General features: G+C 38.6%; 3 protein-coding genes, 1 long non-coding RNA gene and 1 pseudogene across 6 annotated transcripts; 2 read left to right on the forward strand and 3 right to left on the reverse strand.

The window, feature by feature from the left end:
* Window positions 1-14573: 14573 nt before the first annotated feature.
* LOC135714250 (UPAR/Ly6 domain-containing protein crim-like) lies at window positions 14574-15517 on the forward strand. The gene is made up of 3 exons (XM_065237583.1): window positions 14574-14667; window positions 14730-14870; window positions 14948-15517. Exons 1-3 carry the CDS (start codon window positions 14610-14612, stop codon window positions 15238-15240), a joined length of 492 nt encoding a protein of 163 aa, XP_065093655.1. The 5' UTR covers window positions 14574-14609; the 3' UTR covers window positions 15241-15517.
* Window positions 15518-30362: 14845 nt separating this feature from the next.
* LOC135714271 (NADH-cytochrome b5 reductase 3-like) lies at window positions 30363-63393 on the reverse strand. Of its 2 annotated transcripts, XM_065237602.1 has the most exons (5): window positions 63217-63393; window positions 62572-62718; window positions 31682-32255; window positions 31287-31384; window positions 30363-31222 (listed from the first exon to the last, which is right to left on the reverse strand). In XM_065237602.1, exons 2-5 carry the CDS (start codon window positions 62590-62592, stop codon window positions 30950-30952), a joined length of 966 nt encoding a protein of 321 aa, XP_065093674.1. In that variant the 5' UTR covers window positions 62593-62718; window positions 63217-63393; the 3' UTR covers window positions 30363-30949. The 2 variants fall into 2 exon arrangements, with proteins under 2 accessions (XP_065093674.1, XP_065093675.1); XM_065237603.1 differs by lacking the exons at window positions 62572-62718; window positions 63217-63393 and adding an exon at window positions 45481-45747.
* A 12896-nt stretch (window positions 63394-76289) lies between these two features.
* On the reverse strand, window positions 76290-92518 carry LOC135714269 (thiamine transporter 1-like). Of its 2 annotated transcripts, XM_065237600.1 has the most exons (3): window positions 91960-92518; window positions 76469-77365; window positions 76290-76411 (listed from the first exon to the last, which is right to left on the reverse strand). In XM_065237600.1, the coding sequence occupies exons 1-2, from the start codon at window positions 92468-92470 to the stop codon at window positions 76470-76472; spliced, it is 1407 nt and encodes a 468-aa protein (XP_065093672.1). In that variant the 5' UTR covers window positions 92471-92518; the 3' UTR covers window positions 76290-76411; window position 76469. The 2 variants fall into 2 exon arrangements, with proteins under 2 accessions (XP_065093672.1, XP_065093671.1); XM_065237599.1 differs by having other exon boundaries at window positions 76290-77365.
* Window positions 92519-94547: 2029 nt separating this feature from the next.
* LOC135714275 (U4 spliceosomal RNA) lies at window positions 94548-94696 on the forward strand (annotated as a pseudogene).
* A 12036-nt stretch (window positions 94697-106732) lies between these two features.
* Window positions 106733-112403, reverse strand: LOC135714273 (uncharacterized). Its single transcript, XR_010518811.1, has 4 exons — window positions 112311-112403; window positions 109923-110042; window positions 107258-107381; window positions 106733-107183 (listed from the first exon to the last, which is right to left on the reverse strand). It is a non-coding gene; the product is annotated as an uncharacterized LOC135714273 (long non-coding RNA).
* Window positions 112404-131821: the final 19418 nt, after the last annotated feature.

The raw sequence follows: 131821 nt of genomic DNA on the forward strand, positions 1-131821 counted from the left end.
ACAGTGCTCGAAACATTATCGGACGAACAGTGCACATTAGATTTTGTGCGGGCTCGGTTGCTCAACGAAACATACGCTGCGATGGCTGAATCGCATTTCGATAGTCGAATATCCCGTCTACGTTGTGACAATGGCGGGGAATATGTTGGAGAAAAGTTTCGGAGTCTTTGCCGCAGAAAAGGTATACAGCTTGAATACACCGTTCCGTATACGCCGCAACAAAACGGTGTCAGCGAGCGGCTCAACCGCACAATAATGGACAAAGCAAGGGCGATGATTGAGGATGCTGGAATGTCGAAGACACTGTGGTGTGAAGCAGTTCTGGCGGCGGTTTACATCATCAACCGAAGTCCAACAGCGGCATTGACGGTCAACAAGACACCATATGAAATGTGATATGGACACCGGCCTGACGTTTCGAAGTTTCACATCTTCGGTGCCAAAGCATTCAGTTTTGTGCCGAAGGAGAAGCGGAACAAGCTACAGTCCAGGAGCAAAAACTGTTATTTTGTCGGGTACAATGCCAATGGATATCGGATGTGGGACTCGCGGAAGGTGTTCATTGCCAGGGATGTTGTCGTGGAAGAACTGTCGTTGAAATCAGAGGCGGCGCGCTGTCCTGTTGCAAAGCAGAGCTGTGACCGAGTTGATTTGGTGGGGCCATTCACTCCATCGTTGGCCACAGAAGAAAAACATGACGTACCAGACATCGTTGAAGCGGATCCAGCTGATCAGCTGGAAGCTGTTGATCTCCATGAAGAAGACAATTTTGATGACTGCCTGGATGAATTGGAGCTGTGTGAAAATGAGTCGGATCCTTTGGAAATTCGCCGAAGTCAGCGTGTTCGAAATGCTCCGGTCAAGCTGGATGACTACTCGTGTGTCGCTTATGCACTCAATGCAGAAAATTACGTGGAGAACCTACCTGAGACCATCGATGAGCTTGAATTGCAACCTGATTGGCTGGAATGGAAGGAGCAATAAATGATGAGCTGAAGTCATTAGCCGAAAATGAAACATGGGACCTGGTTGACTTACCAGTGGGTCGAAAACCCGTAGATTGTAAATCGGTGTTTCGACTGAAGACAAACCCTGACGGATCTATCAACAAAAAGAAAGCGAGGCTTGTTGCTAAGGGTTTCACTCAGCGCTACGGATATGATTACCGTGAAACCTATTCCCCTGTCATTAGGATGTCAACTGTACGTATGATGCTCGCTTTGGCAAACCAAGAAAATCTCGTTGTCCATCAAATGGATGTGAAGGCTGCATTTCTGAATGGTACGCTAACCGAAGACATTTATATGAAGCAGCCCAAAGGCTTTGAGGAGGGGAATAAAGTTTGTAAACTGAACAAATCGATTTACGGGCTGAAACAGGCCTCTAAGGCATGGAACGACCGGTTCAATGAGTTTGTGACGTTGTTCGGAGGACAGCTGTTTGTACGTACGACGGAGCAAGTCTGGACCTGTGTATTTGTTACTGTACGTGGATGATGTGTTTATCATTTGCAAAGATTTGTCTCAAGTGGAAGTGGTGAAAAGAATGCTGCAGTGTGAGTTTCGTATGGTGGACTTGGGAGAGGCACAGATGTTTTTGGGACTCAGGATCGAACGAAACATTAGCAAAGGGATTATGAAGCTTAGTCAGCCGGCCTATACCGAAGCAGTTATTCGTCGGTTTGGTATGGAATCGTGCAAGCCTGCGTCTACTCCTATGTGCGCCAACTTACAGTTGCATAGACCGGAAGAAGATGAGAAGCTCGATAAACCGTATCGTGAACTGATTGGGTGCCTGACTTACCTCATGATCACATCACGTCCAGATCTAAGTTCAGCCGTTTCTTACTTCAGTCAGTATCAATGCAATCCGTCACAAGAACATTGGTCACATCTGAAGAGAATATTGAGGTATCTCCGAGGAACTACACAGTATGGTTTAATCTATCGACGACAAGAATCAGTTGAGCAGATAGTCGGTTTCGCGGACGCAAACTGGGCAACAGATCAAGGTGATTGCACTTTCTTCAACTGAATCAGAATGCAGTGCTCTTGCCGACTGCATATGTGATGCTCTCTGGATCAGCAAATTATTTCAAGAATTGGAAGTTCGTGATAAGCATTCTGTCATCATATTTGAAGACAACCAGTCAGCAATAGCAATCGCCGGATCGGAAGCGCCATCTCGGAAGCTGAAGCATTCCGATGTAAAACTGCAGTTCATTAAGGAATGTGTCGCAAACGGAAAGATAAGTGTACAATACAGAGCTAGTAGTGACCAACCAGCGGATCTAATGACCAAGGGTTTGCCGTTAGCCTCTTTCAATAAGCATTGCTTGTCTCTGGGGATTCAATAGTGATTAGCTTGAGGAGGGGTGTTGAGATCAACTGATCACTACAGTTTTAGAGTGTATATGAGACTACCTTTTATTATAAACACCTTGGTCAGTTTGACAGATTCATAAGACGAGATAAAATAAACTTCATTCTGTTCTTGAATTCCATCCGAATCAAATGCGTGTTAAATACTTTCTTTATCTGCTACCGAAAGTCTTCTCACTCATATCACATCATACCGTTACTCGAGTAGTTGTAACCATTCAAACCTGGCACCGACGATGACGACAAGTTTTGCAAAATACACGATAAACAAACGATTTAACCATAAATCTCTTGAATATGAAAGAACATGGGACCACGTTTCTCTGATCAGTAAGCAAACCCCTGCAACCGATAGTCTATCAAATCCGAAAACTAAAAGCGACGAAAAAGCACTTAGGCCTTCATTAAGTTCCACTGTCACGCACCGTTCAATGTTTCGATTTGCTCTTTACACGTTGTTCAGGCTACCATAACAAGCTATGACCGAAGTGACGATTGTTTAACCACAGACAAACAGACGTAACTATTTGAAAAAGTTTTTCTTGAAAACATAGTATCTCAAAACATAGGACCTCAGTAACGACATCTCTCGGGCTTCTCGCGGAAAACAAGGTTGTTCGCTAACTCGCAAACAATATTGCATAAAAGTTCTATAGAATGTATAGAAACGTCAAAGTGATCCGATGCCAGCGCTGCGACGAGTAGTTCGCGGAACTGATAATATTCAAATCAACCGTTAAATGCGTGAACGAAGATACACAATGAAGTGTTACGTCTGTTTGTCTGTGGTTTAACCCTTATGTGGTCGACAGGGTACCCGGGTACCTTTTCAGATTTCAAGTTAATAAATTATGAAGTTATTTTCACGACAGGAAACCAGAATTCAGTGAAATCTTAGAACTCATGGAGTGACAACTTTTCGTGACGAAATATTACAAATTGCAGCAAGGGGCTTCGGAAGGGGGGGGGCGTGAAATTTTTTACCCTTAAAAAGCTCCACAAGGGTACCCGGGTACCCACAAAATTGAACTGCTTGCTTCTGCGGCCAATTTTAACCGATTCTGAATCTTTTGGAACCAATGGATTCAGAAACTTATCTTTTTTCTGGACATTGCCAACAATGTCCATCCGGAATAGTCTGGTTCCCGGCAATCCAGATTTTCTGTATAATGTTCAAGAACTAAGCATTTTCTTGGCACTTTCGCTAGAATTTTGAAGGAATCGATATCAAAGTATCAGCATTTCCTTCAAAAACAATTTCAGCTTACTTGAGGACCAGTTTAAGGTTTCTCCCCGGAACGACCATTCTGGAGTAGGTTTCCGTAGGGCCATAGAAGTGTTTGGGAAGAAACCCCTGCAATATGGGTACCAAAATTCATGAATTTCCAGCAGGAGATTGTTTATCATAATTTTGTGGTCATAGGATGGATTGTCTCCGGGACGACCATTCTGGAGTAGGTTCCCGTAGGGCCTCTAGTGGCCATAGAAGTGTTTGGGAAGAAACCCCTGCAATATGGGTACCAAAATTCATGAATTTACAGCAGGAGATTGTTTATCATAATTTTGTGGTCATCCGATGGATTGTCCCCGGGACGGCCATTCTGGAGTAGGTTCCCGTAGGGCCTCTAGTGGCCATAGAAGTGTTTGGGAAGAAACCCCTGCAATATGGGTATCAAAATTCATGAATTTCCAGCAGGAGATTTTTTATCGTAATTTTGTGGTCATCCGATGGATTGTCCCCGGAACGGCCATTCTGGCGCAGGTTCCCGTAGGGCCTCTAGTGGCCATAGAAGTGTTTGGGAAGAAACCCCTGCAATATGGGTATCAAAATTCATGAATTTACAGCAGGAGATTGTTTATCATAATTTTGTGGTCATCCGATGGATTGTCACCGGGACGGCCATTTCGGAGTAGGTTCCCGTAGGGCCTCTAGTGGCCATAGAAGTGTTTGGGAAGAAACCCCTGCAATATGGGTACCAAAATTCATGAATTTACAGCAGGAGATTGTTTATCATAATTTTGTGGTCATCCGATGGATTGCCCCCGGGACGACCATTCTGGAGTAGGTTTCCGTAGGGCCTCTAGTGGCCATAGAAGTGTTTGGGAAGAAACCCCTGCAATATGGGTATCAAAATTCATGAATTTACAGCAGGAGATTGTTTATCATAATTTTGTGGTCATCCGATGGATTGTCCCCGGGACGACCATTCTGGAGTAGGTTCCCGTAGGGCCTCTAGTGGCCATAGAAGTGTTTGGGAAGAAACCCCTGCAATATGGGTATCAAAATTCATGAATTTCCAGCAGGAAACTGTTTATCATAATTTTGTGATCATCTGATGGATCGTCCCCGGGACGGCCATTCCGGAGTAGGTTCCCGTAGGGCTTCTAGTGGCCATAGAAGTGTTTGGGAAGAAACCCCTGCAATATGGGTACCAAAATTCATGAATTTACAGCAGGAGATTGTTTATCATAATTTTGTGGTCATCCGATGGATTGCCCCCGGAACGGCCATTCCGGCGCAGGTTCCCGTAGGGCCTCTAGTGGCCATAGAAGTGTTTGGAAAGAAACCCCTGCAATATGGGTATCAAAATTCATGAATTTACAGCAGGAGATTGTTTGTCATAATTTTGTGGTCATCCGATGGATTGTCCCCGGGACGACCATTCTGGAGTAGGTTCCCGTAGGGGCTCTAGTGGCCATAGAAGTGTTTGGGAAGAAACATCTGCAATATGGGTATCAAAATTCATGAATTTACAGCAGGAGACTGTTTATCATAATTTTGTGGTCATCCGATGGATTGCCCCCGGAACGGCCATTCCGGCGCAGGTTCCCGTAGGGCCTCTAGTGGCCATAGAAGTGTTTGGGAAGAAACCCCTGCAATATGGGTATCAAAATTCATGAATTTACAGCAGGAGATTGTTTATCATAATTTTGTGGTCATCCGATGGATTGTCCCCGGGACGGCCATTCTGGAGTAGGTTTCTGTAGGGCCTCTAGTGGCCATAGAAGTGTTTGGGAAGAAACCCCTGCAATATGGGTATCAAAATTCATGAATTTACAGCAGGAGATTGTTTATCATAATTTTGTGGTCATCCGATGGATTGTCCCCGGAACGGCCATTCTGGAGTAGGTTTCCGTAGGGCCTCTAGTGGCCATAGAAGTGTTTGGGAAGAAACTTCTGCAATATGGGTATCAAAATTCATGAATTTACAGCAGGAGATTGTTTATCATAATTTTGTGGTCATCCGATGGATTGTCCCCGGAACGGCCATTCTGGAGTAGGTTTCCGTAGGGCCTCTAGTGGCCATAGAAGTGTTTGGGAAGAAACCCCTGCAATATGGGTACCAAAATTCATGAATTTACAGCAGGAGATTGTTTATCATAATTTTGTGGTCATCCGATGGATTGTCCCCGGGACGGCCATTCTGGAGTAGGTTCCCGTAGGGCCTCTAGTGGCCATAGAAGTGTTTGGGAAGAAACCCCTGCAATATGGGTATCAAAATTCATGAATTTCCAGCAGGAGATTTTTTATCGTAATTTTGTGGTCATCCGATGGATTGTCCCCGGAACGGCCATTCTGGCGCAGGTTCCCGTAGCGCCTCTAGTGGCCATAGAAGTGTTTGGGAAGAAACCCCTGCAATATGGGTATCAAAATTCATGAATTTACAGCAGGAGATTGTTTATCATAATTTTGTGTTCATCCGATGGATTGCCCCCGGAACGGCCATTCCGGCGTAGGTTCCCGTAGGGCCTCTAGTGGCCATAGAAGTGTTTGGGAAGAAACCCCTGCAATATGGGTATCAAAATTCATGAATTTACAGCAGGAGAATGTTTATTATAATTTTGTGGTCATCCGATGGATTGTCCCCGGAACGGCCATTTCGGAGTAGGTTCCCGTAGGGCCTCTAGTGGCCATAGAAGTGTTTGGGAAGAAACCCCTGCAATATGGGTATCACAATTCATGAATTTCCAGCAGGAAACTGTTTATCATAATTTTGTGGTCATCCGATGGATTGTCCCCGCGACGGCCATTCTGGAGTAGGTTCCCGTAGGGCCTCTAGTGGCCATAGAAGTGTTTAGGAAGAAACCCCTGCAATATGGGTATCAAAATTCATGAATTTCCAGCAGGAGACTGTTTATCACAATGTTGTGATCATCTGATGGATTGTCCCCGGGACGGCCATTCCGGAGTAGGTTCCCGTAGGGCCTCTAGTGGCCATAGAAGTGTTTGGGAAGAAACCCCTGCAATATGGGTATCACAATTCATGAATTTCCAGCAGGAAACTGTTTATCATAATTTTGTGGTCATCCGATGGATTGTCCCCGCGACGGCCATTCTGGAGTAGGTTCCCGTAGGGCCTCTAGTGGCCATAGAAGTGTTTAGGAAGAAACCCCTGCAATATGGGTATCAAAATTCATGAATTTCCAGCAGGAGACTGTTTATCACAATGTTGTGATCATCTGATGGATTGTCCCCGGGACAGCCATTCCGGAGTAGGGCCTCTAGTGGCCATAGAAGTGTGTGAGAAGAAACCCCTGCAATATGGGTATCAAAATTCATGAATTTCCAGCAGGAGACTGTTTATCACAATTTTGTGATCATCTGATGGATTGTCCCCGGGACGGCCATTCCGGAGTAGGTTCCCGTAGGGCCTCTAGTGGCCATAGAAGTGTTTGGGAAGAAACCCCTGCAATATGGGTACCAAAATTCATGAATTTACAGCAGGAGATTGTTTATCATAATTTTGTGGTCATCCGATGGATTGTCCCCGGGACGACCATTCTGGAGTAGGTTTCCGTAGGGCCTCTAGTGGCCATAGAAGTGTTTGGGAAGAAACCCCTGCAATATGGGTACCAAAATTCATGAATTTACAGCAGGAGATTGTTTATCATAATTTTGTGGTCATCCGATGGATTGTCCCCGGGACGACCATTCTGGAGTAGGTTTCCGTAGGGCCTCTAGTGGCCATAGAAGTGTTTGGGAAGAAACCCCTGCAATATGGGTACCAAAATTCATGAATTTACAGCAGGAGATTGTTTATCATAATTTTGTGGTCATCCGATGGATTGTCCCCGGGACGGCCATTTCGGAGTAGGTTCCCGTAGGGCCTCTAGTGGCCATAGAAGTGTTTGGGAAGAAACCCCTGCAATATGGGTACCAAAATTCATGAATTTACAGCAGGAGATTGTTTATCATAATTTTGTGGTCATCCGATGGATTGCCCCCGGGACGACCATTCTGGAGTAGGTTTCCGTAGGGCCTCTAGTGGCCATAGAAGTGTTTGGGAAGAAACCCCTGCAATATGGGTATCAAAATTCATGAATTTACAGCAGGAGATTGTTTATCATAATTTTGTGGTCATCCGATGGATTGCCCCCGGGACGACCATTCTGGAGTAGGTTCCCGTAGGGCCTCTAGTAGCCATAGAAGTGTTTGGGAAGAAACCCCTGCAATATGGGTATCAAAATTCATGAATTTACAGCAGGAGATTGTTTATCATAATTTTGTGGTCATCCGATGGATTGTCCCCGGGACGACCATTCTGGAGTAGGTTCCCGTAGGGCCTCTAGTGGCCATAGAAGTGTTTGGGAAGAAACCCCTGCAATATGGGTATCAAAATTCATGAATTTACAGCAGGAGATTGTTTATCATAATTTTGTGGTCATCCGATGGATTGTCCCCGGGACGGCCATTTTGGAGTAGGTTCCCGTAGGGCCTCTAGTGGCCATAGAAGTGTTTGGGAAGAAACCCCTGCAATATGGGTATCAAAATTCATGAATTTCCAGCAGGAAACTGTTTATCATAATTTTGTGATCATCTGATGGATCGTCCCCGGGACGGCCATTCCGGAGTAGGTTCCCGTAGGGCTTCTAGTGGCCATAGAAGTGTTTGGGAAGAAACCCCTGCAATATGGGTACCAAAATTCATGAATTTACAGCAGGAGATTGTTTATCATAATTTTGTGGTCATCCGATGGATTGCCCCCGGAACGGCCATTCCGGCGCAGGTTCCCGTAGGGCCTCTAGTGGCCATAGAAGTGTTTGGAAAGAAACCCCTGCAATATGGGTATCAAAATTCATGAATTTACAGCAGGAGATTGTTTGTCATAATTTTGTGGTCATCCGATGGATTGTCCCCGGGACGACCAATCTGGAGTAGGTTCCCGTAGGGGCTCTAGTGGCCATAGAAGTGTTTGGGAAGAAACCCCTGCAATATGGGTATCAAAATTCATGAATTTACAGCAGGAGACTGTTTATCATAATTTTGTGGTCATCCGATGGATTGCCCTCGGAACGGCCATTCCGGCGCAGGTTCCCGTAGGGCCTCTAGTGGCCATAGAAGTGTTTGGGAAGAAACCCCTGCAATATGGGTATCAAAATTCATGAATTTACAGCAGGAGATTGTTTATCATAATTTTGTGGTCATCCGATGGATTGTCCCCGGAACGGCCATTCTGGAGTAGGTTTCCGTAGGGCCTCTAGTGGCCATAGAAGTGTTTGGGAAGAAACTTCTGCAATATGGGTATCAAAATTCATGAATTTACAGCAGGAGATTGTTTATCATAATTTTGTGGTCATCCGATGGATTGTCCCCGGAACGGCCATTCTGGAGTAGGTTTCCGTAGGGCCTCTAGTGGCCATAGAAGTGTTTGGGAAGAAACCCCTGCAATATGGGTATCAAAATTCATGAATTTACAGCAGGAGATTGTTTATCGTAATTTTGTGGTCATCCGATGGATTGTCCCCGGAACGGCCATTCTGGAGTAGGTTTCCGTAGGGCCTCTAGTGGTCATAGAAGTGTTTGGGAAGAAACCCCTGCAATATGGGTATCAAAATTCATGAATTTACAGCAGGAGACTGTTTATCATAATTTTGTGGTCATCCGATGGATTGCCCCCGGAACGTCCATTCCGGCGCAGGTTCCCGTAGGGCCTCTAGTGGCCATAGAAGTGTTTGGGAAGAAACCCCTGCAATGTGGGACGAGCACAATTTTGCATGCAATCAAGAATTAAATTTTTGATCGTTGACACTAAATCTATTCGTTGACAGCTTACTTCCATACAAAGTCCCACCAAGAGGTGTTAAGATGGTGATTTTTGCTAATGTAATCGTACTGATTTAAAATAGTTCCAGTGTACCAAAATTGACGAAAGTTTGGAATTAGGTTTGTATTTTTAATGCAGCTAAAGAATATGTACTTTGATATATTTTTAGTATTACTTCTACGTGAAGTCAACGATTTACATAGTTAAAGATGCTAATTTCAAATAACAGACTGTAGTGGTAATTTTTATACGATAGATGGAGTAGATGAAAGCATAGAGTTGATAGTTCCGTTAGAGTACGGCAGTGTGAAGATTGTATATAGATATTAGACAAGCGAGCTAGGACAACTTTTAAGGAAGGTACAAATCGGTTTTTTCATCTCTCTTTACCAAACTCCCCCTTTGGAGAAGGATGGTGAGGGGTGTCCCCACCCGAGGGGTGTATTTATAACAATAACAATAAACAAAAACATCCCAATTAAAAACTCAGCTAAGTCATAAAAACTATCCTGGTTTTTATGCTTTCATCACCGCACCTGATGTGTTTTGCCTTTCTTCTTAAAATTAAGAATGTAGGTATTTAAAATGAAGAATGTACAGGGCAAGTCAATTGATCAAGTCAGTTGAATTCAACTGACTTGAACGCGAATTGAACGTGTAAACTATGCCATTCAACTGACTTGATCAACTCACTTGAACTGAAAAAAGTTGAACCAGGCTCAACTTTTCAAACCAATTGAATTCAACTGAGTTGATCATTTGACTTTCCTAGTCTAAACCCAGCTTAACCGCTGGCAGCTTTGATCACGCAGAAAAAAGTATCATCGAAATAAAAATATTTGAGGTAAAAATAAACGTAAACTCAGTTTGTTCTGGCCACAAAAATAAAATAGATTGATGCAAACGTACTTTATGTTCAAAGTCATGTGATATCAATGTTTAAAATAAAAATCATTATACGTTTATTTTAAAAATATTCGAGTTGAAAATAAACGTGAATATTTTTGATTGATTTGACAGCTTTGTAAACAAAAATAAATATTTTTATTTTAAACATGATTTTAGAGTTTACCTTAAACGTATTTAATGTTAAGAAAAAATATATATTTATTTATTATTATAAATCATCAATGCGCGATAAAATAAAACGTTCGTTTCCGATCAACCTGACACACTCAAGCTGGGAAGACAGTTGTAAACCAAATGCGATTCTTCCACAATGCAACGTTTTCGAGACATGGCATCAATGCTGGTACCCGGCGTTTGATGACTGTATAATGTCTCCACGTAGAACATCTTATCCAGGAGCCAGTCCTATCTTTCGTACAGGCATATAACTGATAGGAATTCTTCCAATCAGAGTATCACCAGCTCCATCGTCGCTTCGTCCAGCTCTTGATCTAATCCGGTCACTACCAAAAACTTCAGATCGTGCTACATGCCTAGTGAAATAACTACCATCTTCTGCGCCTTTATTGTCTCTGCCAACCATTTCCGCTTGGCCAGGTCCCACTGGAGATTGATTCCATTCTTATTCGTCACGTACAGAAACCGATCATCGTCAGTCAAACACAGACATGGTGACAAAAGCTGTCAAATACAATATATATAACATATACAAAATATATTGTTGAAATAAACATGCCTTTGAATTTAATTTAAACATAAATATTTTCGTTTTAAACATGTTTTCAATTTACTTTGAATAATTAATGTGTTTAGAGTATAAACATTTATATGTTTGATATAAATGAACAAAATTCGTATCCGTGATGCCGGAAGTCGCAACTCAGTCTCGCGCTAAGAGAAGAGGTGATAATACGGGGACAAAAATGAACCACTTTTCTGTCAAACGTGAACCAGCTCGTGATTGGCTGATTTGATGTGCGTAAGATAGAGATAGACACAGATAAAGATAGAGATAGACATAGAAATTAAAGAGGAAGAAGCCAATAGTCACCTCTTCCTCTTAAGCTGGGTTTAGACTAGGCAAGTCACTTGATCAACTCAGTTTAATTCAATTGGCTTGAAAAGTTGAGCATGGTTCAACTTTTTTCAATTCAAGTGAGTTGATCAAGTCAATTGAATGGCATGGTTTACACGTTCAATACACGTTCAAGGCAGTTGAATTCAACTGACTTGATCAATTGACTTGCCCTGTCTAAACCCAGCTTTAGGTCTCGCAAAACGAGTCGTGAAGCTCAGTTTACTGGTGACGTTCAATCAGCGTTGCCAGATATACCGATTTATCGGTATTTGTACCGATTTCCGAACCAGATACCGATATACAGATAAGGTTCCTCAGAATACCGATTTTTGAGATTTTATACCGATTTATACCGATTTTTTTTAAATAATCAAATTTATTATTGCCTGCCCGCACTCCAATTTCGGAGAAAATTTTTGTGAGCGACTTGAATCTTTTTGAATACCTCATATTTTTGAGCCTTCAAAATTCTAAACAATCATCTCTAAAGATGCCTTATGCTTGATACTCTTTCGACTAATGTTTGCATTTCCTCACCGTTTTTGGCTACCCATCAATCGAGATATAGTCGATGGCTCGTTCCGGTAATTCCTAGGGAATCGAGAAATATTGTATAAACATTATTTAACTAAGGGAAGTTTTTATTCATTTTTAAACTTTCTAAAATTTCATCCAACTTTCCCTGGATTTTTCTTCCACCTTACCTTGGAAGCTTCTTAAGCCTTCGCTCGAATGATTCTTTCATCTTCTCCCGCCAGTTTTTTCAATTTTCCCGGAACTTCAAGGATGCTATCAGATTTTTATTGCGGATCCACACTAGCTGAAGCCTGCAGCCTGCAGGAACATTTAAGAAGTTCTGTAACTTCAGAAAAGTCCAGGCTTTTGCGTAAGTTTTGATAAATTTAAGACAGTTTCATTAACTTCTGTTAAAATTCGAAAACCCGGAAATTTCAGAAACGTCCAGCGAACTCTAGTGAACTTAGGGAAACATCATAAATATTTTGGAAACTTCACAATTCCAAAGAACTTCAGGGAAATTTAATGGTTTTCAGGAACTATAGTGAAGCTCAGAGAACATCAGGACAGATCAATTAATTTCAATGAAATTGCTGAAATTATAAAGGAGTTCCAAGAAACTCAGGCAATTTTCGAAAACTTCAGCAATGCAAATTTAGGAAACGTAAGGTCGATAACTTTAAAAAATTAAAAAATCGGGAAGATCAGAGAACTCAAATGCTAATGTTACAATAAATTCAATTGTGAGAGCACTTAAGAGATTTCGTAATCTTCAAGAAAGTCCAGAGACCTTCAAAGATGATATTTCGGAGATATTCCGGTAGTCTCATTATAATCAAGGAAATTCCAAGCGCTTCGAGGATCACCAGAGAACTCCAAAACAGCCCCTAATTTTAGGAAAATTACAAGAACTTTTAAGGAATTTCTAGGAATTATGCAATATTCTTAAGTGCATTTCAGGATTGTTCCGAAAATTTCAGGGAAATTGCGGAGCCTTCAGGGATGTTTTATGAATTGTCCTTGTTTCTTTCAACTCTGTTCCGTAAGCGCTCTGGCTTCCGACTTTCTTCAGATGTTTCTTCCAATCTACCCTAGGAAGTTTCTGCCAGCGTCTCCAGGAAGTTTCTTTCGTATTCTCCATGAAGTTCAATTAATTCTCCCAGAAATTTCTTTCGTCTTCTTCTGGAAGTTTGACCATAAGCCAAAGGTTTTTTTTTGTTCATCTTCTATTGGAAGGTTTTACCGAGATTCTGGCTTTCCCTGGAAATGGCTACTTCTGGAAATTTACGTCCGATTTCCAAAATTTTCCGGCTTCCTTTGTATGTGACATCCGATTTTTTTCCGATATTTTATTTAAATTTTCGCCACAAGTTTCTCAATTGTGTGTTGGAAGTTTCCCGGATGTTTTTCCAACTTTTCTTAGAACATTCCTCGAACTTCATCCAGGCGAGCTTCTTTCGTCTTTCCCTGGAATTTTTTTCCAGCTTCGTTCAGAAGCTAATTCAAACATTCCCCGGAGTTTTCTTCCGGAATTTTCCGATCATAGTTCAAAAGCTAAAATTTTGCTTTGATTAACGGCTTTTTCAGTCTTAAAACACTGCAGCGACTACGATGTATTCTGCAAGACATTTTGGTCATGGGTTGTCACCTTTTTCAAGTGAAAATATTGTTTATCGTTATTGTCAATAGTTTAGTCGTTGTTGTGGCTGATTTTCCATATTTTTGTTCATTTAATGATATTAAATTAAAAAAAAAACAACCACCACAATTTTGATCACCACTTGAGGACAACGGTAATTTAAAAAAAAAACAAAAAGTATTTTAAGACTGGGAAAGCCATTAAATAAAGTAATTCCCTTCAAGTCCCAGTCATCACCATCGTTAAAATTTTCGCTTTCAAAAATGGCAAAAATATAACATTAATTAAATAGTAAATACCGATACATACCGATTTTTTATTATCATCGATACCGATAAGCTTTCACACAATCTGGCAACGCTGTCGTTCAATTTTCAAGGGCTTGGAAGAAAATAATATTAGGTACAATTGGCATATCAAAGTTGGCATTCGTGGAGAATAGAAGAACTATGAAAGTGATGATGGTTTCAAAATTTTTCACGGTGAGGTATACGAGTGCAATCTTATAATGCTTTTATTTTGCAAATGGAGCATTTTATTTAAATCTGGTTAATGCTACGTTAGTAGAAAACTTAAGGACTACTCAATAGGCATATAATATAGAGAAAAAATAATTTCTTTTCAAATTTTTAAGTGTATACATAGATTTCAGCTTTTCTACCATTGTAGCAGCAACCAGATTTAAATAAAATGCTCCATTTGCAAAATAAAAGCTTTCTAACCAATCATCATTTTCATAGTTCTTCTATTCTCCACGAGTGCCAACTTTGATTTGCCAATTAAAACATTAAATTTTAACACTCAGTGGAAACTATCGCCTCACATCTCTATGCTGGCAGGAAGTTCGCCATAAAAATATATTATACCACGCAACATGACTCACACATCTGTCAAAATCGACCACTTGTCACAACAACACCAAACACTATCGTCGCCAGTTTAAATCCATAATTTGGGTTGGGCGTTGTTTACATTCCGCTCGTGATTTAAGTTCAATATTTTATTTTTATTTTAAGTCAAAATCCCGAGTGCCTTTCGAAATGAATCACCTAAAACCGCTGCTTGCGATGCTAGTCCTGCTAGTTACATTTGAAAGAAGTAAGATTTTCCTAATAGCTCAACCAATTGACATACTCACTCAACATTCTGACTTCCTACAGGTACAGCAATTTGGTGCTACCGCTGCACGTCGGCCACACCCGGTTGCGGGGACAACTTCAACTGGCGAGGAATCGGCTACCTGGGTGATGCCTGTCCAGAGGATGACGACATCTGCGTTAAGGTGATCGAACGGAAAGGCGGTAGGTGAAGCGGTTCCAATTGGAATTGGCAAACGATGGTGACCATTAGAAAGCAATTAATCGTATCGAACTTTCAGTGACGGAAACCGTAACTCGAGAGTGCCTTAGTGCTCTGCAGGGCTTCCGCACGGACATACCGGCCGATAAGTACGAGGGATGTCGCCCGGCGGCAAAGGACGAACAGCTGGCACATTATGTGAACAACTCTATCAAGGAGTTGGATGTCAAGAGGGATCACTTCCCGCAGACGACATTCTGTTTTTGCTTCCTGGACCATCGATGCAACGGGGCACCACGGGGAGTGAGTGGAGTTTCGTGGAAGGTGGCACTGGGAGCGGTGGCAGTGGCCGGAATCTTGCGAAGGTTTTAAGCTGTAACGCCGAGCTGTCCCATGATTCACATGACAGCCTAAGTGAATTAGGAAATCATTCCGTCCATTTTATTCAACTAACGAAAAAAAGTATTGAATCGCTTTTAGAATCTCCGAGTTTTATGACAAATCGAGTATGTAAGTATAATTTTTAAATCTGTTCTTTTGATGGAAATTTATGGTTACACTCAGCAGTCCATACCGTTAAGTGAATATTAAGCAGTAAAGTGTCTTATTTTGATAATATGCCGCGCTTGATGACTTGCTTCGAAATTCCTGCGGTTTAGAACAGTGTGTAGTAATTCCTAAAGAGCCTGAATTTATAAAGAGACGACATCTTATCCATTTGACAGGTCTTCTGCTCGATTGGGATAACTTTTCCAATGGCTTTGACAGATAATCGATTGTTCCAATTTTGAAAAGTCGTCCCTTTATAAATTCAGGCTCTTTAGTAATTCCCAAAATGATTTGAAGGCGATTGTGTGCGATGTTTACACTTAAATCCGGCTCAGAATCACTTTATTGGTAAGTATTTTGGAAGATACATTCCCTTTGTTTTCACAGCCGGAGGAACAGTCTCCATCCGACGAAGATATGGACGAACAGAAGGATTAAGATGAGGACGAGGGCATTGATCTGAGGAACCTTCTTGGCCGGTAAAAGTCAGAGCGAAAAGGTTGAAATTCTGAATTATGCCACTCAGGCCTGGACATACTAATACAGCTAAAATACAACTTTTCAAAATTATGAAACTGTGAGATATTATAATAATAATTTATATATGTTAGATGTAAGTAGAGGAGGCAAAGTTTGAGTATGACACATAAAATCTGACAATTTCGCTTCGGGAGTGTCACAATTAGCGATTAGCTATAACGAGTCGAATAGTTAGGTTAGGTTAGGTTATCTTTATTAGCGAGACTTTCAGTCAGACGCTGGTTCATCTCTTATAACGAATGGTACTCACTCATGACGACTACTCATTACAGTTAAAATAGCTAATTGTGACCCTCTGAAAGCAAAATTGACTGACACATAAATCATACACAAATTTTACCTCCTGTTCTTGCATCTTACATATAAATTTTTTTTATTTTAATATCTCATACTTTCATAATTTAACAAAAGTCGAATTTTAGCTATAATAAGTATGTTCAGGCCTGATGCCACTACCCTCGCCGACAGTATTCAAAGTGAAGGCAATACCCTCACGAAGACTAGCGTTGTGACGCAAATTCCATTCCTGTTTAAGCTGGATTTATTGTAATAAAAGACTATTGGCCTCGATTGATTGGCGACGAGATTTTATTTGGTTTGAATAAAAGTTAAAGCAACTTATTTTGTATTTTTATAATTTGATAAATGTTCAAAAGTATAACGGGAAAAAATAACCAAACATAGGATGAATCCACCCAAAATCAATTTCCCACAGGTTATCAGTAAATTTAACGTACCTATATATGGGTTAGTCAACTTTACCCAAGGGGTATTGAACTCTGCACACCATAATCTGTGCCGCGAGATTAAGTTGTGCCGAGAGCTGAGACAAGCTCTATGCCGAACGTGCCGAAGTAGGCGATAGCCCGCTCGCTACACCAATTCCGAATCCACGGAGGGCTGTACAAGATTCTGCAAAGCTACTTACAGAATCGTGTTTTGATGTTGTGGCAGGTGCCATATTATAAAAATCAAAATGTAAAAAGTTGTACATTAATTGAAATTTTTCAAACACCATCGAATTACCCCTTGACGCATGAAGCGTTCGCAAAAAGTTCACTCACCGAAATGTTCATTAGATGGTAAATGAGTTCTCTGTACCATTTCGGGCGCCAAAGCGTAATTCGATAGCCAAACGAAGAGTCTAAGCAAACCACGCGTAAACGCACGGACATCGACCTGCACAATTCTGCTTTCAGGATTTGTTGACCCGTCCCATCCTTTCATGCACTTCGGGTGGGAAGCGAATTGGCATATGCGTTAACTTGATAGAAGGAGAATGCCTTCCTTCGTATTTTTTTTACAAAAAAATTAGTATGCGTGAAGGCGATTTTTTGAACTTCGTGAAAGTCAACTTCGTTGATTTCACGTAATTTCCGGCGACGAAGATTGCAATTCTTGCGCCTAATCTGAGGACCTTCAGACTTGATTCTTTCACTTCGTTCTGGTTTGTGGAAGAGGCGAGAGCGGTCCGAGTTTCAGTAATCGCGCCGTGGTGTGAATTTAAAGGTGAATTAGTAAACGTGAAATAGTCTTTAAGTTTGTTAATTTAGATTTTCTTTATAAATTCCCTCGATTAGTTCGTTAGTTTTCGAAATTAGAGCAGAAAGTGCTTAGTGCGTTAGTTCGGCGGTTAGGAGTGTGCGAAGGTGTATTGAAACCGAGGTAATTTTGTGTGCATAATTTTGTTCAGTGTGCAGATGTTGAATGCCACGCGACGGAATTTCTCTTTGACAGATTTGTGGCAAGTTGCGAAGCTCGTCACACCACCCACATCAGTGAGCGACCGTTTTCGACCCCATTTTCCAGCTTCGAAGAACACCCGGTGGTACCAGAGGCCGGAAAAGGGCAGCAAAAAGGTTTCCGCGCCCTAGGCACAGTGAGCAGCAACGCACTGGTTTCGAACCGGTGACCTCCCTCTTCAGCGGCAACCACTTTCCGCAGTTTCCCGTCGACGGTGACGACCATCAATGCGACGGCCGTACCCCGTCTAGGTAGAAGACCACAACTCAGCGTGTGAGGCGTAGTTGGAAAACTACATCGGCTATGTGCAGTCCGCAGTAGCATAGTTTCGGAGTCCGTAGGAGTATCACGTGTGGTACACGTGGGTTTAACCGGCATCATCGAGCAACCGCCAATTCCTCCACGCAAGTAGCGAGTCAAAACGTGAGTAACATGCATGTTCACAAAATTCCCATGCGCATGGTGAGTTAAAGCCCCTAGCATAGCATAACCGCTAGCGTGGCCGCTGTTCATTCAGCCGTTACCCATTCCGATCCGCGCAAGCGTCGGTAACGCCAAACAGCTTTTTGTAGCACACACAAAATGAACACCATTCGTCGCACAGCACACTAGATAAATACCGCCAGAAGAAGAAAGAAGAAAAGGATAGCTAACTAGAGGGAATGAATTTGAGATAGGCCTAGAATAATAAATTGTCGATAAAGTAGAAGTACGAAAATAAACCATCATGAACAAGAGGTAGTTTGAAGATGAATAGGAGGCGTTTTCAATAAACCAACACACTACAGATAAAAAGTTTTTGTTCATCATTTCCCAAAGTGATCTAGAAAAGCGAATGTAAGGCTTTTTCACGTTTCCGGTCGTTTTCTTTTGAAGTTTTTGCAGAGTTTTACTGGGGAAGTTGGCCCCGAAACCAACCAGGATTTCTCTCTAGTCGAACGGGATCCGTTCGAAGTGTTGTGTCAAGCCTGCCCGTGATGATAAAATCCGCGAGAGCAATTCATCGGTGGCAGAAATCGTTTTCGTGAATGCTTCATTCTTTTATTTGATTCTTTCACGACCATAGGTCGTGGGCATTCCCGTCCTTACCGTAATCGATCAACAGCCAACTTGCTTCCCGCTCATTCATTTGAGAAAAACAGAACCTTCCCTGAAAGGTCTCATATGGTCGGGCAACCCTAGTCTCGGTAGATGGTCTCCCTCGGGAGTGGCGCTTAAGCCATTTTTACTAAAAACGGGAAACTCGTAAGGCTGTCGGGTTACAATGTATGACACAGAAGATGGCAAAAAAAAGCTTTAGAGTCACCGCAGGAGTGCCACAAGGCTCCATCCTGGGCCCGGTGTTATGGAACGTCATGTACGATGGAGTGCTGAGGATAAGATTCCCAGTAGGCGTGAAAATGGTTGGTTTTGCCGGGAATTCCCTCGAAGAGGTAGAGCTGACAGCGGCTCACTCCGTTAAACTTGTGGAGGAATGGATGAGATCCAGGAAACTGGAGCTTGCCCACCACAAGACGGAGGTGGTCGTAGTCAACAATCGCATGTCGGTGCACACGGAACCGAAAAATTACCCAAAATTAAGTTCTTTTCACTCATCTCCCATGTTCCGTTCAATAAGCTAATTTTCAGTAAACCGTTTATAGTAGTTTGCATTTCGCTACGGCAAAAATAATTACTTACTCGTATGTATTTTCTACTCAAAATTAAGTTCAATTGACTCAAATTTGAGAATATCTCATATACTCACTAGTAGCTTATTGAACGATAGTCATGAGAAAGTCGAATCTCTCGTTCCGTTTTTGACAACAACAAAAAGTGAGAGTGGGATGCAAAACTCAAAATTACCCAAAATTAAGTAAAAAGAACTTAAATTTAGGGTATTTTTTTTCTCTGTGCAGCATGTGCAGCGACCACAAACGAAGTGACAGACGGAGCGGCTCGAAAACTTTGGTGACTAACCTGCTATTGCAATTTTTCAGTGTACCACATGGCAACACCACTACTACTGGATTGTACCACATGGCAACACTACTACTGGATTGAACTAGCATATTCACCAAATGTACTAGAATGTTTTGGTTCTATCTCTTTCACTCTTCTCAAAACTGGAATGCATAAAAAAATTACAAAATGATACACTCTTTGCACAAAGAATCAAAATGATACACTCTTTGTCAAAGAATCATTGTACACAAAATCAACTTTGTGCAAAACAGAAACAAAAATACTATCCCGTCTGCAGGATGATGGCACAAGCTTCTAAGAAAATTCTATTACAGCGACCCAAATTATTTTAATAGATTTCTTCGTCAGTTAGTCGTCTGTCACTTCGTTTGTGATACGACGTTGACAGTGGGCGAGTGCCCAGTTAGATCCGTGCGCTCTCTGAAACTCCTGGGGGTTATGCTCGATGATAAGCTCAGCTTCTGCTGTCACGTCGAGTACGCCTGTAAGAGAGCGTCTACGGCTGTGGGGGCATTATCCCGCATGATGTCCAACAGCTCGGCGGTGAGTGCCAGCAAGCGCAGGCTCCTCGCCGGGGTCGTAGTATCTATCCTCAGATACGGAGGCCCTGCGTGGGCTGCGGTACTGGATACCGACTGCCACAGGCGGAAACTAGAGAGCACACATAGGCAAATGTGCTTGAGGGTGGCCAGTGCATATCCAACCATCTCGAGGGAGGCCGTCTGTGTCATAGCAGGGATGATGCCAATCGGCCTCATCATTAAGGAGGATGAGGAGTGCTATAACATGAGGAGCGTTCGAGGGGCGCGCAACAACGCACGCGTGGTATCGATTGCGAGGTGGCAGTCGGAGTGGGAAAATTCCACAAAGGGGAGGTGGACCTACCGCTTGATACCTTCCGTATCAAGCTGGGTCAATAGGCACCATGGGGAAGTAAACTTCCAACTGACACAGTTCCTGTCAGGCCATAGCTGCTTTAGGAGTTGCTTGCATAGGTTCGGACATGCAAGTACTCCCGCTTGCCCCGCGTGCGTTGGTGTCGAAGAGGCGGCGGAACATGTTATGTTCGCCTGTCCACGCTTCGAGCCAGTAAGGAGCGATATGCGGAGCGGACACCAGTCTGGATAACATCGTGCTGTGGTGACTGCGGTCACCCACATAGTTTCAGAGCTACAACGAGCAGCAATTGGCTACTGCCCGACTAGAGCGTTAGAGTACGGCTAGAGGAGCGCTATAGCATAGAGGTAACTCTAAGACCAGCAGGTTTCGAAGAAACGTGCTCAACTTTTTGGCTTAGCTCTAGTACTATCTTCGGTCCCAAGCTAATCGATGCACCCCTCGAAACATAGGAAAATCAACGAACCCCTCGGGGAGGTCAAGGGCCAAGGGCACAGGTAGGGTTTAGTGGGTCGGGAGTGCAATTCTCCCAACCGGCCAACCCCACACCCTGAGTTACTTTCTCAGGTGTCTGTGAGCAGATTCCCCCCTGTATAAATATAAAGGCCGAAGTGTACCAATCATGATCCTGAAGTTATAATGACTTTTGTGATTGTGGTTACATTTCCAATTTCCTTGATGGTTTATCGCAAACATTCTCTGTCTTCATTTTCATTTGAACGTGAGTGGGCAGTGGAAGAGTTTTCACGCAAATTCGACCCGTCAAAGAAACAGCATCCTCGAACCAGTTCATCTGATCGATTCAGAAGTACGTGACCTCGAAGACATCACCCAAGCCTATCGTGTCGCTGATAATGGTGTCTCTTTCCACCATGTAGTTGTGCTGTCTTGTGATGCAAACCATCAAATCAGTGTCAACATTTCAAAGGGGCATAATTTCTGTTATAAACATTGCCTTCAGCCGTCGATTTCTCGCGAATCAAAGCTCACACATGAAAACTAATGACATCAACAGGTAGATTATGATTCCTCTATCAGCTAGCTCTCTCTGGTTTGCTCTGGGATCTCATCTAATTTGTGACGAATAATAATTAGTAGGGCATATAGTTTTAGAATCTGACCATGCAAATGTCAGTTCGATAACGAAGCGAAAACAAAGAATGAAGAAACCCAAGTAACAATTTCCAGTTGAAGAAACGCTTTCGTTTTGATTTTGTTCAGCTGCATGTTGAATAATAATTTCACAATGTGTTCACCACAACTTTTATAAAACCCTTGTTTACACTGGTTTGGAGAAACTATACAACTGCAACACAAAGGTGTTGTCTAACGTATTCAGTAAAACGTTTACCCAAAATCAATTTCTTGTTGAAGAAACGCTTCCATTGTGATTTTATTCAACTGCATTCTGAATAATAACTGTACAATTTGTTTATTACAACTTCTGTAAAACTCTTGTTTACACTGGTTTGGAGAACCTGTTCAACTACAGCATTATATGTATACGCGGTATAGGAGTAGAAGCAACTTTTATACAACGTTTATAGATACATATTTAAACTAAAGCTTTATTATTTTGGTGAAAGCTCTTTTACAACGTTTGTAGACACTTCTTGACAACTGCTTTGAAATTTAGTAGAGAGTAAACCTGAGAGGCGTTTGTTGCACTCTTTTATGACTCCTAAATAATCACTATACAGCAAGCGGTGAAAAGCGTTTATAGCACTTTTCAATGACTCCTTAACAACCGGATAGAAGCAACTTTTATTCAACGTTTATAGATACATATTTAAAGTCAAGCTTTATTGTTTTGGTGAAAGCTCTTATACAACGTTTGTAGACACTTCCTGACAGCTGCTTTGAAATTTAGTAGAGAGGAAACCTGAGAGGCGTTTGTTACACTCTTTTATGACTCCTAAATAATCACTATACAGCAAGCGGTGAAAGCGTTTATAGCACTTTTTAATGACTCCTTAATAACCGTTGTGTAAGTACCCGAAAAAAAAAAATACAGTGAAATTTTCAGTGGAAACAATGCTCTAACATTAATATTTATTGTCGACAATAAAAATGATTGTTATAATGTTGTACTCTTCCGAAAACGGCAAAACTGCTACCTAGCTGTACAATGAATGTACATAATAAAATGTTGTTACAATGTTTTTTATCGTATTTTTCATTTATTTTATTGTTAACATGATTCGATCATGAACAATAATGAACAACTCTATTACAATAAAAATTGTTGTTACATTAAATATTGGTGTATTTTCATTGTGGGTTACTTCACGAACAATAAAAATACATCTGATTGAAGCATGCAGACTATGAGAGGGTCAGCAACACTGCCAATGTAATTAAGATAGGCGCTGCTCGCTGCTCGTATGGCTCTGGCTTTGACAGTTCGTTTGGCTCAAAACCAGGCAGTCCGCGTCCGCTCATATCTTATCCTAGACCCTCTCTAAAGCTTAATGGAGACCTTTTCCGTGCAGTCAATAATCATACAATAATAATAAAAAATTCCACCACTTGAAGATGTCAGGTCAGGTGGAAGCATATTTCATGGGCGATTCTCTCCAGTCGAATGCATTAACTTATCAACGACGCTCAACCACCAAGGAGACGTGACCTAGGGATATCGAGCGCAGGGGAGTTGGCCTGCATTTCTCACAAGTTCCGGATCGAATCTCGATCCATAAACAGTAAAAAAAGGACCACCCGTAAACAGACATACCACCCCCTTCCCTTCCCGGGGCAATGTTTTATTTTTTCGATTTATTTTTAAAGTCGATAAAGTAGATCTGTCAAGCCAACACATACACTCTAAAGTACACTGTTATTTTTTTTAATCAATAAATTCGCCAACCAACAGTAAAATAACAATAATATATAATGTTATTGAAAAAAAATTATATGGGAAAATCACGAAAATTTCATTGTTAAGATACTTAACAACCCCCCTTTTTTATTGTAAATTTTCCATTTACCATGAAATTTATTGTTTTGTACAACATAAATCAAGGTAAATTTATTGTAGACGTAACAATATAAATCATTGTTAAGACAATAATTTTCGTCTTATTGTTACATTGTTTTTTAATGTATTTTTGTTGTTATTTTTTTCGGGTACTCACAATATTCACAGATTAAAATTAGTTTAACAATTGTCGTGGTACGCCAAAATGATTGCTTGTACAGTTTTTATTAATTTAATTTATTTGTGCACCTTGAAAAATATATGTAATTATGCCATAATTCACATTCTGTGATCATGGAGGAAGTAGTAGCAAGCATCTGTTTCATCTTTGATTGATATTCTTTCAATTAATCTCTCTAATCATTAATTGAGAGAATTTATCTAGAAATGTTATCGTTGATTATATGATATATGTCTTAAATTAATGTTTACATTTATTAATAACACCTATATATAATTTACCTCTACTCCACCGAGGGTTTCTCGAAGCAAGATTCGAACTCATGATCCTGGATTGCCAGCCGCTTCTGTTTCCATCTGCTCTATTCTTGAATACATATTTTGATCATATGAGAGAAGTATATGAAGCTCATCTTGAATGACTTCTCTTGCAGTCGAATAATCATTGCCTTATGGTCATATAAACGTGCCTATCACTTGTGCTATTTTTAGCAACAAAATTGTGGTTGGTGGTTGGTCGAACGTAAACAATCATTTAAGAGTGCTCCAAGCAGATTTTGAAGCTTTTAACCAAAAAGGCAATACAACTACATTCTTGTTCAACTCTGGAAGCTATTATTCAACGTTTGATCAACTCAGGTGTTTTATAAGAGCTCTCAATTGTTTGTTTTGATGCGTTTATTCCACATCCTATATGGCTCCTGTCAAACAGTCTAACCGAAAGTAAACAATCATTTAAGAATGCTCCAAGCAGATTTTGAAGCTTTTAACCAAAAAGGCAATACAACTACATTCTTGTACAACTTTGGAAGCTATTATTCAACGTTTGATCAACTCAGGTGTTTTATAAGAGCTCCCAATGGTTTGTTTTGATGCGTTTATTCCACGTTCTATATAGCTCTTGTCAATTGGTTTAACTAAGGTGCTATAAAAGTTATCGTAGGTCTTATAAAGCATATAGCTAAACTGAACGTAAACAATCATTTAAGAGTGCTCCAAGCAGCTTTTGAAGCTTCTAACCAAAAAGGCAATACAACTACATTCTTGTTCAACTCTGGAAGCTATTATTCAACGTTTGATCAACTCAGGTGTTGTATAAGAGCTCTCAATTGTTTGTTTTGATGCGTTTATTCCACATCCTATATGGCTCCTGTCAAACAGTTTAACCGAACGTAAACAATCATTTAAGAGTGATCAAAGCAGTTTTTGAAGCTTTTAACCAAATGGCAATAGAACTACATTCTTGTTCAACTCTGGAAGCTATTATTCAACGTTTGATGAACTCAGATGTTTTATAAGAGCTCCAAATGGTTTGTTTTGATGCGTTTATTCCACGTTCTGTATAGCTCTTGTGAATCAGTTTAACTAAGGTGCTATAAAAGTTATCGTAGGTCTTATAAAGCATATAGGTAAGCCGAACGTAAACAATCATTTAAAAGTGCTCCAACAGCTTTTAAAACTTTTAATCAAATGGCAATACAACTACATTCTTGTTCAACTCTGGAAGCTATTATTCAACGTTTGATCAACTCAGGTGTTTTATAAGAGCTCTCAATTGTTTGTTGGGAAATAAATGGATGCAATATTTAAACAAGGAAATGATCTGGTTTTCTTTATTTCATGATCTCGTTTTCTTCGTTTCATTCGAGGGGGGCGACACATCTAAATCTCAAGTGTAGATGCTCAACAAATCTCACACTAGCGAATCAATCTTCGAAAAATCCGAGGGGGACGACTCTATCTACGATGCAGAAAAAATTGTGTTTTGCTGTGACTTGCTGCACGCACGCTGAGTAGATAGAAGAAAGATTTATGTCGATTTTGAAGGTTTCCTGCAAAAAGATGAAGCGCGATGCAAGTAGATGCGAGAAATGAAAGATGATTTTTCGAAGTTTGCTTTGCTAGTGTGAGATTTTTTGAGATCTAGAATTGAGATTTAGATGTGTCGCCCCCCTCGGAAAAATATTTTTTTCATTTCTCACATCTACTTGCATCGCGCATCATCTTTTTGCAGGAAATCTTCAGAATCGTCATCAATCTTCTTTCTATCTACTCAGCGTGCGCGCAGCTAGCCACAGCAAAACACAATCTTTTCTACATCGTAGATAGAGTCGTCCCCCTCGGTTTCATTGAAAGTTTGGCTATTTTGTTAAATCACTCTGATGATGGTTTTCTGCAGGGCACTTTTCTCTTTGCAATGGTAATGAAATTGACCAGGATCTTGCTATCGGGCATCCGGATGCTTAGAGCAAGCGAATGGATATTCCCTTCCGGCTACCAGCTCCGGTGGGGACATGTACTTGAGGATGAATCCTGTGAGGGTCTCGGTTGCTAGAACAGGAAAATACAAACGTACAAACTATTCAACCAAACCAACACAGACGCCCCCCTAGCACCATGTATTTTGTATCAAAACAGCAACGCTATTGCATGATGTTTGTTTTGATAGCAAGTTCTCCGATGAATTGGGTACTTTAAGGGTATTAAGGTAAATACATATTCGTAATCTGCATTAAAAATAGAACCCAAATCCTAAATTTCATCAATGTTGATACACTGGAACTATTTTAAATAAATACGATTACATTTGTACCCCTCGGTGGCCCTTTGCATGGGAACGAGCTGTCAGTCTGTTAGTTTATTGTCAAACAGTAACGTTATTATTTTGCTCTAAATATTTTTTTTTTTTAAATCGATATGAAATTGTATGTATTCGGAAAAAAATATCGCTGTACTCAGAAAACGAAGCTCTTTCAGATGATGATGAAAAACCGATACATTTTTTAAAAATTAAAGAACCCAATTGAGTATATTTTACGGCATAGATCACCGGCTGAAAAAACTAACGTTCCTTTACACCGAAAATATTGATTGCTTGGGCTGCGCTGTCAAAACAATCGAGATAATAAAATCGTTCATCGGAGAGTAACAGAGTTCCTCAGAGTTACTCTGGATTGCTCTTAATTTCTCACTGTCTTCCCCCTCGGCTAGCATTGTTAATTTGGAGGGGTGAATTTGCGAGGTATCAACGGCTAAAGCCACTGTTTACAAAATCATTTACGCCCATTTAAAATGTTAGCTCTGAAAAATCCTCCCACTTCAGATCAGTCATACTTTGGAAATGGTTTGTGATCCAGATAAGCATCGCATTTGCAGTTGTACTGCAGGCAGGACCCTTGTTGCTCATCTGTACGCCCCCGAGCTCTTGGCGAACAGGAATTTGCTTAATGTCGTCATGTGGGAACCATTGACCCCACCAGATTGAGCAAGAGCTTATAAAAACTCTACATCGGGGCCTCTTGAGAAAAACTAGTTCGATGACAGAGATTCATCTGCAAAATGGCCGAATCGTTGATGATGGGTATTTGCTTGTTGTCGGATTCACGGAATGGAATATAATTGCATTGATCTGTTCCCATTAATCCTATACTATTTCGTTAAGGCAACCGTACACATGTCCAGATTGGATGGAATATTTGAGGTTAATACGTATCGATATCCGCTAGCAGTACAGGAATGTCTATGGACATGAAGTATATAAAGTCCTGTGAATTTCCCATCGAACTCCATACCTAATTGAAACCAATGACTGGCAAGAATATCTAAGGAAAAACGCAGGGGAAAACGATAAAATTTCCATCCCGGAAGACCCTTGGCACTACCGGGAATCGAACCACCAATCGGATGAGATTTGTTGGTTTTGGCTAGATTCATGGTGCAGAAAATACTTACAGATCTTTTGAGCCAATCGTGAAGCCCAGTGGAGTAAATTAAGTAGTCCAACTTTAGCAACGAGTGGTAACAAGTCAACACTCGACCGAGATGCCGTTTTATGTTAAATTGTTTGTGTCCTGCTTGTCAACGTGCGTCCTAGCGTGCCGAAAAGTGTGCCATTATATGTTTTGGCACAGTATGCAGAGTTGATTACCCCTTGACTTTACCAATAAAGTGGGTATGTGAACCGAACTAAGCGTGTACGATACAGACAGAGAAGCAAATGGTTGAATTGTTAAATGGACAAAATCGACAGAAGATCTAAAGGTCGAATTATTTTTAGTGGATCCAAAATCAAAAGAATAAATGGTAGAAAAGCAAATAAATCAAGATTTCAATTTGAGTTATGACTTGAAATTTTCAGAGATGATTCTTTGCAATTTTCAACAGTGATGGCATGATCATTAGCAAATTGATATTTTTCCGCTCTTATACGCTCTCAATATCACGCGTGATATTTGAGCAAAATATAATGCTTGATATTGATTTTACAAGCTTCTTTGATATTGCGGGACTATTCACAACGTGTAAAGTTGAAGCCTCGATTGAAGCTGATAGTTGAATCGACGCAAAAATGATTCCGTTGCACCCCGTTTTCTTAGAAAGAGAAGGTGGGGCTTATTACGGATGTCACTTCACGGTGAAAACTTGTCACTTGTCGTCACGGTGAAGTGATTCCTATTTGATTTGTACGGTAATCACGGCTCTTATTCTGAGTATCTCTTGCTTATCACCATGTAGTGACACACCCGTAATAAGGCCCAGTATAATAATGCTATCTTTTTTATCTTCACCGATGGCAGACACGAAGCGACTGCTGCTAGCCGACATGGAAGTCAAGAGATGAACTAGCCTTAGGCTAAAAATCTCTCTAATAAAGAAAAAAAAAAAACATGGAAGTGTAAAGCTGGGTTTAGACAGAGTAAGTCAATTGATCAACTCAGTTGAATTCAACTGACTTGAACGTGAATTAAACGTGTGAACCATGCCATTCAACTGACTTGATCAACTCACTTGAATTGAAATAGTTGAACCAGGCTCAACTTTTCAAGCCAATTGAATTCAACTGAGTTGATCATTTGACTCCCCTAGTCTAAACCCAGCTTAAAGCAAAAATCATGAAACTAAATCTCACCACAGTTTGAAGAGATTTGCAGCTGGTGAGTTTTGTTAGCTTGATATTCCTTGTTGCGACATCACAGCTTGCGATATCAACGGCAGTAGTGTGCTTGCTGACTTTTGTCTACGAAAATCAAGCGTGATATTGGGCTTTGGTGAGATTTGATTTGTTGATATTTTTCCAACACTGATTTTTATGATGGATTCTGTATCACATGTTACAGATTGCTTAAAAAATTGTACAGTCTCTAATTAAAAATCAGTGTTTAAGCCGAGGGGGGCGACACATCTAAATCTCAAGTTTAGATGCTTAACAAATCGCACACTAGCGAATCAATCTTCGAAAAATCTTCTTTCATTTGTCGCATCTACTTGCATCGCTCATCATCTTTTTGCAGGAAATCTTCAGAATCGTCATCAATCTTCTTTCTATCTACTCAGCGTGCGCGCAGCTAGCCACAGCAAAACACAATCTTTTTTGCATCGTAGATAGAGTCGTCCCCCTCGGTTTAAGCAAGGAAATTTGATGATCATTGTTGTTTTTAATTCATGGGGTCTTCCCATTTTCTTAGGCGAATATTATATCTCCAAATGTTGTGCAGTTGGTCATATATAACACTTCAAAATTTCGGCTAATTTTGATGCAAAACTTAACTTCTGTGTAACTGAAAATTCATGGAAAAATAAAGAAAATTAACAATTTAATTTTAATATTTTGATTTACCTCGGAAGATGTTTTAAATACTATTGATGTTTTTTGTTGCCAATTTGAAAGTGTCAGCCGACTTATGCAGAATTTTCCCGTCCATGAGTATCTTCTAACTACTACCGGAAGTTTCTGTTGATCTCCTTTGAAAGAGTCTTCAGACATTCCCCGGAAGTTTTTCTAAAATTTCTCCGGAAGAGTTGTTTTCTCTGTAATCCCTGAAAGTGTATTTAGACCGCTTTAGACTACTACCGGAATTTTATTCTGATTTCTTCCATCTTTCCGTGGAAGCTTTGTGAAAATCCGTCGATAAATGTTTAACTTACTCGTGCAGCAGCTTGAATCCAAATGACCTTTCACCAACTGTCAAGAAATGTGTATGAAAAGTCATGACCTACCTAGTTATTATCCATCTCATAAGCTTGTTCCAGTTTTATTAGAATGATTGAACGAGTTCCACTGGAAGATTCCTGAAACTTCTCCGTTTTTTCCAGACATGCTCCGAAAGCTTCTTCTGACTGACACTGAGTGATTTTTAAGATTTCCCCTGGAAGATTTCTTCTGACTTTCACCGGATTCCGGTAACTTCTCATGGTTTTCCGATTCCAGACTTGCTCCGAAAGTTCCTTCTGGATGACACCAGACAATTCTTACGATTTTTCTTGGAAGCTCCTTCCGAGTTCCCCAAGAATTCCAGCTGACTTACCCTAGACTTCGTCTGAAAATTTATTTCGCCCTGGATGTTAATCTCCCAACAGATTCGGGTAGTTTCCTCTGGGAGTTTCTCCCAACTTTCTCCGGAAGTTTTTTTTTCTGACTTCTCTGGAAGTTCTTTCCAACCTCTACATGAAGTTTCCATCAGCTTCCATTTCTACAAATAGACCTCCCCCCATCTTCAATCAAAAATCGTGGCTGCGCCAATGGCAGCAGTACATCGAATTTACTTGTTCAGATATGTGTAATGTTCTTCGCCTGTAACTTTCCTGAAAAAAAAAATCTGAACAAGTATTCAAGGATCTGTGATATATACTTATATAAATACCGTTTCAATACACTACAACTGTATTCAAGAATCGTGCTAACCAGTACTTCACGAACTTTGCTCACTATTTAGTTTGAGAGTAACTTCATTGTCTTGGACAGCAACAGCAAGCGCTTTGTTATCCCACCGTAAAGGTAGTTAGGTAAATATCTGGGCCCTCTAAATAGCATTCAAACTTCTCCCTAAAGCCACTACGAGCCTGCAAATGAGTTCTAGGCCTAGTTAGTTCGCATTAGCTCTTGGTCTTTTTACTTTCCTAGCATTTATAATCAACGTTAAATATAATTTAGAAACCGTGTCTTACACTTGCTTTGCTCTTCCTATTTACGGTAGAAGTCGACACTTTAAAGCCAGGCGACGGCGCCAAACGACACAGACTGAGGACACTTGAGCGCGCATGACGACGACGACGACAACGATGATAGTCAGCAGCGGTTCAAGAGGTGGTGGTAATGATCTCCGAATAGACGGCAGCACAGCACGTATCAAGATGGAAATGCAATCATGTTTTTGTAAGATTCAAATGTAATAATGTATGAACCATGTCTTTTCGATGTTCTCGGAACGGGTGAGGGAGATTGTTAATAACTTAATAAGCGAAGGTACGATCCATCTGGTAGCCCAGCTTTTCCAGTGCTGGAATGCAAGCGTAGTTGACCATCGGTGGAGGGCCACACATCAGCACCAGAGTATTCGAGGATGGTTCAAATAGGTGCTCCTTGATCATTTGATCGTTGATGAAGCCCTGACCTTGGGTCCATTCGGGTTTCGGGCGATCCAAGGTGTACCACAGTTTGAACTGGTCTGGATAGCGAGCAACCAGGTCGTCCAATTCGGGTTTAAGCAGAATGTCATCTTCGGTCTAGAAATGCATAAGGGGAAAGCTTAGTTTTGAAGTTACGATGAGATGCTGAATTCTGCTATACCTGGTTAGCAAAGATGAGAGACAGCTTAGTCTTGTCCGTATCGGCGTGCTTGAGGATTTCACGAACCAACTGTAGCATAGGGGTGATGCCAGTTCCACCTAGAATTGATCAATTCTTTTATTTAAATGCAAAGCAACAAAGATTTCCCGTTGATTCAATCTCCATACACCCATACAAATCGAAGCATCAGTTTCAGGTCACGCAAAGCCAATCAGCAAAATTACTCGTGAGCCTTGAACGAACAGCTGAGAGTCACACAACCTCTTTTTGCAATTCATCCTCATGCTTCCAGTAACACACACACACACACACTTCCACAAACATTCTACAAGCTAAAAATAATCTCGCAACTCGCTGATAACGCTTATCACCGCACAGCAGAATCCCAAACTCACCGGCAATCAGGCTGACCATATCGGCTTCGTAGATTTGCGCCGGATCTTTGCGTAGCTTCTTGATCGAAAACTTGCCATTACCCAGGTACTGCAACCGTCCGGACGGACCGCGGAACGCAATCCGATCACCGATAGCCAAACTTTCCAGATGCTGCGACATTTTGCCACCCTCCGGGAACTTGGGATGCACTCCCTTCTGGTACACCTTGACGACCAGATCCACGAAGCCGTGATCGTCGTCGCAGGAAACCGGAGTGTACGCTCGGATCACCAGCTCCTCGTTGATGGTGGCCGACAAGTGAATGTGCTGACCGACCGGCAGCCCCAGGATGTGCTTCGCCGATGGCAGCCCGAACCGGAATCGGCGGGTGTCGTGTGAGATTTCCTCCTTCTCGATCAGTGGAAGCAGGTACTTTTCCTGTGAATCGACCAGGGTTCGCAGCTGGGAGCTGGAGGGCTTTTTCGATTCATCCTTGCCGGATTTGCTTTTGTCTTTCTTGCTGCTGTTGAGAAGGTAGTTGGCAATGACAGCACCGGCGACTACCACCAGTACGCCGACCGCCACTGGGACGACCTGGAAAAAGGGTAACGGTTGGAGCAATGAGATTCTGGTTTCTGGTGCAACTACGAAGGAGATTAGATAGGTGGGGTAATTATTCGGTCATGAATGATGATTGCGCGGAATGAGGCGTTTCAACATAAGACTGACGCATTTTGTTGAGTCAGTCTACGTTTCAGAAACAAGGGTACAGGAGTTTCAAAGCGAACCTATCTGGAATGAATAAAATAAAAGCCACTTTTCTTTATCCCCGCCTGATTGGAAATCCTCAGTTTTTATATTTTCCGTTGAATGCATTTAATTTTTCAATGGCGATTGTTTAATATTTTCGAAGTTTTTGATTAATTAAGTGTATAAGTTATATGATAGATATTAAAATTGAATGTATTCTACATTTCTAAAAATTTATGATTCAACGAAAATGCTCGAATACGCATTTAGGAACGGAATGAATTATGTCATTATCCACTACCTCGAGGGCACCTAGAAGATGTCCGGGTGTAACCAATGTGGTTGCGGGATTTCAATATAATTTGATTTATCGCGGGACGGAGTTTGGCTCATGTTACTGTTAACGATCTTGTACTTCAATTGCTTGGACATTAGCTCATGTCAATCCCACGGACACCTGGAACATGACCGAGTGTTTCAAATGTGATCCTGAGTAATTATATGACGCCAACGATGTTTTTCAACGATTCTCATGCGGTTTGATGGTTTTGAGTCTATATAAGATTGTGGCCGTTTCGCCGGGACCCCTGGAATATGTACGAGAACAGCCAATGTACAATGGTCCAAGATGGCAATTTACCAAGACAAAAGTCCCAGTGCATTTATCTAAAGTTTAGGAGGTGTTTTCTGAAAACTTTTTCAGCTTAAAATGCTCCTTCATAAGGCCAGTTTTAAAATTAGGGTGGTCCTCAAATATTCAAATGAAATTATTCATTTCATTTGAAGCAAAGACTTGTTTCAATTGACGCAATGAATGACTCGAAAACTGCTTCCTTCATTTTGTGCCTCTTTCACTTCAATTCGGGGCTCATTCGGCTTTTCACGCGTCGCGTCGTCAGGCATCAGTATAGTATCCGCACAATATCGGTTACCGATTGGGTTAACATCCGGATTTTATGTAGCAATAAAATTGTATTTTATATTAAACAAAAATTAAATTAACGAGGCCATTCTGGAGTCCAAAATGGTGGCCATCGGTCTCAGGAAAGGTCTCAAATTACCTGCAATATAGGAATTTTCGGGACGATGTGAAGATGCCGAAAATCGAATCCGACGCTATTTTGAAATCGAATATGGCGGGCATCGGGCTCAGACAAAGTGTCAAATACTCTAAGATATGGGTATTTTCGGAACGTGGACGACGCTTGGATGACGAAAATCGATATTCGACACCACTTTGGAATCCATTATGGCGGCCATCGGGTTTCACAAATAGTGTCACATACCCTAAGATCTGGGTATTATCGGAACGGGAACGACGCGTAGATGCTGAAAATCGATATTGGACGCCATTTGTAGTATATTTGATACTTCTTCTAAAATCGGAAGCCACCATCTTGATTTTCAATATGGCGTCGGACATCAAATATAACCACATTGATCGGTATTTGACAGTATTCCCCACTATTTCTGAACAAAATGGAGTCAAACATCGGTTTCTGGGCCTCTAGACGTTACTGGGATTTCGGAAATAACCACATTGATGGGTATTTGACAGTATTTCCAACTTTGTCTGAAACCAGAAGTCGCCATCTTGGATTTAAAGCCGATTTTCGGCATCTACGTGTCCTCCCCGTATTTGGTATTTGACTCTTGGAATTCACAATGGCGTTGGATGACGATTTCCAGCTTCTAGACATTGTAAAGAGAAGAGATTCTTTAAAAAAAAACCTATGTATAACCTAAGGGCAGGGTTGAAAAAATCACTAAAATTCATCAAAGTTCACTATGGATGAAAAATTCATTTCATAGTGAATGCTGGTGATTTTTTCATGATTTTTTCAACTCTGCCTAAGGGTATTTGATAGTTTGCATTTTTTTTCCAAATTTCAAGAATTTCAAAATGGCGTCGGATATTAATTTTCATTCTCTAAACGTCATCCTGATTCCAAAAATAACGATACTGATGGTTATTTGACAGTAGTTCTTACTTTTACCTAAACTGGAGGTCAGGATTTTGGATTTCAAAATGGCGTCGCATATCTATTTCCAATCTCTAGTAATCCCAATTCTAAAAAATACCCATATGAATGGGTATCTTACAGTATTTCTCATTTTTTTCTGAAATCGGAAGCCACCATCTTGGATTTCAAAATGGCCTCTGACATCGATTTCCGGCCCCTAGACGTCATCCTGATTCCAAAAATACCTATATTGATTGGTATTTAACAGTATTTCCTACTTTTTCTTAAATCGGAAGCCACCATCATGGATTTCAAAATGGCGTCGAACATCGATTTCTAGCTTCTAGATGACATGCTGATTCCAAAAAATACCAATATGGATGGGTATTTGACAGTATTTCCCTCTTTTTCTTAAATCGGAAGCCACCATCATGTTGAAATCCATGATGGTGGCTTTCGATTTAAGAAAAAGTGGGAAATACTGTCAAATACCCATCAATCATGGCATCGGATATCGATTTTCCGCCTCTTGATGTCATCCCGATTCTAAAAATATCCATATTGATGGGTATTTGAAAGTATTTACCACATTTTCTTGAACCAGAAGCCACCATCTTGGATTTCAAAATAGCGTCGCAAATTTATTCCCAATCTTTAGATGTCACCCCGATTCCAAAAATACCCAAATTGATGCGTCGGCAACAGTATTTCCTATTTTTCTTATATCGGAAGTCGCCATCTTGGATTTCTAAATGTCGTCGGGTATCGATTTTCGACCGCTAGACGTCACCTTGATTAAAAAAATATTTGGCAGTATTTCCCACTTTTTTTTCTGAAATCGGAAGCCGTCATTTGTCATGGCGTTGAATATCGATTTTCAGTCTCTATACGGCATTCCAATGCCAAAACTACCAATATTGAGGGAAACTGTCAGTATTTTCCACTTTTCTGAAATGGGGTTCTGCCATCTTGGATTTAAAAATGGCGTCGATCATCGATTTTTGGCCTCTATACTTTGATTCTAAAAATACCCATATTCTTCTTCTTATTCTTCTTTTCCTTTATTTAACGTCGGTCTCTATTCCGCAATCTAGTGCCAATCACCGACGGACATCGATTGCCATCCATTGATAGCAACCGAATGTGCAGGAAGGCAGCTTCCACACCTGCGTAGGATATCGCACCCATTCAAACAACACATGGGCCGGGACCAACGGCTTTACTTCCCTTCCGAAGGAAGACGTGACCAGAGATTTTTATGCCTCAGAAAAATCCCACCGACCTCGGCTGGGATTGAACCCAGACCCATTGGGGTATTAGAAAGCAGTCACGCACCGGCGCCGGCAAAACCCATATTGATGGATCAACAAAGTAGAAATACTCAGAGGGAGAGATAGGCGGAGATAATGTTTTGAGCCGAATGAACTGTCAAAATCTGAGCCAATAGAACATTCCCATTGGATTTTTTCCGAGGATTTGTTATTCTTAGGCTCTGAACCATTTGGTGGATTATTTTAACTTTTAGTTAAAATTTGACAGATGGAAAGTTATCGATTAACCCTGCTATCCGAGCGTGGGTACTTCTGATAGACAAGAAGTTAAATTTTGACAACCTTGGCTAAGTTCTTCTCGAAAACCGGTCGATCGATAGCACAGGGATTTTCGAACATAGAAAATAATTTTCGAAATGTCACTTTAACCACGAGTTAAATTTAACTCGGCAAATGGTTCACAGCCTTACTACATTAAATTTGAGAGTATTGCAATCGAACAGAAATTCAATCACCTTTATGTTTCGTGTGCTTCTCAAATTCAACTAGTTTTTTGAATCAAAAACAATATTCTAGCTCTATTGATTAATTGATCTTCGTTGGTTAACTAACAGCCCCAAGAAATGTGCGAAATATTGCGAAGCACTCAATTATTATTTTGCACGTAAATCGAATCAAAAGTAAAAGTCAGGTGAAATGCCAGCTTCTAGCAAGGGTTGCAAGATAATTTAGGCACCGACAAACCGGCATGACACTTAATTTTGACTTATGCCCCGAAAATCGTAAACGGCCGATTTAAATGTGCAGTGATCCAAACTGTCAAAACCATAGGATTTTTTTTAGCTAGATAAAAATAATTTGTACAGAATAGAGATTTTTACGCCTGGTTGTATTGATGCGCTGTGTGAAACTGTGGTAGTGAAAATCCGAGGAAAATACATAACAAACCACTGTCAAACTCACAGACAGATCTAATTACATACATTTTGAGGTTAACCCGAGGAAAATAATAAACAACTTCACACGGCGATAGACCTCCGTTAGCGTGCGTGCGTGAAACGTCACTAATCTCTATAGATCAGACACGAACCAATTCATAACTTTTGCATGCGGGTACATGGCTTAGCTAAATATTTCCCGCGAACACGGAGCTAGATGTCAGTAGTGTACTTTGGTCAGAAATCCCTGCTGCCGAATTGTATTTTGTTTTCTCCGACCATCTCTCCCTCTGAGTATTTCTAAAACGAAACCACCCGACCATGATAAATCTGACATCCACGTGAACAGATCTATGCACATGCGCGTAAATGAACCGAGTGAACAATCAACAAAAGCCAGAAAAACTGCGTGAATTTGGATCGAACAGCTTCGCTTCAATGCGAAAGTAAGTGCGTTTGCCAATGAAAGACGAAATAAACACGAGTAAAGCCAATGCAAACAGCATGAAAACTGATCGAAAGTAGTTCTATTTTAAGAGCCTAGATTTATAGAGACGACCTGTCCAAATTGGAACAATTATAATAACAAAAAAAAAAAAAAAAAATTGGAACAATCGATTGTCTATCAAAACCATGGGAAAATTTATTCCAATCGAGCAAAAGACCTGTCAAATGGATAAGATGTTGCCTCTTTACCCAATTCAGTCTCTTTAGTTCTATTGATGATGAAATAGATCTGTTCGAAGAGAAGACAGAATGACTTTCAATTGAAAGTGATGGTTGACAGCTTCGTCATCGCTTAACGATTTTCGATTGAAAATGTCTTTGTTGGGTTCTGCCGAGAACAGATTTTAATTTTAAGTGTGTACCCGTTCACTGAAGTGCAAGATGTAAATTTAGCAAGACAAAAGCACTAAGACAAATTTTAGACGATTAGTGTCTTTTGTGATTTGTTTCAGCTCAAAAAGCGTCTTTTTTTGGCCATTTTTTATTATTAGGGTTGATGTAAAAAATAAACTTTTTTTGATTTTTGAAAATAAGGACACATGGCGGTTAGCAAAGTTCTAGCTGAGATGATTTCAAGTTAAAACTTTGCTGAATAAACATTTTTTTCTATATTTCTTCTATAGAATTAAGAATGTTAGACAACATATCGAATCATGAGATTTGACTCAAGACATATTCTGTCCACTTCCCCTAGTTCTTACGACCCTTAATATGACCGGCGATGGATATGGCTTGAATTCTCATGTGATTTGATGTGTTGCATGATCGATGTTGTTTTAAAAAGGTTTTACCACTTCCCGGGAATACCCGGAACATGTCCGGGTGTGGCCAACGTGGTGCTGGTCACTCACCAGGGCTCTTATTGATCTTATTTTTGAATTTTCTTGTGAATTGATTTATCGCATGGTGGGTTTGGCTCGTTTTTGGAAAGTTCTGGTCTGAAGACCCATACTTGCCGGAATTTGTTTCGGCCATTGCTCTGGAATCAGCGGAACGAATCCATAAACATGCAATAATGTTCTATAGGCCTTTTTAATGCATAACCAACGTAGAGTGCACCACGTGAGTTCGAGAGGAAATGTCAACCAAACCGTTTGTTTACATCAGAATAAGGATTTTTCACAACGCAAATTAAAGCATTTTTCGTTGAACATCTTGCCGATTTTCCACAGATCTGAACTGATTTGCACCTCAACTATTCACGCACAAGAAATCCGGAAGATCATAACCACTAAGGCATTATTCTAATTTTCCATTTTTCTTAGCAAAAATATTCCTGAACACTAGCAGGATCATTGCAAAAACGATATAAAATTAAATTTTTCACTTGATCTAAATTTTATCTTGATTCTAAATTTAACTTCATCTAGTTTTGGAGCATCTCAGATGAATCAATTGATCAGGAATAGTGAAAAAGTGTTCCGCTTCATATGCCTCACGGGAGAAATTTCTACTCACAACACTCTTTTTGACGTTCTCTTATTTACCACCAGAGCCGGAATCGATCACTATTTATAAAGACTGGACTCGGAAAAAATGAGACACACAAAAATGATCACCAAAAATTCATTTTAAATCGGATACTTCTAAAATTTCCAGGGATTAAATAACTATATATTAGCTATGTTTTTGGCATAATTTATTTATTGAATTTACTCCCCCAAGCTGAATGCTCGTACATTTCTCTTAACACTTCTCTTTTGAATGTTTTTCCGCTTTTCTTCAACTTCTTCTTCATTATCGCCTCCTTCGGGACCACATTAACGCCCTTCGCTTCGTACCAATCCATTACAGGCTTGGCGTAATGGCACGAATCGAGATCCGGCCAGAACAGCGTGGAACCACGGTGAGAGCGGAGGAAGGGCAGCAAGCGCTTCTGCAAGCATTCCTCTCGATAAATCTGCTTAAATTATCATTTATTGTTCATGGTTGCCAAAAAAAAAACTGTTTTGTGCCTCCGCTTATGTATGGAATCTATAGTATCTATACGTTCTATGAGACCATGGTATCATACAACTGTACATTACTAATGCAGAATCGTCATGGCATTGTGACTGACTTGCGATTATTTTTCTCATTGACTTTAAATATAATCACAAGTCAGTCCCACTCAGATTTTGGCCATTAAATAAAAATTTTACGATATTTTATTTTGATATTTTGATCCATTACACATTCATTTTACAGTCATCCCACAATTATGGGCCAGCTAATAATAATTATGACTCTGTCAGCCCACCGACTGGAATTGATCATCAAATGTGGAGTGGTTATAAGAAATATATCAAGTATAAAGGAAATGATTTCTTAAACCATTTTCTAAATTCAATCTCTCATTCTTTAAAATTCGGTCTAATGGCCCAATCAGCTCAATAGCGTTCGGCCTAGTGACCATAAAAATCCCATAACACACTTTCTCAGTAAGTTCTCGAGCTTTGCAAACATAAGAGGTCTCAAGTTTAGTAAAGTTTTGCATCTTAAATTTTCTTAGTACCTATCTCGATAGTATTATTTACTTTTTACATTTACTAATATTTGTAAGGTCACTACGTAGAACGCTATTACCCTGCATGGGTCATTAAACCGAATTGTAAAGAGTGAGAGATCGAAGGTCGATGCCATTTATACTGATTTTTCAGCTGCTTTCGATAAAATCAACCATGAAATCTTGATCGTAAAGCTTTAACGTCTTGGTTTCTCTGGTTCGTCGCTAGATTGGCTAAACTCTTATCTGGTTGGTCATTCAATGTCGGTCAAAATTGGTAATACTATATTAGAACTCAGTGTTCGGAAAATCATTCTCAAATCTCATTTATTGAGCCTCCCTGCGAGAATAAACCCGCGTGCGAACGCGGCAAACAAAATTCATGCTTGAGATTCTCATGCATATTCACGCACTCATTCCAGCTTTAAACTCATAAAAACCACTCAAACGTCAATTGATATCATGCCTACGCATGTTGTGCTAGTTTTCCAACCACTGATACACAAACAAAAGTAATAACAATGAATAACGCCAAAATATAAAGCAATGAATTTTTGAACCTGAAAACTCATCGGTGATTTTTGCGACGTTGAATTTTGCAAGGCAAAACTCATAGGCGCATAAACTCATGCATGAGATTTGAGTTTTTGAGTTTTTCCGAACACTGTGAAGAAGATGCACATTTCCTTCAGAAAGAACTTAACCTTTTTTTCAAATGGTGCGCAACTAATCGTATGAGCTTGAATGCCAACAAATGCTCAGTAATTTCTTTTGGACGTAATCGTTCTGTCATTTCATTTGATTACACCATTGCCGGAATATCTCTAAAGAGAGAATCTACTGTTAAGGTTTTGGGTGTTCTCTTAGATTCGAAACTTACTTTTAAAGATCATGTAGGTTATATAACCTCCAAAGCTTCTAAAAGCCTGGGCTTTATTTTTCGTGCTGCAAAAGAATTCTCGGATATTCACTGTTTGAAGACCCTGTATTGTTCTTTGGTTCGCTCTACATCGGAGTATGCAGTTGTGGTCTGGGCTACTTACTATCAGAACAGCGTACAGCAAGTAGAAGCTATCCAACATAAGTTTATTCGCTTTGCTCTTCGACGTTTGCCTTGGAATGATCCATATAATCTCCCTAGATATGAAGATCGTTGTAAATTAATTGACCTTGACCTTCTGGAGGTTCGTAGGAATGTCACTAAGGCTTGTTTCATATCTGATGTTGTTCAATCTCACATAGCTAGATAAACATTTCAAAAAGACGTCAAACTCAACAAGGAATATTTTTGCATCTGAGTTATTAACGAAAGAGAAAGTCGATGAAGAGAATCGATCAATGCAGATAGGACCTCTTGAAATGTTCATCTAGATAGAGTGTCCTACAGTGTTACGTGAGTTGAATTTTGATATTCGTTGTCGTACTCTCCGTTCTCATCAATTCATGCGTATATCGACATTCCGTACTAATTATGGCTATAATGAGCCTTTTAGTAGTATGTGTCGTGTGTTCAACCGTTGTCTTCGACTTTCATCTGTCACGTTCCATTAATAAAAATAGGTTCCGTGAAGTGCTCAGTTAGTAAATTATAGGTAGTAGTAAGAAATAGAATAAGGTCGTATTTTGTTTAGTCTTAAGTTAATAATGTATCATTTGGAATGTACTGTTCTGTTGATGCGAAAAGATGAGGAGGTTTTATGCTCATTTGAGAGAAAAAGCTTTTATAAGCTCCACTTAAATGGGCTTTTCCCTGCTCCCAATAAAGAATAAAGAATAAAGAATAAAGAATAAAGAATAAAAGACATTGATTAAAAAATCTTTAAGTTGGGACATTTGTTGAAGATCTCAAAGTAGGAAAATATTTGAACATCGTAATCTAAAACTAGCCTAAATCTTTTTAAATAAACTGAAGCTTTAGATTAGATGCGTTCTTTAATTTGTTAAATATTTATAAAAAAAGTAAGGTTTTAGATTTATAAAAGAAAAAAAGCTTTTTTAATATGGGATTGAGAAAAAATACTCAAAATATGAAACATTGGAGAATTCGCAGATTAAAACACATATTTTAGTCCTGTAAAGTTTTCACAAGGCTCTGCCAATTGGAAGAAAGTTCAGGGCTCCAGTAATTAAAAAAATATATCATAGAATTCGGAGGATAATTCTTATGGATTTGTAGGAGAATTTAAAAGGCATTAAAGTGAGAAAAATGCTCAGCAAAATAACTACAAAATTTCGATAAACGTTCTAAGGGAGTTCTGACCAAAATTGCAAAATAGTTTTGGTCAAATGTCCTGAGATGAATTCCATGGAATTTATTGATAGAAGAATTAAATTTCGGAAATGGATTCCTAGATAATTCTAAAAATAATTCCATGTCAGTTGGGAAAAGAACATCATGGAGAAATCCTACGTGATTCTGAGTTGAATTTTATGGGGATTATGAGGAGATTAGCAAGTGAATTTTCAAAATAATTCCAAGAGAGTTTCGGCGAGAATTCAAAGATAATTAGGGTTTTCATCTAATTGACGTCCTACTTACCACAACCCGCGCTTTACTTTACTTACTCTGAACGAGGTTAAACAAAAAGTAGAATATTTCTGTCAAAAATGACTTCTAAATTTATTCACCTTTCCAAACGTACCGTTGGATTTGATAAAGAGTCTTGTGAGAAATTGTTTAAATCTAATACTGCTTCTTGATTCTAAACTCGTTCTACGAGTTTCAATTCCGTCCTAACGCATTGAAACGCCATTAGATTTTCTTCGTGTATACGGATAAAAGGATACGGATTCGCTAGGAGCGCTTCGTTTGTTTTGAGAACAATGAACGTTTTTTTTTTAAAGAAAAAAATTTAGCTTTAGCTAATGAACAAGCCTTTTATTGATTTGTGCACGGTGAAATCATTGATATTATTGATCTTTTCTGATCGATAGAACGGAAATAGGTGATTACGACGAAGTAGTGCTCTACCCTATCAACAGAATTTAAAGGGTGTTCTGAGGATAATTTATAAATAAATAGACTCTGGTGGATCCAGCCAGGAACCAGTACAGCCTATTTTAAATACTGGAATTCCGGAGGAAAGTTTTGATTAAAATTTTGAGAATATTTTCAAAGGAATTTAATTCTCAGCATAATACTAAAGGAAACCTATAGAGGATTCCGAAGAAATTGTTAGGGACTTGACTTTAAATGATCTTTATTTCTTGTGTTTGTGTGGTTTACATTAGAGTCGTTGTATAATGAGTCACGCCAAGTCTACCTATTGAACTGTCAAACCAGCTACCTATCGGCAAAGTAAACAAACATTATCATGCTATGGTATTGCAATAAAATATAAAATATAATCGAAGAAATGATCATAAACACGCAGTGAACATTCAATTGTCATGGGATACGTTTGGTAATGATCAGTAATGAGAATTTCTATTATTTTTTTAAGATAATTCGCCGAAATCACTGATATAATGATTTACTAAAGCCGCTCTTTTTTTTTCTCGCTAGAAGTCATTAGAAGTTGATGTAGAAATCCTCTGTTGTCAAGTGAAAAGAAAGGGAATCTTTCGAAAACCGTGATGCGAGTTCTACTGTTTTTCTCTTGGCGTGACTCATTATACACCAACTCTAGTTTACATGTATGAATTTTCAAGTGACACAGATGCGTCTTTTCAACTTTAGTACACGGTAAAAAAAAACATCATGTTCATGTGAAGTGATTTGCTGTTGAATTTGCACTACTTGCCAAACATTTCAATTCGATGTGCAAATCCCTTGTAAGAGATCATATTTAAGCACGATGAAATCAACAGTATATCACTTCATTTTAGATTGTACTGCACATTGTTGATGTGCTGTGATTTGAACTCGAAATGTCAAAAATACTGATATTAACAATCTGTCACTTTAAGTTTAAATAATATATCCTTGGATTTAATTTTTGCTGAAAATGGGTTTAAATAAATATGAACCCTTGTTCATACTGCAAGCTTTGTTATATGTTCTTCAAAATATGACCATATCATATTACTACCCAGATCACATGTTTCCAAGTGATATTGAACAACATCGCAAGGCTTTTAGTAGAAGCAGGACGGGACATTGAGCAATAAATTTGATAAATTTGGCAATGTTTTGTAATCGAACGTATTTGAATAATACACTATTATAAAAACAGCAACAATTTCGTATTACCCACGCTCTAGAGCGCAAATTATTTCGGGTGCAGGTGGAGAATTACAGCTTCTCTCACTTGACTTGTTATCTTCGCGAGTAATGTTTGTCATGTGCGTTTTTGACATTTGCTTCCAAAAGCAAAACTAATCAAACTCAATGCATGAAAACAGTGGGGCCGATTCAAATGATAATCATTTTGATTTAAAGGTGTTATACAGTACATATTTTTCAACGACAAATCACTTTGTTTTAAAATGCAAATAACTCGAAAATCAATGATAAATCACTTCGATTCGTAGTGTCGCAGACTGAGTCAAGTGCAAGAGCATTTGGATTAGATGTGATAACTTTTTACCGTGTACATTTGAGATTTTAATTATTAATTACAGTTCCTAGTCCTATCAGGCCTGTTTTAGAGAATAACCACCTTGGTGGGATTGGTTGAAATTGTCAGGGGATTTCAAAGAGAATTCCAAGGTACAAGAATCAAACTAAAGTATTTTTTGTGAATTTTTAGGAGAATCTCATAATTATTCTAATCAAAGTCCCAAGGTAATCATGGGAAAACAATGAAGTGGTAAATTTTTCGGTTTGGAACAGGGTTTGGAATATTTGTCGACTTCCCTGTGTAATACGCTTCAACGATGAAACAACACATAAATCAACCAACCGGTACGCTCATCTGTCATCGACTGGACAACGAGGGACCAAAAATAGCGAAACCAAACCATCATCAACGTCACCGGCCGTCCAAGCGAATGAATGTGCGAAATCATAACAAAATAATGCAAACAATGCATTATTGATTCTAATTATAAGTGGAGAACCGTAAGCAGGAACCGCATACTTCGCCAGACTCATAAATTGATTTTAAATTTATCATTCTAACGCAAGGCACTGCGTCCAGGTATGCAGTAATTTATTAATAGGATGCCGAAGAGCTGCCAAATTAAAAAAAAAAAAGTTTTCTCAAATTAGCACCTGAATGGGAGCGGACGGTTGCGTCCAAATAACATGTTGCCTCTTGGGTTTAAGCAGATAACGAGTGATTGATTCATACTACAGTTATCCCGTTTTAAGCAGGAAAGTGCTGCGAACACGATTTTAAATCACCAAAAAAGAAACTCTTATAGCAATTATTTTTCAAAAATTTTCACAGATCACTCAATTTCTTCCGGCAGCTTTTGATTATTCGACTGTCTGGAGCCGGCGCCAGAAAATGGAAATCTGTCATGCTCTGTTTAACCTACCATCGATCATAGCGGGAGCCAAACCGAAAAGCCACGAACCAAGTGAACATGGGCAGATTTTGGTTTAAAGTGAGATGAATTTTAACTCCGACAATAAGGAAAAAAAAAGTGAGCAGAAGCTGAGGAAAATAGATGTCAATGACTAAATTGAAGCTGATAAATTGACTTTTAGTATCGCGTACATGATAACCGCCGATGGTGGGATGTCTTAACCGGTGTGTTTCATTAGCGTCATGGTCGTTTTTTTTTTTGTTTACAAGCAAATCCTACACACATTGAAAGTGTGAAGCAAATCATAAAAAAAGAACTTCTTCAACACGTCATTACCCATCTGGTTGCTCGCTCAAGCGATATAGAAATCGCTTTTTTACGCTGTTCATTTCAAATACCTAGTATAGACAAAGCTTACACCGCCTAACATTGCGTAACCAAGCAGAGAATGGAGCTATACATTTCTAATTTGGTTTGGCAATCACTTACATCGAAGTCAGACATGTTTCGGCTGATATCACTAACTGCTGCCGCTGTAGTTGACCTCGATCAATTATTCAAATACGATCTCCAAAAAGTAACAACAACACGATGCAAATGTATTCGATGCACTCAACACCCTTACGGCCCCGGTAGATCTGACTGCTGGCTGATATCAGCAGAAAACACTACACAGAAAAACAAACGCACGCGCGCGAGCCCACCGAAAACGGAGATCCACGTGAGAGGAATGCCTTCGCTAGACTGACTGAATTCACGGTCAACAGCAGGCGGCGGAGCTCGAATGAAACCCGACTCACTCCTATCTCAATCAGTATGTTCCATCAATAAATATCAGATAGGGTAGACGTACCAGCTATGGCTATACGGTCCTATTATGGTGTGTTCCAATTATATGGGATTTACATAGGTCATAATAGGAACATCTACCCTACATATGAACAAAATAAAATAACGAGGGTGAGGGAGAGATAACCGTTTCAACGGTGTGGTGTGATGTTTTGCATTGCAGTAGTCGTCGGAGAGAATCGTTTGTTTGGAAATGAAGAACAGTCAGGATTCTTTTTGTGCGATACCGTCAGGGGCGGGATGTGATCTCTTTCCTTCTCCCGCTGTTTAACCTGTTGAATGAGTGTGAATTCAAACTCCGTCATCCATTTAATTAGCCGGAGAACGAAAAAGACGACAAATTTACTGGGCCTCACCTGTTTACGCTAATTGATTTTCCATATGTGAATTTGGTTCCAAACATCAACAAACCATTGTTGCTGATGGCTTTGTTGTCGTTTGGAACCAGTTATGCGAGATAGGCGACGATTGTTCGTATTCGACAGCCAATTCAAATATAAAGAAAGAGAAAAGGATTAGTAATTTCCATTTAATTCCACTACCTTATTTGCTTATCCTTGACAGACACGCGTATTTCATCTACAATGTGCAGACTTCTTCAGTGTCTTGTACTTGTACGCTGTGGCAAATAGACTTCAGAGTTTCATAAGGCTCGACTTATGAACGACACATATGAATTTGATAAGCACGACTTATGAAAGATTTTCATCTAACACATGAGGTAGCTCTTCTACGCCATTAGTGAATTCATTTTCCCAAGCGTTGACAGACAAGTGGTCCAGACACAGGACCCGTAATCTCAACGTCCATGGTTCCGTTCAAGTCTGCTCAGTATTATTATTGTTCAAATCTTAGAAATTCATACACATTTCATCTTTTTTCTTTTGGAATTCTTACGATATTTTGCCTCAGTGACTAAAAGTTGAAATTAAAAATGATTCCATCGTAGTTCGACATAGTCTCCATACAAACTTCAAACCATTTGCGTGACCTCTAAACCTTAATCAATCTCTACCATTTTTATCACATGCTCATATTTTGGATTAGGGATCGTCCATGAATTATGTCACACGTTTAGGGTGGGGGGGGGGGGGTTTGGAAACTGCGACGAGCCATACAAAAATAATTAAAGTCATAACACAAAATATGAAAAAGGGGGGAAGGACGGTTGAAAATGGCCCAAATTTGCGTGACATATTCAACTAGGAATCAAACTGGAGGGTGGCCTAAAAGATTGCAAATACTTTTTTTTAATGAAGCATCCTATTCAAACGTACATACTGGTTGTACTTGGACTCACTTCGCTATAAAAATGTTTTTCGAAATTATGAATGCTGTATCAAAAAACAGCGTAGTAGGAATCATGCCTGTATTAAGGTAGAAATGTTAAAGGCTGGCTATGGCTCAATATGTTTTATTTATAATAGGCCTAAACAATCCAAAATGTATTGCTCATTTGCTTAAAATCTCTGGTATAAGAACGTCTCAAAACTGCTCGACTATGTGATTAATTACAGGTATGAACTACAATGTAATTATCAAAAACAAACATCAATCCTACGGCACCTTAAAGCAAAACAAGTTCGACGAAAATAAACAGGTTAAGATTTCAGTGCAACACTACTGATGCAACTTTGAAGGAAGCAGCGGATAAGAATGGACGGAACGGACTGATTGGAGATTGAACTCGTTATGCTGAACCGTCAATGTGTGTTAGTGAGTCACAGCAAAAATTGAAGGTCAAGTTTTTTACTCGAGTCGAGTCGAGTAGTTGGGGTAGTCGAGACATCAACCAGCATCAGTCGGACGTATAGAGATTCTGATTAAAATATGTACAACAATACATGCATCATCAAGCTACACTCAAAAAATTCTACACGTTTGATCGAAATGTTTAAACTGTTGATTTTTTAAATGCACAAACATATTTACTTTAAATGTATTTCACCTTGGTGCAATGTGTTACACACGTTAATTTATAGTGTTTCAAATTTTGAAATGTTGAAAATCCTTTACTGTCTATTCAAGTGTATTGCCGAGGGGCACGCAATAGCCTTCTTGACTGCGTTGGACTTAAAGTACAAGGTGTTTAACTATGTAATTAAGTAATTAAAAATGAGAATTAAGTATTTCATGTAATTAAATTTAATTTCGCGTAATCAAAGCAGTGCCAGTGTAATTACTGTAATTAAAACACGTACTTCAATTTGATTACGTAATTAATGTAATTAAAAATTAATTTTCTGTAATTAATGTAATTAAAGTTACACAAATGTAATTAAAAACGTACCAAAATCCTTATTCTTGAAGTATTTAAAAAAAAATTAAGAAAACCCTCAACACATACTCGAATGAATTTATCTCTTAACTCTTCTTACACCCTGAAATACGCATATTAATGTTTTACTAGACTACAAATATGACCAATTCTGCGAATACTTATACTAAATTTCTTGGAGCACCATGCTAGAGTTGGAAACTGAAATAATCCACTCGCGACAATCGATTTCACTTTCGTTTTGTACGTTCAACATAATGTCGTATCTAGTGCACTGTATTCGTTGAATAATGCGCTTTAATGCAGAACTAGAATAAAATCGTACGATGATACGATGACAATGTCACAAGTGGGTTGTATCGGTTTACAACTCTAGCGACAATATATAGTGAAAAGGAAGTGATACTCATAATGAGGGCCGTGATTGCCATACAAATGAAATGGGAATCTCTTAGTTGTGACGACAAGTCTTCAAATTTTACATTTCCTTAAATTCAAGCAATTCCTCGAGCAAATTTCCTCCCGATCAAAAAATGTTCGAATTTTAAGCCATGCTTGCAGCACAGTTCGACAGATGATGATATTAGCTTGTGCCTGAATTAACAGATTCAATGGAAGATGTATTTGCATTTGCATTAATTTTCTGATGTTACGCGTGAATTCTTCGATTATTTCAATATTTCTTTCAAACTTAATATTATTATACTAATAATAATTAACAGATTTAAGGCAGAGTTCATTAACAAAAAAAATATAATCAGGTTTTGGTTGCAGACACTAAGATGATTCAAACCAATTGTGTGCTTTTATTTGTATTATCGCCATCATATGATCACATCCGTATTCAGAATTGACGCGATAGCATTTATGAAATTCACCTCCCCATTGTTCGTCTTTCCATGGGTCAACTAAACAATACTATGGGTATGGGTAGAACTCCAAACCGATAGGAAACGATGAGTCCAATGTGCACAGGACACGAAATGATCGTTACCGATCAACTTGACACACTCAAGTTATCCGTGCTGGGAAGACAATTGCATACCAGCTGCGATTTTTTCCCGGAAGTAGCTCAGCGTGTGAATTTCCAAAGTATTCACCAGCTCCAGTGTCCGTTCAGCTGTCTGGGATAGCAAATTTGAACTCTTAATATGGTCATTACCGACGGAGTTTCGTAAAATAATGAAGTTTGATATGTCACACGAGGGGTTCCGGTTCTTATTGGGAGTTGGGTATTTAACCGGGGGAGGGGTGGGGGAGGTGGACAGTTAAATGGGACTGTGGACTGTCTAAGACCATTATTAGCCGTGCAGAATCATGAAGTTTGATATGTCGCACGAAGGATTTTGGTTCTTGTCGATAATTGAAGATATACCCGGAAACACCGGAACATGCCAGGGAGGGCCAATGGGATCGTGGGCTCTCAAAAAGACCATTACTGGCCGAGTTCAGCAGAATCATAAAGTTTGATATGTCGCATGACGTGTTTTGGTTCTTGTGGAGAATCGGTCACTTGCCCGGGGACACAGGAACATGCCCGAGAGGGCTAGTGTGACCGTCGAGTCTCATTAAGGCCATTACCAGCCAAAATTTGGAAAATCATGAATTTTGATATGCCGCACGATGGGTTTCGTTCTTGTTGAGAATTGGCCACTTCCCCGGGGGCACCGGAACATTCCCGGAAGGGCTAGTGTGACCATGGACTTTCAATAAGGCCATTACTGGCCAAGATTTGTAAAACCATGTTGTTTGATATGCCGCATGATGGGTTTTGGTTCTTGTTGAGAATTGGCCACTTCCCCGGGGGCACCGGAACATGTCTGGGAGGGCTAGTGTGACCATGAACTCTCAATAAGGCCATTACTGGCCAAGATTTGTAAAATCATGAAGTTTGATATGTCGCATGATGGGTTTTGGTTCTTGTTGAGAATTGGTCACTTCCCCGGGGCACCGGAACATTTTCGGGATGCCCAATGTGATTGTGAACCGAAATAGCTGCCACTGGTCCAATTACATCGTTTGAGAGAAAAAAACATGATGTTCATCGTGTGTATACTTATTACAGAACAATAAAGCCGAATGCCGACCAAAAGCGACCCCAACGGGAACCGAAATAACTCCGGAACCATGAATTGATCAAAATATTTTCAGATGTATTCAGAAACTTCAATAAATTCAAGACAAAATTCAATTTGTTGTAAAGACAAATATTGAGAAATTATGTTTTTATAGCTAATTGAATTTTGAAATCTATGCAAATTTAGACGTTAGGCACGGAAAGGTTAACATAATTTTCTATTGTAATTCTGTTTTCGTTCGCATCCTCCAAATTAAATTCGTTATTTCTTAGGTTGAACCAGGTAGCACAAACAAACATTCCTTTCATTGTCGCATTCTCCGGTGCTTTTACAGGGGCGTGATCCAGGATATAGTTCATTGCCCTGCCAACACCTCGGCAGTATTGAAATCCGACTACATTTCCAATCACGAACCGATCGTTGTATGTGAATTGGCACCAATCACCAACTGAAATTATCCTTAACGTAGCAAAAGGGCCTGTGAAATTTTTGTTTCACGGGCCAATAACGAAAGGCTCTAACGGTACGCTGGGGGAAATTTAAGTACATTTCTCGTTGTACATTAATGGAGCTAATGTACTTAATTTATCCGACTTGTAATTAAAGCTGAAATTTGTACTTAAAAGTAATTAAATCAAAAAATTTCCGACGCTCGTAATTAAAGTAATTAATCATGTAGTTAACTGTAATTATTGTACTTAAAAAAGGCTTGCGTAGGAGTTAAAGGTTATTGCGTGCCCCTCGTGTATTGCACATTGAATCACATTACTGCTGAAAACAGATAAATTTAAAGTGTTTTGCATTTCAATGCAATGTGAATTGCTTGCTCAGAAAGGTAAACATCGAAAACAAGACTTGTGTCTTTATCCTTTCAACCCGCCTCATATATGAGAATAACCATGGCACAGTGAGATCGAACGAAGACTCCCCGCAGCAGCACACTGTTAGTCCATGATCGAATCCCAAATCAGACCAATTAAAAGATATGTGAAAGCTCTGGCCTCTGGCAGTTTTTATACTATATATTTGTCGATTCATTTTTAGAGTCGGTAAAGTAGAAGTCGATAAAGTAGAATATTGAACTATGATTTGCAAAGCTATTGATATCACCAAACGAAGCACATAGAATCCAAGTGTGTCACAATTCAAATCCATAGTGTTCAGACATGATTCATAGCATAAGATTCACACATGAAATGGATGTGTTTCACAATAAGCGCAAAATTAAGTGTGAGGCACATGATGGTGACGTGTGAAATTTTTTGAGTGTAAAGGGTGTCCACGATGAAATTGCCACACACAAAATTGATTCGCAAAATTCGAGTTTTCATCCGATTGCCATCAAATTTTCAGGGATTGAGAAATAACTATTAAACTTCATTTTACCATTTTACTCGTATTTTATTTACAGTCCATACGCAAATGCCCGCACCTTGGCCTTAACCCCGGCCATAAGATTCTGCACAACCTGTGAATCAACCGTTTTTTGCATGTAAACCCATACTTTCTTCAGTTCCTCGACTGTCTTCACTACCTTAGGTCGTTTAAGAAGGTGCTGCTTCATAATCGCCCAGTACTTCTCGATGGGGCGGAGCTCCGGAGTGTTGGGAGGGTTGAACATTTTCGGCACGAAATTGACCTTATTGTCCGCATACCACTTCAGCACGTCCTTGGAGTAGTGGCATGAGGCCAAATCCGGCCAGAAGATTGTTGGGACGTTGTGGGCCTTCAGGAGAGGAAGCAGCCGCTTCTGGAGGCACTCTTTTATGTACACCTGTCCGTTCATCGTGTCCTGGGTCACGAAAGGTGCACTCCGCTTCCCGCACGTGCAGATGGCTTGCCAAACCAGGAATTTCTTCGCAAATTTGGACATCTTCTGAGTGTGGACATGCTCCGGAACGCTGAACTTATCCTTGGCCGTGAAAAACAGGTTGCCGGGGATCTGTTTGAAGTCGGCCTTCACATATGTTTCGTCGTCCATGATGCAGCATTCAACTTTCGTCAGCATGTTGAGGTACAACTTCCTGGCACGGGTTTTGGCGGACTTGTTCTGCTTCTCGTCGCGATTAGGGGCCTTTTGTACCTTGAACGTTCGAAGCCCAGCCTTAGTTTTGGCCTTCTGGACAAAACTTCGGCTTAGGTGCAGCTTCTTAGCCACATCCCTAACGGAGGCGTTCGGATTTCGGTTGAAGGCCCCAACTACGCGGTTGTGATTTTTGGTGTTGTACGGAATACTTTTTCCTTCACTTCTGGGCTTCCGATCGGTGGTCAACCGTTCCTCGAACCGCTTAATCACTCGCGACACCGTGGAATTCGCGATTCCCAACGTTTTAGCGATGGAACGATGCGAGAGATCCTTGTTCTCGTGATGAATGCGCAAGATTTTATCACTCACGAGCTGTTCTTTCGACTCCATTTCCGCGAGTTTTGATCACAGGACTTTAAAACTTGCAGGATGTAAATAATGAACTATGAACTAAATCCACCCAAATTTTCATTAAATTCTACCCAACGGTTAAAAAGTTAGAGCAATTTCATAGTGTGGCAATTTCATCGTGGACACCCTTTAGGTCGTTCGGGAGCTAAGGCTGTGTTCCATTTGGTGAATTTTCACTTAAATTTAACACTTCGAAAATAATTTAAGATGTTCGAAAATCCCTCTGTTGTTGATCTTTCTATTTTCGAGAAGGTGTTTGTCAAAATTGATTCCTGGTCTGTCAGAAATAAGTCTGGTACAATAGTAGGTTTATTTGAAAATTTTCCATCTGTCAAATTTAAGTGAAAATTCACCAAATGGAACACAGCCTAAGCTTCAAAATTCAAGCTGAACATTACATTAGGTCCTAAGTAACATTGCTCGATTCTCTTCGTCGACTTTCTCTTTCGTCAATAACAAGTACATAACCGTTTCTTGTTGTGTTTGTCTTATTAGATGCTAGATAAAAGCTTCTTTTATCGAACTGTGTGCTAAAAATACATAGGAATGTCTTACTTAGGATCTAATACAATGTTCAGCTTGAATTGTTTCAAACTACTCGACAGTTCTAAATTTTGAACCGTCAGTGACCTGGCCATTTTGCACAGAGATGGCGCTGTTCCGTTGGAAGGAAGTGATAAAAATCCCCATATAAAAGTTGCAGGGCTGGTAGCCATCACTGCTGTCAAAAATAGTGATTTTAGTGACCATGTTGAACAAATAAGTGACTAAATAGTGACTGATAGTTGTAAAAATAGTGACTAAAAAGTGACCCTGAATTGAATTGAAAATAAATTTTATTGAAAACACTTAAGAATTTCTGAGGAGCACAACTCTTGTGAACTTCAAAGGAAAATTCCAAGGTCATTCCGAGAATAATTTCATAAAGTGTGTGGGAGAAAACAAATTCGGAGCATAAGTCCATGGATTTTTTTTAATGAAAATACTAAAAGAAGGATTACAATAAATCTGAGAATAACTCCAGGACATCTTCAAAGGAATTTGGAAAATAAATTCAGGAGAGTTTTCCAAACAAATTATGTGAAGAAATCTAAGGAAATTGTGAGTAGAAATGCCAATGAATTCTTAGGAGACTTTCAATGTGAGTGAGCGAAGGAGTGAGATTCAAAAGGAAAGCTGAAATAAATTCAATGAATATTCTGATAATCTTTCCAAAGGGTGTCATATTGTGGAGAATTTCAAGGTAATTCCGATAAAAACTAAAAGAAAGTTGAATTCGAAGGATAGCTTAATTGAAATTTCTGTTGAATATAAAATGGACTACTCTGGGAACTTCCCAATTTTTTCCCATGAAGTTCTCGAAGTGTTTCTGAACACCACTGTCCTTCTGTGAAGTTTTCGAAGTTTTTCTAAATTTCTGGAACTTTTGTGATCCCGCAATTTTCATGGAATTAGAATGAAATAATTAGTATAGTTTTATGATTTTCACTTAAGTTCTCATGATTTTTCTGAAGTTCATGAAACTTCCATTAAATTATCGACACTAATTTAAAACTTTTGCAATAGTCTAGACTTTTCGGGTGTTATTAAAACTTCCTAAACGAATTTATTTCAAGTTCTCTAGGTTGCCCTGAATTTATCAGTATTTTTTAACAACCCGAAACTTTACTGAAATTAATTGATTTGCCTTGAAATTTGGACAATTTTCTTTAAGTATTCTAACCATTAAAAACGCTCACTTATTTTCCCTGAACTATGCTTACATGAAGTTCTCTAAATTTGTTTGTCCGGCAAATTTTCTGATGTATATTATATCTTTAAAATTCCCTGACGTTTTTAGATCAATCATAGCATTCTTGGAATACCCCATAATTCTACGGAATTCCTTGTAAGTCGCTGCAAATTTGCTTAAGTTAATGGGATTATTCTGAAGGTATTTGATCGTCCTCGAAGTACTCGGAACTTCGCTGAATATCATGAAACTATCTAAATTCTAAGTTCTCTTGAATTTCTTGAAGATATTTATCGCTGCTTGCTAAATGAATGGAACATCGTTGATATTCTCAAATCAACTTAGCTAAACTTTCGTATTTTTTAAAGTTCTTGATATTTCCATGATATAACACCCTTAAAATACTCTCACGTTTTCCGGATGTTCATGTAATTTTTATCACGTTCCAGAAGTTCTATCGGAGCTTTGTTGAAGTTTCTGGAACTTCTTTAAGGTTTCTACAATTTTCTGTAAATTATTTGAACTGCCCTTGATTATCTGATCTGTCTTGATGTTCTCGAAGCTTACCTAAAGCTCTCAATCCTATAAGATAAATTTCCCTGAAATTCTTTGGACTTCTGTGAAGTTCCTGAAATATTTATGAAGTTTTCATAAATTATCTGATGGTCCCTGTATTTCCCTGAAATTCTCGGAACATCTTAAGGGTTCTAATTTTTTCTAAAATTTGCGATTATAGATCTTTAAACTGCTCCAAAAGTCATAGCTAAAGCATGGGAACTTCTCTTAAGATCTGAAAATCCCCAAAGATCTCTAGATCTAGCTTTTCTGAGGTGCTTAGAACTTGTTAAAAATTTGCACAATACCCCTCAAAGTTTCTATATTTCTCAAGTTTGCTTAACACCTGTGATGTGCTCTGAAATTCTAGGAACTTCATAAAAGTTTCTGAAAATTTTAGAATGTTAAAATAACCGATTTAAGGATCTTAAAGCTTCCAGTAAGTTCCCCATAATTTCAGTGTTTTAGCTTCCCTTATGTTCCCGCAGTTTGTTTATGGAGCTTTACTGAAATTCTCAGAATTTCCTTCCATTCCTCAGAACTTCTTCAAAGTTCCTACAATTGTTGTGAAGTTAATGGGACTGCAATGAAGATCTCTAATATTTCATAACGAGCTTGAAATAAATCATTTAATGTTTTCCTTAATTCAGGCACTTTGGAAAATTTTCAATATCATGAACTTGTACATGGAACACGAAACTACAAGACATTGAATGTTTTTAGATTTTGGACTTACTCAAATAAAGTACGTTTTTTTAAACTGTGAACAGTGAAAAATTAGGTTCAACATTCATTGGATTTGATTACAAACTTGTGTCTTAAAAACGCTTAGGTTAATAACTGTTGATCTTCCAGAAAAAAAGCATATTTTGAACGCATTTTAAAAAAAGCTTTCTTATTATAAGCCTTGAATTTATCCGTTCTGGGAAAACCTGGAAAACTCAGGAAATTTTATTTAGAAAAATGAGTAGACAGCCTGTAGATAGTGAAAGACGACTAAACGTCACAAAGCAAATAATAATCAATATTGAAATAAATTCAAGCTAAAATAGTTGAAAATAGTGACTGATTACAAGAAAAAAGACTTTAGTGACTTGACCTTAAAAAAAAAGAGACTTTCTAGTGGCTGGCTTGAAAAAAGTGACCAAGTCACTAAAAAGTGACTCACTACCAGCCCTGAATTTGAGAGAAGTGGAAATAATTCGCTTTCGGTGCATATTCAGGTCAAAAAGGTTAACGACAACCTACATAAATTAGTCAGGGACTTTTTCGTTTAGTATTTCTCCCAGAAATTATTGTTAAACAAGCTACAATTAAATAAAAAATCATTTTTCCCCATACAGTTTTACCTGCTTTACTACCAGTCCCAAAAGAGGCAAAAAATTCAAATTTGAGGACAAAAATCCTCTCTCACGAGCTCAATCTCTCGATTTGTGATTTCTCTTTCACAGATTACAAAATAGAGTACCTACAAAACACTACAAAACATGTCCGGTACATCTATATATGCATTTAGTTTAACATTTGAAGAGATAGGCCAATTCCATTTGGCCTATCTCTTCAAATGTTAAACTAAATGCATATATAGAGGTACCAGACATGTTAAAAAAGTGTTAATATGATTGAATGGAAAGACTGCAGTAAGGAAAGCCATTCAAAAAAGATCTGAAAAGAACCCATTGAAGGTAGCAAACAAAATGAATGTAAATATTAGTTTAAAGATGAAGGCCAGCCGAAACATGGAAGAGTCTGGAAAATGAAGATAAAAGTATTTTACCATATAGGGGAAATGGCTCTAATGTTGGCCTATGGATCTAAGATTGGGTCCATCGCTAAAAGTCATCTATTTATCAATTTTATCTAGATGAACGCGCATTTTGGACGGTACTAATGGATATTTTTGTTCGCTATTAAAAATTTAGTCCATTGCTGAATCTATGTATGGGCCCAAATAAGGGTCAATTAGGCCGACATTACATCGATTTCCTCTATAACAGAAGAAGAATGGTTAAATTTCTCTTGGGAAAAAGAAGGCAGCTTAAATCTATTAATTAGTAGGTAGTGAATAATAACCGGAATCAGATGTAGAGGATTGAAATTTAAGCAAGATATGATTAAAAGGTTGTTTATTAAAATTCAAATCAAACACCATATATAAAAATCATAATAAGAGAGGAAATACTAAATATAAAATTGCAATAGTTTAGAGACAAATAAGTTTCAACAATATCAAGTATCAATAGATCAATATGAGAATCAAGGCAAAATATACCATTAAATTAAAGGAATCTTTATTTCAGATGAAAACATGATTGATAAAAAAGGAAAATAGAAACATTAGAAATGATATACAAATATAAGTGAAGATTCGATTCAGATCGATCGAGATCAATACGAAATTGAAAAGCCCTTTCCATTTACTATTAAGAACAGTTGATAAAAATCCAAATACTAAATACGTGCCAGAATTGAGAATAACGTACCGTATGCGTGATAATGTTTGCACCATCGTACAAATAAGGTTCCCGTTTCACCAGTGCATACAATGCCTTGGTTTTCTTTGCATGCACATAACCTATAGCTTATACCGTAGTAGGCTGTGTATAAAAGAAAATGATTTACTTAGTTTGACAGTTGCACCATGACGAAGTGGCAGCGTATTCGTGATTTGTCCCACGCGCAAATGTCGCAAAAAGACATTTCAATCGCCGTGGGAGTGTCCCGGTGGACCGTCAAAAGGTTTTTAGACCGATAAAAGAAAGGACAACTATCCGCGACGGTGGCCACAGGTCGTCCGAGGTCAGCTCGGGTTCCGAGGGTCATCGCTGCTATCGAAAGGAAGATTCGGGTGAATCCAGTGCGTTCAATAAGGAAAATGGCAAAGGAACACGGGATCAGTGACTTTACGGCACGGAAGATCGTAAAGGAAGATTGCGGGGCGAAGTTGAGGGCACGGGAAAAAACTCACATGATTACCAACCGCATCCGGAAGCTACGAGTTGAACGATGCAAGAAAATCTTGAACTTCCTTAAGCGAAAAAATCCGGTAATCCTGTTCACCGACGAGAGCATGTTTACCGTCGATCCCGTATCAAATTACAACGGTACCGACCGTTATACTAGTTCTCTTCCGGTAAAAGACGTGGCCGACGAGCACAAGAACGTGTATCTGACCAAGCATCCTGCTAGCGTCATGGTGTTTGGATTTGTGGCTTCCGATGGCAAAAAAAATGGACCCGGTGTTCATTCCAGAAGGCGACAAGGGTCAACACGGAGGTCTACATTGGGATTTTAAGTAAGTATGTTCTTCCGTGGATCAAAGAACAGTACGGTTCGAAGCTAAATGTTGTATTTCTCCGTGCCACACCTCGAACCGCACTCAGCAGTGGTTGCAGGAACATCTTCCGTTCTGGGCGAAGGATATGTGGCCGCCATCCAGCCCCGATCTTAATCCGCTGGATTACTCAATATGGCGTGGCATGAAGGCCAAGGCCTGTTCCTAACGCCACCCGAGTACAGCAAGCCTCAGACGAACATTGACTCGTACCTGGAGAGAAATGGATCCAGACTACATTATTAGAACCTGCCGTGCATTCCGGAAGCGTGTGGAGGCCGTAACTGCAGCAAGTGAAAACTCGATCGATGATTAACATAGTATAAGACTCTGAGAAACATCCCCCTTTTGAATAAATAAAAAAAACTAGCTAACGAAATTTTTGAGAATTTTTTTCTAATTTTAACATTACTCAATGGTGCAAACATTATCACGCATACGGTATTTTCCGTATTTTCTAATCTGGAAGTGTGTTTATGACACCATTATCTATTTGATGAAGGTAGAGTAAACAGAGTACTGCTCAAAACTGTTTTCAGCCAATCCCTTTTTAAAAAAAATGTGGTAGTTTTTGATTTTTAAGACAAGTTGGACTAGTGAAATTGAATGACATTCGGTCTGATTTTTTTCCATTCCAAAGATTTTTGATTTCTGATTTCAATGAAAAAAAAACAAACAACCCTCAAACCCCCTGCTGTAGTTGACTAAATGGTAACTATTTGCTATTCTCTTTTCGAATCTCTCTTAAGGCTCAAGATACCGTCAGTCAATATGTATTCTTCTTCTATTCGAAATATTCTTCAACCATCATCATTAGTATACGCTCTAGTCATTCGAAAAGCAAGTATTTCCTGATTTTACATCGAAAGTTTCCTGGGTGCAACAATTTTACAGCGTTTAGGGTAAACGCTTCTATAGCTGTGGTACGTTAGAATCCTTTGTTCCTATAGTTGCTTATGGAGTCTTCATAAGCAACTATAGGAGCGAACGCTTTTAAAATCCCACAACTATGGGAACCGAGGGGTGCGACACATCCAGATTATCTTCTTTTCACCATAAATCTCACATATATTTTGATCATCTATTTACTGTGAACTATCTGTTTTTATCTGTGACATCTATTAATCTACTCTCGCATCTTGCGATCCACTCACATTTTTTCATGATCGAACCAATTTCAAAACGAGCAAAAGCAGCAAGCGAAGGCGGCAACCAATTAGCGTTGACGGCACCGTTGAAAATCATCTGTTCTAGCTACAGTTCATTCGCTGTCTCGCCTGCTGTTGCGTTTTTTATCCACATCCTTGCTCGCATCTACTTCCATCTTCGGCAGCGTTGGCAGCGGTGAAAAAGTAGATGCAGCGAATGCTAGGGAAAGGAATCTAATGAATGTACACTGATCTAAAAAAGCGGTTCGATTCTTCACAGAATATAATTGTAATTTAGATGTGTCGCACCCCTCGATGGGAACGTTTAACCCGAGGTTTAACCTACTTACTTGTGTTCTTCGTAGCGTAGTACCAAACGGTGGAAACTAACGATTTTAAATTGACTCACTACTTCACTAGCCTATTGGTCCCAAGCAAATTAATTAACGTACCCCATTCTATTCGAAATTCTAGTACTACACTATGTTTGTTTTAATTCGCTATGAAAGTTTGACAGATAACATGAGGGGTTCGTGGATTTTCCAATGTTTCGAGGGGTGCATCGATTAGCTTGGGACCGAAGATAGTACTAGAGCTGAGCCAAAAAGTTGAGCAAGTTTCTTCGGGACCTGCTGGTCTTAGAGTTACCTCTATGGTAGTACTTCACAATATCGCGCAATCGAACACACGAAAAATAATAAAAACTGTTTTTCAAATCTCTAGGTGCACGAAATAAAACACCAAGAAAACCACTTCGACTCCATTACTTTGCTAGCTACATAAAAGAATAATTGAACAAGCGTTGCAAGATGTGACTCTAGCAATAAATTTAGCAAATACGAAGTTTGTCATATTTACTTATATGAGTGGAAAAACTGAATAAATTAAAATCCAGCATTTCATGTTCGGTAATAGCGACCTGTTTGTATGAATAAATGTTTCCTTCACTGTGCTTTTTGACACTATCTGGAGGTTCGGATTTTGACTCCTCCCTTTCCCTCTCCCAGGAACAACACACGCCCTCCAGTTAGTATAGATACTATAGATTCCATAGATAAGCGGAGGCACAAAAAGTTGTTTTGGTAACCATGAAAAATAAATGATCTTACTGGCATCCGTGAAAAAAGTTCATGCCATCATAGAGCTCTTTGTTGTGCAGTTTTGTTTTGAAGTGCAAAGCAAATCTTTGCAACAATGAACCGAGGAATGGTTTGCTTTATCTTTCATTCTTCCGCTGTCCACGAAATAAATCGGAATGTGGAGTGTGGAAAGCGATTTGTGCGCATACTTACAATACTCGTAATCTGCATTAAAAACGGAACCCAAACCCAAAATTTCATCAATTTTTGTACACTGGAACTATTTTAAATAAGTACAATTACATTTGCAAAAATCACCTTATTAGCGCCTCTCGGTGTCACTTTGTATGGGAGCGAGCTGTCAGTTTGTCAGTTTAGTGTCAAACAGTAAAGTTATTATTTTGCTTTAAATCTTGATTTAAAAATCGAGATGAAAGCAGGGTGGCCAGATTATTTTTTTTTCGTTATCGGTAGCTTCTCAAAACTTTTATCGGTAGTTATCGGTAGGCCGTCTGAAGAAGGCTTTCCCGATACTTGAAACCTTTGTGAGCGTTGGGGTGGGGGGATTGGTGGAGTGCTGTTCTTTGGTTCTTCTGCTTTAAACGTGTCGAAATCAATATTTAAACTAAAAGAGAAAGATTACTAAAAATCTGTGATTCTCTGTAGTTTTTAACTTTTTGTCTGTGAATCGGTAGGCATCCCGAAAATCGGTAGATCTGGCAACCCTGGATGAAAGCCCTGGGTTCGAAAAAAACATCGCTGTGCTCAGAAAACGAAGCTCGTTTAGATGATATATAAAAACCGATATATTTGTTTTAATGGTATATCCTTTCCTAAGATATAGTGATTAATCTAAAATCTATTCAGCAACGGTGGATAGGGAAATGTTTTCCTCTTAACTATCGTATTACCAACGATATTGTGCAACTTGATCAATGCAATGCTATCCTATGATGGCACTTAATTTATGTAAGGTAATTTAACTCATACGGCGAAAACTGGGGTTTATTTTTTTAATTTTGAAAAATATTTCGTTTACTATACATCATCAGAAAGGGCTTCGTTTTCATGGAACAGCAATATTTTGTTCGATCCCATCTCGATTTCTAAAACAAAATTTAAAGCAAAATAATAACTCACTGTTTGACACTTATCTAACAAATTAAAAGCTCGCTCTCATACTCCCATGATGGTGATTTTTGATAATGTAATCGAACTTAGTTAAAATAGTTCCAGTGTACCAAAAATGGTGAAATTTTTAATTTTGGTTCCATTTTTAATCCACATTACGAATATGCATCTGACTCAAAACTCCCATATTGCCATCAACCGTTAAATTTTCAGTTAAATTGAGTTGAAAACTAAACTGAGTCGTTTACCCCGGACATTAGTTTCAAGAGAAATATGGCCAATTCAGAGAAAAACTAGTATTTGGCGTCAGATAATCAGCTTTAATAGCATGCTGTGGCTGTCAGTTGCGTCGAATTATTTTCCCTGAAACGACAACATGTTGAAACACTCCAATAGAATTTTGACGAGAATTTAAAAGGAATTCATGTGATAATTCCAAGTACTGACAGGATTCTAAGTAATTTGCGAGGAATGCTCCAGGTGAATTCTAAAGAAATTGCAAAGGCAGTAATTTAAAGTTCCAAGTATAAGGGAAGAAAGTAATATTTTATGAAGATTTTTCTCAATTATCACATTTAATGGAACAAAATGTACTCTTCAAACATATGAAGGTTAGTGGTATACGAAAAATCCACTAAATATAATTTGGCATTGTTATAGCCGTCAGCAGTTAATCACTTAGTCGAGCACTTTTATGTCGTTCTGCTAGCAGACAATTTAAGAAATTAAGTTTAAAAAAAGTGTCTTATAACGTCCAAAACCATTGCGTAACAAATACACTTCTTCAAATGAAAACGAGTATCCCTAAGAAATTTGAATGGTTGGCACGAACGTTGAAAATATCTACATCATGTACTATCTACGCCTCTCATATATCAACATCGATAACAATTAATATATACATTATGCATGCTCAATGCCCATGTTCCACCAATTTGATATTCACTATCGTTTCTCACCTGATTCACCGTGACAGCCATATCAATTCACCTTCCAGCCGAGTAGTTAGATTGTCTGCTAAATTATTATATGCCTTCAGCACTTGTCTTCAGTTGAGGAGACGGTGTAACTTTCTTCCACGCGAAACGGCCAATCTCGGTGCAAATCTACGAAAATCGAATAAAAACTTCGTCAATTTCTCGAAAAAATGAGGGCACGTAGAAGTTGTAAAACCCGATCAGGTGCGAAGAAGCAGCTGCGCGACGATACAACTATCGGAAAAGCAATATCCGCAAGCCTTTTTCTCTCTTTCGGGAGTCAACTGGATCCTAATGTGAATTCGTTACGAAATAGGTATGGCAAGGATTGTCGGGGAAAGTGCGGTACACATTGTGGGTGCGTGGAAAACGTAATTATGTAATTCTTAGCGAAAATACTAACCGAGAACGGTTGGGGGTGTTAGAACATATCCGTAAATATACATCCCTCTGGGATAGGTCAAATTCGCAAAACATGGAATCTGCTATTGGATGCTATTTTTAAATGGGTTTTAAAACGCTCTGCGTCATAAGACAGAGTCATATCAACAGACATTGCCTTTGTAAAGGCATACCGTCTAATAGAATGGAATAATCATTTGCCAGGGTTTGCCAGATATTACTCACCTCTAAATTTAAACTATCCACCTTCAGTCACTTGTTAACCAAATCGGCATCGGATTAATATTTGGGAACAGTTAGTACGCCATTTAGTTGTAGATCGGTACGTCAGGTGCAACTGCGAAGGTAAACAACAATTTCCAACACGAAACCTTCGCAGTATAGAGCAATGCCAACCAACAGACCTAACTGAACTGAGCGATGCCGGGCGATGGGATGTAAGAGCAACACCCAACACTACTTGCTGCTGTTTCTGTTTGCATCAAATAAACCGTTTATCTTTATCTGTATGGTGGTATTGGTGTGTTTTCAACCATCATCGGCATCGATGTCATGTGGAAAAGATGTGAGCTGCTTGAAGTTGCATAAAACCCAACGGGATTGAATACAACAGATTGACCGAAGTAAGTAATTCTAACCGGAAGCACGAAGTTTTGGCGCGCTTTCAGAGGAACTGAAATTCTCGCGCCACTTTTCAAATAGACCAATGGGCCGTATGAATAAAAAGAGTTTACTTGGCTTTCCCGTGCTTTTCTTACGGGAAAAGTAAAGTAAACGCTTTTATTCATACGACCTAATGTAACATATCTACCATTTTAAGAAAATCGATGTTGAAGTTCGACAGTTATTTTAACTGTTTAGAAACAATACATTTTGCAATACTATTTTTAATGTAGTCAGTGAATAATAACGTTGAAAATTCAGTAGAAACGGTAAAATCACAATTTTGATTTGAATTGTATGCTACAATAGACTGATGCAAAATTTGAAATTTTCGCTCCACAGTACTCAAACGGTTTCAAATCAGGTCCTGATTAGCCTCCCAAAATTTAAACTCATTTGGCAAGAAACTGACTTGGCACAAACTATTCGAAGTTTATATGGAAATTACTATGGGAAAACTAAACTTTTTGTTCATTGTCTTCTTCCCATTTTCCATATTGCTTTTTCGAAAATTTCTAAAATTATTCTCACGGAAAATTTTCTACGCTACAACTTTGCAGAATATCGTTTTTCAGCCAAATTTCAAATTAAATTGTTATTAGTTGTTTAAGAGATTGATAATCTTATGGCTTGATCAAGCAGCTGTTCTGTGGGCAACACTGTATTCTGCAGTGTGACATAGTAGCCATGATATTTGTGCTCTATTCTTCGCACCAGAAACACCAATGTTGCCTGCTGAACAGTTGAATGAGCATAATCATAAGACATTAGTGACTTGAATCATTAATAACTTTTGTTCCTTACATTTGATTGAAAAGTAGTATTCAACAAAGTTGTAGCTGAGAAAATTTTCTACAATCACTGCTATCAATTTTAAAAGCATAGTGATGTGGTGAATTGTTATATAGATATGAACAAAACATTAGTTTTCCCATAGTAATTCCCATATAAACTTGAAATGGTTTGTGCCAAGTCAGTTTCATACTAAAGTAGTTCAAATTTTGGGAGGCTAAGCAGGACCCAATTTGAAAACGTTTAAGCACTGTGGAGCGAAAATTTCAAATTTTGCATCAGTCTAATGCTACAATATAGCAAAAACCACATAGGACGTTTTGACTAGTCAAGTTGTACATCGGACATGTTACATTGGACGATTTTTCTCAATTACATAATCAATTGTTTTACATGATACTAGATTCCCTTTCACAGATGTCATAGTAGAGTACCAGACATAAGCTTGGCCCCCCATTAGAAAATAAGCACCAATCACGTTAAGCAGTCCGAATGACCGAAGTAACAAACATGTACCCATGTTTGATAATATAATTGCAGATATACCTCGATATAACGTAACTGTCACTTTTGACTTCCATCGCCGATTTCTCGCAAACAATTATTCAAACAAGCAAAGTAATAACATCATCGGACAGATAAGATAATCCCCCATCTGTTGGTAATATTATTTTTTATGGTTCAATAGTTATTAGTAAGATATTGACGATGGAAGTCAAAAGTGACAGTTACGTTATATCGAGGTATACCTGTAATGATAATAAAAGATTTGAATTGATGTTTGTTGAGTTATTCTCATTGAAACCAGGCCGCCATTGACACATGGTCTTTAAATATTTAAAATAAATTCGCTTGATTCGTCGACTTTGATGGAAAAATGAGATTGCTCAAAATAATAGACCCCTCGCTCGCCAAAGGGTCTTGCAATTTAAAAAAAAAGCCCTCCTGCAAATAACACGTTATTATAAAGAAGAAGGATATGGCTTTCATTAGGAATGGAATTTTTTGGCAGACATCTTGGATTTGGCCACCATATTGAATTTTATCAAAAAAAACGTATTTTCAATCGTATTTGTGTTTGCAATCACCGATTTTGATTTTGAGGTCACCATCTGAAAACTGAGAAAAATGCTGTCAGATACACTTAACAAATTAGGTGAGCAATGACATTAACACTAGGAAACACACACTGTTCTATAACGAGGTTCATAATTTTCCACGTTGCAAGTTTTTCACTGAGATAAGCAAAATAAAATGCCAACCTGCTCGATGGTACCCATCTCGGCCAAAAAAATCTAAGTTTGAAGAAATAGATGATCAAATTTGCTCCCATCGGTGACAGAGGTGTTTGAGTTCGGGGCGATCAGTGTGAATCAAAAATGAAAAAAAAAAACGCGTAAGAGAGATGAAGAGCGCGATTACCGCAAAGGTGGTGTTTTATACTCTTGAAGAACCCAAGTAGCCAACAAGCCCGCTAATTCGCCTTTTTGCAATATAAGGCTGATACACGGCTAAGGGCATGCTTAGCTTTATATTAGCCGCATATTAGCCTTATATTGCAAAAAGGCGAATTAGCGGGCTTGTTGGTTACTTGGGAAGAATAAGAAAAAAACGAAAAAGAAAATATATACACATGATGAATAACTTCAAAGTCACTTATGACATCGTGTCAGGTTAAATTATATTTTTTTTGATGGGGAGAGTGGAATTGTCAACTTCCTGTTGATAACATTTCGTGCATTCAAGGTGGGCTCTTCTCCCCACTCATTGGGACATCCCCTCGTATGATGGCTTGTTCTGTATCGTTTTGGAACATTTTTATGAGTGGAAGGAGATTATTCTTACTCCCGTGGATCACGCCTCTGCTTACGGGTCCACCCTCCTTTTTTGGCCCTCCATACAACCGTAATTTGAATACAACCAGGAAGTAACGTTTTTGATCAAGTCATACACACTTAAATTTTGCGCCGAGATTCCAACAGCCGAGTAATTCTGCAATTTATTTTGCTGAGATTCAGTCAAACAATTGACCACTTTGTCAAGCAGTTTTGGCGTGACTTTCTACCAGCGATTTAAAAAACTGGACCAAATTTGTATTTTTTTATGAAACGCACAAATGTTGGCCACTTTTCTCGAGGTTCTAGAAGAAAAAATCTCAAAATAATGTTTTATTTCAAAGTTCGAATGGTAGTAAACGTCATTTTATGTGCTCGAATAAAGTGGGGGTATTGAGGTAAATACATATTCGTTGTCTGCATTACAAATGGAACCCATATCCAAAATTTCATCAATTTTGGTACACTGGAACTATTTTAAATTAGTACGATTACATTAGCAAAAATCGCTGCACTGAAACAAATCGACATGTATCGTTTATTGGATCTATCTTATAACATAGTAATGTCAGCAGATTTATTCATTCTATGTGATGATTGATAGATCATGCTAATTGAACGAGCTCAATATTGAAGTCAGCCGTGGCCCAGTAGAATCGAGCGCAGACACCGAAAGCATCACACCTCAACAGTTCTGGATGGAATCCCAAATCAGCTACAATAAAAAAAAAAGACACAACTGCGAAAAAGCTTCCACTGCCTGATGTTTATTTTTCGATCTATTTTTAGAAATCGATTATATATATATGTGTCAAAAGAAGAATTAAATTTTATGTGATTTTCACATAAACTTTGCTTCGATTGATTTATGACACATATATTATATTGTGGTGAAAAGTAAAGCTTATTTAGTTAATTATTATAATTTGACCGATTTTCATTTATCATATGACGATCATATAAAAGTTATCAAATTATCAGCATTGTAAATGTATCAGATATTCATATAGAATTTATCTGACACATTTTCAATCATATCATTTTCAATTGATTATCTTATAGCGCAAATTTATTAGATTTCCACATAACAGGAATATGTCAAATTGGTTCAGTGTGCCTTAGCGCCCCTTGGTGGACTTTGTATGAGAACGAGCTGTCAACGAATAGATTTAGTGTCAACGATCAAAAATTTAAATCTTGATCGAGATGAATAGTTACGGGATTGATAAAAATATTTTTGTGCTTAGAAAACGAATCTCTATCAGGTGATGTATAAAAATCTGTATATTTTTTTCAAAGTTAAACAACCCAATTGCCGAGACTCAGTTAACAAATAACATTTTGCTGAGATATCAGCTAACAAACAGATATTTTGCAGAGATATCAGCAAAAGTAAATGCCGAAGTAATCGGGTGTTGGAGATTTTACCGAGCTAGATTAAGTGTGTCGGCTCAGAACAGGTTCATTCATATACGTCATCCGGATCTTTTCAACGGATCATCGGATCACTTAAACCTAGAAAAAAATTTGAATTTGTGAACCTGATCTATGTAACGCAGAACAATTTCAGAAGCAACACATTTTCATCTAATATGCATTGGCTCTGTTAGCGACGCGATCGATTTACACGTGCGAAGGAACGTTATCGCTGCTAACAATTTTTTTATTTGTCGGGTGAAGAAGTACTCGACCAAATGCAAGTTGGAAACCTTGCTACTTTCAATTTTATGCAAATTCCCGCAGGACTCAAAGCTAGTTGCTCTAACCAGGGTGAGAGCCTATACTTATTGAGTGGAGAGAGTCTCAATCAACTAACCACTTCATTCGAGCAGTTAACATGACGTTTACTACCACTCGAAATTTGAAATAAAATATTATTTTGATATTTTTTCTTCTAGAACCACGAGAAAAGTAGCCAACATTTGTGCGTTTGATAGAAAAATAGAAATTAGTTGGTCCAGTTTTGTGAAATCGCTGGTAGAAAGTCACGCTAAAACTGCTTGAAAATATAGTTTTTAGCTGAGGAATACCTTTGAGATTTTATGCCCAAGAGCCAGTACTCTAACTATTGTGAGAGCCTATTCTACTTTGGGAATCTACAGTTTTTCTTGAACTAGAAACTTACCAAGGAGTTTTTGGATGAAAACAACAATACAACCGCATTGAGTATCACTTATGAACTAACTTTATTCTACAATTCTTTTGACTTATATAGCGAAATTCTATCCTTAAAATGATCCTCGAGTAGAAAAATTCCCTAATCTGATGTGTAGGTGAAAATGGGACAACATTAAAAAAAAAACTAGATTCCTTCCTACATTTATCACCTTCATTCTCTCCTAATTTACGTAACAAACTTCCACCTCGCAACGCTTTCAAATTCAGGTTAAAAAATATAAATGTGAACGTGTCCCTACACGCCCTTCTGGCATGCGCTTCTCTATCGTGTAGTGCATATCCTACAACTCTCGATAGAGCTGGAATTGGGGCCTAACAGCTTTTGTAAACGATGACTTTTCTTGATGATTTCTAGAAATTTAAGGCTCGCCCACGCAAAACAACAACCTCATCGGGTACGGAAAGACTTCCCCTATCCGATGGTTAGGTGTTAGGTCTGCATGGACGTGCCTTGAATTCCTAGAAATCATCGATAGAAGTCATGACAATGCATTGTTTACAAAAGCTGCTACGCCCTAATTCCTGCTCTATCTAGAACTCTATTCTAAGCTATACCACAGAGAACAGACGTTCAAGTTCGGTCAGAAACTTGTGTAAAATAAGTGGGAACGTCGCCGTTACGTGGTGTTAGCATCTCCTGATTTTCTCTATAAATTTTCCACTTTCGACCAATTTGACGCTAGTATCGATAAATTTTCTGTTTAAAATTGCCACTTGGCGCTACTAGCACTTAGTGTCTAGTGTAATTTGTGCAACGGCAGCGCCATCATGTTGTCAAAGAGGGTTTTTAAGTGGGGAAGTCGCCGTTAGTGGCGCTTAAGTCAAATAGAAATTTTTACACAAGTTTTTAGAGAAATTTTGTTCGAACCTCCATGTCTGTTCTCTGTGGCTATACCTGAGCGCGGCAGATGAAAACCTAAATAAACAACTAGTCTTGTAATATTTCATTCCACTTTCTTTGCAAAACATTATCCTTATACCTGTTTTTACTTTACGAGGAAACATGGTTTGTCTGAAATACAATTATTTTCATACTCTGATCTTTCCTTGATAATTAATAATGTTGCAGGCTCCATGATAAGAAGAAGAGGTATGACAATGTGAAACTAAGACGGCCACCTAATACATTTAACCAAAACTGTATCACTCTTCTGCAATAAATTTAGCGAATATTGATCTTTAGATGACTTTCCCTTATTACGTTGATTTTCAGAAAATTTCCTTTTCATTTGATGATGTTTTATCACGAACCAAAAAAACACTAAATAATGAAAGAAAACCATCATGCGGAGTAAAGTTGGCCACCCCTAGGAGTAAAACGGCCACATGGAATATCACATGACCTTGGCCATATAAAAGATTACTGTATTCAGTTAAATTGCACAGTTGGTCAAGGCGAATTGGTTAGAGAACAGTAGTACAGTAGTTTCTCACTAAGCCGCGCAAATGTGCCGTCAATTTCCTGTATAAAATGTACCTTGAGATCGTTATTATTCAGATGACCAATGTCTTCTAATTTGTGGGCTGGTTAGCTCAGAATTATCTCACTACGCGGCACTAGTTTACGTATGGACTTCACGTAGATGTCGTTACTAAGTAGATGGTAAGGATTTCAAGATATAGCTTATAAATACAGGAAGATCACATCCCAAGTAACAATTTGGATTTTATGAGGGTACTGTAGACCATGATTTAGACTTGTAGAGTGCTTTTAAACCTCAATAAAACTTACAATGTTACTTGGGATGTACCTAGCGCCGCGTAGTCAAAATTTCAAAAATGCATTGATGCCATACTTATAATGGCGGAAACAAAAGCTTCTTAGAAATGCAAATTCTAGTTTTATATATTGACTGCTTTTACTGATGTTTCGGATTTTCCGGTGGATTCCCCGGGTGCTCCATACAACGAATTCATACTGATGACAGATCTGCAAATGTTTTCGAAAAAATCCTTATACATTTCAGAAATGAAATATTGTTATTCACTGAATTCAGTTTCAACCTTGAGGTATAACACACCTAAGGTAGCCGTTTTACCACCGATAAACCGACATGAATGATCAAACAAATTAAAAAGAAATTTCTGATCAAAGCACAAAACTGACATCTGCCGCCGTGTTCGCGGAAAATATTTATCCTAGCAACGAACACGCGTACAAAATTTATGAGTTGGGTCGTGTCTAATTTATTTTGGACAAATTATTTTTACCTAGATAAAACATTTCTATGGTTTTGACAGCTGGGATCGCTGCACATTTGAATCGGCCGTTATGGATTCTCGATCAAGAGTTAAGTTTAAGTTTCATGTCGGTTTGTCGGTGGTCTTATCCCGATGCAAGTCAAACTGTAACAGCTTCTGTAAAACTTATAATTTAAATAAAACTTTCTATTTTCTCGGTAAGTACATCGAACAGACTTGTGTTTTCCTTATAGTAACGTTACTTTTATATGATAAAGCAAAAGGCCTTTTTAATGCACCACTAACGAGGGCGCCACGCGAGTTCCAGAGGAAACAGCAACCAAATCGTTTGTTTACTTCAAAATAAGGATTTTTCACAACGCAAATTAAAGCATTTTTCATCGAGTTTTCATTGAACATCTTGCCAATTTTCATCGGTAGGGGAAACAGTCCTATTGTTGCGTTACGTTAGAAGCCTATTGCTGTGTATGGAGGTCTCCATACACAACAATAGGCTCCTAACGCTTCTAACCTATCGCAACAATAGGATTGTTTCCCCTAATTCTCTTATTGTACGATTTTCCACAGACTTGAACTGATTTGCACCTAAACTATTCACAAAAATATTCCAGAACACCAGCAGGATCCTTGCAAAAACGATAAAGTATTAAATTTTTCAACTGTAGATCAAGTTTTGAAGCATTGAAGTACTAGCGTGCACAGGAATCTTGTGAAGGAGGGGCAATTGTTTTTCTATGGTGCATTTAATCTGGGGATGGGGAGTACTCCAAAGTGCGTGGGAGATGGTGATGTCAACCCACCACTGTTTCTCTACTGTTCAATTTAGCTAATTTTATTTATTTTTTACTCCGGTGGTGGTTCATCTTCTTCAATGGAAACTGCTTTCAGACAGCCAATGGAATTGGCAATTTAATCCCATCGACAATGTCGATGATGATCAGTTCGTCAAATGGTTGCAATAGTAGGGCTTTAACCGAAATGATACATTTGCTGCAATGTTGTTGCCTTGGTGGTTGGATTCAGCTGAAGTCACGTCAGATGGTGGTGATAGCACCGACAAACTGACATGAATGACCAATAAGAATCGCATTCTTCTTTCGTATGCACACTGCGTCGACAAGTACATGGTTCAAACAGTCCGCATAGCAGTGAACAAACAGTATATTGCTCTTGATCAATCCAATCTTGATCAGTGGTGTTGAGTACTTGGCACTGATGCAGTCTGCAAGTAGTAGACGAAATACGCGTATCTGTCAAAAGAAAATAAACCAACACACTCAAAGCTCTTCATAAAAGTATATTGCTGTTTTCTTCCTTGCACTTGGCTTTTACTCCAGCAGTGCTGCCAGCCATTGGGCTGGCACCGTCAAAATATACTGCCAACACCTGCTCCTAAGAAATCTGCATCGCTGTCAGGACCTCAGCAATAGCATTGAAGATGGTCGTCGCGTCTGTTTTCAACACCCGTCTCACACCCACGAATGTTTCCGTCGGTCGATCATTATCAATATACCTGATGACAATCGCCAACTGCTCGTGGTGCCCACAATCGTTCGTCTCATCTGCAATGATTACCACTGGTTATCCTCGCAAGGATTTCGCAATATTCCGCAACATTACATATGTCATTTTGAATACGGTTGCTTGTGTACTGGCAATTTTTGGCACCTTCCGCCAAGTGTTTTTCCAGCACAGGATCGTAGTTAGCCACCAATTGGGTGGCACCCCAATCTTTGCAAAGTATGCGCATAATACCGATGAAACGTTCCATTATATAGCGATTTTGTAGTCGCTTTGCCTTACTAGCAGCAATCATACCTCTTTTTTTGGTGGTCCAGTTCTTCGTCAATACGAAACTAACGATTTTAAATTGGCTCACTACTTGACTAGCCTATTGGTCCCAAGCAAACGATTAACGTACCCCATTATAGTCGAAATTCTAGTACTACACAATGTTTGTTTTGATTAGCTATGAAAGTTTGACAGCTACAATGAGGGGTTAGTGGATTTTCGTATGTTTCGAGGGGTGAATCGATTAGCTTGGGACCGAAGAGAGTACCAGAGCTGAGCCAAAAAGTTGAGCACGTTTCTTCGGGACCTGCTAGTCTTAGAGTTACCTCTATGCTAATACCCACTTTTCAATTAGGGAATCCAAAAGCTGTCTTTAAACTTTGTACAGTTGCGAAAAAGTCCATTCTCAGAATTCCTTGAGGTTCTTTTCGAAATTTTTAAAACTCTATGAGGTTTTTTGAAATTCTTCTCAGAAGTCCTCTGGAATTATTTTTAGAACTCTGTTTTTACTCAGAACACCTTGGAACTAAAATTCCATTGGAGTTTCAGAAGAATTTCCTCAGTATTATCATAGAGGTAACTCTAAGACCACTGGGTCTCGAAGAAAATCATTATTATTTTTGGCTCACTCAGTACCAGAACAACGGTCCTAAGCAGTCCCAAGCTATTTCACTCACCCCTGCATGTTCTGCATGAATCCACACACCCCTGATGTTATCTGTCAAACTTTCATAGCGAATCAAAACAAACATAGTGTAGTAATAGAATTTTAACTAGAATAGGGTACGTTAATCGTTTGCTTGGGACCAATAGGCTACTAAAATGGTGAGCCAATTTAAAATCGTTAGTTTCGTATTGATTGTTGGTATTATCCAGAGATTATTCTCGGAATGAACTAGAAATTATCGGTACTCTCTTGAAATTTTCCTCAAAATCCCTTTAGAATTTCACTTAAAATTTAATTTTCTCGGTATTCTTTTCGGAATTATGTTGGAACCAAATTTATGTAGGCGCTTACCACGATGGTGGGCAGCGACAGTGGATAGCCGCCACTTACAGCAGACGACACTGGCAGGAAGCAGCACAGCAGATGCACAGGTAGTTCACTCACTTTAATTTCTTTAACAGGACGGACAGCAAACTCACGTTAAGTGGCACTAGAAATTATTCGCAGAGTTTTCTTTTAATACTCCCCAGAAATCCTTTGGAACTGTCCTCAGAATTCAATATCCGTGAGGTTCTTCGCGGATTTTTTTAGAACTCTCCTTAGAAATCTTTTGATATTCTTCTCAGAAGTACACTGGAATTATGCTTAGAACTCTTCATGATTTTTTTTTTCAAAACACCTTGTAACTCAAATTCCTTTAGAGTTTCAGAATGTTTTCCCGGAATGAGCTAGAAATTATCCTTGGAATTAGCTTGAAATTTTGTTTAAAATCCCTTTGGAATTTCACTCAAAATTTGATTTTCTCGGTATTCTTTTCTCTGTATTCTCCATAAATTCTTCCCACAGTTAGCTTGAAATTATCCTCGGAATTCCCTTGAAATTTTCCTCAACATCCCTCTGGAATTTCATTCAAAATTTGATTCTCTCGGTATTCTTTTCGAAATTATGTTGGAACTATCTGCAGGATTCACTAGAAATTATTCGCAGAATTTTCATGAAATCATCCCCAGATTTTTTTTTCTTTTGGAACAGTCCTCAGAATTCAATACCCTTTAGGTTGTTCTCGGAAATCAAGTTTAATTTGTCCGTCCGTGTCTCCAAAACGTTGTAGTTCTTCTACCAGAAATGTTCAATAAAGCTTGCTCCTCCATTCACGAGAAGTGTGCAATTTTTAGATCAGGAATTTTGAATTCAGCTTGCCCTTCCATGCAGCAGAATGTTGCAAATCATACACCAGAAATTTTCAATACAAACTTGCTATCAGAAAATTTCAATTTGCCAGTACGATGCAAATTTCCCACCGTTAATGTTCAATTAAATCTTCTGATTGGTGCCGATTTTCTTCTTCTATTTTCCACCAGACATTTTCAAATAAAGCTTGCCCCTATTTCCATATTTTTTATCATAAATTTTCAGTAAAGCAGCTTCCCTCCAATCATCAGAATGGTGCACAGATTTTCCACCAGAAATTTTAAATTTAGTTTAATTTTAAATAAAGCTTGTGCCTTCATTTTCCAGACTAGTGCAAGTTTTCCACTAGAAATTTCCATACATTTTATTAATAGAACATGCTCCTCCATTCACCAGAACGGTGCACCAAAAATGGTCAGTGAATTTTGTTTCACCATGCACCTTTGTGGTGCAATTTTCAGGCTTTGCCTCTTCATGCAGAATGGTGCAAATTTTCCACCATAAATTTTCAATGAAGCTTGCATTCATCAGAACGATGCAAATTATGCACCAGAAAACATAATAGACCTTGCTTTTACATTCACCACAGTGTTGCGAACTTTCCACCAGAAATGTTCAGTTCAATGTGCACCTACAAATTTTTAGCACGATTCAATTTTAGAACCAGAGTTATTCATTTTGATTAGTCCCTCCATGCACCACCTTGATGATATTGTTACACCAGAAATATTCAATAAAAAGCTTTTTCTTCGATTTACCACCACAAAAGTGAATTTTTTAACCTTAAATTTACCCTTTTCTTTTAACCCTCCATGATCAACCTTGAAAAAAAAAATACACCAGAATTTTTTTGTATTCACCAATGTGGTGCAATTTTTTGACCAAGAAAATTTCATTGAAGTTTGTCTCTTCATGCACCTTTAAGGTGCAATTTTCAGGCACCATCTCAAAGCAATTGACGCAATAAAAGGGTTTCAATTTTACCTTCAAATCAAGTTATCAAGAAATCTAGATATTTTTTATCATAACTTTGTAAATGTGGAAATAAAAATCTTATTTATAAAAGGTGGAGCAATTGCCCCACCTTGCCCCACCCTATGCACGCCAGTGCATTGAAGATGAATCAGGAAAAGTGAAAAAGTGTTCCGCTTCCTATGCCACACGGCAGAATTTTCTGCTCACAACAGTCTTTTTAACGTCCTCCTATCCACCACCAGAGGTTGAATCGATCGCTTAGTTTCTATTAAATAGGCATATAAATGGCGTAATCTCAAATTAACAATGCTTGTGTTTGTTGTTTATTTTGACAATGCACTTGTTTTCAAACTAGAATGTGTTTTACAACACCAACTTTACTAGAACAAAGAAATCTGCATCATTGTTTTTTCTAGAGTTGATGGTTTCAATAATCTAAACGCAATCTTACACCGAGTGGCCATCTTACCCCGTCGTCCCTAGTTCATATCAACCTCCACCAAGGGCAACAAGTCTTTGTTCATCGTTTTCGGCAGCTCATCCTTCATGATTTCGATCTAAGAACTGGAGAGAAAAAGTTATTGGGCTCTGAATACCACTTTGTTGATCTTATGATGACGAGAATTGGATTCGAAAGCGTAATAATGTGTTGCTAATGGAAAACGCAGAATGAAAATTATCTGTAAAGTACTAATTTTAAATGCTATTGAGCAATCCAACATCACACATCAATGCACCGCTGCTACATTATTTTCCCATCACGTGAATAACTCAAGCGTATCCACTGTTGGTGTCTGAAATGTCACCAGGAAAAGATGGCTGGAATATACAAACAAATGACTAATTTTAATATACAAACAAATGATTAATTTTATGCAAAGGCTATGATATTATCACACTCCACAAAAAAATCTATAAATGCATAAAATCTCTAAAATAATTATATTGATAATAATCACAAGTTGTAGTGTCATATTAGAAAAGTAGGATGATCAACTTTTTTATTTAATATCAAGTATCCTTAACTCATGTATAGAATCGACTTGCATGCCTTCTAATGGAATGTTTTGTACATCAAAACATACAAACAAGTAGATCACGGAGCTCACCTTTGAAGATGACCTAACTAAAAATTGGCTTTCTCAATTAGTTACCTAAGGCTTAAATATCTTTTCAATCCTACCTTAAACAGATTCACGATTGGCATTACTGTCCAGTTCTAGCTTCTTTCGAAAACTCAACTTCATCTTGACCACATAGAACAGAATCTTCCACCATTTCTTCAGCTCCACCAGCAGGAAAATGCAAAATATCACTCCCATCCCGATGCACACCCCAGCATAAACCACAAACTGTCCCTTGATGGTCGTGAAATTGACCACAACCACCGTCAGCAGACACTGCAGCACCGATCCGATCATAGCATTGATCCCGAACACCAGCCCAAAGCTGTCCCGGCAGATATTTTTCGCAATTTCCGCACTCAACAGGGTGATCGTGAATGCATGCAAAATGCTGTACAAAATGTGCGCTCCGTACGCCACCCACAAGCTGGCGGTCAACCCCGAAGTCAGCAGAATACCTCCCTGCATGAACGATATCCAGCTAAGCCCCGCCAGCGCATTCGGCACTTGCAGAACCTTAGCCGGAACGAACCCGGCGGAGAATGTGATGACTGCCCCACAGATCGTCAACACCGCTTCCACAGCTCCGTTCCAATAGACAACCGTCGCTCCACCGCTGATCGTACGCCACAGGACCTGCACGTACAGAACCGTCTGGTAGTAGATGCAACTGGCCAGGGCGTACCAAATGCTGAACCGCAGGACGGTGAAATTACTGTACGCGGATTTTACGTGAAACCAGAGCAACTCCAAGGCAGTGAGCTTCCCTACTTCCACACCTTCGCTGGACGACGACGACGACGGTGGTGGAGATGAATCAGTCTTCGTGACGCCGTTTTCCACCGCTGCGGGTGGATCTTTGGTAGAGCTGATACCGGAGACGGCAGATTGGTTGAAATAGATACTTTTCGGTGCGGATGGCAGGAACAGGGCGATGGCGGTTGTGCATGATTGAACTGCAAAGAAAGCGAGCAGAATCTGTGTATGAGAATGGAACATTTTTGCCCTGGGTACGTGACGGTACGTTCATTCATAAATGCGCACGGCAGGTAACTTTGCGCTTCATTCAATTCTAATTGGCTAATCGATAGGGATCAGTCCGATTGGGAGCTTGCTTAATGGATGTTACGAAAACAAAGTTGCGTGTAGGTTAATGAGATGTGGTGATAATTGTGTAGGAAAGTGGTGCTCCGAAGATACTTAAAATACGTCATAGATTCAGTCGGACACATTGTTTCTTCTGTTTGTGCTTTGAAGCCGTTTAAATAGTATTCTGATTTCAACAAAGTAAACACTCAGTAATGTAACCATGAATATGTTGGGATTTGTTTTGGGAGGTTTTGACCTTTTTAAAGATCTTTTTAAAATTTCCGAGACTATTATGACACATTACTTCAAACTTGTTTTTGTAATCAAAGGAACACATCTTAGTGCTTTTACTTGTTATGCCTTGTTGATAGTGACTAAACTCGGCTTTGTCTACCGAGGATGATCTTGAAACAAGCAAAAAATGAAGTGTAGTTTGAAGTGGTTAAGACTAGGATTCTGATACATGGTCATTATCGGTGTTATTGCTTAATTTTGTTGCTATGGAATCCATTTTTGACTAACAAAGGGGCGCGCCTTTGGAGGGTGTTCCAACACTCCGAAGGGTATAAAAAACGGGACCTTACAATTAAAGGGTGTACCGTTTAAAATCCGCACAAACTCAAATTGCTCTAGCTTTTGATCAGTTGGGTAAAATTAATTGAAATTTTGCGTAGACATAGTTTAATGTGTATTGTTTACACTCTTCAAGCGATTTGTACTTGTGGAAAGCGGAGTATACCTTTCGTTACCGCAAGTACCATGAATGGACAGGCGTATTTGGAAGAGTGTCTCCAAAAGCGGCTTCTCCATCTCCTGAAAACTCACGACGGTCCGACGATCTTCTGGCCGGATGTGGCATCATGCCACTACACGAAGGACGTGCTAGAGTGGTATAAGGCGAATGATGTCGATTTCGTGTCGAAAGATCTGATCCCCCCAAACACTCCGGAACTTCGGCCAATAGAAAAATACTGGGCCATTATGAAGGAGCACGTTCTAAAATTACCTAAAGTAGTGAAGAATGTAGAAAAAAGAAGAAAGCAAAAAACTGTTGATTCCGAGGTCGTGCAGAACCTTATGGCTGGGGTTAAGGCCGTGGTTCGCGCAATCGGATATAAAGGCAAAATAAATTAAATTTGTACGGATTTTAAACGGTACACCCTTTAGTACCAATAGCCTGAGAGAATCCAAACTTTACTTTTATCATATTAGGGATTTTTTTTCTCCTTGATTTGTTTTCCGTCGATCTTGTTTTTCGTGCTGACTACCAATGCTACCGACGCCACACCTCCCACACCTGGACCCTACCTATCGACCAATGAATCGCATAATATATGCGAGGGGGGCAACACATTTAAATCTCAAGTTTAGATTCTCAACAAATCTCACACTAGCGAATCAATCTTCGAAAAATCTTCTTTCATTTGTCGCATCTACTTGCATCGCGCATCATCTTTTTGCAGGAAATTATCAGAATCGTCATCAATCTTCTTTCTATCTACTCAGCGTGCGCGCAGCTAGCCGCAGCAAAACACAATCTTTTCTGCATCGTAGATAGAGTCGTCCCCCTCGAATATATGTGGAACTCGATCATCAAAAATCTACCCCATTTCAGTGATTTCAAGTGGTATAGAAGGACATCAATCTGTCAATTTGATTATACCAGCTGTAAAATGAGTTAAAGGATCAAGGGGGTAGTCAATTTTATTAAAATAATTCTAACGTGGTTTATAATAAACTCATCTCTTCGTATTTTCTTAGCAATTTACGTTTTTTGTTTATAATTATATAGCTAGCTTTAATAAATTCATCATCTTGCTTCACACAGCAAAATATTGACGTTTGCATTATTTGTCGATTTTTAATGCGATGACCTGCCACCCAACTATTTACAGCCCAATTTTGATACCAAAACGTATTGGTTTTCCTGTAATTATGGCCAAACAAGTTTGGAACTTCCAAGCGTTCATTTCATCTCATTCTAAATTTACGCAAATTAATTTTTTCAATTTTTTTCTCTGTGCGGCAAATTTTGAATAAAAATGTTTGTACCATCTTTTCTTTGGACATTTTTTTTGTAACCAATTGCATCAATCTTTGATTTCATAAGGTTTTGGTATGAGAAAAAATACCACTGTGCAAATTTGGAGTTAAGTACATACATTTTTAAGTCCAGAGAGCAGCAGCAATATCTTCGAATTGTTTGCATTACATTGCATTCAATTAACATAACATCCGTAATCAATCCAATACAGTTCAACCAGGTCGAAGAGATGTAGAAATATTGCTTCTGTTTAACAAAGCTCTTGATTGACTTCTGATCGACTTGAAAACACAAGTGAAAATATCCTTTGAAAAGCCCCCTGTAGAGCTAGTCGAAAAAAGAATGGCCGCATTATCAAATGAGCTGTAAACAGCAAACTCTGTCAACCATTTAAACAGCGGAGGAACAAAAGAGACGATAAATTCTCTGGGCCTCACCTCTTTACACTCATTGCGCATTATCTTGACAATTGACAATTCGCCTTTTCGTTCACTCTGTAACTCTTTACTCCTATGGTAAAATCCGTAAAATCCCATAAGCAAACATCAGTCTGACCGTGAAACATGGTGAACATTTCCTTACCCTTTCACTTCTATGAAAATCCCATAAGATACTGTCAATCTTTCTGTGAAAAGACGGTGGCTTGCTGGTACTAAAGGCTCTTTAGCTGGTACCATGGTGGAATGAAGAGATAAGACAAAGTCCGCTAGATTGTCAGTTGCTTAAGAGATTTTACCATAGGGGTAAAGAGTAGCAGAGTCGCCGTCAACATCAATGCTTACTGAGCATGCAACCATGTATCTGCTTTTCTTTCATAAGGGCCAATGCCGCAAATGTAAACAATTACTTTTTCGGAGAATTTCTCGAGAATGAAAACTCACTCAAATAAACCACCACGATGATTGTGTAGAGCGAGAGTGTGACATGTGCATCCCACATGTCATTTCCCATGCTTTTCCATTATGCACTTCCAGCAGACCACACTAGTGGGAACATGCTGAGAAGGATAATTCTACCCGGCATTGAACCTTCAGTTCAATGCCTGTAAAATATCTGTCAGCGTTTATGGCGACAAACAGAAGTGTCGCATTACTAATTTATTGAACCATGCTGTTACCGAGTGTACAGCGATGGATTTCTATCTTTCCTTTTCCCGCATGGACAACGATCGCTGATTGGTGATCGTGTACATAGCATTTTTCATATCGGTGCTTCAAGTGTCTCCAGCTAGGAGTTTGTAATAAATTCGAGAAGACAATAAATTGATTCCCGCTTTAACCAGCAAAGAAAACGTATTGCTTCGTACGACCGTGAAATATCACAGTCAAGAAGTTAAAGTTCAGTACGGACTTTACAAGAGTCCTCCTATCCGATAGAAATGGTGGCTTACATTGATTGACTTTGAACTACGAGAAATTTACGAAAGAAGCCATGGTTTACGATTTCGACATTGGTCCTTATGAACGCTGAGTGTCGATATCACGAAAATTTTGTTTTGACAGATCGATGTCCAACTATGCCAGTTATACCACTGAAGTAACACAAAAAAGGGGTCAACTTTTAGTCATCTATTTTGCATGAAGTTCCACATTTGTTATGTGCATCAATTCATGAATCGGGTGAACTCAAATTTGAGTTGATCTGATTGGCCGTGCCGAATGCTGTCAACTTCCATTCCCTTCGGTGAAGAATGATTTCCCCGCAATTAGGTTCTGCAGCGTGACGTCACAAATGAACTCAGTGTTAATCGGCTGAACCTTTTTGACAGTTCAGTGGTACTGTTTACGAGCACTTAGTCGTTTTTTCGAAAAAAAAAATATTCTAAAATTTCCGAATTTTAACTTGAAAATTGTCGAGGAACAGCGCGTTGAAAGGATGTTGCTCGTGGACATTGCAGAAGTGTGGTTTACATCTCACTGCAGTCTGAAAAATTATCGAGAAAATCCACCCAAGAAAAAATCGACTAAGTCCACGTAAACAGTACCACTAAACTGTCATCAGATTGAGGTTAACCCCGACGGTGCAAAACCTAATTGACCACTTTGTCAAGCAGTTTTTGCGTGAATTTCTACCAGCGATTTCACAAAACTGGACCAACTAATTTCTATTTTTTTGTGAAACGCACAAATGTTGGCTACTTTTCTCGAGGTTCTAGAAGAAAAAATCTTAAAATAATGTTTCATTTCAAAGTTCGAGTGGTAGTAAACGTCATTTTATCTGCTCGAATGAAGTGGTTAATTGAAATCGAAAGAAGTGCATTTCCAGTTTGCAAATACTTTCAATGGTTCAACGTTCAACGGTTAAAGTTTCCATTCAATATTTCATCGAACAATCGCTGATGCAATGCTTAGGAGATGTTGATGCATCCGATTTTCGCAAAGATACTGAACACGCAATGGCTAAAACCCTCTATAATAATGAAAAAATGATAGGAATGGCCCGATAGGAATATGGATGAGTTTGTAATCACTGCCTGAGTTCTGAGTTCATTAAAATATATACCTATATACAAGATCGTCTATTTTTAATCCAATCCGAAGCCAGCACAAGGGTTCATGGTTTCACAACGTGCCGGCACTTCTTCACACACGTGACATAATATAGTTCATACGAACCGTGCAAATATTCAGAACAAAACAATCTCACATGCGTTTCCTGTAAGACGATTCAGTGACAACCCTATCGTAAACAATAGACTTTACTAGCAGATGCGAAGCATCTTCCTTATCAGCTGAAAGTCCTGTGTTTTTGTTTTCCATTTCATAATGATAAGAAAGCCAACCGAATAAACCGATTCAGGTCACCTCGCGGGCAACATGTGAAAAGCAACAATGACTTTAAACGTCGATTGCTCACGAGTCACAACACACCCAGACAAACTAGCTACACCATCTGATAGAGCTGATGTCGGTTTGCCTGAATGAGTCCTTATCCACGAGAAACCTAAATGTCTTCCCAATTCAACGCCAGAAGTTCGATCTAATAACAAACTGAATAAGTGTAATTTGTACATACATTGACACTTTAATTCGGCTGTTTTCAATTGATTTAATAACATGCTTTATTTATTAGACGTCTAATAAATGTTCTCCAGCTCCTTTATTAGAATTCATTGCATTACTTTACAATATTGTTGAATAAAGGTGAATACAGTCTGCATAATAGCTCTTATACCACTACGCGTCCATGTTGAAATCACATGATTTGTAAATGCTTTATAAACGACGTATTAGATTCATTATTCGACAACACTGATTCAGTCTTACAACAAGGCGAAATCAGTAGAGTAGTGATTACCGTTTCCGCTTTCCAATTAGAAGGTCATGAGTTCAATCCCAAGGGTTTTTTTTTTGTGTTGAGCATAATTAATTTAAATAGTAATCATCGATCACATGACTCACGATAATGAATGCATTGATCTGGTTTAAAATATAACCGAGCATCCTTTCTTTCGACTTGGAGATGTGAAGAGGCAACATTGTTCTTATTTAAAAAAACGATGAATGAATTAATTATTCCCACAGGGCCTTGAAGGAGCTAGAGTTGCGATCGGGAGTGCTGATAGGTATTTACTTTCAAGCGAGCTTTTATTGATTATTGAGTTTCCCATATGATGAATTCTATCTAGGATAGCTCAGACGACAAGGCAAGCGGCTGGGGATCGGAAGGTACATGGTTCGAATCCCATACCATACAACGACATGTATAAGTATTTAATAAATTTTCTAATATCTGTGTGGTGCGAGCCACGTCAGAAATAATGAAATACAATACACTTAAGAAAAACACACCACACCCTGTCCCCGTTCATCTTATTTTCGGGTTAATTTTCCCACAGTTGAATAATCGTTTAGTAAATGCATAATAATGTCTAATTAAACGTTACTTCACATGAGAATCAAGCGTATACAGAGCATCACTGTTTTAAGGAAGCTGAATAATCAAAAATTTTATCGTATAAACTCTGTTTCAACTCATATAAGTCGAATAAAAGCTTCTCGACATACCTTATACAACACCAGTAGTTCAATGTTGTGGTTGAATAAATTCTCCAGATTTGTGTGAACAAAGCCTGAACAGAAGTTATTATTAAAAATAGTACAAGTACTATTAAGCATGCAGCTGAATAAAATGGCCAAGAAGTCGTTTCTTCAATAGACGATTGTTTGTTGGGCATTGCTTACATTTGGCACATAGGCCCTTTTCAAATGTTACTCTAGTCTTATTTCAAACTCTACATGAGAGCCTTCTAGTCGATGAACGAGAATTCTTGATTACTGCTTGTTATTATTGAAAATAATTGATATTTCTTTTCTCCCATACTCCCTGAATTTCAACGATGCCTACACACTTAGAAAATAATACCGAACTCGGTTTAATTTTCTACCGAACCTCTTCGGTTACCAACGAGAAACCGTATAAATGGTTTAAAAACATTTTTTTCAGGCGTATTTATCGAATCAGACCCGAATTTCGGTAAAATAGTATAAATTTGACAGATAGAAATGAAGGCTGAACCGAAAAGTACGGTAAAGTATCGACATTTACGAATTCGGTACGTGAAAACCGAGAAACTCGGTAAACTGAACTGAATATTTGCTAAAACGTGTTAATCGTCAAACGCTTAAACGTCAAACGTTCCACTTGCGCTCAACTTCGTGACGGTTCTCTAAGCTGAGTCTTTTTTTTTTTCTCGCGTGTGCTCGTTGGACGTGTGCAACAATTCAGTGAAAATAGAAAAAGTTCTGCACGTTTGATTGAAATCTTTTGTAAGTATTTGATTCAAGTATATTATTGGAAGAGGTAATAAAAATAATAAATATTAGCATCTGTCGCATTATATAACTGGTTTTATTTTCATGAAACTTCGAAGCAACGTATCCCTCATCAAAATTTAAAGCAGGATTTGAAGTGAAAATCGAGCGCTGCCCAAAAAAACCGAATTCCGTAATTACAACAGGTGGGTCGGTTTGTTTGACAGCGTTCGGTAATTTTTGAGTAAACCGATGTTCGGTTATTTCTGCTTAAGTTTATCAACCAAGATTTTCGGTAACTTTGACACATTGTGGGTAAAACAAGAACTAACGACAGCTCGGTTATTCCTCTTTGAACCGAACAGACTACCGAGCGTTCAGCAGCTAAAAAACGGTTGAAATAAAACCGAGTTCGATATTATTTTCTAAGTGTGTACCAAGGAAACAGTGCCATCTCTGGGATTATTCTTTACGGGCATCACTTAAATACAGTGTTATAAAAAAATGAACTTTTCAAGTGAACTACTGTAGGTTGTTAGTTTATTCGATTACACCATGAAATCACATTTTAAATTGTTCGAACACCCACACAATTTAAAGTTATTGTTAGAAGACCGATTTAAGGTAAGTGACCGCATGAGTGCAATTAAGGATTGCAACAGTTTTTCCTGAAATCATTGATTATTTACAACTAGACCTAAAGCATGGCCGGTCTAAAATATTTAAATATGAGAAGTTTGTTCTTTAGGAAAAGTTTGGATTTCCTGTTTATAAGAGAATACAAACATTTTATTAGACCTGTGCACCACCGTGCCACGCCACCGCCGCCTCCAACGATGAAAATGAGCCGCTGTGCCGCCGCAGTAAAATCTTTCACGCCGCCAAATAAATTTATGTCACGCCGATGAAAAATCCGTAGCACCATTTCGGTAAAATGCATCTTGAACGCGTTGAAATTAGAACTTGTGTGTGGTTCAGCGATTGTCATTTAGTTTTTTGACGTTTGTTCGCACTTTCTCGATCTATCACACAGGAATGAATCATTCGGATCGGATTTGCATAAAGGTGAATAAGTGACTATTATTAACAACACGTTGATACCAATTTGACCGTTTCTTTTTTGAACCTCTTATAGATCAAAGTTGTGCGGAATTCTACGCATATCCGAAATACATCATTTGTGACAACTGTCAAACTTTCCGTTTCCGTTCCGCTTCCGCCCACATTGCGCTTGGGCCTTAACAATATTTTCGCTGATCTCGGTAATCTAATTTGCTGAGGTTTCGTTTCATCAATGGATGTTTACCAAGATTAGGTATTTCAGCTGTCATCCATCATTACATTTCATAGCGAACAAAAAAATATATGTGGATTCGGGACCGTAGAAACTGAAATCATCCATTTCAAGAAATACTCCAACAGAAAGATTACACTTTTTATTCCGTAAGTATAATTGATATACACATCTACTCCGGATACATTTCTATTTATCATTCTCAGCTGGAAGCGGAATTATACATAGCAAAGATTCAATACTGAACTATTGGAGTGTTGGAAATCGGTGACCTGTTTGTACGCGTTCGAGTGAAAACATGTTTTTGAGTCAGCCTATTTTAATGAAATAAAATTTGCTTCTTGATGGAAGTTAAATATGGTTGTTTCATATTTTTTCAAGTTAATGAAATTTAGCTAAAACCTCGGTTATATTAATTTTGATTGTTTACCGTTTAAGCCGAGAATTCAGTTTGATCATGCCGAGATTTTCAGCAAAACCAGAGCCCCTTCACTCTTTGGAATTTATAGAGACAGATAACAGCGCCAAACGGTTTGTGACGAGACAACGTTGAAGTACAGCGTTGGAAGAAAACACGCACACCAACATCACGAACATGTACGAACCCACACAACTGAGCGGACGTTACAGCGCAAATCAAAACACGAAGCGGTGTCATCACTAATCGTCATCATTCAGCTTCGGTTACTTCCGTTTGCGTTTGCTTTCACCGGCGTTGACAAATACTTCCTACGTTATAAAATAGGAAAGTAATAATTATTCCAACGTTATTTTTGAATAGAATGCGTGCTGCGTTGGCCAAAGAAGACGGCATATTTTGTTACGTTTAGCAATGATTTCGATACGTTTCATTTCCAGTGGCTACTCCCCTTTGGAATAATTCTTGAGAGAGAGTGAATGTTTTTCATATATTTACTTCTATGCTGATTAAGATTATTTTGGCACCAGCTCCGCAAATCATCAATTACTATTAGATATTTGCATCTTACTGATAGCGGTATATTGGAAACTCTTTCGCTCGAAAGCAAAACATATTACATACAAGCACATCATGATGCGCGCTTGGATGTGTGTATTTGTTTTCTCAAGTGTTGCTGTTGCGTATAAAGTGGTAATGATTGAAAATCTAAGCAATCACAAACAAGTAAGAATCTTGCTATCGCAATATAATGATGATGACTTCGAGGATGATATCGTCTTTCCTCGTCTGATCATCAACGTCCGCGTTGACATCTGTCATCCTGACACCTGTCAGTTATTGAGCCCTGGTGATAAAGTTGTCAGTTTCAATGTGCACTCAACATATGGCACTGCGATCACATAAGGGTGACTTGTATGAGGAATTGATTAGTGGGATATCTTGTTAATAAGATATCTTTGGCAAAACGGACCAGCTGTCATTTTTAAGGCCAGCGCACAATAGATACGTTTCAGGTTTTTTGACAGTTAGCCCATGCATTAACTGTCAAAAAACCCGAAAACGTATCTATTGTGCGCCGGCCTTTACTCTAAACCGAGATTATCAGTAATCTTTTATTTGCCGAGATCAGCAATAAACTACCGAGATTCGGCAAAAAATCTAAGTGTGCAGGTCACTCAATATGATCAAAACTGATTGTTGTTTTAGTCTGTCTACTAGTACACTTCTAACCTGTGTACAATTTTTTTAAATTTTCCCCATATATGAGTGACCTACGTTTTAGCGAGTTTGAGCAATCTGAACTCAAATTTGTGTAGCAATTTTTGTCCATGTGCGATTGGTTTGGAAAGTATTTTTTTCTAAATCATTAAAAATAAACTCACGGTGACAGCCACGCCGCCGGCAGAAAATATCACGCCGCCGCCGAAAATATTCTGATCGGCGCACAGGTCTACATTGTATATGGTTGGCTTGCATGCCCTCAATATGATCTTTAAAAGTTATTTTTTGGTGAAGTACTAGTCTAAGATATTTCCCTTGGTTTGACCAAGAAATTGGAACTCCGTTCATAGTGACTGTGTGTCTACTACTAGGATTGAAAAGGGAAGCTCAAAACTTATAGTGTTATATTATAAGTTGAGTTTTGGAAGCGTTTTGAGAAATCTCCCATTTTTGTAAATAATAAGAGGAAATATCTAAACTTTTCTGCAGTCTGCTACAAATAACACGAAGACTTCTTACTATAGCAGAAATTCCTGTGTCATCAGCGAACAAAGAATTGTGTCAACCCTGAGACAAATCAGGGAGGTCCGAAGGGAAAATGAAATACAATATAGGCCCGAGAATGCTGCCCTGAAGAACTCCAGTTCAGGTGGTGGATCAGATTTGGAATTTGGATTATTTACCTGTAGAGTTCTGTTAGTTAAATAATTTTGAACTAATTTCATAATATAGAGTGGAAAATTAAACTTTTTCAATGTAGCAATCAAACCTTCATGCCAAACGCTATCTATTGCTTTTTCTATGTCTAGAAGCGCAACTCCAGTTGAGCTGCCTTCAGATTTGTTCGAACGAATTAAATTGGTAACTCTTAAGAGTTGATGAGTAGTTGAATGCCCATGGCGAAATCCAAACTGCTCATCTGCAAAAATTGAGTTCGCATTGATGTGAAGCATCATTCTATTCAAAATCATCTTTTCAAAAAGTTTCCTTATTGATGAAAGCAAACTTATTTGGACGGTAGCTAGAAGCTTCAGCTGAATTTTTATCCGTTTTCAAAATTGGAACAAATTTTACATATTTCCATTTATCAGGAAAGTATGCTAAATGGAAACATTTGTTAAATAATTTTACCAAGAAATACAAGGTACTCTCTGGGAATTTTTTTATAAGGAATATAGAAAATTCCATCATCACCTGGAGCTTTCGTATTATGAAACTTTTTAGTTATAGACCTTACTTCGTCCAAATCAGTCCCCTAGGAATCATCAAAAATATTTTCCCGAGAGAAAATATTCAGATAATCCCGAGCAACCTGATTCTCAATAGGACTAGTAAGACCCAAACTGAAATTATGGCAAGTTTCTGAGCTTTTTCCAAATTTGTGATCAAAATTTCACCACCTTATTTAAGCGCTGGAATAGGCTTTTGAGGTTTTTTCAAAATTTTTGTGAGTTTCCAAATGGGTTCGGAGCTCGGGTCTAATTTAGAAACATTATTTTCAAAAGTTTTGTTCCTCAGGGCAGAGAATCGCTTTTTAATTTGTTTTTGCAAATCCCGCCAGGTAACTTTCATGGCAGGATCACGTGTTCTTTGATATTGTCTCCTACGGACATTTTAAGACGGATCAAGAGCTGAAGATTGTCGTCTATTATAATTGAATCGAATTTAACCTCGCATTTTGGAACTGAGGCAGCTCTTGCTTCAACTATAGAAGTAGTCAGAGATTCAAGAGCACAATTAATTTCATCTTTGGTTTGCAAAGGAATGTTTGGATCGAAGTTATATTCCATAAATGTTCGATATTGCTCCCAATCAGCTCTATGGTAATTGAAAGTAGAGCTGTTGGGATTAGAAATTATTTCTTGGGATATTTCAAAAGTTACTGGAAGGTGATCAGAACCGAAGTCCAATTGGCTACAAAGTTGACATGAATCAGTTTTGACCAAGTCAATAGTTGAGGGATTTCTTGCTGAAAAAAAGCATGTTGGGCTGTTTGGACATTGAATAGTGTAATAACCTGCAAACAAAATCATCAAACAGAATATTACCATTGGAATTGCTTTGAGCATTATTCCATGAGCGGTGTTTTGCATTAAAATCACCAATAATGAAAAATTTAGACCTATGACGAGCCCTTGAGAAAATTCTTTTGCTGGCCTACGCATTGGAATGGCAAAAAGGCAGCTATAAACGTAAGTTGTTTAAATTTTGTTTCGACAGAAACTCCCTAAGTTTCAAAAACTTTGGTTTCTAATGAAGAAAGAATTTGATGCTTGATACGTCTTTGAACAATGATGGCAACGCCACCACAGGGTCCATCAAGACGATCATTTCTATAAATGAAATAATTTGCGTCCTTCTTAACCTTATGGTCAGGTTTAAGGAACGTTTCAGTTATAACGGCAATATGCACGTTATGAACTCTCAAAAAGATAAATAGCTCGTCTTCATTATCTTAAAGAGATCGATCATTCCCATTCAAAATATTTGATGATTTAAAATCTATTACTGATTTTCAAAGTCATGACTATGTTACTAGCATATTTTACTCCAGCATTAAACATGAAGTTAGTTTTCAGCATATCAGTAATCATATCGATTATTGATTTCTGTAAAAAATCCAGTAATGCTTCCTAAGTCAAAATCATCACAATATCCATTAGAATTATGTTGGCTAGAATTTTAATTTCAGTTTCTACTACCTCCATTAGCATAGCATAGGTAGCTCCATTTACTAGCTGAACATTTTTAACAGAAGGTATAGATGAAGAATCGCTTAGAACGAGATTGTGGGATCACTTTGCGAACTCTAGAACACTAAGTTGACAGCACGCTATAAGCTAATATGCGATGAGCAATATGCTTAAAATGCGGGGAAGAAGAAGACCACAATTTGAACATTTAAAATCCTGAGGATTTTCCTTCACAAAACAGGCATCCTTTGCGTGAGAGAAACCACCGTAATTCATACATTTAGCTGACATGTAGACATTTTTTTGTTCCGTGACACCATCGCTGGCACTTACGGCACTTTGGAAATTTTCTGAAGTGTTCTCACTTCACTTGGACATGGCGCATAAGGCTAGCCTTTTCTAAAGCCTTAAGGTTGCTTAGTTCACTAGACTTGAAGTGAACATAATAAAAATCATTAGACGCAACGGGATGCGCGAATCGCCTGGACGGGATTTCATATTCATTTTGATTGCTTGGACTAGATCAACTCCAAGTAATTTTGTCATTTCATCTTTGATTTGATCCAGGGATTCACCACTGGGCAGATCTTTCAAGCCAACCTTGAGCAGACGTTCAGGTTTGATGTCGTAAGTTAAAAAAATGTGTGGGTTTGATTGTGAAGTGAAAACTTGAATTTAACGAAGTTCAAAAGTTTCGTGGGAAGAGCATCGAAATCGGAAGTGGTTACCACAATAGGGGGGACCTTTTCCTTCTTGGCATTAAGCCGGGAAATTTTGTTAGATTTTTTCCTGGATGATGGATCATTCTCATCATCCGTGATCATGTCAAATTTATTGCGCAAATTAATGTCATCAATGGCGTCAGTAAACGTTTATCCAAATCGGCTTCCAAGCAGATTACTATAAGAATTCGAAATATTGCCTCGGGTAGGGTCCAAACAAGAATCGAAGAGGAAGAAGAGTCATACCAGGTACAATATGTGCAGGTAATATTTAGCACTGATTGCTGATTTAAACTTGTTGTAGCTTTAGCAGTAAGACTTCACAATGGGGACTGCTATTAAATATAATTTTTCTATTACTTCAAATTAGAGTCCTATAAGAGAGAGAAACGCAAATAATAATTTACAGAAAATATGTGAACGATGATTCTTAATAAGTATGAGTGCAAGACACTGAAGAAGTCTGCACATTGTTGATGAAATACACGTATCTGTCAAGGATATGCAAATAAGGTAGTGGAATTAAGTGGAAATTACTAATCCTTCTTTCTCTCTCTCTTTATACAGGTATTCTACTAAGAAACCCACATTCATCAGGATGATTCTTAATTTATTTTCATATGTTATCCTTACAATATATTAAGCCATAGTGCTTTTCCTATCCAAGATGGTTTTATTTTATTAAAATATTGTCATATTATTTTTGGGGTGATATAAATGCTACAATCTAATTAGAACTGTTTTATACCCACTGACAGGTCTTCAACTCGATAGGTTGCGCTTATGTGACAGACATGTGACACAATACTTAAACGATTCCAAATCGGATCCTGACTAACCTCTCAAAATTTGAACCCATTTGGTGAGAAACTGAGATGGCACAAACCATTTGAAGTTTGTATGGGAATTACTATGGTAAAACCAAGATTTTTGTTCATGTCTATCTAATAATTCACCATATCAATTTGCTTCAAAAACTTTCAACTACACTTGTAGGTCAAAGTTTTACCGAACGTTCAGCTGTTCTGATTTCGGTAAAATTTACCGAACACGAAAATTGAATCTAAGTGTGTACGTCGAAAAAAGCTGGGTTTTATTGTTTCAAATAAGTATCCACGTAAATTGCACCTTAAACCACAGTAATAGTTAAATGAGCCCAGCTATTTCCATAACCAGTTCTCTTCGATTTCACGATTCACCGGTAAACGCCGTCGACGTAAACATTGTTTAGAACGGTACCCAATTCGATTTGCATGTGTTATTTGCAAAAATTATCCACACCCCAGCTCAAATCAACCGTTCTCACGCTCACCTGCCAACGAAACGTAGTTCAAGTCCAGATAATCCACCAGCCCATAAAATAGAAGGACCTGTGATCCAACGGCCGCCACAAACTTGCCAACCTGCGACGAAGACTTCGTGTAGGATGTTATCCTCTGATAGCAGCTTCTATCCACTCGCGCATAAATGTAGGACCAAAAGGCCACATCTGCCGCTTTATAGGTCCCATAGAACACTTCAGCCAGCTGCAGCCATGTTAAGGCTTTTGTCCAAATGAACAACACATAGTACACGATCCCGGCCAATGCGGACAGGATAATCAACGGTTTGTACCGAAAATAGTCCGTTACCAGGAACGTTATCACAAGCTGAACACCGTACGAGTACGTTCCCACCGGAAACACTTCCTGATTGATCTGCTCGGCCGAAACATTGTGCCACGGGCCGTTCAAAAATTGCACCACAAACGGATCGCTCGGCCGAAAGTCTTTAAGGAAACCGAACAGACTCAACACCAGCGCAATCGAACGCCACTTTTCCATTATCTAAGAACTACGGAACAACTTGGAAGATCACCGACCACGGACGGATGCGATGGGACACAGACTGCTACTGCTGTCGAAGCTACCGATGTCGAAACAGCAACATCTTTCCGAACATTAATGCAAACCTAGTCATTATATATGGAGAGGGCGATTAGATGCAGCAATGCGCTGACGGTGTGAAATATTTATTATACAATAAATATATTTAACCGGAGTTCTATCGAGTGGGTAATACGAGAAGGCACGCGCCGATCGATCACGATCGCGTACCCGAGCTAGCAGTACTGCAGTAGTCTAGGTCTGGAACGGTAGGAGATTGACGCCAAACTGGAACTGGTTCTTCGATGGGAAACCGGTGCGGGTGGATTTGGTTTGAATTGTATTAACGGTTCGATAATAGATCAAGGCTCCACCCGCGTCATCAGGTTCGGGATGTCGGTTCAAAGTGATATCGTATGTAAATTAACTGGCACATTTAATGAACCAATTGGATCACGGAGTTCCCTTACTGTAGTCCAGTCGCTTACTCTACAATGTATGCATGTTTTTGTTTGTTTTGTGTTCACTAGGTAGGCTTTTAATAATCCTTATCTATGAGAGAGCAGCGGGTTGGGAACCAAAACAAGCCTGGCAGAAATTGAAAAATTTTAAATTTTCTGGAATTAAGAACATATTACAGACTTACATGAATGTTCAGTGAACATCAAGAAAATTCTACGAATTACAGAAAAAATTCTGGTAGCTTCATGAAAGTTCAACCAAGGTTGCAAAGACTCATTTCAGCTAAAATAATGTTTTTCGGAATAATAAAACCAAAAGATGGTATGATGGCATGTTTTACTTGTAACTTACAAGAAGAGGTTACAAAGTATGCGTTGGAAACATAAAACCTGTAAATTTTGCTTTCTATGAGTCACAATCAGCGATATGCTGATCGCTGAGTGAGTGAGTGAGTGAGTGAGTGAGTTTGTGAAAAATCGCTGATTGTGACTCTCATGAAGTGAAATAAACAGGTTTAATATGTCAAACACATTCTTTGCAACCTCTTCTTGTATCCTGCCAATTCAAAATTTGATCATGGCATCTAATTATTTCATAATTTAGAAAAACATTGTTTTAGCTGAAATGAGTCTTTGCAACCTTGAGTTCAACCCACTTCAGGAAACTTCAGGATATCTTGGACAAAATAATTCTGCGAGCTTCAGGAAAGTTCAGCACATTTTTGGAAAGTTCTGGAAACTTCATGAAGAATCTGGAAACTTTAGATAAGTCAGAGAACTTCATGGAAGTCTGTAATATTTTTAAAACGTCATAAAATTGTACTAAATTATAGAAAGTTCTGCGAACTTCAAAAGTATTCTGCCATTTTCAGTTAGGCCGGTGAGCTTCAGGGAGATTCTTGGGAGCTCAGATAATTTCAACGAAATTCTGGAAAGTTTAGAAAAGTTCAGAAAAATTTCAAGAACTTCAGGAAAATTCTGCAAATTTCAGGAAAGATCTGCCAATTTTTGGAAAATTCTACAAACTTCACGAAAATATTGCAAATTTCTGGAAAAAATCAAGAAATTTGAGCGATTTATGTAGTAAGTCTAGTAAGTCTACACACTTAGTTTTTTTTTGCCGAGATTGTCACCACCAACTAGCTCGGTATTTCAGTGAAAATCTTAACGAGATTCGTTACGAGATTAACTAGCCTACTCTCAAAAATAAAGTTTAAAAAAAATACCGAGATTCTGCTAACAATTTTGCAGAAATCTCAGCTAACGAACAGAAATTTTGCCGAGATCTCAATGAAAATAAATGCCGAGCTGCTCGGTGGTTCCAATCTCGTCAAAAAATCTAAGTCTGTATGAACTTCTGGAAAGTTTTACTTAATTCAAGAAAGTCGGCGAATTTCAAATTTTTTTTCCCAACTTCAGTAAAGGCGGCGAACTTCATGACAATTATGAGAACTTCAGTTAAGTCTGCTTCCATCAGGAAAATTCGGCAAACTTAAGGAAATCTCTGCAAGGATCAGGAAAGTCTGTGAACTTAAAACAAATTTTAAAAAAATACCGATCAACCTGAGGTCTGAAACTTTGCGCAGGGGCGATATCGTAACCAATGAGGTACAACCGAGGTGCGATTATTGCTTGTTGAAAACCTGAGGTCTTGAAAAAAATACTGACTTCAGGGAGGCCATGGTCATCTGTTGGTTTTTTTTTAAATAATTTCATGGGTGAACATCAGAGGAACTCGATTTAAATTGTTGGACAACTGAAGATCTTCTGCGGCACTGGTGGAGTAGTGGTAAGCGTGACTGCCTCGCACTCCAAAGGGCCAGGGTTCAATCCCAGTCGGCACCGTCGGGATTTTCTGTATGTCGCGTCTTCCTTCGGAAGGGAAGTAATGCCGTTGTTCTCCGGTCCATGAGCTGGTGAGTCGATAGGTCTAGGTGTGGGAGCTGCCTCCCTGGCGTCAGTAGCATTTGTACTCAGTACGGAAAACAAGATCGACAGAAAACAAATCAAGGGAAAAAAATTCCTGATCAACCGGAAGACTTGAAAAAATATCCTGAGGATTTCAAAGAAATCCCTGATCATCTATAGGTTTAGGGAAAAAAAATCTGATCATACTGGTATCATAAGTGAATAATTTGAGAGACGCTATTTGAAATCCTGGACAGTTGAAGATCTTCAGATTAAAACCTGATCAACCTGAAGGCTTGAAAAATTATTTTTAAATAAACTTCGGGAAATTTATTCCCAAACTCTAGAACAGTTCTATCCACAACTTGAAGCAAAGTTTTTTTTCAGAACTGAAAGGGAGTTTCTTTCCAGAATTTTAGAAAAGTTTTTTCCCAGAACTCCAGGAAAATTCTTCTCAGAACTTTAGGAATGTTCTTCTCAAAATAATTCCAAAAACTTCAGGAAAGCTCTTCCAAAACTTCAAAGAAGTTTTTCCCAGAACTTCAGAGATGTTCTTCCCAAAACTTCCCAGAACTGGAGAGAAGTTCTTCCCAGAACTTCATAAATGCTCTTCCTAGAAGTTCTTACCAGAACAGGGAAGTTCTTACAAGAACATCAGTAAAGTTCGGCAAAAAACTTCGGGGACGTTTTCCCATGAACTTTAGGGGCGTATTTTCCAAAACTTAAGGAAAGTTCTTCCAAGAGCTTTAAGGATTTTTTTCTAGAACTGCCAATTACTCCTATATATTCAAGGAAGTTCTTCTCAGATCTTTTGGAAGTTCTACCCAGACCTATACGGAAGTTCTTCCCAGAACCTCAGAAAAGTCCTTCCTACAAGTTCGGGAACTACTTCCCACAATTCCAGGGAAGTACTTCCCAGCACATGAGAAGAAGTTCTTCCCAGAACTTTAAATAAATTCTTCCGAGAATTTTTGGAAAATTTTCCTACGACTTCAGGGATTTCCTTCCCAGAACTTTAGGGAAGTTCATTCCAGAACTTGAGGAAAGTTCATCCCAGAACTTGAGGGAATTTCTACCCAAAATTTTAGGGAAGTTCTTCTCTGAACTTTAGGGAAGTTATTGTCAGAACTTCAGAAACTCAAACAGCACAAAGCTGTGTTGTCACATACAAGTTGACTCAACCGTTTTGCACCAAGTATGCTGATAGAAAAACTTCTTCGCATAACTTCAGAAAATTTGCTCACAAAACTTCAGAAAAAATCTTCCCAAAATGATAAGGACGTTCTTCCCAGAACTGGAGGGAAGTTGATCTCAAAACATGAAAGAATTTCTTCCCAGAGCTTGAGGGAAGTTCTTCCCAGAACTGGAGGGAAGTTCATCTCAGAACTCTAGGGATGATTTCTTCTCATAACTACAGTGAAGTTCTTCCCAGAACTTTTGGAAAGTTCCAATAATTGTAGGAAAAATTCTAAAACTTCTGAATCCCCGTAATTTTTGAGAAATTTCCTAAGCTTCATTGGAACAACAAGAACTTAAAAAGTATTTCCAGAATTTCAACAGAGTTCCCACAAATTCTGAAAACTTCGATGGAGTTCTCAGAACCATAACGGGCTCGTCAGACTTATCATTTATAGAACTTTTTAAATCTTGAATAAGCTTTTCAAAATTTACAGAATAAAAGCAAAAATTCTGAAAATTTCAGAAATTTCTTAACAAACTTTTGGAAAGTTTTGAAAAATACAGATTTTTTTATTCCCAGGAAAATTCAGCAAGCTTCAAGGAGGTTCAGATAATTTTTAGAAAGTTCTTCAAGTTCTGTTCACAAAAGTATATAGGCGTTTTTCAAATGTTACGCGAGAAGTATATATGAATAGTGTGAATAGGATGTAAACTATAAAAATTATGGTAATGTGTGTGCGCTTTTTTGTTGGCAAAAATTTCACGCAAGAAATGTGGTGTTGGCAACGATCAATTCTTGCACTCTTTCAGTGTAACTTTGGAAAATTTCCTGAAGTTCTCTTAACCTACCCATAAAGATCTTTAATCTTTCCCAAAGTTCTTAACTTTCATATAGATCTCGGAACTTTCCTGAAGTTTTTGGAAGTTCGCCCCCCTCGCATCGGATATTCACTAAAGTTTTTGGAACATCACTGAAGTATCCGAAATTAAACTAAAGAGCTCGGAACTTTCCTGATTTTTTCTCTGGAGTTCTCTGAATTTCTTAGAACTTCTATAAAATTTCCTGTAATCTTCCTGAAATTCTCTGATATGTACCACGAACACAAAACGTATAAAAACCGACCACCCATCTTTATTCATTGCCAGTGGCGGAGCGATATTTATCCACTCAAGAGCGCCATGTAAAAATTGGAATGCTTAAATTCCTTAATGCCTTTTGAAATGTAGCTACAGTTGAGATTCACTCGTTGGGGTCTCGTTAGTACTGGATTTTGACCACCTTTAACCGTGCTTCCGCGTTATCCCGGACCGTTGTCAAGTAGCAATCGTCTCCGCAGTCGATTGAGATCCCCGGAAGAACTTCTCCCGTGCCTGATCGATGACCAGCTTCACACTTGCCAATAATCAATATAGGGGAAATGTATGTAATGTCGGCCTAAGTATCCCTAATTTCGGCCCATACATAAATTCAGTAATCGACTAAATTTTCAATAGCAACCAAAAATATCCGTTACTACCGTCCCAATGACGCGTTCATCTAGATACAATTGATTAATAGCAGATTTTTAGCTATGGGCCCAATCTTAGATCTAAAGGCCAACATTAGAGCCATTTCCCCTACATGAAGATTTCTGTGTGAGTAAATCTATTTCTCCTTTTCTTTTCTTTCACACAGCAATCAAGTATTCCACTGTGAGTATGAAAATGTGTTCGACAGCAAGAATGCTCATTCTGACAATATTAAAAATAAATTCAATGGAGTAAATTGGAAAACTATTTTGAGAGATTAGGTAAATGTTGAATGTGCAATGGAGGTTTTTTTTTCATAAAATTTTGTTTGACGAAATTCCATTAAAAAGGAGACGACGGAATTATTCCTCCAAATATCCGGTTTGGTTTAATAATCATATCATCAACTTGAAAAATCGTTAACAAAAAGCTCACGAAATATACAGAAAACATAAAAATCGTGTTAATCTCGAAAAGTATTTAAGTATTTGTGATCAACTTAATGATGCAATTTTCTTTGGCACTGCCTGAGTATAACATAAAAACTGAGAATGAAATTAAATCATGTCCAAGAAACTTCTTCAATTAAGTCAAAACTGAAATGAAATCGTGCAGCTGAAAAGGAAGGTAATAATTCTGATGATATAGGGGAAATGTCGGCTTTGGCAATCCCTTAACCTATTATCGTCAGGGGGTAATCAAAGTCCTAGAGCACTCAAATTTGGTCAATAGATGCTCTGAAATACAATGTATCCACATGCCAAAATTGAGCTCTCAAGGACGTTGTTTACCCCCTGACGATTATTCTATATAAGGTATTGCCGAAGCCGTCATTTACCCTATGTAATATTTTTGCCACTTTTTTTCAAGAAACATACACGAAATTTTCAGACAATGATCGTGATCGTGATTATGAATATTTTTCTTATTTTCCTGACTTTTCAACTACCGTTGGCGTCAATAACATTTCGGTTCATGATATTTGGAATGGCCTAAGAGATTTGGACGCCACTAAAGGTTTAGGACCAGATGGAATCCCACCTATTTGTATGAAAGACTTAGCAACTGAACGCACAACCCCTTTATTCTGGCTGTTTAAGATGTCACTTGAATCCGGTATATTCCCGGAACTTGTGGACTTCGTATTAAATGCAATGGACAGAGGTAACCAAGTAGAAGCTCTATATACAGACTTCAGCGTTTGACAAAATTGATATCCAAATGCTGATTTTTAAATTTAAAAAAAATGGGAATTTAGATGAAGCACCTCACCTGGATTAAGTTGTATTTAGTTGATCGCCAGCAAATTGTAAGTTTCAACGAGAAAACATCTAAGCCAATTCATGTCACGTCAGGGATTCTCCAGGGCTTGCACCTAGATCCCCTTCTTTTTATTTTGTTCATTAATGACATCTCTCTTATTTAAAAAAATATCAGTGTACTCATATACATGACATGAAGCTATTTTTATAAATAGGAAGCGATGACGATATGAATGTGTTTCAGAATGAAATACATGTTTTTTTACAGATGGTGCAGTAAAAGTTTAATGAAACTATTTAAATATTTAAAAATGTAATCTTATAATGTACAGTAGAAAACTAAACAAGCAAAATCTTCGTATTTCATTAGGTAATGAAAATGTTCATAAGAGATTTAGATATTATTCTAGATTCTAAACTGACATTTGTGAACCATTACAACACAATAATACATAGAACAGGCAATATGTTTAATTTAATAAAACACGTTTCTGTCTCCATTTCAAAGATGCTTATACAATAAAATCACTTTACGTTGCTTATGTGAGGTCAATAATAGAATGTTGTAGCGTTGTTTGGTCACCTTATATGAAAAAGCATGAAAAACGAATAGAGTCAATCAAAAAGCAGTTCTTATTATATGCACTACGTATGTTAGGTTGGACGGTTTTTCCTCTCCCATCATATGAAGCAAGTTGCTTGATCAGCATTCAAACATTGAAAGAACGTCGGGATTAAGCAAAGATTTCTTTATTAAACAATATCATTTCGCAATGCATTGACTCAGCTGATCACCTTCCCGACAATTACGCAATCGACACTTCAGTAGATCGCCATCGGACCATACATACCTTACCAATCAGGCTAAGGCCTTGTTGTCCTCTGCTGTCCGAAGAAGTCGTCTCCACTCTACTCGATCCATGGCCACACTTCGCCAGCCTCGTAGTCTGCGAAGGGTCCGCAGGTCGCCTTCTACTTGATCGATCCACCTTGCCCGCCTTGCGCACCTCTTCTTCTTGTTCCTGTTGGGTCGCTTTCTAGAACCATTTTCACTGGGTCGTCGTGCGGCATTCTTACGACGTGCCCAGCCACCGTAGTCGCCTATTTTTTGCCATGTGGACGATAGATGCTTCTCCCAGCCGCTGGTGCAATTCGTGGTTCATTCGCCTCCTCCACGTTCCGTCATCCATCTGCACTCCACCGTAGATGGTACGCAACACCTTCCGTTCGAAAACACCAAGGGCGCGTTGATCCTCCACGAGCATAGTCCAGGTCTCGCGGCCGTAGAGGACCACCGGTCTAATCAGCGTCTTGTAGACAGTCAACTTCGTGCGGCGGCGAATTTTATTCGACCGGAGCGTCCTCCGGAGTCCAAAGTAGGCACGATTCCCTGCCATAATGCGTCTTTGAATTTCTCTGCTGGTATCATTTTCGGCGGTCACCAGTGAGCCCAAATACACGAACTCATCGACCACTTCGATTTCGTCACCGTCTATCTGAACTCGGGATGGAAGGCTAACATTGTCTTCCCTAGAACCCATTCCTTTCATGTATTTTGTCTTTGATGCGTTGATGGCAAGCCCAATCCGCGTAGCTTCAGCCTTCAGTCTGTTGTACGTTTCCACCATCGTCTCAAAGTTCCGTGCCAGGATGTCGATGTCATCGGCGAAGCCAACAAGCTGGATGGACTTCCTGAAGCGATTCGTGTCCATCTCAGCTCTTCTGATCAAACCTTCTAACGCGATGTTGAATAGCAGACACGAAAGTCCATCACCTTGCCGTAACCCCCTTCGAGATTCAAAGGGACTCGAAAGTGTCCCCGATACTCGAACAACGCACATCACTCGATCCATCGTCGACTTGACCAATTGCGTCAGTTTATCCGGAAGTCCGTACTCGTGCATAATCTGCCGTAGCTGATCTCGATCGATTGTGTCGTATGCGGATTTGAAATCGATGAACAAATGTGGGCACGTTGTATTTGCGGCATTTCTGCAGAACCTGCCGAATCGCCAAAATTTGGTCCGTGGTAGCGTGGGCACCCATGAATCCCGCCTGGTATTGCCCCACGAACTCTCTTGCAAATGCTGACAGGTGGCATAGAATTTGGGAGAGTACCTTGTAGGCGGCACTCAGCAGTGTGATCGCGCAGTAGTTGCAGCAGATTGTAGATTGGGCATACGACACCTTCCATCCACTCCTCCGGTAATATCTCCTCCTCCCAAATCTTGGCAATTACCCAGTGCAGCGCTCTAGCCAGTGCTTCACAACCAGAGTTACATTTTTCTCGTGTGTGCAAAAATGTGCTGCCGAGACTCAACAAACCGTCTCCCGTCGCAACGAAATCAACATGTGACAAGCGAGAAAGAGACACGCGAGAATAAGATACGAGCGAGAAACAAACGCGACACCCAAAAATCCTGGCGTGCGCGAGGCTCGCGCTGATCTCATGTGCCTCATCTCATGTGCTACAATTAACGCTAGTAACGAAGTTCTGGAAGGTGTAAGTAAGCGAAATACAGGCTGTTGAAACTTGGTTGCTTTGACCGACACTTCATTTGCGTTTGCACAAACCATTCCTATTTTAGAGGAAAGGTAGCATATATTTGCAGTGCTTAAATTCTTGAAATCCTCTAATAGCAAAAGCCATGAATTTGCCGGTCAATTAGAATATTCTTTGTTTATTTTTTCCGGTTCAACACTTAACTGCACTTGCATTACTAACATCTTTTGACACGTTATTTTCAAAATATAGAATGGACAAAAATTCTACAAAAAGTGTATCGGTATTGTTTAATACGGGGATTTGCCCGTTGCATGACGTTCACACATTTTCAACGTAATTTAACCATTCATCGGCATCACAACTGGTATATTTTGTTAGATGGGATTCAAAATACGAATAGATTATATCGGAATGCTACGAATGCAGTAATGTTATGATAATTCAATGGGTGAAAGATTTTTTTGCAGAACATTTATTCTTGGCGTATTACCTTTACGCGTTCACTTTTACTTTGTTACCATTACTTTAAAAATGTTCAGATTTTTTTTTTAATGTGCCTCATGTGATCGAGCATTCAGATAAATTCTATAACAGTGGGTGATGGCGCGGTCTATGCTAAATAGCTGCAGCAAAATAGTGACATGAGCGGGCATCGTTGGCTTTAACTCAGATGAGCGTGTAGACCAGTGCAGTGATATGTTTACCACTCAATTATTAATATCACCAAGTCTACCGACCTTCTGTTCTGTTCCTTCAAATCGCTTTCTGGTTGGCACGGTACGATCTAGGTGGCTTCTGCTGACCATTGCTCTGAGGGTTTCGATGGCATCGTTTTGGCGTCGATGTCCGCAATCGCTAAGAAGAAATAACCTTTTCGGTTAGATAATGGGCGACCTTGCCTTTGTATACCAACAGTGTCAGAAGGAAGCGCCTGACCCAACAAACAATTTTAGCTGCAGACTACCTTATACAGGCAAATATTAGCTGTATAAGCCAATTTTTGGCTGTATAAGCTAATCTGCAGCTAAAATTGTTAGTTGGGGAGTATCGGCACCAATTCCACAAAGTGACGCCACCATCTCGCTACGACAAACCAGAAAGTGGTACAGCCATTGCTACAACCTGCAACAGATCAACCGATCAAGCCACCATGTTACCAGAGTGTATGGTTTAAATTTGGAAAATTCCGTGTTGAAAGTTGATCTATCCATTTGAAAAATTATGATATTCAAAAACTTAAGCACATTCTTAAGTCATCCTTTTTTTTAGCAACTCGCTAATTCAGATCAGAAGAACATCAGCAAATGCTGATCTTTTAAAACTTCCTGGCTGTCTAGGGAGCATATCTGAAAGAATATCCTGTTACTTATGCAACGTTTCCTGAACATCTACAAAATTTCCTTAGGTTTTAGAAAATTTACTCAAATTTCTAAGTACCTTGAAATTAAACGATGGTCCAAAATCTTCATCTTCAGGAAGTTCATTGAGATTTTTAAGATCTCTGACAAACTGCTATGAAGTTCCCTAAACTGAAACGAAGATCCCTAAAGTATTCTATCTTTACGAAATTCCCTAAACTTTTTCAAAATGCCCTGTACTTCTATGAAGTTATACGCAGTTCCTCGAATTATTACGCAGTCCACAAAACTTCATCAAAGCTTGCTTCACGTCTACGTTTCTCGTTGATTTTGCGCAAAGCTCGACGCACGAAATTTACTGAATTTGTGCGGAATTCTCTGAATTATTTCAAGTCCATGAGGTTTCATCAAAGCTCTGAACTTATAAAAAAGGTCCCTGAATAATAAAGAGGTTCCCTGCCATTACACAATAAACTTCTACGAAGATACCTAAACTTGTATAAAATTCCCACTTCTACGAATTTTTCTGAACTTTTCCATGATTTTAGAATTTTAAATAATTTCACTAAATTTAGCTCATGATTCATCTGACATATGTTGGTCTTAATGCATAAAACAAAATATAATGTTCTAGTGAAAACAGTTAACGGAACATTAGTGTCAAACGAAGCATAAAGTAATCACATTAGCGACAGTATGAATAGCCTCATTCAGCCCATACTGTCAATTACGAGCTGCAAGGTGTATGAAGTGTCGTTGTCTTATAACTTTTTCAGGAACGTAGAAGAAGAGTAATCGAAGCAGTTCGATGAAACTCTACGAAGTTCAATGAAGTTCAGTGAGCTTCTACAAAGTTAGCTGAACTTTAAAGAAAAATCTGCACTTCAAGAAATTTTCCTGAACTTTTAAAAAGCTCCCTGAAGTACCACGAAGTTTCTTGAACAACTACAAAATTCCTTGCAACTCGGATAGCAGTTCGTACCCTGGTGTAGTGGCTGTAGGTGCATTGTCAGACAGCACCAGCAAATCAACAGAGGAAGTGGTAGAAGTGCTGCATGAAGAGGTAGTGATAATGGACGTGCCCTCAGGAGGCCGATAAAGCATGCAAAAACGAACATCAGCATCATCGACAGAAAGGGTTTGTGGATCTGTCGAGATTCGATGCGTTGCAAACAAAAAAAAATAATATAGGAAATCGATTTAGATCTCCATTGGAATATTTGTTTAGTCCTTCGGCTCCACAGAGTTTTCAAAGATATTGAACCTACTAAATATACATTTTGGAAAACATGGTTTTCGATTCATATACTGACCGTTGAGTGTGACAAATATGTTGGATTCATCCCAAAATTTACAATCCAGTTTTCTTATTTCTCATCATATTTTCAGGTTGACTACTACTTGGGACGAACATACCATGCTTTTTGTCTAAATATATTTGAACAGTTCTCAAATTTAAGTAGATGTTTGAATTAACTAGTGATGTCGGCTACAGCTTGAAAGGCTGAAAATACTGATGGATGAAGTCTTACGAATCAATTTCAACAACGAAGTTTTTTTTTAAAGGGCCCTCCGAACTATTGGTTCTCTGCCAGCTGCAAAATACCTATCAATTTGATCCACCAAGATCAATCGGATCCAAAATCAGGCTGATCAATATCCCAAAATTTGAACTAATTTGGTGGCGAACTGATTCTGCACAGGCTCTTTGAAGTTTATACGGGAATTACTATAAGAAAAGTGTATTGCAAGTACTGCAAGCCCTGCATCATAATGATTTACGGAAAAGTTGTCCATCAGAGCCCCCCCCCCCCCCCTCTTACGTGAAAATTTCCCAGCTACAACTTTGTTGAATGTCAAGCAAATTTGTTATTAATTAATTTCCAAGTTGATAACGTGCTGGTAGGATTAATCGGCTGTGTTCAGGGCAACATTGCATCTTGCCCTTATGACATAATAGCCTAATTTTTTTGTCTGCTGAACAGTAAATGAACCATGTCAGAAGAACATTATCTTCCTAATCAATCAATAACTAATAATCCTAACGTTCAATTTTTCAATTCCCACATAAACTTCAAAGGGCCAAGTGCAGTATGAGTTCACATCCTATTGAGCACACATTTTGTGAGAATGATCAGATGCTGATTTGAAATCGTTTGAACTTGATGGAGCTAAATCAATATTTTGAACCATGAAAATTCCATGCGCATGGATCGGTAGCAAATAACCCCGCCGGTAATTGGTTCGTAATGGTTTAACACATCTTCCGCTTGAAATACTTCTATAAAGCAACAATCTCTCAACCCTCAAAAACTGAATACCAACTGATAGAAATCAATCAGTTGTACCAGCAACACGAGAATGTGACAGGACTACAACAGTTCTCCACCAACCAGCCACTTTTAGCATGCACGCAGGACGTAGGTACGCTGCCGATCTCCCTGGAGCTCGCCGAGCTTAGCTCATGAGACACAGCACATGTGACACGAATAAGGCACGTAGGAACAAAAAAGAAACGCGAAATAATACGTCTCGAAATGTACCAGGCACCTACGATCTTATAGCAAGCGTGTCTCTATCACGCGGGATGGATGCACGTGTACATTAACTCTGGGTAAATCAGATGATGACTGTTGTGAAATGATTGACCTAAATATGCCTTCAACAGAATGAAAAGTATATTTCAGAACCCTGCGAAGTCATAGAACATAAGTCCTAATGTTAATATGTAGTCTACGATTTGATTGATTGACGAATAAATAAAAATAAATAAAACAAATTAAATGTTTGCAGTAGATGTTATTGATGTTGCCACAATACAATCCAATTTTTTCAAACCACAACCGTGAATCTCCACCAAGTTTCGCCATGGATTCTCCTAAATCAGCGCACTTCCTAATAGCTGTCCGAAAAAGTAGGTACATCATTTCGCGCCGGACTGCGTACAATCATTCCGACCACCCAGCATGAAAAAATCAGGGCAATCGCTAGCAACACTCCGCAATCAATCCCAACATAACCGACGAACCGACATGCCACTGGAACATTTCGTTTGTCCGCAATTCGACAGGTCAAATGAGCGATTTGATCTGTCCAACGGGCGATCAGATTTGTTAAACGAGGTGAAACGCCAACCAAGTCAATATAAATGTCGCGATCGGATGAGTAGATGGCGGTAGTGGTTTTACGTATTTTAAATATTAGATGAACAAAAGACAAAGTCAGCTGACAGCGGTGTTTGAGTTTTAGTCGAAAAGTCAACAACCAAACAAAAACTATACCATTCATGGCGGTGGCTGCTATTTTTGTTGCTGCTACACCAACGATTCAATCGTCCAACATAGAATATTGCAGGATCCCTTGGGATTTTCCGAGGGGTGCATCTATTAGCTTGGGACCGAAGAGAATACCAGAGCTGAGCAAAAAAATTGAGCACGTTTCTTCGGGACCTTCTGGTCTTAGAGTTACCTCTGTGGTTATACCATAGACTTTCATTAAGACCAGGGGATTCCGAAGAAACATGCTCAATCTTTTGGCTCAGGAAGTACAAGACCTTCGGTTCCAAGCCAATTGAAGCACCCCTCGAAACGAAATCCTTATTAAACTCTGTATAAATAAAGCGAATCCATCCGGATTGTATGAATATTTTGTACGGCGTTCTTCTGTTCCAGCATCGGTGTGTAATCCATATTTTTTTTTTAACATACCGTTTTAGGAGACGTTTCTGATCAGATTATTTTTCAATTAATGAACGTTTGAATGAATGAGGCCTAACGACTGTGAGAAGCAACATCAATGTCAATTCTGTCAGGCAAACTGGCTCCTGTCATTTCGTTAAATCGACTACATATTCCAAACGGTGATGAGTTGTGATGGTGGTATAGTACAGGGATTGTTTACATCAAAGAAAACTAAGAACTAGAAAGTTTATTTAAATGCAAATTCTGTTTGTATTTTTGGGTTTTTGGCAGTTCTTACTTCTAAACAATCTGTAGTTCAGATGGACGGGGCAGAACGTCACGGTGATCGTCATTGACATATATTAGCCACACCCGCCTACCGGCTCTCCAAATGACAATAGCCTGATACAATATGATACAATACTCTTCGTTGTATTTCATTTCGAGACAGAATTTTAGGATTACTACTATGTCTGCACAAAGTTTCATCCAATCGAGTTGTGTACAGCTCCGTTGCGATTTCCATGGTTGGATAAACAACACGATGGCATTAAATATCATGACAACAATGATGAAGCAATCCACCCACCACAACCGCGTCACTGCACTAACGCAGCAAGCCACCAGAGCTAAAAAGTTTAAAACTAGTCCGATCGTCTGACAAGTAGTGAACATTGACCATTTTTTCACGAGGTCTGGCATTATGTTAATGCTATTAACCCTGATGAACCCACTGCTGATTTTCATGGCCTGTGAGTACAGGGATCAAGATGGCTTCCATAAAGTTTAGGACAGCCTGGAAGAGGTTCTGAAATGTGATGTGAAAATAGTAGGCATCATAATCTGTAATCATTGTTGTGAAAAAAATAAAGGTTAACTTACCAGCCACCTAGGTTTTACGAAATTCTGCATCTTGACCACAAAGGATTGGTCGGGATCTTGATCTAGATCTCGGTCATCAATCATTTGTGATTGATTTGAGTTCGTCGTCATCGTCATGTTGAACCTAGAAATGATGATAAAGTGCTAGAGAACAGTCGGTAACCCTAATAAAAAATAACCATTATCAAACGATAGTCCAAATAGTTGAACTATTCCACAAATGGTTTGGATGATACCCAGAACACGTCGTTAAGCAAATTAACCATACCATTTCTATTAGGGAAAGACGGGTACAGCAGGAACGATGAACATTGCTGCTTTAAATCGTCAACATTCTTTTCACAATAAATGTAGCCTTGCATGGTTTTAACAAACACAAATATCTTCATTTAGTTAAGGCAAAAAAAAAGAATGTAGTTCTAAATTTATTCTACAAGGATTTCTTATTTGTAGCAGCAGGTGTCCATCACCCCTATAAGGTATTATATGTTTTTGACGTGGTTTTGGCTACTTGAAAAAATAAACACAAAAGCATACTGTTTCGTCTATTTGATAAATAGTTCTGGAACTGCTAATCACGCTTTCCACGCTTGGCCAACGCGGGTTATAAAACTCAGAGTTTAAGGGCCACCCACATTAGATCCGTTTGCTTCCCGCATAAATGCGAACCATTACTTGACCTTACCAAAATGGAAAAAAAAATGTTTATAATCTCTGCTAAACTTTAACTGAAATGGTTATGGAACTTTACATGAACTTATGTATTATGTAAAACAGCAAAAAAGGTTATTTTCCATTCAATTCCACTTAATTAATTTTGGTTTCCATGACAGATACGTATTTCGACTACAATGTGCAGTCTTCATCTGTGTCATTCCCATTAAAAAACTTATCAAAATCTAATCCCCTTAAGTACTCATCCCATAGGTAAAAATAATAAGCTGAAAAGTTCTTTAGTGGGAATAACACTGATGAAAACTGCACATTGTAGTCGAAATACGTATCTGTCATGGATACCAAAATTAATTAGGTGGAATTAAATGGAAGATAACCTTTTTTGCTGTAACTCTAAGACCAGAAGGTCCCGAAGAAACATGTTTAACTTTTTGGCTCAGCTCTGGTACTATCTTCGATCCCAAGCTAATCGATGCATCCCTCAAAACATAGGAAAATCCACGAACCCCTCATTTTATCTGCCAAACTTTCATAGCGAATCAAAACAAACATAGTGTAGTGCTAGAATTTCGACTAGAATGGGGTGCGTTGATCGATTTGCTTGGGACCTATAGGCTAATCAAGTAGTGAGCCAATTTAAAATCGTTAATTTCCACCGGTTGGTACTACCCACCACAGTGTATTCAACAGATGGCGGTAATGTTTTAGCGACGATGTTTTACAGTGAGAAATATTCAATGTGTTATGTCTGTTTGTCTGTGGTGTTAGCATGCGTGAATGAGCTACCAGTTACGCCAAATCGACGTTCCAATGCGTTGTTTACACAAGCTGATTCGTCCCTACGAAAAAGTAATCGAGAAATACTTCTCTGGCTGTGTCCCAAATGCCGAGTTAAATTTTAACTCGTGATTAAACGTGACATTTCGAAAGTTATTTTCAATGTTCGAAAATCCCAGAAATTGATCGCTTTTCAAACAGAACTCTCTTCCTCAACTACTTCGTTATTTATTAAAGTCCCTAAGCATTGGGCTACTGTGAAAATCAGCAGCACACACACAACACGGGTTGGAGATTTATGCGAAATTTAGGTATTGATGAACATTTTAGCTTGAAATCCCTCCATTTAATTCTCGATACATCTTTTATCCATTGATTGTTTTTAATTCAATATCCTACTTAGCTATAGGACTACAAATTATGCAATAGAACGGTTTATAAAATCCCGGATTTTTTGCTGATGGGGGCGAGGCATAGCAAGCCGTTCGATTGAATAATTCTCCAAGTAGGAGGGACTTACAATGCTTTTCTCTTAACATAAATAGACGTACCGTCGAATTTTTTTTCAGTGCTAGGTACTGAAATTCGACAGTGAGCGTTCAAAAGGGCCTACTTGCAATGATCGATTCTCTTCATCGATTTTTTCTTTACATTGCTACAGCTAAGTGAAACAATTCAAGCTGAAAATTCACTTAGGTTCTAAGTAACATTGACAGATTGTCTTCGTTGACTTTCTCCTTGTATTTTCAGCATCCAAATCGATAAAAGATACTTTTTTCTAGCGACAAACACATCAAGAAACGGTTATGTGCTCAAGTTATTAACGAAAGAGAATCGATCAATGTTACTTAGGACCTAATGCAATGTTCAGATTGAATATCATCAGATTTTTTTTTCAAAACAGTGCTGTAACAGGTTGTATTTGCTATCAAAAGCAACAGCAAACGCATCGAGAAATGTTAATCCAAGCGAGTTATTAACAAAAGAGAAAATCGATCACCGCGGTTACGTCCTTATGTATGCTCATTGTCGAATTTGTAATCTGTGATCGATATGGAAGTCATTTTTTCCCACCACCGAAACGCCCAGTGTTCTATGCCAAATGACGCACCGATTTCCGAGATTTGTATAACTAAAAATTCGAAGTGGATGTTCATGTGGTGGCCATTTGGGACTAATACATACAAAAATAAATTACCTACGATCACCTTACCCGATTTAAGTTAGAACACCAGTAACTGCACCCTTTTTCATTCAAGTTTTATCCAGCAACCAGCAGAAATTGTCCTCACGGTCTTAAGCCAAAGTCGTAACTCAATAGACTAGTAAATATCTGAAATTGAAAATTAAAAAAAAAAACTTAGTTCATTAATTTTTCTTGACCGGCTTACGCAAATTCTAATAAAAATTGCCTTCATATAATAGCACATCGTTGGCAGAAAAGCAAAAAAATGCTTCGACTTTTTCTTACGTTTTTTTTTACCGTGCTCATACACATTTTTTCTAAAGAGCCTGAATTTATAATTTTTTCTTAGTGTGCGCCATCTATACATCGCAACCTACCGGCAAGCAAGTGATAGCACATCACTCTCTTCGCCATGTTCGTGAAATCATTGGCGTTGACGGCGACTCTGTAGCTCTTTACTCCTATAAGAAAATCCATAAGCAAACGTCAGACTGTGCGTGAAACATGGCGGACTTTGTACTATCCTTTCACTCCACCGAAAATTCCTATAAGAAACTGTCTATATTTGCAGAAAGAGCAAATTTTTCGACGGTGCCGTCAACGCCAATTAAATGTTTCCGCGAATTTAGCGACTGGGAAAAATCGATTCATTTTGCATTTCAAGCTGAACATTGCATTAGGTCCTAAGTAACATTGATCGATTCTCTTCATCGAATTTCTTTTTCGTTAATAACTTGAGCACATAACCGTTTCATGTTGTGTTTGTCGTATTAGATGCTAGATAAAAGCTTCTTTTATCGATATGTGTGCTGAAAATACCTGGGAATGTCTTTACATGGCCGTAGGAATACAAAGAGAAACTCGACGAAGAGAATCTGTCAATGTTACTTAGGACCTATTGCAATGTTTAGCTTGATTTACTACTCACTCACACGCATACAACATCAGGAACGAACAGCAGCTTGTGCGAGCCGCACTGATTTCGTTCGTATTGGCAAATCAAAGTTGCCACTCGTGGAGAATAGATGAACTATGAAAGTGATGATGGTTTCAAAATTATACACGGTGAGGTATACGAGTTCAATCTTAAAATGCCTTTATTTTGCAAATGGAGCATTTTATTTAATTCTGGTTAATGCTACGCTAGTAGAAAACTTAAGGACTACTTAATAGACACATAATATAGAAAAATAATTTCTTTTCAGATTTTTAGGTGTAGACATAGATTTCAGCTTTTCTACAACTGTAGCAGCAACCAGAATTAAATAAAATGCTCAATTTGCAAAATAAAAGCATTTTAAGATTGCATTTGTATACCTCCCCGTGGAAAATTTTGAAACCATCATCACTTTTATAGTTCTTCTATTCTCCACGAGTGCCAACTTTGATTTGCCAATTCGCATTGCTTCTATTTTCTTCGATGAACGCAGAATTGAGCAAAACAGACAGTTGAGCGTAACATGAATGATTCTGAGTGTAGTAGTGTGGATGATTTCTCTTTTATTATTTTTGCCATGCTGAGCCTTTTATAATTCAGTGCCAACATTTCAAAGGGGCGTAATTGCATTTGTAAACAATGGCTTTAGCCGTCGATTTCTCGTGAATAAAAGCTCACTCATGAAAAATAATGACACCAGCAGGTAGAGGAATGTTTCCTCTACCAGTTAGCATTGTCATTTTGGAGAGGTAAGATTTCATTCGCGAGAAATTGACGGCTAAAGTCATTGTTTACAAAAGCAATTACGCCCCTTTGAAATGTTGGCACTGAATTGCATTCTGCTGAGTGAGCTGTATGAGAATTTTGCAGGAAGAATCACTTTTTATTTTCTAGCTTTAAACATACATTGACACATTTAAATTATAACAAAAGAGTCAAGCAAATTCCGTAAAACCACAAACGAAGTGACAGACGACTAACTGGCGAAGAAATCCATTTAAATAATGTGGTTCACTGTAACAGAATTTTCTTGGAAGCTTGTGCCATCATCCACCAGATGGGTTAGTTTTTTTGTTTTGATTTGAACAAAGTTGATTTTGTGTACAATGATTCTTTGACAGTGTGCAAAGAGTGCGTATCATTTTATCATTTTTTAATGCATTTCAGTTTTGAGTAGAGTGAAAGAGATAGAACCAAAACATTCTAGTACATTTGGTGAAAATGCTAGTTCAATCCAGTAGTAGTGTTGCCATGTGGTTCAATCCAGTAGTAGTGGTGTTGCCATGTGGTACACTGAAAAATTGCAATAGCAGGTTAGTCACCAAAGTTTTCGAGCCGCTCCGTCTGTCACTTCGTTTGTGGTAAAACTGCTGTGGCCAATTCAACTGTGAGCCAAAAAATATCTGACTCGGCTATTTAAATCGTTAGCATTCGGATCTTACAACATACCAAAAAAAAATTACCTACGATCACCTTACCCGATTTAAGTTAGAACACCAGTAACTGCACTCTTTTTCAGTCAAGTGTTATCCATCAACCAGCAAAAATTGTCCAGCCAAAGTTGCAACTCCATAGACTAGTAAATATCTGAAATTGAAAATTAAAAAAAAAACTCAGTTTATTATTTTTTCTTGACTGGCTTACGCAAATTCTAATAAAAATTGCCTTCATATGATAGCACATCGGTGGCAGAAAAGCAAAAAAAAAATGCTTCTACATTTTCTTACGTTTTTTTTTTACTGTGCTCAAACACATTTTTTCTTGATGTACGCCATCTACACAGAAAAAAGTTGTTGAATATTACACCCAAACTGATGCAACCAAGTCAATCCATCGGTTGTGTAATATAACGTTGTACGATGTACATCGATTTTGCGAACAAAATTACTTCCATTGATGTAATATTGTATCTGCTTTTTGCTATTACATCATTATTTCATACATCAGCTTGAATTACATTGATCGATATTACATTTTTTTTTTTTTTGCTGTGTATACATCGCAACCTACCGGCAAGCAAGTGATAACATATCACTCTCTTCGCCATAGAGACTGATAAGTGAGTCGCGAAAAATTCTCGAAAATTGCGAAATTCATGGTGAGTCATCAACGCACAAATTATTTCACAATTCCGGAGAACTTTGAGATTAGGGCGTAATTTCTTTTGCAAACCAACACGTCCCTGGCCGATTTCTCGCGAAATTGACAACAAGCAATTTCAGGTGAAATGGGGCACCGAGATTTGTGTAATTGAAAATTCGAAGTGAAAGAGCATGCTAGCCTATGTGGCGGCCATTTGTGGACCAATACATACTAAAAAAAAATACCTACGATCACCTTACCCGATTTAAGTTAGAACACCAGTAACTGCACTCTTTTTCAGTCAAGTGTTATCCAGAAACCAGCAGAAACTGTCCTCACGGTGTTAAGCCAAAGTCGCAACTCAATAGACTAGTAAAATATCTGAAATTGAAAATTTAAATAAATAAAAACTAAGTTTATTATTTTTTCTCGACTGGCTTACGCAAATTCTAATAAAAATTGCCTTCATATGATAGCACACCGTTGGCAGAAAAGCAAAAAATGCTTCTACTTTTACTTAGGTTTTTTTTACTGTGCTCATACACATTTTTGTTGGTGTGCGTCATTGCAACCTACCGGCAAGCCTTTTTTCCAGCCAGTGAATCCGGCTGAACAAAACTGGAATTTAATAAATGACACTAGTGGCGGTAAACTTCAACTTGAATTAACTATTAATACCGTCCATGTTCTTTGATGATCTGCTAAATGTTTGCTTATGGTGGTAATCTCCAACCGGAATTTTCCACGGATTAAATCCCTATCAAGAATGTCCGGCTGCTTTGATGTCGACATCAGAGTTAATCAATGTGACACTAAGCAAATATTTTGCAGTTCATCCAAACAGGGATGGTATTAAAAGTTAATCCGAGCTGGAGCTTACCGCCATTAGAGTGGTGTTTATTAACTTGGATTTCGAGATTCAACCATCGGGACAATCCGGTAATACCGGTGATTGACATAAATTTGACCTTTATACTGCATATAAAAAGGAACTTTTTTTTTTTGCTCTATGAATTGCGATCAATAAAACTGTTGATTTTTTCATCGAATCCCACATATATTTGCACTGTGCAGCCATTTTCACTTACTTTGAAATGTAGTATCCCTTTTATCAAGAACCAAATGAGCCAACTAGTCCTGCGATGAAAAACACGTCCACTTACTTGAAGTATATAAAACAGAATGAGGAGTATCATAATTTCATGCAGTTAGCAGGACCCGGTGTCATTCTATTCTTTTCTAACGCTATACATCATTCATTTCATCCCGCTCACACTGTGAAGGCACACCAGATCGTAGCCGTTAAACGGATTCTATTTTTTTTTGTGTGTGTGACAGGGCTTCGTTCAATTTTATTCGATCTCTAAGAGCAACCGTAACGGTCGTTATCATTTGCGCACAGCGCTCTCATTTTAGTTTAGTCACTCTTCTCCACACCGGTCGCTGCTATCGCTGGTTATCAATTTACTCGCCGTAGAGTCGGTGTATGAGTCACGCCAAGAGAAAAACAGTCGAACTCGCGTCACGGTTTTCGGAAGATTCCCATTCTTTTCACTTGGCAACTGAGGACTTCTACAACAACTTCAAATGACTTCTAGCGAGAGAAAAATATTGCGACTGTAGTAAATCATTATATCAGTGATTTTGTCAAATTATCTTAACAAAAAATAGTAGAAATTCTCATTACTAATCATTACCGAGCGTATCCCATGACAATTTAACGCTCAATGCGTGTTTATGCTCATTTCTTCGATTATATTTTATATTTTATTGCAATACCTTTCGTGGACCTTTCATACACACTAACTTTAGATTACTGGAGTCAGTAAAATTTTACTGGGTTTTTGAATTGCGGATCGCCCAGTACACGGTAAGAAAAAAGTACCCAACGGAAAGTTCACTTTTACCTACTTTTGACTAGTTTGTCTCCTTTTCTCCTTCTAATGTTGTCAAAAACGGAGGAGCAAAACCACCCAACAGGGGTAGTAAAGTGTGGGAACCCAACGTTGAGTATAATCATATTCACGTACTGTTGGGTACAACTAACTTACTCTTGGTTAAAAATCCAGTGGAAAATTCCATACGAACTGCACACAAGTAAATGAAAATTACTTTGACCCGCTTTACCTACTTTTGGGTTCCTGCACTATAGTGCCGAGATGAGTGAAAAGAACTTAATTTTGGGTACTTTTTTCTAACCGTGTAATCATCACAGCAAAACAAATCATTACCGAACTGTCCGTAAAAGTCAATCTGTCAAAAAACTTTATATCCAGTAATTTATGCGAGTTGCCTTCGGCAATATTAACTGGAAAGCCCAGTCAATGTGATCGTTATTTTGTCACAATTAAACTGGCAAGTCAGTTATATTGTGCATGCTTGTACCGGGTTACCCAGTTATATTAAAAGCTTAATTAGGTGAAAAATAAACATTGCATTCTAATAATAATTGGACGCACATGAAACTCATTTATTCCAATTTTTGTTAGCAAATTTTGCACTACTCATATATTTAGAATTGGTAGGGTTGCTGTTATCCATAAAATCAATGTTAACTACGGAGAAACTCGTAGTTCGTTTCCCGCACCCCGATAAAAGCTGTTTTAAGGAATACAAGAATAATTATTGCTTGTCGCTCGGCCGCTCGGTGCAGTCAACATTGAAAACAGAGACATTCACAACATTATGGAAACATTCCTTTGCCAAGGAACAGTCACGTTCTTCCAGAAGGTAATTCCATCGGTGATGTCTTCTGGAAATTTTCCACGGACGAAAAATGTTGGGCTTTTGATGTTGGTATAGGCGAATCCAATAGAAACTAAGCGATTGCTTCAGCTTCTGGTGGTGAATAGAGTAACCCTCAAAAGAGTGATAAGGGTGGAAATTTTCACCGTGAAGCATAGGAAGAAGAAAATATTTTCACCTTTCCTGATTAATTTATCCACCGCAGGTGCTTGAAATCATCATCCACGTGGAATATTTTGTTTTCTGTATCGGGTTTGCAGTGATCCAGCTGGTGATTCCATATATGTTTGATGAGAAAAATTAAGATACATAAAATTGTTTCCGCGGTTATGATCTTCCGGATTTTTAATGTATGGTTATTACAGCTGCAAATCAGTTCAGATCTGTAGATAATCGAAAAATAAGACCACTCCCGATGGAAATTTGCAAGTTGTGCAATAAAATGTACATTATTTTGAGTTTTTTAAATCGTCATTATGATGTAAAAAAAATGGATTGGATGACATTTCCTCTCAAAATCGGCTAGCGCACTCTACATTGATGGTGAATAAAAAGAGCCTATAGGTAGACTTGGCTTCACTCTTGGCGTGACTCATTATACACCGACTCTAACTCGCCGTAGTCCGTACCGGTCGTGAGCGTGAGAAGCGCGTTACCAAATTTAGCAGCGCCATAGCAGCGCGGGAGAAAGGTTGATATTGGTAGAAATGTCAAAATGCTCACTACGGACTACGGCGAGTAAATTGATAACCGCGATAGCAGCGACGGGTGTGCAGAAGAGTGACTAAACTAAAATGAGAGCGCTGTGCGCTGTTAAAATAGTCGCGCAAAAGACAACGATCGTTACGGTTGCTATAAGAGCAACCGGTCGTTGTCACTTGCGCGCCTATTTTAACAACACACAGCGCTCTCATTTTAGTTTAGTCACTTTTGGTTCGATTTACGTGCAAGTTAATAATTGATTGCATTGCAATATTTAGCACATTTCTTGGTGCCATTAATTAACCAACTAAGATCAATTAATCAATAGTTGGAATATTGTGTTTCATGCCCCGTAACGTGGGTAGATCACCTTTTCGTGGTACGTTACGGGATGTAAGATCTACCACCGATTCCTAGTCCTAGGGGAACAGGTTTTTTCAGTAATCGAAGGAACACATCTTAGTCCTTGTTACTTTTTATGCCTTGTTGATAGTGATAAGTCCTCGGGTTGCCTGGACCGAGGATGATCTTGAAACAAGGAAAAAATGAGTTAGTTATAGTCTTCACCTATGTGATTCCTAATCTTCTAATCGTTGTTCCCTAGTTTGAAGTGGTTAAGACCTCGGTTAAGACTAGGGTTCTGATGCATGGTCATTATCGGTGTCATATATAGCTTGTTTTTGTTGTTAAGGAATCCAATTTTGACTGACAAAGGGGCGCGCCTTTGGAGGGTGCGCCAACTCCGAAGGGTATAAACAACCGCTGAACACTCGTGTTTATTTCAGTTACCGTGGGGACGTAATTTGTGATTAGCCCCGGTCCCATTCAAATTGTATCATTATTTATGTATGGTCCTAATATTTGAAATGACGTTTCACATTCATCTAGTGGTGGCCGATTTTCATTCGAATAATCGATTAATCGATTAGCGAACCGAAAAGTAAAATATTTGTAATCGATTATATCATGCCGATATAAGCATTAACATCTCCAGAGGATCATCACCGATCGTTTCAAACATGTGCTGCACTCTCATTGGTGGAAAAATGGCAGCACAGCGAACAAAAAAAATCGTTTAGTTGTTAATCGAGTAATTAAAAGATGGGACATCTCTGATTTTGGTGGGATTGTTTTGATCAAAATGAGCGCAAAGTTTCATCTCTACCGAGGGGGCAGCAAAACCACAAAATTATCTTGAATACGGGGAGTATTCATTGGATGAAAGGGACCGTGAAAGAGGACACTAAAATAGAAAGTTTTTCTTCCGACAGTTTCATCTAAGTATTCATCTTTGGTATAAATAGCGGAACCACAAACGAAGTGACAGACGGAGCGGCTCGAAAACTTTGGTGACTAACCTGCTATTGCAATTTTTCAGTGTACCACATGGCAACACCACTACTACTGGATTGAACCACATGGCAACACTACTACTGGATTGAACTAGCATTTTCACCAAATGTACTAGAATGTTTTCACTCTACTCAAAACTGAAATGCATAAAAAAAAATGATAAAATGATACGCACTCTTTGCACACTGTCAAAGAATCATTGTACACAAAATCAACTTTGTTCAAATCAAAACAAAAAAACTAACCCATCTGGTGGATGATGGCACAAGCTTCCAAGAAACGGAACGGAATGACTACTGTGCAGCAGTTTTGATGTAATATCTGACAACTTTTTTTTCTGTATTCGTCAGATGTGGTATGTGTCTCCAGTGGAATGCCTTGACCTCTTATTATTTTCAAGAGCTGACATCTACTAACTAGACGTGAAAAAGAACTGGCATCACTGATAAGTTCGAAATGTGGTGGCTTGCTCAATACTTCAGTGGCGCCACCATGACAAATGCAAGCACATTCCCAACTAAAACATTATTTGCGATGAATGTGATTGTGAGTGTTATGACTGTTTGTCTGTGGTATAAGAGAGGAGCGGACTGGCTGGTTTTGAGCCAAACGAACTGTCAAAGCCAGAGCCAATCGAGCAGCGCCTATCTTGATTGCATTGGCAGTGTTGCTATATTTCACCTAGGCATAGGTTGCCAAGGCAGTTTGTTATGAATCCACTCTTCTCTCATACTAGACCCTCTCTAATCTTGACTTACTCTAAACCCAAAGAATGTCGGGTGGTGGAGTTCTTATTGCTATTTCTTCAAAATTTATTACAGAACTTATTATCTTATCGAAAGTAAAAGAATTTGAGCATGAGTCCTCATATGAAAACTTATTCCAAATAGCTGAAGAAATCGTATTTCAATTTTTGCCCCCTGAATTCAAAATTCATATTTATGAAGATTTCAACCAAATAAACAATGTAAAAACAAAAAAAAAATTGTTTCCTAGATTTCTTGTTAACGAATATAGGGGAAATTGATGTAATGTCGGCCTAAGTATCCCTAATTTGGGCCCATACATAAATTCAGCAATCGACTAAATTTTCAATAGCTGTCAAAAATATCCATTAGTACCGTCCCAATGACGCGTTCATCTAGATAAAATGGATAAATATCAGATTTTTAGCTATGGGCCCAATCTTAGATCCAAAGGCCAACATTAGAGCCATTTCTCCTACATGAAGATTTCTGTGTGAGTAAATCTATTTCTCTTTTTCTTTTTTTTTCACACAGCAATCGAGTATTCCACATTTGTTTTGTTTGACGAAATTCACGAGGAAATTCCATTAAAAAGGAGACGACGCAATTATTCCTCCAAATATCCGGTTTGGTTCAATAATCATATCATTAACTAAATCGTAAACAAAAAGCTCACAAAATATACAGAAAACATAAAAAATCGTGATAATCTCGAAAAGTATTTAAGTATTTGTGATCAACTTAAAGATGCAATTTCTTTGGCACTGCCTGAGTATAACATAAAAACTGAGAATGAAATTAAGAAATTTCTTCAATTAAGTCAAAACTGAAATGAAATCGTGCAGTTTTCCATCAAAAATGAAAAGGAAGGTAATAATTCTGATGATATAGGGGAAATGTCGGCTTCGCCAATCCCTTAACCTATGATCGTCAGGGGTAATCAAAGTCCTAGAGTACTCAAATTTGGACAATAGATGCTCTGAAATACAATGTATCCACATTAGAGTGATGCAAAATTTGAAATTTTCGCTCCACAATACTTAAACGATTCCAAATCGGATCCTGACTAACCTCTCAAAATTTGAACCCATTTGGTGAGAAACTGAGATGGCACAAACCATTTGAAGTTTGTATGGGAATTACTATGGTAAAACCAAGATTTTTGTTCATGTCTATCTAATAATTCACCATATCGGTCTGCTTCAAAAACTTTCAACTTTACTTGTAGGAAATTTTCCCAACTACAACTTTGCTGAAGACCACTTTTTGATTAAATGCAAGGATCGAAAGTTATTAATGGTTCAATGTACTGATGTCTTATGATCATGCTCAATCAACTGCTCTGCAGGCAACATTGGTGTTTCTGGGGCGTAGAATAGAGGACAAAAATCATGGCTACTATGTCACACTGCAGAATACAGTGTTGCCTACAGAGCAGTTGCTTGATCATGTCATAAGTTTACCAATCTCTTAAATAATTAATAACTATTTCCTGTCTCGTTTTACATAGAAACGATTTTCAGCAAAGTTGTAGCTGAGAAAATTTTCTATAAGAATAGCTATCGAGCTGTTTTGCAGCTCAATATGGAAAAAGACTAGAAGGCAATCAACAAAAAGTTAAGATTTCCCATAGTAATTTACATGTAAACTTCAAATGGTTTGTGCGAAGTCTGTTTCTAACCAAATGAGTTGAAACTTTTGGAGGCTAATCACGACCCGATTTGAAACCATTTAAGCACTGTGGAGCGAAAAAGTGAAATTTTGCATCAGTCTAATCCACATGCCAAAATTGAGCTCTCAAGGACGTTGTTAACCCCCTGACGATTATTCTCTATAAGGTATTGCCGAAGCCGTCATTTACCCTATGTAATATTTTTGCCACTTTTTTTCAAGAAACATACACGAAATTTTTAGATAATGATCGTGATCGTGATTATGTATATTTTTCTTATTTTCCTGACTTTTCAACTACCGTTGGCGTTAATAACATTTCGGTTCATGATATTTGGAATGGCCTAAGAGATTTGGACGCCACTAAAGGTTTAGGACCAGATGGAATCCCACTTATTTTTATGAAAGACTTAGCAACTGAACTCACAACCCCTTTATTCTGGCTGTTTAATATGTCACTTGAATCCGGTATATTCCCGGAACTTATGGACTTCGTATTAAATGCAATGGACAGAGGTAACCAAGTAGAAGCTCTATATACAGACTTCAGCAAAGCGTTTGACAAAATTGATATCCCAATGCTGATTTTTAAATTAAAAAAAAAATGGGAATTTAGATGAAGCACCTCACTTGGATTAAGTTGTATTTAGTTGATCGCCAGCAAATTGTAAGATTCAACGAGAAAATATCTAAGCCGATTCATGTCACGTCAGGAGTTCCCCAGGCCTTGCACCTAGATCCCCTTCTTTTTATTTTGTGCGATCCCCTTCTTTTTATTTTGTGCATTAATGACCTCTCTCTTATTTAAAAAAATATCAATGTACCGAGCATTGCACTCATATACATGACATGAAGCTATTTTTATAAATAGGAAGCGATGACGATATGAATGTGTTTCATAATGAAATACATGTTTTTTACAGATGGTGCAGTAAAAGTTTAATGAAACTATTTAAATATTAAAAAATGTAATCTTATAACGTACAGTAGAAAACTAAACAAGCAAAATCTTCGTATTTCATTAGGTAATGAAAATGTTCATAAGAGAGAGATTTAGGTGTTATTCTAGATTCTAAATTGACAATTGTGGACCATTACAACACAATAATACATAGAACAGGCAATATGCTTAATTTAATAAAACACGTTTCTGTCTCCATTTTAAAGATCCTTATACAATAAAATCACTTTACGTTGCTTATGTGAGGTCAATAATAGAATGTTGTAGCGTTGTTTGGTCACCTTATATGAGAAAGCATGAAGAACGAATAGAGTCAATCAAAAAGCAGTTCTTATTATATGCACTACGTATGTTAGGTTGGACGGCTTTTCCTCTCCCGTCATATGAAGCACGTTGCTTGTTGATCAGCATTCAAACATTGAAAGAACGTCGGGATTACGCAAAGATTTCTTTATTAAACAATATCATTTCGCAATGCATTGACTCAGCTGATCACCTTCCCGACAATTACGCAATCGACACTTCAGTAGATCGCCACCGGACCATACTTACCTTACCAATCAGGCTAAGGCCTTGTTGTCCTCTGCTGTCCGAAGAAGTCGTCTCCACTCTACTCGATCCATGGCCACACTTCGCCAGCCTCGTAGTCTGCGAAGGGTCCGCAGGTCGCCTTCCACCTAGCCCGATCGATCCACCTTGCCCGCCTTACGCGCCTCTTCTTCTTGTTCCTGTTGGGTCGCTTTCTAGAACCATTTTCACTGGGTCGTCGTGCGGCATTCTTACGACGTGCCCAGCAACCGTAGTTGCCTATTTTTTGCAATGTGGACGATAGATGGTTCTCCCAGCAGCTGGTGCAATTCGTGTTTCATTCGCCTCCTCCACGTTCCGTCATCCATCTGCACTCCACCGTAGATGGTACGCAACACCTTCCGTTCGAAAACACCAAGGGCGCGTTGGTCCTCCACGAGCATAGTCCAGGTCTCGTGGCCGTAGAGGACCACCGGTCTAATCAGCGTCTTGTAGACAGTCCACTTCGTGCGGCGGCGAATTTTAGACGATTCCCTGCCATAATGCGTCTTTGAATTTCTCTGCTGGTATCATTTTCGGCGGTCACCAGTGAATCCAAATACACGAACTCATCGACCACCTCGATTTCGTCACCGTCTATCTGAACTCTGGGTGGAAGGCTAACATTGTCTTCCCTAGAACCCATTCCTTTCATGTATTTTGTCTTTGATGCGTTGATGACAAGCCCAATCCGCCTAGCTTCAGCCTTCAGTCTGATGTACGTTTCCGCCATCGTCTCAAAGTTCTGTGCCACGATGTCGATGTCATCGGCGAAACCAAGAAGCTAGATGGACTTCTTGAAGCGATTCGTGTCCATCCCAGCTCTTCTGATCAAACCTTCTAACACGATGTTGAATAGCAGACACGAAAGTCCATCACCTTGCCGTAACCCCTTTCGAGATTCAAAGGGACTCGAAAGTGTCCCCGATACCCGAACAACGCACATCACTCGATCCATCGTCGCCTTGACCAATCGCGTCAGTTTATCCGGAAATCCGTACTCGTGCATAATCTGCCGTAGCTGATCTCGATCGATTGTGTCGTATGCGGATTTGAAATCGATGAACAAATGTGAGCACGTTGTATTTGCGGCATTTCTGCAGAACCTGCCGAATCGCCAAAAGTTGGTCCGTGGTAGAGTGGGCACCCATGAATCCCGCCTGGTATTGCCCCACGAACTCTCTTGCAAATGCTGACAGGTGGCATAGAATTTGGGAGAGTACCTTGTAGGCGGCGCTCAGCAGTGTGATCAAAGATAAATACTAAGATGAAACTGTCGGAAGAAAAACTTTCTATTTTAGTGTCCTCTTTCACGGTCCCTTTCATCCAATGAATACCCCCCGTATTCAAGGTAATTTTGTGGTTTTGCTGACCCCTCGGTAGAGATGAAATTTTGCGCTCATTTTTATCAAAACAATCACACCAAAATCAGAGATGTCCCATTTTTTAATTACTCGATTAACAGCTAATCGATTATTTTGTGTTCGCTGTGCTGTCATTTTTCCTACAATGAGAGTACAGCACATTTTTGAAACGATCGTTGATGATCCTCTGGAGAAGTTAATGCTTATATCGGCATGATGTAACCGATTACAAATATTTTACTTTTCGGTTCGTTAATCGATTAATCGATTATTCAAATGAAAATCGGCCATCACTAGATGAATGTGAAACGTCATTTCAAATATAAGGACCGTACATAAATAATGATACAATTTCAAAGGGACCGGGGCTAATCACAAATTACGTCCCCCGGTAACTGAAATAAACAAGAGTGTTCACCGGTTGGTGTGATCGCGCGGTAGTTGCAGCAATCCAACTTGTCGCCCTTTTTGTAGATTGGGCATACGACACCTTCCATCCACTCCTCCGGTAATATCTCCTCCTCCCAAATCTTGGCAATTACGCTAAATTTAAACCAGTAAATCAGATGATGACTGTTTATAATCATCATTGTGAAATGATTGACCTAAATATGCCTTCAACAGAATTAAAAGTATATTTCAGAACCCTGCGAAGTCACAGAACATAAGTCCTAATGTTAATATGTAGTCTACGACTTGATTGACTTGACGAATAAATAAAAATAAATAAAACAAATTAAATGTTTGCAGTAGATGTTATTGATGTTGCCACAATACAATCCAATTTTTTCAAACCACAACCGTGAATCTCCATCAAGTTTCGCCATGGATTCTCCTAAATCAGCGCACTTTCTAATAGCTGTCCGAAAAAGTAGGTACAGCATTTCGCTCCGGACTGCGTACAATCATTCCGACCACCCAGCATGAAAAAATCAGGGCAATCGCTAGCAACACTCCGCAATCAATCCCAACATAACCGACGAACCGACATGCCACTGGAGCATTTCGTTTGTCCGCAATTCGACAGGTCAAATGAGCGATTTGATCTGTCCAACGGGCGATCAGATCTGTCAAACGAGGTGAAACGCCAACCAAGTCAATATAAATGTCGCGATCGGATGAGTAGATGGCGGTAGAGTTTTACGTATTTTAAATATTAGATGAACAAAAGACAAAGTCAGCTGACAGCGGTGTTTGAGTTTTAGTCGAAAAGTCAACAACCAAACAAAAACTATACCATCCATGGCGGCGGCTGCTATTATTGTTGCTGCTACACCAACGCAGAGCTGCCAGGTGGTTTTATAAAAAATCTGTATCCACTCTATTAAAAAATCTGTATTTTCTGTATTGACGATTTTTTTCTTAATTAATCATGTTTTGTTGTTTTACAAATACAGTGCATACAAAATAGCCATAAAAAGTGCTTAACCACCTATTCAGGCTATCGTACTAACCATACGGGATATAATTGCGCCATTTGTGATATCGTCCGTACTTATTTATAAGAGTGATATGAAGCCGTTTGAAAATGTATGGAGATTTTAGTTTCTATTCATTATCTTCCTGATAAGCAGTTTTAAATGCAAAAAAGTGCACGAGTTCATTACTATTTGATATTTTTAATATAGATGAATACAATTAATTACATCATTTGTGTGGTAGTTACACCGAAAAGTCGAGAGATGTCGCCCCGCCAGTGCTGGTAAAATCATTTTTGCAGTATGGAGAATATCAGAAAATCCGCAATTTCTTACGAAATACATTTTCAATGCAAGTAAAATGTTAACGAGTACTTGTATTTGTACCATTTAATGTGCTCGGGCACTTTTCTTGTATTTAACATACATACTTATATTGGAAATATTCAATTAATACTGTAAATCCCCATACAATCTCAAATCGTTTACTACCAGCTCCATATGCATCCGAAAGCGGTTGGTCCTCTGGTTGTGAATGCTGTCAAAAACACCATAACATTCATTTTATAAAAATCTGTATAAATCTGTATTGTAATTTAAAAATCTGTGATAAATCTGTATTCTGTATCGGGTCTGTATTAAGATTAAAAAATCTGTATAATACAGATAAATCTGTATAAATGGCAGCGCTGCACCAACGATTCAATCGTCCAACATAGAATATTGGGATTTTCCTATGTTTCGAGGGGTGCATCGATTAGCTTGGGACCGAAGAGAATACCAGAGCTGAGCAAAAAAGTTGAGCACGTTTCTTCGGGACCTTCTGGTCTTAGCGTTACCTCTGTGGTTATACCATAGACTTTCATTAAGACCAGGGGATTCCGAAGAAACATGCTCAATCTTTTGGCTCAGGAAGTACAAGACTTTCGGTTCCAAGCTAATTGAAGCACTTCTTCTGTCCCAGGATCGGTGTATAATCCATTATTTTGACCATACACTTTTACGGGACGTTTCTGATCAGATTATTTTTCAATTAATGATCGTTTGAATGAATGAGGCAGTAACCTTACGACTGTGAGAAGCAACATCAATGTCATCAAATTATGTCAGGCAAACAGGCTCCTGTCATTTCGTAAAATCGACTACATAATTCCAAACCGTGATCTTCTTCTTCTTCTTCTTTCCTTTATTTAACGTCGGTCTCTGTTCCGCAATCTAGTGCCAATCACCGACGGACATAGATTGCCGATTGCCGAAGACGTGACCAGAGATTATTATGCCTCAGAAAAATCCCACCGACCTTGGCTGGGATTGAACCCAGACCCATTGGGGTGTTAGAAAGCAGTCACGCTTACCACTACACCACCGGTGCCGGCTCCAAACCGTGATGAGTTGTGATGGTGGTATATAGTGCAGGGATTGTTTACATCAAAGAAAACAAACAACATGATCACCAGAAAGTTTATTTAAATACCAATTCTGTTTGTATTTTTGGTACCTTCTTCTAAACAATCCGTAGTTCAGATGGACGGGGCAGACCGTCACGGTGATCGTCATTGACATATATTTTCCACGCCAGCCAAACGGCTCTCCAAATGACAATTAACAGTTTAATTGTTTTTTTCTCTTCGTTGATTTTCCTTTCGGAATACGATTCTACGATTGCTGCTATGTCTACTAAAAGTTGCGTCCATTTGACTTGTGTATAGCTCGGCAGGGATTGCCATCGTTGAATAAACAACACGATGACATTAAATATCCTGACAGCAATGATGATGTAATCCATCCACCACAACCGCGTCACTGCACTAACGCAGCAAGCCACCAGAGCTAAAAAGTTTAAAACTAGTCCGATCGTCTGACAAGTAGTGAACATTGACCATTTTTTCACGAGGTCTGGCATTGTTTCTATCCTATTAAGCCTGATGAACCCACTGCCAATTTTCATGCCCTGTGAATTTAGAGATCAAGATGATCACGGCTTCCATAACGGTTAGGACAGCCTGGAAGAGGTACTGAAATGGGATGTGAAAATAGTAGGCATCATAATCTGTAATCATTGTTGTGAAAAAAAAATAAAGGTTAACTTACCAGCCACCTAGGTTTTACGAAGTTTTGCATCTTGACCACAAAGGATTGGTCGGGATCTTGATCTAGATCTCGGTCATAAATCATTTGTGATTGATTTGAGTTCGTCGTCATCGTCATGTTGAACCTAGAAATGGTGATAAAGTGCTAGAGAACAGTCGGTAACCCTAATAAAAAATAACCATTATCAAACGATAGTCCAAATCGTTGAACTATTCCACAAATGGTTTGGATGATACCCAGAACACGTCGTTAAGCAAATTAACCATACCATTTCTATTAGGGAAAGACGGGTACAGCAGGAACGATGAACATTGCTGCTTTAAATTGACAACATTTTTTTCATAATAAATGTAGCCTTGCATGGTTTTAACATATACAAATCTCTTCATTAAATGTATGCAAAAAAAGGATGTGGTTCTAAATTTATTCTACAAGGATTTTTTTTATTTATAGCAGCAAGTGTCTGATTTGACTGACCTTCCCCTATAAGGTATTATATGTTTTGACGTGATTTTGGCTACTTGAAAAAATAAACACAAAAGCATGCTGTTTCGTCTATTTGATATACCGTGGCGAACCGAAATCCGTACACCTAAGAAATGAATCAAAATCCGTACATTTCATACAAAACGCCTACTTTTTGTATGAGGTGTACGGATTTCGATGCTGTATGGATTTCGGTCCCCCACGGTATAGTTCTGAAACTGCTAATTCAGCTTTCCACGCTCGGCCAACGCGGGTTATAAAACGCAGAGTTTAAGGGCCACCCACATTAGATCCGTTTGCGTTCCCGCATAAATGCAAACCATTACTTGACCTAACCAAAATGGAAAAAAAAAATGTTTATAATCCCTGCTAAACTTTAACTGAAATGGTCATGCAACTTCACATGAACGTTTGTGTGATAAAGTTTTAACCTTATGTATTATGGTTTTTTTGGAATTGAACCTTACAAATAATAGGTTGTTAAGAACCATTACCATTCCAAATTCTTGTTTTCTCCATAAATTTTTGAGAAAGGAATTATATTAGAACCATTTTATTTATGATTTGAAAACTTTAATTGTTATGGTTATGGTAGTCAGTAAGGTCCATGGATGGTTTTGTATCATCGATCAACTTTATGTGGAATATATCGCGAATTGGTTGCCGGTAAATTAAATTGGCTCACACTGATCCAGCCTATAGGTCCCAAGTTCATCGATGAACATACTCCACTCCATACTACACTATGTTTGTTTTGATTCGCTATGAAGGTCCCAAAGAAACAAGCTCAACTTTTTGGCTCAGCTCTGGTAGTATCTTCGGTCTCAAGCTAATCGATTCACCCCTCGAAACATAGGAAAATCCACTAACCCCTAATTCTATCTGTCAAACTTTCATAGCGAATCAAAACAAACATTGTGTAGTATTAGAATTTTGACTATAATGGGATACGTTAATCGATTTGCTTGGGACCAATAGGCTAGTCAAATAGTGAGCCAATTTAAAATCGTTAATTTCCACCGGTTGGTAATGCGTAATGAGATGGTGTTCGTCCGCTGTTTAAATGCTTGACGGAGTTTGACGTGTGAGCATTTTTTTTTTTCGACTAGCTCGACAGGGGGCTTTTCAAAGGATTTTTTAACTAGTATTTTCAAGTCGGTCAGAAGCCAATCAAGAGCGTTGTTATTCCGTAATATTGCCTATTTACAGATGCATTATTTCTTCATCTTATTGGTTTGCATTGGATTCGGAATTATGTTAATTGAATACAATTTAAGGCAAACAATTCGAAGATTTGAGGATTACGTTGAATAGGTGTAAAACTATCATTTTGTCTGTGGTATGTTGAAATATTGTTAACTGTGTTTTTAGTGAGTCAACTTATGATTACATCACATAATATCCAGTTGATGCAAATAAACTATTATTTTCGTTAGTAAATAGTGCTTAACTTTGATACAGCTAGCTAGGAGTCCCACCCTGGGACCTTAGCCATAGTGGTCGAAAAAAAGTTTGTTATGATTGTGTGTAGCTCCTCTTTTGCCTTTTCAATCAACAAGGATCAACCTTACCATGTTTTTTGTTAAAAAGTAATTGGAGTAGTTCTTTGTGTTAGGATTTTTGAGGAAATTTTCAAATGATGGCAAATGGGAAACATAGGGAAATCTTGGGTATTACACACTGAAACAAATCGACATGTACCGTTTATTGGATCCATCTTATAACATGGCAATGTCAGGAGATTTATTCATTCTATGTGATGATTGATAGATTCCAATGGATTATCACTTAAAAACTATGACTGCGATATGGAATGATTTCTATCGTAATTTCACATACTAAGTACTTGATAATACTTTGCTTCGAACGTGGTTAGCGATAGGTAAGATGTATATGAATATTGTCTGATATATTTCATGGTGAAAAACTGTTGATATGTCATGGGTGGGAACAGGCATCTAGAAACTAATGGAAAATCATATATGTTTGCACTATGAGCAAATCGAGTAAAATGTACCTGTTTTCATGATGAATATTGCTCACTAAAAGATATATCATATAAGATAATCATGTATATTTTATTGGAGTTGCTTTTAACGATTTTTGACGTTTGTTGATATGTCGCGTGTAAACAGACATGTAGAAACTATTGGACTGTCAATTAACTTTGTCGTTTAGGAAAACAATAGCTTCCTTTGATTTTTGAGGTTTGAATATTGTAAAAAGATCTATCCCAATCATTAAATAGTCATATAGATTTGCCTTTTAAGAAATCCAACAGCAAACATTTGTTTTGGTATGTTTTTCTGGGATGAACATCGCTCCCAATAAAATACATCTTACATAATTGTTCTTTATAAATTATTGAAACAATTTTCAACTATGTTATCATACACTCATTATAATGATTAGTTGAACTAAATATTGCTAACAACAATGATGCTGTAATAAATAATCATTGTTTGTTATTGTTTCATAAGATAAGGGGTTCAGGAAAAGAATGTTTTGAGATTGAAAAAAAAAATGATTCTACTGCAATATTTATTTGCTAAGATTCTAATTGTAAGCCTTCTACACGGCTAATTCAGATTCCAGCACTAGTACTCGAACTTCATGAACCAGTTCCATGAACTCATATAATGTAGTCGTTGTTTTATTGCACACAGGAGCATTAATAATGATTTGAATACACGACACCACTGAAACGGAGCATATATTGGTCAGTGCTATTTTTCTTCACTCTAGCAAAACGAGCATTACGTTGCTCTATATTCCATGTTGGGAGAGCTGTTATTACTTCATGCTAATTGAACGAGCTCAATATTGAAGTCAGCCGTGGCCCAATGGAATCGAGCGCAGACACGAAAAGCATCACAGCTCAACAGTTCTGGATCGAATCCCAAATCAGCTACAATAAAAAAAAACACAACTGTGAAAGCTCCCGCTGCCTGGTGTTTATTTTTCGATTTATTTTTAGAAATCGATTAAATATATGTGTCAAAAGAATAAGTAAATTTCATGTGATTTTCACATAAACTTTACTTCGATTGATTTATGACACATATATTGTATTGTGGTGAAAAGTAAAGCTTATGCTTATGGGTTTCAAATCCATTTCAGTTAATTATTATAATTTGTTCGATTTTCATTTATCATATGGCGATCATATAAAAGTTTTCAAATTATCAGCATTGTCAATGTATCAGATATTCATATAGAATTTACCTGACACATTTTCAATCATATCATTTTCAATGGATTATCTTATAGCGCAAAATTATTAGACTTCCACATAACAGGAATATGTCAAATTGGTTCAGTGCAGGTATCGATAAGCACTCGATTTAATTTATCGTTCTGAAACGTAAGGGAAGTTACATGAACATTAGAACATTGTGAGAACATTTTATGGGAAGTTCTATGCTTTTTTAATGGCAATGTCGATAGCTTTTAAAAATTAAAAAAATCAGGAAGATCAGAGAACTCCAATGCTGATGTAACAATAAATTAAAAAAAATGTTAGAGCACTAAAGAGATTTGGTCATCTTCAAGAAAGTCCAGAGACCTTCAAAGATGATTAGAGATATTCCGGTATTCTCATTATAATCAGGGAAATTCCCAGCGCTTCGATGATCACCAGAAAACTCCAAAACAGTTCCTAATTTCAGGAAAATTACAAGAACTTTTATGGAATTTCGAGGAATTATGGAATATTCCTAAGTGCATTTCAGGAATGTTCCGAAAAATTCAGGGATGTTTTATGAATATCAGGAACATTGTCTGGATCATTAGAACATCCCCCAGGAATCTCTTTCTTCCGGGATTATGTCCTGGTTTCTTTCGACTGTTCCGTAAGCGCTCTGGCTTCCGACTATCTTCAGATGTTTCTTCCAATCTACCTTAGGAAGTTTCTGCCAGCGTCTCCAGGAAGTTCAATTAATTCTCCCAGAAATTTCCATTCGACCATAAGCCAATGGTTTTTTTTTGTCCGACTTCTATTGAAAGATTTGTCCGAGCTTCTTCTGGCTTTTCCTGGAAATGGCTACTTCTGAAAATTTACTTCGGGTTTCCGAAACTTTTCTGGCTTCCTTTGGATGTGACATCCGATTTTTTTCCGGTAGTATATTTAAGTTTTCGCCACAAGTTTCTCAATTCGTGTCTTGGATGTTTCCTGGATGGTTTTCCAGCTTTTCTCGAACTTCATCTCCTTTCGCCTTTTTTTTGATCTGCCCGACATTTCAGCCATGGGTTGTAGCTTTTTTGAAGGGAAAATATTGTTTTTTGTTATTGTCAATAGTTTAGTCGTTGTTGTGGCTGATTTTCCATTATTTGGTTTTATTTGATGATATTTAATTGAAAAAAAACTACTTGGTCACAATTTCGATCACCATTTGAGGACAACGATAATTTTAAAAATTAAATTAAAAAACTAAAGAGTGAGAAAGCCGTTAAACAAAGCAATTCCTCTCAAGTCCCAGTCGTCACTATTGTTAAAACAATTGCTTTCAAAAACGGCAAACATGTAAGATTAATTAAATAGTAAATACATACCGATTTTTAATACCTTCGATACCGATAAGGTTTAAAACAATCTGGCAACGCTGATTCAAGTTAGCGTGTATACTATCTCCAAATAAAGGCATGGAATTTTGTGATAGCACATCAGTCTCTTCGCCGTTTTCGTGACATCATTTGATTTTCCGTGAATTTAGCGACCGAAAAATAAAATCCACTTCAAATTCGCGAAAATTGCGAAATCTGTCGCCGGTGGTGTGTCATGAATCATTCCACAATTTCGGAGAA

Source organism: Ochlerotatus camptorhynchus, unplaced genomic scaffold (genome assembly GCF_037179485.1).
Source record: "Ochlerotatus camptorhynchus isolate MF236.1 unplaced genomic scaffold, CSIRO-AGI_Acam_v1.1 ptg000633l, whole genome shotgun sequence".
NCBI lineage: Eukaryota > Metazoa > Arthropoda > Insecta > Diptera > Culicidae > Ochlerotatus > Ochlerotatus camptorhynchus.

What these genes read in the sequence shown, in the direction of transcription:
- LOC135714250 (XM_065237583.1), top strand. Translation starts at nt 14,610, where the DNA reads ATGAATCACCTAAAACCGCTGCTTGCGATGCTAGTCCTGCTAGTTACA. An exon ending in GCTAGTTACATTTGAAAGAA is followed by an intron (nt 14,668 to 14,729) that starts GTAAGATTTTCC and finishes GACTTCCTACAG; the next exon opens with GTACAGCAATTTGGTGCTAC. An exon ending in GGTGATCGAACGGAAAGGCG is followed by an intron (nt 14,871 to 14,947) that starts GTAGGTGAAGCG and finishes TCGAACTTTCAG; the next exon opens with TGACGGAAACCGTAACTCGA.
- LOC135714271 (XM_065237602.1), bottom strand. Translation starts at nt 62,592, where the DNA reads ATGGCTGTCACGGTGAATCAG. An exon ending in TATGGTCAGCCTGATTGCCG is followed by an intron (nt 31,385 to 31,681) that starts GTGAGTTTGGGA and finishes GATCAATTCTAG; the next exon opens with GTGGAACTGGCATCACCCCT. An exon ending in CTCTCATCTTTGCTAACCAG is followed by an intron (nt 31,223 to 31,286) that starts GTATAGCAGAAT and finishes ATGCATTTCTAG; the next exon opens with ACCGAAGATGACATTCTGCT.
- LOC135714269 (XM_065237600.1), bottom strand. Translation starts at nt 92,470, where the DNA reads ATGGAAAAGTGGCGTTCGATTGCGCTGGTGTTGAGTCTGTTCGGTTTC. An exon ending in GAACTACGTTTCGTTGGCAG is followed by an intron (nt 77,366 to 91,959) that starts GTGAGCGTGAGA and finishes CTTTCTTTGCAG; the next exon opens with TTCAATCATGCACAACCGCC.